This window comes from Eleutherodactylus coqui, chromosome 11 (genome assembly GCF_035609145.1).
Source record: "Eleutherodactylus coqui strain aEleCoq1 chromosome 11, aEleCoq1.hap1, whole genome shotgun sequence".
NCBI lineage: Eukaryota > Metazoa > Chordata > Amphibia > Anura > Eleutherodactylidae > Eleutherodactylus > Eleutherodactylus coqui.
The window spans coordinates 25,483,412-25,605,307 of NC_089847.1; the positions used below are offsets into that span (position 1 = coordinate 25,483,412).

Sequence of the window (121,896 nt, forward strand, 5' to 3'; positions counted from 1 at the left end):
GGGCTCCTGCCCTTTGTGGAGACTTAGTTCCCTATGGCTGGCGCAGGGGAAGGTACATGAGTATGTTGAAAAAGAGGCAGGATGTACTGGGGGGGGGGTCAATTAGGCCACTACCTCAGAGCTGATTGTATAGGATGCCTTCAAGACTTTTACTAGAGGGTCTTTCACATCTGTCATTACTAAGTATAAAAGGTCCCTGCCAGCTACCCAGTTAGATCTGGAACGCCACCTTGTTGCAGCTGAAGCCCAATACATAGCAGATCCTTCCCCAAAAGCTTACCTGGATTTAAACAACCTACAATGATAATACAAATTGCTATTTACTCAGTACACAAAGAAACTGTCTTACTTCCGACACAGGTCTTTGACCTGCTGACTTATTTGACCAGAGAGGACCAGTCGCTGCCACCAATCACGGTAGTGCATGATATCTCAGGTGCCCTGGTAGACGATCCTAAACCTGTCAACTAAACGTTTGCCCATTTTTATAGGAACCTATATACTTCCAAACGTAGCTGATCTGATGAACAACTAACAGTTTACCTTGATGAGATCTCCTTCCCTACGTTGAGCCGGAGTGGTGAGATGAAGTAACAGATGCTATCAAGTCATTCCCCAACAGGATTTTCCCAGGCTTCGATGGGTTCCCTGGGAAGTGGTATAAAAATGCGGATTTCCTGACCCCTGGCTTCTAATGCTATATAAATCTATCCTGCGAGATGGTGCCATGTGCAAGGCCCTAATTGTTACACTGCCTCAAGCTGGGAAGTGGCTCCTATCGGCCCATCTCACACTTTAATAACAACGTTAACATTTTTGTAAAAATACTGGTGATGCACATAAACTCAGTTCTTAAAAAGATTATATACACAGAACAGTCTGGCTTCGTGCCTGACAAATGTACAGACATGAATCTAACGCGTCTTTTTGACCATCTGACAAAGAACACTATAATTGTGGGAAGCGCACCTTGGTGTTTATAAGCCAGGCAAAGGCCAGAAAGTACTTGTGGGCAGTGATGCGACGGTTTGGATTTGGGTCAACCTTTATTAGGTGGGTATGGATCCTATACGACTCTCCAGTGGCTACTATTAAAACCAATGCCCATGTTTCTGTCCAGTTTTCCCTGGGTAGAGGCACATGACAGGGCTGCCTCCTGTTCCCTGCTCTAATTGCCCTCGCTATAGAGCTCCTTGCGATCCAGGACCTCACCGGTAATAAAAAGATTGAAAACATGCATAATTATGAAGAGCGCATAGCGCTATATGCTGATGACACCCTCCTCTTTCACCAGGACCTGGAGTCCTCACTTGAATCTCCCCTCACCATTTTCAACACTTTTGATCTATATTCTGGCATTAGGAGGATTAACTGGGACAAAACCCACTTAAAGGGGTTGTCCCGTGAAAGCAATTGGGGTTATATACTTCTGTATGGCCATATTAATGCACTTTGTAATATACATCGTGCATTAAATATGTGCCAACAGAAGTTATATACTCACCTTCCCTGCGCTGGCGTCCCCGTCGCCATGGTCCCGTCTAATTTCTGCGTCTAATCTCCCGATTAGACGCGCTTGCGCAGAAGGGTCTTCTCCCTTCTGCTCTGTCCGGGCACGAGCTGCGTTCTGGCTCCGCCCCCTTCTACGCGTCATCGTGTAGCTCCGCCCCGTCACGTGTGCCGATTCCAGCCAATCTATTTTGGCTAATTAAACGTTACTTAAAAAAAAATATATATATATATCTCTGGGGACAGCCAAAGAGTGAGACCATGAAGATGCAACAGCTGAAACCATTATTTCGTTACAGGATCTGATTACAATTATGGTCCAAGTTGCAGATCGCAGAAATCTGATTAAGATAGTGATATAACCTAAATGTTTGTATATCCTGAAAATTAAAATGATCGACCTTACAGATACCGAAAAGTCAGTCTGGAGTGGAAGAACTGGTCACGTAACCTTATGCTGCACTCCGGGGTCACGGCTCTAGTTTCCATACAGGGACACTCCAACCGTGAATTGGCTGGTGTCAATAATAAAGTGGCCATTCATTAAATACATATCCTATTTCTGAGACTATAAAATGCACTTTTTAACATGAAAAGATCTTGCTAGAGCGGCGGCTGCATCCCCAGTGATCTCACACATCACACACTTGTTGTGGAGTTTCATCTGTAGGATTCGCACGGACATCCCACAAGTACAGCGCATTGTTACAGAATGGGGTTCAGCAATGCTCATTCACCCACAGTATAAAACATCCATCGCAGAACCTCGGCCAGGTGATGCCACGTCTGTTACGGAAATGCTGAGGATTATCACCATGTATTTAATTCACGGCAGAGCAACAAGTGAAATCTGCATCTCGAGCCGCAACAAAGTCTCAAGGCCCATTTAGACACAACGATTATCGCTCAAAATTCGCTCAAAAGCTGTCTTTTGAGCGATAATCATTGTGTGTAACTGCACTGACATTGTGCAGTTTTCGTTCTCCCGTCGCTCATCGTCGTCTTTCAGCGTGCTGAAAGACAACAATGAGCCTTATCAGGGATTCACAGCGGGATACAGATGATACTATTGTTTCAGCTGTATCCCGCTACCTGATAACGGGCTGGGTATGAAGAACAGAGCGGTCCAGCTCTGTTCTCCATACCTCACACGGAGCGCTCGGCTGTATAACAGCTCCGTGCAGAAAACAGTTGGATGCAGAAGACAAGCAGGGACACCCCGCTTGTCTTCTGCATCCTCCGCTCGCAGCGCAAGGTGATCATTCAGCTTGAGCAATCATCTTGCGCTGTAAATGACACAACAATGATCGCTCAAAAGTCGCTTGAACAACATCTTTTAAGTGATTATCGTTGTGTTTAAATGGGCCCATATGTGGATTTTGAAAGAGATTTACATATGAAAACATATTTCAGTATGTGAACTGACTGTTGTAGTCCGCAGTCCGGGGATGGAGAGCATTTCTTTGTACTGTACATGTCACATTAGTCTTCATCACTTTGGCATGACTGTGCCGCTAGTACTGTGATCAGGCCGATGCCGCACTCGCCACACCATCTGCTTCATAGGAGGAAGACTATTTTCAATAATCTGATCGCTCCTTTATTAGTGGACCTTCTATTTATGAACATTAAGAACCTCTTTATGTATTTTGGTCTCAGCACATCATTCTTTTATTGTATACTAGCCGATTATCCAATGTTGACCGTGTATTTTATTTTTAGACATGGATATCATTTAAATATGTGTGGAAATATATATTATATATATAGGTGTACTGATTTAATATATTAGTATATGAGGAGGAAGAGGTCATCTGTGTAATATATTAGTATATGAGGAAGTTGTCTGTGTAATATCACTGCATGAGGAGGAGGAAGTTGTCTGTGTAAGATATTATCTGAGGAGCGGGAGGTCTGTATAATACTGGCATAATTAAAAAGCAAAACCTCACCGACTTCCCTCGTACGTTTTGTTGCCAATAGCAACCAATCACAGTTGAGCTTTCACTTGTTACACTGCTGAGGTAAAATGAAAGCTGTGCTGTAATTGGTTGCTGTGGGTAACACAGATTTCCTTTTGGACAGCTTTCATAAGAGTGGGTGCCAGGCTCATTTTCTGTGTGGCTTACTGCTGGTGGGGAGCTGTGTGGTAGTTGGAGCAGAGGAGGAGGTTGTCTGTGTAAGATATTTTAATCTGAGAAATAGGTCTGTGTAATATATTAGTATTTGAGGAGGAGGTCGTCTGTATTAGATAAGACTGTGAAATAAAAACCAACTGCTCTAGTGCAATACCGGCATTCCACTACCCCCCTTTCCCCCCCAGAGGTAGTGGAGCTGTCTTATCTCCCCAAAATTTGTCCCAATAGGATGACTTATATATTTTCCAAGTTTGGTTAAAATTGCTTGAGGCGTTCATGAGTTATGGTGACACATACACACATTCATACATACATACACACATCCTACAAACACATTCCCCCCTCCCCCCAGGGGTAGTGGGGCTGTTACCCCAACCAAATTTGTCCCCATGGGATGAGTTATATATATTTACCAAGTTTGGTTGAAATTGCTCCAGACTTTCATGAATTGAGCTGATTACCCGGCATTGTCCGTGTATTTTATTTTTCACATACATACAAACACACACATCCTACACACACCTACCCCCAGGTGTAGTTGGGCTGTGTTATCCCCACCAAATTTGTTCCCATGGGATGAGTTATATATGTACCAAGTTTGGTTAAAATTGCTCCAGCGAGGACCAATTTAAAATGGCAGCCACGCTCTGGTAGTAGTGGTTCCGAGCTGCATGATGTCATAATAGAATTGTGCTGGTGTGAGGCTGTGTGGTAGATGAAGGCCCAGTTCTGGTGAGAGGCTGTGTGGTAGATGAAGGCTCAGTGCTGATGGGAGCAGACACACACGTTACCCCCCTACCCCCAGTGGTAGTGAGGCTGTATTACCCCCTCCAAATGTGGATAAGTTACATATGTACCAAGTTTGGTTGAAATTGCTCCAGGTGTAGATGTGTTATGGTGGCACATACACAGCTACATTCATCCTACACCCCCCTACCCCGAGGGGTAGTGGGGATGTTTTATCCTCACCATATTTGTCCCCATGGAATGAGTTACATATGTACCAAGTTTGGTTGAAATTGCTCCAGGCGTTCATTAGTTATGGTTGGACAAACACACACATACATCCTCCACCCCCCAGGGGTAGTGGGGCTGTGCTATCCCCACCAAAGTTGTCCTCATGGGATGAGTTATATATGTACCAAGTTTAGTTGAAATTGCTCCAGGCGTTGATGAGTTATGGTGGCACATACCTACATCGCACACATACCCCTCCCCACCAGGGGTAATGTGGCTGTTAAAGAGAGTATGTTTAAAAAGAAATTGCTCCAGCGAGGACCGACTTAAAATGGCAGCTGCACTCTGGTAGTAGTGGTTCCGAGCTGCGTGATGTCATAATAGAATTGTGCTGGTGTGAGACTGTGTAGTAGATCAAGGCTCAGTGCTGGTGGGAGCAAACACACACATTCCCCCCTCCCCCACAGAGGTAGTGGGGCTGTGTTACCCCTACCAAATGTGACCCCATGGGATAAGTTATGTATGTACCAAGTTTCGTTAAAATAGCTTTAGGCTTTGACGAGTTACGGTAGTACATACATACATCCTATTTTATATACATAGACTAGCTGATATACCCGGCTTCGCCCGAGTTAATTTGGTACTGGTGTTTATCTGGTGTTCACATGGTAAATCTTATGAAGTCTAGGTTACTTTAGAGATACCGAGGGAAAAAATATGTTTACCATTTTGCATGGTTCTTTGCGTTACCCAGGAAACACCACGTGGAGGTAACCATGCGACGTATATAAAATAAAAAAATAAAATTAAAAAGATTTGTGAAAAACAAATAAGAAAACAATTGAATTTTAAAAGGAAATAATAATTCCTCATTAAAACTAAAAAGGTAGTTTTTTGATAATGTCACCCCACAGAATGTGCCAAGTCACACACACTGCTCATAAGACACAGATCAGATAGATTCCTCTTAGTGTATAAGCAGATAGGAAAGAGATTTATCTCAGACTGTATGTGAAAATGTCATCCCACAGAATGTGCCACCTCACACACACTGCTCATAACACACAGATCACATAGATTCCTCTCAGTGTATAGGCAGATAGGAAAGAGATTTATCTCAGACTGTATGTGAAAATGTCACCCCACAGAATGTGCCACCTCACACACTCTCCTCATTTTTACCCTGAAAGGTAACGCCCCTTTTTATTCAAATTTCCTACCCAGACTGAAGGTTGCAGCCCCTTGTTATACTTAAAGGCATACTCCATCCCAGCAGTCCATGTCCACCTCCTTTTGTACTTTACAGCCTTTCAATACATACAACAGTCAGTTTTATTCCTGTCAGTATATACTCATATTTCTAAATGCATTTTGTTTTGCCGAGAAGATAACTGTCTCATATATTGTGGGTACAGATATGTTATTAGTTACATATCATAGTAATGGTCATGCCAAATTTGAAGTTTGTGCAGTACAGATGTGTGTTATTAAATACATTACATGGGGGGGTCACTTACTGTTATGCATAGGATTGAATAATCAAGTTGCAACTAGAGATGAGCGAACGTACTCGGATAAGCACTACTCGTACGAGTAATGTGCTTTATCTGAGTATCTCGCCGCTCGTCCTGAAAGATTCGGGGAGCGCCGCTGCTGACAGGTGAGTTGCGGCGGGGAGCAGGGGAGAGCGGGCGGGAGAGAAGGAGAGAAAGATCTCCCCTCCGTTCCTCCCCGCTCTCCCCTGCAGCTCCCCGCTCCGCAGCGCGTCCCGAATCTTTCAGGACGAGCGGGGAGGTACTCGGATAAAGCACATTACTCGGACGAGTAGTGCTTATCCGAGTACGTTCGCTCATCTCTAGTTGCAACCCTTTAAATTTCCAATATTTAGTACGCAAAGAATGGTCATGGCAAATTTCACATTTGTGCGGTAAAACCTTGTGTAATTATTTGTTGCATCGGGAAGTTGGAGAATTAGATTCCGTACATAAAATGTGGACACTAATTCTTTTGCGCTAGAATTGAAAAATCCAGTTGGGACCCATTAACTTTTCCTATTTATGACATAATCTATGCTCATGCCAAATTTCAAGGTCTTATGACATCGGGAGGTGAGAGAATTAGATTACGTACAAAAATTTGGAGGCTAATTCTTTTGCGCTAGAATTGAAAAATCGAGATGGGACCCATTAACTTTTCCTATTTATGACAATCTATGCTCATGCCAAATTTCAAGTTTTTATGACATCGGGAGGTGAGAGAATTAGATTACGTACAAAAATTTGGAGGCTAATTCTTTTGCGCTAGAATTTAAAAATCGAGTTGGGACCCATTAACTTTTCCTATTTATGACATAATCTATGCTCATGCCAAATTTCAAGTTTCTCTGACATCGGGAAGTGAGAGAATTAGATTACATACGTAAAATTTGAACGCTAATTCTTTTGCACTAGAATTGAATAATCAAGTTGGGACCCATTAGCTTTTCCTATTTATGACATAATCAACACTCGTGCCAAATTTCAAGTTTTTATGACATCAGAAAGTGAGAGAATTAGATTATGTACATAAAATTTGGACGCTAATTCATTTGCGCTTAGAATCTAAAAATCGAGTTAGGACCCATTAGCTTTTCCTATTTATGACACAATCCATGCTCGTGCCAAATTTCAAGTTTCTATGACATCGGGAAGTGAGAGAATTAGATTATGTACATAAAATTTGGACGCTAATTCATTTGCGCTTAGAATCTAAAAATCGAGTTAGGACCCATTAGCTTTTCCTATTTATGACACAATCCATGCTCGTGCCAAATTTCAAGTTTCTATGACATCGGGAAGTGAGAGAATTAGATTATGTACATAAAATTTGGACGCTACTTCTTTTGTGCTAGAATTTAATAATCGAGTTGGGACCCCTCTACTTTTCCCATATTGGACATAATCTATGATTGTGCCAAATTTCATGTTTCTACGACATCAAGAAGTTAGAGAATTAGTGGCGAGTCAGTCAGTCAGTCAGTGAGTCAGTGAAGGCTTTCATCTTTATATATATAGATAATGTCTTATACAATCACTGATGTGACTTCTGCCCGCCGGCGAGGGGTCTGTTGGCTTCCTGGCATCATGCATCAGCTTTTCCCTATATACAGTATGTTCTTTCTCATCCAATATCTCCTCCACCATTAAGCATTATCCCCCTGACCACATATTATTACCAGTGTCTGAATAGCACCCCCCAACTGTTACTAAATAAAAACCACACTATATAAAGACCAATACAGCCATACAGTGACCATATAGTGGTAGATCCCAGTTCTGCAGACCGTAGAAGTGATTACAGGACAGTTACCTTCCATTATCACCGATGACGTCTTCTCTAACTGGACTCCTTCACTTTCCCTTTTCTAATTTTGTCTCTGCAGAGTTTACTACACAAAAGTCCCATCCTGCCACCCCTTTAACATTACCATCAACTTTAACCCCTTAGTTATGGCCCCATTGCCTTTTTATGTCCTGGTTTAGTGGGCTTTACTCTCCAGGGCCGTAAAAACACGCTCCCTATGGGGATTAAAGCCACGTGGGCTATAGACGTGACAGCTCCCTGCTGTCTGCTGCCGGATGTAGCCAACAACCTCGAGATGTCATGGGGGGTGGGATATCGAACCCCAGTCTTACGATTGGCATTATCCAATGGATAACACCAATCCCTTGAAAGTAAACAAAAAGTGAAAAAAAGTTAGAGTTTCAGCTCCCCTCCCAACTCGGATCTATGAAGGGAGCTGAGAGTACTCACCACTGTCCCCCGCGATGATCTGGTCTGAAAAGGCCATTGTTTTCTACGCATGCGCGCCAAAGGAAAGGTGGCGACGCATCCACAGAAGACCAGATCGTCGTGGGATATTTGAAATCTCCTTGCTCTTAAAGGTAGTCGGGATGCTGAAGATGTCACCTGGAACAGTAAAAAAAAAAAGTAAAATAAAGTTTCAGCTCCCCATATGGATTGGATCTATGAGGGGAGCTGAAAATACTCACATCGGTCCTGCGCGATTTCTCACTACGTTCTGGTCTTCGAGGACCTTATGTCGTCTTCTGCGCATGCACGCCAAATGTAAATGTCAGACCCGTGCACAAAAGGGCTTGGCTACACATGCTCCCGGCTAGCATGTGTAGCCAAGAGCACAGAGATATCACCGGGAGTCGTTGTTATCGGTTCCCGATCACATGATCACTGTTATCCAATGGATAACAGCAATCATGTGAAGTAAAAAAGTGTAAAAAGTTTAAGCTTCACAGATCATATCTGTGAGGGGGGGGGGGAAATGACATACCCAAGGCCCCCAGATTTATCCATGGACCTTACCCTGACTTCTGTGCACATGCCGGTCGCCAAAATGGCGGATGCATGCGCAAAAACAGCGGACTGCCAGGGTATATAAAAATTTCCCTGCTCCTGGCTACTAAGTGTAGCCAAAAGCCTAGAGATTTCACTGGGTTACGCGGTTCCTGATCACGTGATCGCAACTTTCCAATGGATAAACAGCGATCACGTAACAGTAAAAAAAAAAAGTTCAAATTTCATCTCCTGTCACAGATCCGATCCATGAGGGTAGGTGAAATTACATTCAGAGGGCCTCTGGCGATGTCCCCCGATGAGATCTTTATCCGTGGACCTTTCTCCAACTTTGGCACATGTGCAAAAGCTGGGGAGCGATCTGCAAATTTAAAATCTCCTTGTTCCTGGCTACTAACGGTAGCCGAGATCCTAGAGCAGTGACCGAGAGCCATAGTGAGCAATCTTTGGTCACATGATGACCATTATCCAAAGGATAACCATGATCACTTAACCCATTCCCGCTGCAGGGCGTAAGTTTACGTCCTGGGAGCGGGGTACTTCCCGCAACAGGGCGTAAACTTACGTCCTGGAGATAGCGCTGGATCATATGTGATCCAGCGCTATCCCGCAGCGGGAGCCGGCTGTCAGTCACAGCCGGCGTCTCGCTGCAGCAGCGGGGGGACATCAGAGATGCGCCCGCCACTGTTAACCCCTTCCCTGCTGCGATCTAAGTAGATCGCGGCAGGGAAAGAGTTCACAGCGGGAGCGCGGCTCCCTCTGTGTCTCCGGCCGGAACTCGCGATGTCATCGCGAGAGCCCGGCCTGTCACCATGGCAACAGGACGCCAGACACTGGCGTCCTGTATTGCCTATGCCTGAGATCTCTGTATGAGCGATAAGGCATGGGAGAGCAGTAGCTCTGCCATGCCTTATGACAGCGATCATAGGCACAGTGCTGCAAGTCCCTCAGAGGGACACAAACAGTGTAAAAAAAAGAAAGATTTAAAAAATGAATTTAAAAAAATGTAAAAAAAAAAGAGTAAAAAAACCATTTTTTATGCTTTTTCTCAGATTAGCATAAAAAAAGGTAAAAAAAAAATAAAACCCCACATATTCGGTATTGTCGCGTCCGTAACGATGCGTACAATAAGTTGCACATGCTTTTGACTGTGCACCGAAAAAAACGCTAAAAAAAAAAAGCTAAAAAACTGCGGCAAAATGCTCATTTTTAGCATTTTGCCTCACTAAAAACGCAATAAAAGTGATCAAAAAAGTCGTATGTACGCCAAAATGGTACCAATAAAATCTACAGCTCGTCTCGCAAAAAATAAGCCCTCATAGAGCTCTGTACATCAAAAAATAAAAAAGTTACGTGACTTTGAATGCAGCAATTTAGAATAGAAAAAAGATTTCCAAAAAAAAGGGTTTTTATTGCAGAAAAGTGGGAAAACCTAAAAAAAATGTTAGAATTTTGGTATCGTTCTAACCGTACCGGTCTGCAGAAAAAATGGAAAGTCTCATTTATGCTGCATGATATACGGTGTAAAAAAAAAATAAAAAAATCTATGGCAGAATTGATGCGTTTTCTCTCTCTGCTATCATTAAAAAAAAAATAAAATTTTACAATATAGTCTATGTACCCAAAATTGGCATCGATAAAAACTACAGTTCGCCACGCAAAAAACAAGCCCTCATACGGCCGCGTCCACGGAAAAATAAAAAAGTTATGGCTTTTGAAAAATGGAGATGGAAAAATACCAAAAAATCGCTTGGTCCTCAACGCCAAAATAGGCCATGTCATGAAGGGGTTAAAAGTAAAAGAAAAGTTGACGCTTAATGCTCCTTTCGGTTTGAGCCCCGTTGCGCATATTGATATAGGATTGGGGCCACAATGGGTATGTTTCTGAACACGGGACAAACAGGGTTATCCATTTTGGGGTGAAGGTCTTCATTCATATGTGTGCTGTATAAAAACACAGTTTTTAAAATGACACAATTGCCATACAAATAAAAATCGTAATTTTTTTTTCCTTCTGATTGCTTAGATTCATTCATTCAAAACTGTGGGGTCAAAATATGCAGTACAAACCTAGATGAATTCCTTAAGGGGTCTAGTTTTCAAAATGGGGTCATATGTGGGGGCTTTAAATCGTTTTAGCTGCTCAAGGGCTCTACAAGTCTGCTATGGGGCCTTAAACGCCTTCAAGCGAAACATCTGTTCTGAAAGCCACCGGCTGCTCCGTTTATTTCGGGCCCCGTTGTGCACCTAGACATAAGACTAGGGCCACAGTGGGTATGTTTCTGAACATAGAACAAACAGGGATATCCATTTTGGGGTGTCAATCCTCATTTACCTGTTTCCCTTATAGAAAAAAAATGTATTTAAAATGACATATTTGCAAAAATATTAAATTTTATTTTTTCTCCTCTAAATTGCATTAACTCCAGAAAAAAAACTGTGGGGTAAAAATACTCATGACACCCATCAGTGAATATATTAATGGGTGTAGTCAGAGGCGTAACTTAAACCTCCTGAGCGCCAATGCAAAACCTATAACAGGGACCCCAACTATAATACTTTATTCATAGTACTGGGCTACCTCAATGGAGAATAAAGGCCTTATGGGCTCTCTAAGGCTCCTAGGCCCGAGTGCAACCACATCCCCTATAGATATGCCAGTGGGTGTAGTTTTTAAAATTGGGTCATTTGTGGGAGTATCTATTATTATGACAAATATATTCACAAAGCCTTAACTTAATGGCACAGGCAAAGACAGTTGATGATGTTGAGCTGCTGAGTACTTATTCATCTATATATATAAAATTGAATGTATGTATGTCTGTCTGCGTGCGTGTCTGCGTGTCTGCGTGTCTGTTTGTCCATTATACGCTACTACACCATTCATCCGATCGCCATGAAACTTTGGGAAGTTGTTAAGTACACTCCTGGGAAGATTATAGGCATAGTACAAATATCCTACGATAAATGGCGCGCGTGCGAGCGTCGTCGAAAGTTACACCCCCCCACGTAGATCGAATAAGTAAGCCACCTGCTATTGTGATGTCATCACTGATGTCATCAACATTGGACGCCCTTGAACATGCCCCAACATGTTCTATAAAGCTGCATTGTGATGTCATTAAGGCTGTATTATGACACGTACAGCTTGGAACCACTAGAGCATGCCAGCCAATTACCATTGGAGTTGGAAGTGGGTAAACAAGTACTAGGATATCTTCCTAAGAAGCCACAGCAGCCGGATAAATTGTATGTTCCACCCAACGGCTATTTTATTCAGCCCGCAAGGGGGAAACAGCGGCCTACAAAATCTCATTCAGGTAGGTAGGTTCAGTTCTTGGAGGTTGGGGAATGCTTATGGGCAAGGCCTTATGTCTCATCCCAACTTAATTCTCTCACTTCCCAATGTCATAGAAACTTGAAATTTGGCACGAGCATTGATTATGTCATAAATAGGAAAAGTTAATGGGTCCCAACTCGATTATTCAATTCAAAGCGCCAAAGAATTAGCGTTCAAATTTTACGTACGGAATCTAATTCTCTCATTTCCTGATGTCATAGATAAATAGATAGATAGACTGTATGCAATAACCCTGATAGATAGATAGATAGATAGATAGATAGACTGTATGCAATGACACGTACAGCTTGAAACCATAAATACTAGAGCACGCCAGCCATTTACAGTCAGTCTCCATTGGAGTTGGAAGTGGGCAAACATGTACTAGGCTATCTTCCCAAGAAGCCACAGCAGCCGGATAAATTGGATGTTCCACACAACGGCTATTTTATTCAGCCTGCAAGGGGGAAGCAGCGGCCTACAAAACCTCAGTGGTCGCTGCTGCCGTCATCTAGATATATAAAAACAAATGTATGTATGTATGTCTGTCTTCGCAGCAACGCGCGACGGGTACGCTAGTCTATATATATAAAATTGAATGTATGTCTGTCTGCGTGCGTGTCTGCGTGTCTGTTTGTCCTTTATGCGCTACTACACCATTCATCCGATCGCCATGAAACTTTGGGAAGTTGTTAAGTACACTCCTGGGAAGATTATAGGCATAGTACAAATATCCTACGATAAATGGCGCGCGCGCGAGCGTCGTCGAAAGTTACAACCCCCCCCCACGTAGATCGAATAAGTAAGCCACCTGCTATTGTGATGTCATCACTGATGTCATCAACATTGGATGCCCTTGAACATGCCCCAACATGTTCTATAAAGCTGCATTGTGATGTCATTAAGGCTGTATTATGACACGTACAGCTTGGAACCACTAGAGCACGCCAGCCAATTACCATTGGAGTTGGAAGTGGGTAAACAAGTACTAGGATATCTTCCTAAGAGGCCACAGCAGCCGGATAAATTGTATGTTCCACCCAACGGCTATTTTATTCAGCCCGCAAGGGGGAAGCAGCGGCCTACAAAATCTCATTCAGGTAGGTAGGTTCAGTTCTTGGAGGTTGGGGAATGCTTATGGGCAAGGCCTTATGTCTCATCCCAACTTAATTCTCTCACTTCCCAATGTCATAGAAACTTGAAATTTGGCACGAGCATTGATTATGTCATAAATAGGAAAAGTTAATGGGTCCCAACTCGATTATTCAATTCAAAGCGCCAAAGAATTAGCGTTCAAATTTTACGCACGGAATCTAATTCTCTCATTTCCTGATGTCATAGATAAATAGATAGATAGACTGTATGCAATAACCCTGATAGATAGATAGATAGATAGATAGATAGACTGTATGCAATGACACGTACAGCTTGAAACCATAAATACTAGAGCACGCCAGCCATTTACAGTCAGTCTCCATTGGAGTTGGAAGTGGGCAAACATGTACTAGGCTATCTTCCCAAGAAGCCACAGCAGCCGGATAAATTGGATGTTCCACACAACGGCTATTTTATTCAGCCTGCAAGGGGGAAGCAGCGGCCTACAAAACCTCAGTGGTCGCTGCTGCCGTCATCTAGATATATAAAAACAAATGTATGTATGTATGTCTGTCTTCGCAGCAACGCGCGACGGGTACGCTAGTCTACTATAAAATATATACATTATATATGTATGCACATACATGTACATGGTGGGCATGTTGGGGCATGTTCCTCAAGACAGATGATGACATCACAATGGCTGCTGACATCACAATGGCTGCTGACATCACAATGACAGTTGTGACATCACAATGGCACTTATGACATCACAATGGCACGAGGCTTCTTATACAGGTGCACAGCTTAGAATCCTTGCATTCACTTGCTGCAGCCAGCAGAGAATAAGTGAGAGCGACTATCCTTACGGATTTCTAGATTTTCTATATTTTTGCCTTTGTGATAAAATGAAGGCAAAAAAGAAGACAAACCATTTACTGGAAGAAGCTGATAAAATCGAGCAGATTCCAGAAGAGAAGAACGATGGCCGTGAAGGCCAGGATAAGGCAATTAAAGCTAAGAAACCAAGAAAGAACCGGTTTTTAGCCTGCCTGCGAAAAACCTGGGCGAGGATTACTCGGTGTATGAGTTGCTGCTGCACTTCCATCCAAGTAGAGAGAAGTGCTGAAGAACTCCCAGAATCCAGTGGGTTCAACATGGAGGAGCTCCCAAGTCCCAGTGGGATAAACATAGAGCAGGAACTTTCTGAATCCAGCAACATCAACATGGAGGAAGAACTCCCAGAGCCCAGTGGGATCAAAATAGAGGACAGCAAAGGTAAGATATCATGTACCTTCTCATATCATACAATATCATGGTTTTAGTTACAGCCCCCCATTGTTACTGCCAATCATAGAGTAATTGATATATTGGGCAAGTTGTGTAAATTCAAAAAACAATTAGCAATTTTATATGTTTTTATGAAGGAAAAATTAGAATTTTCATATTAACAAATACAGCTGTGTTTGGGGGCTTAGCTGGAGATCTGTAATTCTTTTAACATCTTAGTAAAATTGCCAATGTATGGACTTATACCAATGTGGGAGATGTAGGGTAGGCACAACACAGCTTATTTATGTAGTACTAGCTGATTACCTAGGGGTAGTGGGGCTGTTACCCCTACCAAATGTGTCCCCATGGGATGAGTTATATATGTACCAAGCTTGGTTGAAATTGATCCAGGCGTTGATGAGTTATGGTGGCACATACATATATACATACTATTTTACATATATAGATAAATATGGCAACTATTCAGATACCTGTCTGTCCGTCCAGAAACATTTGGGTCCATCAGAGAATAAACTGCTCTTACAAGGGAACCACGCTTGATGCCCTAATCGGACTTAAGGACAGGAGTTGTTTTTAAAAGGTATCCCTTGAAATACAAGTACTTGGGTGAGGTGGTCTTCTCTCAAGTTCTCAAAACATGTATTCCATAATTCCTTAGTTATATCTCCTTTATCACTCATAAGGTATAAAGCAGGTTTTTAGGTTTTAAAATTTGACTTTTTATTCTATATTTTATAGACACGCTCTTTACAGCTAAAGTGTCAGCTGAAGTGAAGGTAGAAAATGTGGAGGAAAATCAAAACATTCCTACCGACAACGAAGAGGCAGAAGTAGTGGTGACAGACAGTTTTGTGGAACAGGAAATCGAAGCAGAATACCAACGTCTTCTTGACCTGATCCACAGCCAGGAAGATCTGTACATCCAGTACTATACTAGCCAGCAGGAAATACTGACAGAGTATGATCATACTTATAACCAGATCCAGATCACAGAAGATCTGCACATCCAGGAATATGAAACAGAGGATGAAGAACAACAGGATGGGGATGGACTGGAGAAGGCAGACAACACTAAGGAAAGCCAAAGAGCTTCATGTGAAATGCCAGGGCCCAGTCACATCAGCAGTAGAGGTAGGAGATCGAAATGTAACTGGGAATGTTCATGGAAACTTTTTATAAGTTTTTCAGATCATATAGTCTACAAGCATAGAAACACATAGGTCTGCGCAAAAGCTGCAGAAATAAAATGGTATTTAGGTCTTTATTTAGGATTTTACATGGTCATATGCTCCATGATCTGACTATGTATGAATGTGTTGCTGTGTAATAGCAATGAAGACTTTAATAACACTGTGCAACAGAATTTTTGTAACCGCTTATCAGATAGGTGGCTCATAGTAACTTTAGTGTGCTAAATTCAAATATGATATCCATTTTTTCTGCCACGTAAGGTCTTCAATTATAGGGAATAATGTTATCCAATTGCCGCTGTATTGTATTTTTTCGTTACGCAGATTAACACGTGTTTCTTTGTTTCTTACAAACAGACAATAAATCATCTAAAAGCAAGGAAACTGAGGACAATAAGGGGGAAGACGCCAGCATTAACATCAATGAAGAGAGCGAAGAGTGTGGCTCTAAGCAGATGTCAAGTAGTAAGAGCAGTTCTCTAGACAAAGGGATAACAGAGGAGCTCTACCAATCCAGCAAAACCTCTCAGAGGAGCAGTAGTGACAACAGATCTGATTTCTGGTCACTGGAAGAAGAGACACTAGAGGAGCTCTTCAAATCAATCAAAACCTCTGAGAGCAGCAGTAGTGACGACAGATCTGATTTCTGGTCGCTAGAAAATGAGACACTAGAGGAGCTCTTCAAATCCACCAAAACCTGTCAGAGCGTCAGTAGCCATGATGAGGAACCCTCCACAAGTGGCACCTGTTTGGAGAAACTCAAGCAACCTGGCGAGGAAACACCTTCCACAGTACCCCTAACATTACAGTCTTTTACATTCCATGAGGAACTGGGAGACGGAACCTTTGGAGAAGTCTTCTTGGCAAAAGATATCATTCGCAAACAATGTGTTGCCCTTAAAGTGTCAAGCAAATGCTTGTTCACACAGTATAGGTACAGTTTCGCAGAGCGCAATATCTTAGAACTATCTCACGAGAGCCCGTTCCTGATTCATGGCTTAGCTGCCTTCCACACAAAAGCATGTATTTACTATGTATTAGAATTGGCCACCAAAGGGGACCTGTTAGATTTAATGCGTAGGAACCATTTTCTTGATACCCCCACAATACAATTCATTCTAGCAGAAGTGATCTGTGGCACTCAGTTCCTGCACAAGAAAAACGTCATACATAGGGACCTGAAGCCACAAAACATACTTCTGTCCGCAGACGGCCATATGAAAATAACAGACTTTGGCCTTTCTGTAATGGGTGTGTATGAGAAGACCAAAGAAAAGCCTAGAGGTACACCTGCATTTATGGCCCCAGAAATGGTGAGGAAGCAGGAACATGGACGAGGGGTAGACTATTTTGCAATAGGCGTGACTCTGTATAACCTGTACACATATAAGATCCCTTTTCCTGGGAATAATATCAAAGAAGTTCAGCACTCCATCCTCCACAATACTCCATTTTACCCTAAGTTCCTGACTCCTGACACAGTGGACATCTTAGAAGGGCTGCTGTGTAAAGATCAGGACTATCGGTTAGGAGTAATAGGAGACATCAAAAACCATCAATTTTTTTCTGACATCAATTGGGAAGATGTGGAAGCCAGAAGAATGGAACCACCAGCCACAATCATGAAAGCAGCTTCTGTTGACCTGCATACAGAGAACACTCTGGACTATTGGGAAATTGTATACGACATAAGACCTGAAGACCAGAACATTTTCAAAGAATTTAGCTTTGTATGTCCAGATTGGTCACAACACTATCATCCTGTCAACAATGAGGCCATATGAACCCATACAGAATAACATCAAATATAGACCTTACAATGAGAGGTATATCCCAGACTTGACAACATCATCAAACATCCACCGCATAACATCCACATAGATTCGAGCTCCGATGTCCCAGGGACTCATTCCGATTGCCATATTTGGGGTCAGGGAGGAATTTTTTTCCCTAATATGAGGACAATCAATCCTCAGGGGTTTTTCGCCTTCCTCTGGGACAACATAGCAAGTAATTACAGGTTGAAATTGAAGGACTTCTTTCAACCTTACTTGCTATGTAACTATCTGGACGTCTCATCTACAATGTGGGGATGACGAAAGAAGGAAGCTGCTAAGAAAGAAAGCAGCTCCTTCACCTATTGGACACGACAAACCGAGGGCCCAAAGGCTGAAAGTGGCGTGTTGTAGGTTTCCAGGAAAGTGTCACCTATGTGTGATCTGCACCTGGATTTACAAAAACACCACAAGAGTAAGCCAAGGCCTGAAGAGCAGAATCATCATCATCTGCTCCTTTCTATTGGACACGACAAACTGAGGGCCCAAAGGCTGAAAGTGGCGTGTTGTAGGATTCCAGGAAAGTGTCACCTATGTGTGATCTGCACCTGGATTTCCAAAAACACCACAAGAGTAAGCCAAGGCCTGAAGAGCAGAATCATCATCATCTGCTCCTTTCTATTCACTGCATGATAATAACATCTTGCATGCATTAATAATAAATGTATCAAACCATCTATACAGAATTTGTCTTCATCATTTCCACATACAGCATGATATGTTTGGTTGGAATTTGTACCAGGGAGAGTTGGAATAAGAGGAAGAGAGGCGGTAGTGACCAAGGAGACTACCAGATAAGGAGGAGAGGAGACCACGAAACAGGGGCAGATACAAGAGAGACAGGGAGATCCAAGAGAGACATACAGATAGACAGACCTCAAAATTCAATATATATTTACCATACCTTATTAGATACAGATTTGTCACACTTCAAAAAATGGTGCAATTTTCAGTCTCCTCTATCACGTCTTTAAGTCTCACTTTGAATTTTTTCCATTTCCTCCTAATCATGAAGAGGAGATTAAAAATAAATAGGAAAATAAGCTAAAATTGAAGAAACACACAAAACACAATCCTGAAGAGACTGCAGTTCCCCAAGGGTATGCTCAGACAGATGCTGTTATTAAGGCCTCATGTCCACGGCATAAATCAATTTACAAAATCCATGCGGGTCTCCTGCATGTGCGATTCGCGCCCATACGGAGGCATTGGGCCGCTGCAGGTAATCAAATATACGCCGATGTCATTTTCCCACGGCATGCAGGTAACACGTATGGGAAAACAACTGCAGCATGCTCCCTTTTTATGCAATTTTCCCACACACATGAGATCAGCTTATGGGCTAAAAGTAGGTGACCTACCGAGTCTGGGGATGTAGGTGTTATACTTACCTACCCTGTCGTTCCACCAGTGGGAGCTCTGGGAGCCACCGCTCAGTGCATTGAATGCACTGGGGCTGCTAAGTAGTCCGTCTGGTCTAATTTTGTAATTGTGCGTTTTACGGACAAGTGGGAAAAACTGTGTAAAATTGTCTAAAAACACATAATAAATGTGCACAAAGCATGCAAGACCGTTTTCTGGTTTAATTTACACCAGAAAACTGTTGTATTTTTCCAAGTAAATAAGCCCCAGAGTGTCAATGCTTTTCTGTATGTGTGAAAGCCCACCGCTGTAAACCTCTGTATACCCACTGCCACCGCCATTACATGGCTGCAGTGATGTGTCCTTCATCAATAGCTCTAGCTCTCACTGACAACACTGTGGCTGTGTAGCCAACATAGAGCCGTACATATTGGGAAGGGGTGAATTTTAAAGCTTCCTTGAGTAGTCAACAAGTTTTCTAGAATACACAGGTTCTCTTTCTCCTCTCATCTGCTGCTGTTGTTGTTTTCACCCCATTTCCTGTCTGCAAATTCTTATTCTCAGGTGGTCGTCCCCATTCTTTTGTTCTGGGAGGAGGTGTGCAGCAAACGAGGCATTCTACCAGTAGTTCCCTGTCCTGACTTCCTTGCTTTCACTTCCCATGCTGCATTGCACTGCCTTTGGTCTAGTCAACAGGGAGGCAGTATCTGAATGCCTCTGCTTTCCCAAGACGATTAGGCATATAGAGACATTCTGGCCTAATGTTTAGTAAACCCATTATACGGTGTGTATGTAATGTGTGCACATCCACACAGACTTAAACCCCATTAACACGCAACGATTTTTGCTCAAAACTCGCTCAATGTCTTTTGAGCGATAATCATTGCGTGTAAATGCTATCATTGTTTGCGCTTTGGCCGAACGTTAATTTTTAGTTGAGCTTAAAATCCATTGTTCGGCCCGGTGATCTGATAGCAGGGACCGCATACTGTGTTTCTCCACGGGAGCGCTGATAACATTGTATTTAGCTGAGTCCCTCGGAAGAACAAAGGAGCTGTATGCAGAGAACAGACCACTTGTTGTTCTCTGCATACAGTGCATGGAGGCTCATTTACATGCAAATGAAGCTAATAAGATACTAATGGACATTAGTGCCCATTAGCAGGTTATGAAAAATGATCGCTCAAGCTATAGAGATGAGCGAACGTACTCGGATAAGCACTACTCGTCCGAGTAATGTGCTTTATCCGAGTACCGCTGTACTCGTCTTGAAAGATTCGGGGAGCGCCGCTGCTGACAGGTGAGTCGCAGCGGGGAGCGGGGCAGAGCGGGCGGGAGAGAAGGAGAGAAAGATCTCCCCTCCGTTCCTCCCCGCTCTCCCCTGCAGCTGCCCGCTCCGCAGCGCGTCCCGAATCTTTCAGGACGAGTACAGCGGTACTTGGATAAAGCACATTACTCGGACGAGTAGTGCTTATCCGAGTACGCTCGCTCATCTCTATCAAGCTATCAACCGTCCTATCTTTTGAACGAATTTTGAGCGATCATCTTTGAGTGTAAATGGAGCTATACACCCACACACTAACAGCAGGAGAAGCCGATATTGTGGAGATCATTATCACAGTGTTTGCAGCTCTGAGTGCATAGCAGTGTGTGAAGATAACTTCTAAAGTTGCTCTGGAATCATCCATTTATCTGTGACCAACAGAAAGTAGTGGCAGCAACTATAAACAATACTTAGTGGTAAAGCAACAAAGTTTTTAATGCAAGTATATTACATAAATGATGAGACAAACAAGCTGGTAGATGAGTAGGAGTGGTCTGAAGTTACTGCTTCTTTTGAGTAAATCTCTGAAGGGTGAAACAATCAGAGAGATGTCATTTTCACTAACCGACAAGCAAGAGAAAGGTCCATCAGACCACTGTGGCAGGAGTGTTGTCATCTTTCCACACTTTATAGTATTTGCGCCAAGACATTTCAGCGTTTGGGCAGCTTGCACATGTACCATCTAGTTGGATACGGCGCCCCTGGGTGCTCTGCATTACTGCTTCTAAAGAGTATGAGGCGCCGCAGCTCTTTATTCAGCCTCCTCCTCACTGGAGGGTGCTGTGCTGTAACCCCACAGTAAGAAGAAAGAGGGACACGGGACCCCTATTCTTGAGATAGGCAGGGTTTCAGCAAGTTATCCCCTATCCTGTGGATAGGGGATAACTTGAGATTCTGCTATGACCCATTTAATATGTATGAAGGCAAGGAGGCTCTTAGGCCTCATGTCCACTCAAAAAATACAATCCGCGCAGAATCTGCCGCGGATTTCCTTTAAATTGCATTTTTTTGCATGCAGATATCCGCACACATTGCTATCAATGTGCTAGCAATGTTGCCAATCCGCGCAGAATCCGCGGCGAATGGAACATGCCGCGTTTTTTCTTTCGCGCATGAAAAATGCAATTCTTTTAAAATGCCATCCGTGGGTGCAAAAATCAATTTAATGGACCCACGGATGGCAATGATTCACTATGGGCAAAATCTGCTGCAGATTCCGCGACGAAAATTCGCTGCGGAATCCGCAATTCCATTTACCCAGTGGACATGAGGCCTTAGGGGTTTGTCTACAGAGGAGAATAATCAGTAACGCACGCACAAGCTGTTAAAAAAGACATTTCTAGAACTTTACAAACAATATCCCCTTGCAAAAAATTTCATTTTAAGTGACATTCGTTAGGCCTTGTTCACACGAGCGACATGGCATCGCTGCGAGAAAATCACTGCTATTTCTTGTGGTGATACCGCGACTTTGTAGCACCACATGCGAGGATTTTCGGGGAGGCTTGAAATATAAGCCCTTCGCCGAAAATACGCCGTAGCTGAAGAAGAAAAAAAAAACAAAACGCATACATCACCTGTCCTGCGCTGTCAGCCCGGCCGCATCTTCTCCCCAGGTCCCCGACACAGATCATCTTCTTTTCTTAGCCAATCACAGCCAGCGCTTCCAGAAGTCGGGGATTTTTGAATCCCCGGCCAGAAGAGGAGAAGATCACTGCCGGGGACTTAGGGAGAAGATTCGGCGGGGCTGACAGTGAAGCAGAGGTGATGTATGTGTGTTTTTTGTTTTTTTTTCTGCAGCCAGGGCTTAAATTTTAGGATTTCCTACTGTCAAAGAAAATCGCATTTTCGTGCGATGCGATGCAACAGGGAGAAAGGCTCCATAGAGAAATATGGGCTACAAAGCCTCACGAGTAGCGTGCATATAGCGGAGCCGTGAGGTTCTTGTGTCGTTTTGTAGCATGCTACAAAATATAGCATGTGTGAAGTAGCCCATAGGAAAGCATGGGCTTCTCATACATGCAATTTGTAGCATTGTAGCAATGCTACAAAATCACGCGGGGCCTAAATAGTAGACATTTTAAAGATCGCTGCTTCCTCTCAGTGAATGGAACTACTGTAGATGAAAACCTAAACAGATCCAATACTCTTCCCTGCTGAAGGTTTACTACACTTGTATCCAGTCTAGACAATCCTCCGTCAGCTACACAAGCCTCTCTTCTGTGCTGATAGTTTGCTTGAATTCAATTTAAGGGTCAAATCTATTATAGATCTGCAACAAAATCCGAAGCAGATCAGCAACGTGTGAACGCACCCTCACTATTCGGCTGCTAGGTTGGAGGCGAAAAAAGGAATAGGGAAGCGCAGATGTGAGAGAGGCCTAAAAGTTATCAGTCTGGAAGGTGCTATGCAATAAACATTGGCCACGAGACGTTTTAGAGGAATACTAGTAAAAGCCGGTCCCAGGGCGGCGACTACAATCCGTGCATATAAATCTCCTAGCGCAGGAATATTATTCAGTGGAATTAGGAATAGTTTTAATGCAAAGGTCTCCGCCATTGTATATACACAAGATACTCTGGGCAAACCAACATGGAGGTCACTTTGCGTGGTGCCCTACTGACCTACTTTGCGCACACTTATAAAAGCTGTCTAAAAGAAAAGCTTTATTGTCCATAGCAACCAATCACAGCGCATCTTTCATTTACCTCACAGTATAACACCAATCATAGCGCAGCTTTCATTTACCTCACAGTATAACACCAATCAGAGCGCAGCTTTCATTTACCTCAATAGTATAACACCAATCACAACACAGCTTTCATTTACCTTAGTGGTATAACACCAATCACAGCGCAGCTTTCATTTACCTTAGTGGTATAACACCAATCACAGCGCAGCTTTCATTTACCTCACAGTAGAACACCAATCACAGCACAGCTTTCATTTACCTCACAGTATAAGACCAATCACAGCGCAGCTTTCATTTACCTCACTGTACAACACCAATCACAGCGCAGCATTCATTTACCTCACAGTATAACACCAATCACAGCGCTGCTTTCATTTACCTCACAGTATAACACCAATCACAGCGCAGCTTTCATTTACCTCACAGTATAAAACCAATCACAGCGCAGCTTTTATTTACCTCAGTAGCATAACACCAATCACAGCGCAGCTTTCATTTACCTCAGTAGTATAACACAAATCACAGCGCAGCTTTCATTTACCTAACTGTAGAACACCAATCACAGCGCAGCATTCATTTACCTCAGTAGTATAACACCAATCACAGCACAGCTTTCATTTACCTCACAGTATAACACCAATCACAGCGCAGCTTTCATTTACCTCACAGTAGAATCCAATCACAGCGCAGCATTCATTTACCTCAGTAGTATAACACTAATCACAGCGCAGCTTTCATTTACCTCACAGTAGAACACCAATCACAGCGCAGCATTCATTTACCTCAGTAGTATAACACCAATCACAGCGCAGCATTCATTTACCTCACAGTATAACACCAATCACAGCGCAGCTTTCATTTACCTCAGTAGTATAACACCAATCACAACGCAGCTTTCATTTACCTCAGTAGTATAACACCAATTACAGCGCAGCTTTCATTTACCTCAGTAGTATAGCACCAATAACAAGGCAGCTTTTATTTACCTCAGTGGTATAACACCAATCACAGCGCAGCTTTCATTTACCTCACAGTAGAACACCAATCACAACGCAGCTTTCATTTACCTCACAGTATAACACCAATCACAGCGCAGCTTTCATTTACCTCACAGTAGAACTCCAATCACAGCGCAGCATTCATTTACCTCAGTAGTATAACACCAATCACAGCGCAGCTTTCATTTACCTCACAGTAGAACACCAATCACAGCGCAGCATTCATTTACCTCAGTAGTAGAACACCAATCACAGCACAGCTTTCATTTACCTCACAGTATAACACCAATCACAGCGCAGCTTTCATTTACCTCACAGTAGAACACCAATCACAGCGCAGCATTCATTTACCTCAGTAGTATAACACCAATCACAGCGCAGCATTCATTTACCTCACAGTATAACACCAATCACAGCGCAGCTTTCATTTACCTCAGTGGTATAACACCAATTACAGCGCAGCTTTCATTTACCTCAGTAGTATAGCACCAATAACAAGGCAGCTTTTATCTACCTCAGTGGTATAACACCAATCACAGCGCAGCTTTCATTTACCTCACAGTAGAACACCAATCACAACGCAGCTTTCATTTACCTCACAGTATAACACCAATCACAGCGCAGCTTTCATTTACCTCACAGTAGAACTCCAATCACAGCGCAGCATTCATTTACCTCAGTAGTATAACACCAATCACAGCGCAGCTTTCATTTACCTCACAGTAGAACACCAATCACAGCGCAGCATTCATTTACCTCAGTAGTAGAACACCAATCACAGCACAGCTTTCATTTACCTCACAGTATAACACCAATCACAGCGCAGCTTTCATTTACCTCACAGTAGAACACCAATCACAGCGCAGCATTCATTTACCTCAGTAGTATAACACCAATCACAGCGCAGCATTCATTTACCTCACAGTATAACACCAATCACAGCGCAGCTTTCATTTACCTCAGTAGTGTAACACAAATTACAGCGCAGCTTTCATTTACCTCAGTAGTATAGCACCAATCACAAGGCAGCTTTTATTTACCTCAGTGGTATAACACCAATCACAGCGCAGCTTTCATTTACCTCACAGTAGAACACCAATCACAACGCAGCTTTCATTTACCTCACAGTATAACACCAATCACAGCGCAGCTTTCATTTACCTCACAGTAGAACTCCAATCACAGCGCAGCATTCATTTACCTCAGTAGTATAACACCAATCACAGCACAGCTTTCATTTACCTCACAGTATAACACCAATCACAGCGCAGCATTCATTTACCTCAGTAGTATAACACCAATCACAGCACAGCTTTCATTTACCTTACAGTAGAACACCAATCACAGCACAGCTTTCATTTACCTTACAGTAGAACACCAATCACAGCACAGCTTTCATTTACCTCACAGTAGAACTCCAATCACAGCGCAGCATTCATTTACCTCAGTAGTATAACACCAATCACAACGCAGCTTTCATTTAACTCACAGTATAACACCAATCACAGCACAGCTTTCATTTACCTCACAGTATAACACCAATCACAGCACAGCTTTCATTTACCTCACAGTATAACACCAATTACAGCGCAGCTTTCATTTACCTCACAGTAGAACACCAATCACAACGCAGCTTTCATTTACCTCACAGTATAACACCAATCACAGCGCAGCTTTCATTTACCTCAGTGGTATAAAACCAATCACAGCACAGCTTTCATTTACCTCACAGTATAACACCAATCACAGCACAGCTTTCATTTACCTCATAGTAGAATCCAATCACAGCGCAGCATTCATTTACCTCAGTAGTATAACACCAATCACAGTGCAGCTTTCATTTACCTCACAGTATAACACCAATAACAGCGCAGCTTTCATTTACCTCACAGTAGAATCCAATCACAGCGCAGCATTCATTTACCTCACAGTATAACACCAATCACAGCGCAGCTTTCATTTACCTCACAGTATAACACCAATCACAACGCAGCTTTCATTTACCTCAGTGGTATAACACCAATCACAGCGCAGCTTTCATTTACCTCACAGTAGAACTCCAATCACAGCGCAGCTTTCATTTACCTCAGTGGTATAACACCAATCACAGCGCAGCATTCATTTACCTCAGTAGTATAACACCAATCACAGCACAGCTTTCATTTACCTCACAGTATAACACCAATCACAGCACAGCTTTCATTTACCTCACAGTAGAACACCAATCACAGCACAGCTTTCATTTATCTCACAGTAGAACACCAATCACAGTGCAGCATTCATTTACCTCAGTAGTATAACACCAATCACAGCCCAGCTTTCATTTACCTCACAGTATAACACCAATCACAACGCAGCTTTCATTTACCTCACAGTATAACACCAATCACAGCGCAGCTTTCATTTACCTCACAGTAGAACTCCAATCACAGCGCAGCTTTCATTTACCTCAGTGGTATAACACCAATCACAGCGCAGCATTCATTTACCTCAGTAGTATAACACCAATCACAGCACAGCTTTCATTTACCTCACAGTATAACACCAATCACAGCACAGCTTTCATTTACCTCACAGTAGAACACCAATCACAGCACAGCTTTCATTTATCTCACAGTAGAACACCAATCACAGTGCAGCATTCATTTACCTCAGTAGTATAACACTAATCACAGCCCAGCTTTCATTTACCTCACAGTATAACACCAATCACAGCGCAGCTTTCATTTACCTCACAGTAGAACACCAATCACAGCGCAACTTTCATTTACCTCAGTAGTATAACACCAATCACAACGCAGCTTTTATTTACCTCAGTGGTATAACACCAATCACAACGCAGCTTTCATTTACCTCACAGTAGAACACCAATCACAACGCAGCTTTCATTTACCTCAGTGGTATAAAACCAATCACAGCGCAGCTTTCATTTACCTCACAGTAGAACACCAATCACAGCGCAGCTTTCATTTACCTCACAGTAGAACTCCAATCACAGTGGAGCATTCATTTACCTCAGTAGTATAACAGCAATCACAGCGCAGCATTCATTTACCTCACAGTATAACACCAATCACAGCACAGCTTTCATTTACCTCACAGTAGAACACCAATCACAGCGCAGCATTTATTTACCTCAGTAGTATAATACCAATCACAGCGCAGCATTCATTTACTTCACAGTAGAACACCAATCACAGCGCAGCTTTTATTTACCTCACAGTAGAACACCAATCACAGCGCAGCTTTCATTTACCTCACAGTAGAACACCAATCACAGTGCAGCATTCATTTACCTCAGTAGTATAACACCAATCACAGCGCAGCTTTCACTTACCTCACAGTATAACACCAATCACAGCGCAGCTTTCATTTACCTCAAAGTAGAATCCAATCACAGCGCAGCTTTCATTTACCTCAGTGGTATAACACCAATCACAGCGCAGCTTTCATTTACCTCCCAGTATAACACCAATCACAGCGCAGCTTTCATTTACCTCAGTGGTATAACACCAATCACAGCGCAGCTTTCATTTACCTCACAGTATAACACCAATCACAGCGCAGCTTTCATTTACCTCACAGTATAACACCAATCACAGCACAGCTTTCATTTACCTCACAGTATATCACCAATCACAGCGCAGCTTTCATTTACCTCACAGTATAACACCAATCACAGCGCAGCTTTCATTTACCTCACAGTATAACACCAATCACAGCACAGCTTTCATTTACCTCACAGTATAACACCAATCACAGCGCAGCTTTCATTTACCTCACAGTATAACACCAATCACAGCACAGCTTTCATTTACCTCACAGTATAACTCCATCTGCTTCATAGGAGGAAGACTATTTTCAATAATCTGATCGCTCCTTTATTAGTGGACCTTCTATTTATGAACATTAAGAACCTCTTTATGTATTTTGGTCTCAGCACATCATTCTTTTATTGTATACTAGCGTACCCGTCGCGCGTTGCTGCGAAGACAGACATACATACATACATTCGTTTTTATATATCTAGATGACGGCAGCAGCGACCACTGAGGTTTTGTAGGCCGCTGCTTTCCCCTTGCAGGCTGAATAAAATAGCCGTAGTGTGGAACATCCAATTTATCCGGCTGCTGTGGCTTGTTGGGAAGATAGCCTAGTACATGTTTGCCCACTTCCAACTCCAATGGAGACTGACTGTAAATGGCTGGCGTGCTCTAGTATTTATGGTTTCAAGCTGTACGTGTCATTGCATACAGTCTATCTATCTATCTATCTATCTATCTATCTATCTATCAGGGTTATTGCATACAGTCTATCTATCTATTTATCTATGACATCAGGAAATGAGAGAATTAGATTCCGTACGTAAAATTTGAACGCTAATTCTTTGGCGCTTTGAATTGAATAATCGAGTTGGGACCCATTAACTTTTCCTATTTATGACATAATCAATGCTCGTGCCAAATTTCAAGTTTCTATGACATTGGGAAGTGAGAGAATTAAGTTGGGATGAGACATAAGGCCTTGCCCATAAGCATTCCCCAACCTCCAAGAACTGAACCTACCTACCTGAATGAGATTTTGTAGTCCGCTGCTTCCCCCTTGCGGGCTGAATAAAATAGCCGTTGGGTGGAACATACAATTTATCCGGCTGCTGTGGCTTCTTAGGAAGATATCCTAGTACTTGTTTACCCACTTCCAACTCCAATGGTAATTGGCCGGCGTGCTCTAGTGGTTCCAAGCTGTACGTGTCATAATACAGCCTTAATGACATCACAATGCAGCTTTATAGAACATGTTGGGGCATGTTCAAGGGCGTCCGATGTTGATGACATCAGTGATGACATCACAATAGCAGGTGGCTTACTTATTCGATCTACGTGTGGGGGGGGGTGTAACTATCGACGACGCTCGCGCGCGCGCCATTTATCGTAGGATATTTGTACTATGCCTATAATCTTCCCAGGAGTGTACTTAACAACTTCCCAAAGTTTCATGGCGATCGGATGAATGGTGTAGTAGCGCATAAAGGACAAACAGACACGCAGACACGCACGCAGACAGACATACATTCAATTTTATATATATAGACTAGCCGATTATCCAGCGTTGACCGTGTATTTTATTTTTAGACATGGATATAATTTAAATATGTGTGGAAATATATATTATATATATAGGTGTACTGATTTAATATATTAGTACATGAGGAGGAAGAGGTCATCTGTGTAATATATTAGTATATGAGGAAGTCGTCTGTGTAATATCACTGCATGAGGAGGAGGAAGTTGTCTGTGTAAGATATTATCTGAGGAGCGGGAGGTCTGTATAATACTGGCATAATTAAAAAGCAAAACCTCACCGACTTCCCTCGTACGTTTTGTTGCCAATAGCAACCAATCACAGTTGAGCTTTCACTTGTTACACTGCTGAGGTAAAATGAAAGCTGTGCTGTAATTGGTTGCTGTGGGTAACACAGATTTCCTTTTGGGCAGCTTTCATAAGAGTGGGTGCCAGGCTCATTTTCTGTGTGGCTTACTGCTGGTGGGGAGCTGTGTGGTAGTTGGAGCAGAGGAGGAGGTTGTCTGTGTAAGATATTTTAATCTGAGGAATAGGTCTGTGTAATATATTAGTATTTGAGGAGGAGGTCGTCTGTATTAGATAAGACTGTGAAATAAAAACCAACTGCTCTAGTGCAATACCGGCACTCCACTACCCCCCTTTCCCCCCCAGAGGTAGTGGAGCTGTCTTATCTCCCCAAAATTTGTCCCAATAGGATGACTTATATATTTTCCAAGTTTGGTTAAAATTGCTTGAGGCGTTCATGAGTTATGGTGACACATACACACATTCATACATACATACACACATCCTACAAACACATTCCCCCCTCACCCCAGGGGTAGTGGGGCTGTTACCCCAACCAAATTTGTCCCCATGGGATGAGTTATATATATTTACCAAGTTTGGTTGAAATTGCTCCAGACTTTCATGAATTGAGCTGATTACCCGGCATTGTCCGTGTATTTTATTTTTCACATACATACAAACACACACATCCTACACACACCTACCCCCAGGTGTAGTTGGGCTGTGTTATCCCCACCAAATTTGTTCCCATGGGATGAGTTATATATGTACCAAGTTTGGTTAAAATTGCTCCAGCGAGGACCAATTTAAAATGGCAGCCACGCTCTGGTAGTAGTGGTTCCGAGCTGCATAATGTCATAATAGAATTGTGCTGGTGTGAGACTGTGTGGTAGATGAAGGCCCAGTTCTGGTGAGAGGCTGTGTGGTAGATGAAGGCTCAGTGCTGATGGGAGCAGACACACACGTTACCCCCCTACCCCCAGTGGTAGTGAGGCTGTGTTACCCCCTCCAAATGTGTCCCCATAGGATAAGTTACATATGTACCAAGTTTGGTTGAAATTGCTCCAGGTGTAGATGAGTTATGGTGGCACATACACAGCTACATTCATCCTACACCCCCCTACCCCGAGGGGTAGTGGGGCTGTTTTATCCTCACCATATTTGTCCCCATGGAATGAGTTACATATGTACCAAGTTTGGTTGAAATTGCTCCAGGCGTTCATTAGTTATGGTTGGACAAACACACACATACATCCTCCACCCCCCAGGGGTAGTGGGGCTGTGCTATCCCCACCAAAGTTGTCCTCATGGGATGAGTTATATATGTACCAAGTTTAGTTGAAATTGCTCCAGGCGTTGATGAGTTATGGTGGCACATACCTACATCGCACACACACCCCTCCCCACCAGGGGTAATGTGGCTGTTAAAGAGAGTATGTTTAAAAAGAAATTGCTCCAGCGAGGACCGACTTAAAATGGCAGCTGCACTCTGGTAGTAGTGGTTCCGAGCTGCGTGATGTCATAATAGAATTGTGCTGGTGTGAGACTGTGTAGTAGATCAAGGCTCAGTGCTGGTGGGAGCAAACACACACATTCCCCCCTCCCCCACAGAGGTAGTGGGGCTGTGTTACCCCTACCAAATGTGACCCCATGGGATAAGTTATGTATGTACCAAGTTTCGTTAAAATAGCTTTAGGCTTTGACGAGTTACGGTAGTACATACATACATCCTATTTTATATACATAGACTAGCTGATATACCCGGCTTCGCCCGAGTTAATTTGGTACTGGTGTTTATCTGGTGTTCACATGGTAAATCTTATGAAGTCTAGGTTACTTTAGAGATACCGAGGGAAAAAATATGTTTACCATTTTGCATGGTTCTTTGCGTTACCCAGGAAACACCACGTGGAGGTAACCATGCGACGTATATAAAATAAAAAAATAAAATTAAAAAGATTTGTGAAAAACAAATAAGAAAACAATTGAATTTTAAAAGGAAATAATAATTCCTCATTAAAACTAAAAAGGTAGTTTTTTGATAATGTCACCCCACAGAATGTGCCAAGTCACACACACTGCTCATAAGACACAGATCAGATAGATTCCTCTTAGTGTATAAGCAGATAGGAAAGAGATTTATCTCAGACTGTATGTGAAAATGTCATCCCACAGAATGTGCCACCTCACACACACTGCTCATAACACACAGATCACATAGATTCCTCTCAGTGTATAGGCAGATAGGAAAGAGATTTATCTCAGACTGTATGTGAAAATGTCACCCCACAGAATGTGCCACCTCACACACTCTCCTCATTTTTACCCTGAAAGGTAACGCCCCTTTTTATTCAAATTTCCTACCCAGACTGAAGGTTGCAGCCCCTTGTTATACTTAAAGGCATACTCCATCCCAGCAGTCCATGTCCACCTCCTTTTGTACTTTACAGCCTTTCAATACATACAACAGTCAGTTTTATTCCTGTCAGTATATACTCATATTTCTAAATGCATTTTGTTTTGCCGAGAAGATAACTGTCTCATATATTGTGGGTACAGATATGTTATTAGTTACATATCATAGTAATGGTCATGCCAAATTTGAAGTTTGTGCAGTACAGATGTGTGTTATTAAATACATTACATGGGGGGGTCACTTACTGTTATGCATAGGATTGAATAATCAAGTTGCAACTAGAGATGAGCGAACGTACTCGGATAAGCACTACTCGTCCGAGTAATGTGCTTTATCTGAGTATCTCGCCGCTCGTCCTGAAAGATTCGGGGAGCGCCGCTGCTGACAGGTGAGTTGCGGCGGGGAGCAGGGGAGAGCGGGCGGGAGAGAAGGAGAGAAAGATCTCCCCTCCGTTCCTCCCCGCTCTCCCCTGCAGCTCCCCGCTTCGCAGCGCGTCCCGAATCTTTCAGGACGAGCGGGGAGGTACTCGGATAAAGCACATTACTCGGACGAGTAGTGCTTATCCGAGTACGTTCGCTCATCTCTAGTTGCAACCCTTTAAATTTCCAATATTTAGTACGCAAAGAATGGTCATGGCAAATTTCACATTTGTGCGGTAAAACCTTGTGTAATTATTTGTTGCATCGGGAAGTTGGAGAATTAGATTCCGTACATAAAATGTGGACACTAATTCTTTTGCGCTAGAATTGAAAAATCCAGTTGGGACCCATTAACTTTTCCTATTTATGACATAATCTATGCTCATGCCAAATTTCAAGGTCTTATGACATCGGAAGGTGAGAGAATTAGATTACGTACAAAAATTTGGAGGCTAATTCTTTTGCGCTAGAATTGAAAAATCGAGTTGGGACCCATTAACTTTTCCTATTTATGACATAATCTATGCTCATGCCAAATTTCAAGTTTTTATGACATCGGGAGGTGAGAGAATTAGATTACGTACAAAAATTTGGAGGCTAATTCTTTTGCGCTAGAATTTAAAAATCGAGTTGGGACCCATTAACTTTTCCTATTTATGACATAATCTATGCTCATGCCAAATTTCAAGTTTCTCTGACATCGGGAAGTGAGAGAATTAGATTACATACGTAAAATTTGGACGCTAATTCTTTTGCGCTAGAATTGAATAATCAAGTTGGGACCCATTAGCTTTTCCTATTTATGACATAATCAACACTTGTGCCAAATTTCAAGTTTTTATGACATCAGAAAGTGAGAGAATTAGATTATGTACATAAAATTTGGACGCTAATTCATTTGCGCTTAGAATCTAAAAATCGAGTTAGGACCCATTAGCTTTTCCTATTAATGACACAATTCATGCTCGTGCCAAATTTTAAGTTTCTATGACATCGGGAAGTGAGAGAATTATATTATGTACATAAAATTTGGATGCTACTTCTTTTGTGCTAGAATTTAATAATCGAGTTGGGACCCCTTTACTTTTCCCATATTGGACATAATCTATGATTGTGCCAAATTTCATGTTTCTACGACATCAAGAAGTTAGAGAATTAGTGGCGAGTCAGTCAGTCAGTCAGTGAGTCAGTGAAGGCTTTCATCTTTATATATATAGATAATGTCTTATACAATCACTGATGTGACTTCTGCCCATCGGCGAGGGGTCTGTTGGCTTCCTGGCATCATGCATCAGCTTTTCCCTATATACAGTATGTTCTTTCTCATCCAATATCTCCTCCACCATTAAGCATTATCCCCCTGACCACATATTATTACCAGTGTCTGAATAGCACCCCCCAACTGTTACTAAATAAAAACCACACTATATAAAGACCAATACAGCCATACAGTGACCATATAGTGGTAGATCCCAGTTCTGCAGACCGTAGAAGTGATTACAGGACAGTTACCTTCCATTATCACCGATGACGTCTTCTCTAACTGGACTCCTTCGCTTTCCCTTTTCTAATTTTGTCTCTGCAGAGTTTACTACACAAAAGTCCCATCCTGCCACCCCTTTAACATTACCATCAACTTTAACCCCTTAGTTATGGCCCCATTGCCTTTTTATGTCCTGGTTTAGTGGGCTTTACTCTCCAGGGCCGTAAAAACACGCTCCCTATGGGGATTAAAGCCACGTGGGCTATAGACGTGACAGCTCCCTGCTGTCTGCAGCCAACAACCTCGAGATGTCATGGGGGTGGGATATCGAACCCCAGTCTTACGATTGGCATTATCCAATGGATAACACCAATCCCTTGAAAGTAAACAAAAAGTGAAAAAAAGTTTCAGCTCCCCTCCCAACTCGGATCTATGAAGGGAGCTGAGAGTACTCACCACTGTCCCCCGCGATGATCTGGTCTGAAAAGGCCATTGTTTTCTACGCATGCGCGCCAAAGGAAAGGTGGCGACGCATCCACAGAAGACCAGATCGTCGTGGGATATTTGAAATCTCCTTGCTCTTAAAGGTAGTCGGGATGCTGAAGATGTCACCTGGAACAGTAAAAAAAAAAAGTAAAATAAAGTTTCAGCTCCCCATATGGATTGGATCTATGAGGGGAGCTGAAAATACTCACATCGGTCCTGCGCGATTTCTCACTACGTTCTGGTCTTCGAGGACCTTATGTCGTCTTCTGCGCATGCACGCCAAATGTAAATGTCAGACCCGTGCACAAAAGGGCTTGGCTACACATGCTCCTGGCTAGCATGTGTAGCCAAGAGCACAGAGATATCACCGGGAGTCGTTGTTATCGGTTCCCGATCACATGATCACTGTTATCCAATGGATAACAGCAATCATGTGAAGTAAAAAAGTGTAAAAAGTTTAAGCTTCACAGATCATATCTGTGAGGGGGGGGGGGGAAATTACATACCCAAGGCCCCCAGATTTATCCATGGACCTTACCCTGACTTCTGTGCACATGCCGGTCGCCAAAATGGCGGATGCAAGCGCAAAAACAGCGGACTGCCAGGGTATATAAAAATTTCCCTGCTCCTGGCTACTAAGTGTAGCCAAAAGCCTAGAGATTTCACTGGGTTACGCGGTTCCTGATCACGTGATCGCAACTTTCCAATGGATAAACAGCGATCACGTAACAGTAAAAAAAAAAAGTTCAAATTTCATCTCCTGTCACAGATCCGATCCATGAGGGTAGGTGAAATTACATTCAGAGGGCCTCTGGCGATGTCCCCCGATGAGATCTTTATCCGTGGACCTTTCTCCAACTTTGGCACATGTGCAAAAGCTGGGGAGCGATCTGCAAATTTAAAATCTCCTTGTTCCTGGCTACTAACGGTAGCCGAGATCCTAGAGCAGTGACCGAGAGCCATAGTGAGCAATCTTTGGTCACGTGATGACCATTATTCAAAGGATAACCATGATCACTTAAAAGTAAAAGAAAAGTTGACGCTTAATGCTCCTTTCGATTTGAGCCCCGTTGCGCATATTGATATAGGATTGAGGCCACAATGGGTATGTTTCTGAACACGGGACAAACAGGGTTATCCATTTTGGGGTGAAGGTCTTCATTCATATGTGTGCTGTATAAAAACACAGTTTTTAAAATGACACAATTGCCATACAAATAAAAATCGTAATTTTTTTTCCTTCTGATTGCTTAGATTCATTCATTCAAAACTGTGGGGTCAAAATATGCAGTACAAACCTAGATGAATTCCTTAAGGGGTCTAGTTTTCAAAATGGGGTCATATGTGGGGGCTCTAAATCGTTTTAGCTGCTCAAGGGCTCTACAAGTCTGCTATGGGGCCTTAAACGCCTTCAAGCGAAACATCTGTTCTGAAAGCCACCGGCTGCTCCGTTCATTTCGGGCCCCGTTGTGCACCTAGACATAAGACTAGGGCCACAGTGGGTATGTTTCTGAACATAGGACAAACAGGGATATCCATTTTGGGGTGTCAATCCTCATTTACCTGTTTCCCTTATAGAAAAGAAATGTATTTAAAATGACATATTTGCAAAAATATTAAATTTTATTTATCCTCTAAATTGCATTAACTCCAGAAAAAAAACTGTGGGGTAAAAATATTCATGACACCCATCAGTGAATATATTAATGGGTGTAGTCAGAGGCGTAACTTAAACCTCCTGAGCGCCAATGCAAAACCTATAACAGGGACCCCAACTATAATACTTTATTCATAGCACTGGGCTACCTCAATGGAGAAGAAAGGCCTTATGGGCTCTCTAAGGCTCCTAGGCCCGGGTGCAACCACATCCCCTATAGATATGCCAGTGGGTGTAGTTTTTAAAATTGGGTCATTTGTGGGAGTATCTATTATTCTGACAAATATATTCACAAAGCCTTAACTTAATGGCACAGGCAAAGACAGTTGATGATGTTGAGCTGCTGAGTACTTATCTATATATATAAAATTGAATGTATGTCTGTCTGCGTGCGTGCGTGCGTGTTTGTCCTTTATGCGCTACTACACCATTCATCCGATCGCCATGAAACTTTGGGAAGTTGTTGAGTACACTCCTGGGAAGATTATAGGCATAGTACAAATATCCTACGATAAATGGCGCGCGCGCGAGCGTCGAAAGTTACGCCCCCCCCCACGTAGATCGAATAAGTAAGCCACCTGCTATTGTGATGTCATCACTGATGTCATCAACATCGGACGCCCTTGAACATGCCCCAACATGTTCTATAAAGCTGCATTGTGAGACCTCCTGCTCATATATTAATATATTAAACAGACGACCTCCTCCTCATATACTAATATATTACACAGACGACCGCACCGCCTCCTCATATACTAATATATTACACAAGACGACCTCCTCTTCATATACTAATTCTATGCGCAAAAGAATTAGCGTCCAAATTTTACGTACGGAACCGAATTCTCTCGCTTCGCGATGTAATAGAAACTTGAAATTTGGCACGAGCATTGAATATGTCATAAATAGGAAAAGCTAATCAGTCCCAACTCGATTATTCAATTCTAGGTGCAAAAGAATTGGCGTCCAAATTTTACGTACGGAATGTAATTTTCTCACATAGAAACTTGAAATTTGGCACGAGCATTGAATATGTCATAAATAGGAAACGCTAATGGGTCCCAACTCGATTATTCGAGATTCTATGCGCAAAAGAATTAGCCTCCAAATTTTACGTACGGAATGTAATTTTCTCACATACAAACTTGAAATTTGGCATGGGCATTGAATATGTCATAAATAGGAAACGCTAATGGGTCCCAACTCGATTATTCAATTCTATGCGCAAAAGAATTAGCGTCCAACATGCTCTATAAAGCTGCATTGTGATGTCATTAAGGCTCTATTATGACACGTACAGCTTGGAACCACTAGAGCACGCCAGCCAATTACCATTGGAGTTGGAAGTGGGTAAACAAGTACTAGGATATCTTCCTAAGAAGCCACAGCAGCCGGATAAATTGTATGTTCCACCCAACGGCTATTTTATTCAGCCCGCAAGGGGGAAGCAGCGGCCTACAAAATCTAATTCTCTCATTTCCTGATGTCATAGATAGATAGATAGATAGACTGTATGCAATAACCCTGATAGATAGATAGATAGATAGATAGATAGACTGTATGCAATGACACGTACAGCTTGAAACCATAAATACTAGAGCACGCCAGCCATTTACAGTCAGTCTCCATTGGAGTTGGAAGTGGGCAAACATGTACTAGGCTATCTTCCCAAGAAGCCACAGCAGCCGGATAAATTGGATGTTCCACACAACGGCTATTTTATTCAGCCTGCAAGGGGGAAGCAGCGGCCTACAAAACCTCAGTGGTCGCTGCTGCCGTCATCTAGATATATAAAAACGAAGTATGTATGTATGTCTGTCTTCGCAGCAACGCGCGACGGGTACGCTAGTTCATCTATATATATAAAATTGAATGTATGTCTGTCTGCGTGCGTGCGTGCGTGCGTGTCTGCGTGCGTGTCTGTTTGTCCTTTATGCGCTACTACACCATTCATCCGATCGCCATGAAACTTTGGGAAGTTGTTAAGTACACTCCTGGGAAGATTATAGGCATAGTACAAATATCCTACGATAAATGGCGCGCGAGCGTCGTCGAAAGTTACGCCCCCCCCACGTAGATCGAATAAGTAAGCCACCTGCTATTGTGATGTCATCACTGATGTCATCAACATCGGACGCCCTTGAACATGCCCCAACATAGTAACATAGTAACATAGTAACATAGTATGTAAGGCCGAATGAAGACATTGTCCATCTAGTCCAGCCTGTCTATCCTACTGTGTTGATCCAGAGGAAGGCAAAAAACCCCAAGGCCAGAAGTCAATTAGCCCTTTTGGGGAAACAATTCCTTCCCGACTCCCTAATGGCAATCAGACTGTTCCCTGGATCAACCCCTAATAGTTCCTACCTGCCTATATACCAGGATTGACACTTAACCTAATATTTATATCCTGTAATATCCTTCTTCTCCAGAAAGACATCAAGTCCCCTTTTAAACTCCTCTATGGATTTTGCCATCACCACTTCCTCCGGTAGAGAGTTCCACAGTCTAACTGCTCTTACAGTAAAGAACCCCTTTCTGTGTTGGTGATGAAACCTACTTTCCTCTAATCGTAGCGGATGTCCTCTTGTTACCGTCGTGGTCCTGGGTGTAAACAGCTCGCGGGAGAGATCCATGTGTTGTCCCCTCATGTACTTATACATGGTTATTTGGTCACCTCTTAACCTTCTTTTTTCTAGAGTAAATAGTCCCAATTTTGATAGCCTCTCTGGGTATTCCAGTCCCGTCATTCCATGTATTAGTTTAGTCGCTCTTCTTTGAACCCCCTCAAGCACTGTGACATCTTTCCTGAGCACCGGTGTCCAGAATTGTACGCAGTATTCCATGTGAGGTCTGACAAGTGCCTTATATAGTGGGAGGATGATGTTCTCGTCCTTCGCCCCTATTCCTCTTTTGATGCACCCCAAGACTTTATTTGCCTTTGCAGCGACTGACTGGCATTGGTTACTCCAGTTTAGTCTATTATCCACTAATACCCCCAGATCCTTTTCCATATCACTTTTCCCTAGTGGTACCCCATTAAGTGAATATTTGTGACATCCGTTCCTCTTGCCCATGTGCATAGTCTTACATTTTTCAACATTGAACTTCATTTGCCATTTTTCTGCCCAAGCCCCCAGCTTATCCAGGTCCGTTTGTAGCCACATATTGTCCTCCGTTGCATTAATTACATTGTATAATTTTGTGTCATCTGCAAATATTGATATTTTGCTGTGCAGCCCCTCTATCAGGTCATTAATAAATATGTTGAACAGAGTGGGGCCTAATACTGAACCCTGTGGCACCCCGCTAGCGACTGTGGTCCAATCAGAGTACGAACCATTTATTACCACCCTCTGCTTTCTATCGTTGAGCCAATTTTTTACCCACTTACACACGTTTTCGCCCAGTCCGAGCTGCCTCATTTTGTATATTAGCCTATTATGTGGCACGGTGTCAAAGGCTTTAGAGAAGTCCAGATATACAAGATCAATAGATTCTCCCTGGTCCAGCTTAGAGCTTACTTCATCGTAGAAACTGATCAAATTTGTCTGACATGAGCGACCCTTCATGAATCCATGCTGGTGAGGAGTTATTCCCTTAATCTCCTTGAGGTACTCATCGATGGCGTCTCTCAGAATCCCCTCGAAAATTTTTCCCGTTACTGAAGTGAGACTTACTGGCCTGTAGTTACCAGGCTCACTTTTGCTCCCTTTTTTGTAGATTGGAACCACGTTGGCAATGCGCCAGTCCAATGGTACTACTCCGGTCTTGATAGTGTCTAGAAATATAAGGTATAGCGGCCTAGCTATCTCGTCACTTAGTTCCTTTAGTATCCTTGGGTGTAATCCATCAGGGCCCGGTGATTTGTCAATTTTAGTTTTCTTTAGACGCTTCCGCACCTCCTCCTGCGTTAGGTATGAGATATTTTGTGAGGGGTTCGTTTTATTCCCCTGCTCCTCGTGTGGCATTTCCTTTTCTTTGGTGAACACACTTGAGAAGAAACTGTTTATTAGATTTGCTTTCCCTTCGTCATCATCAATGATTTCTCCTGCATTGTTTTTTAAAGGGCCAGCGCTCTCCCTGCAAATCCTTTTGCTGTTTATGTAGTTGAAAAATAGCTTCGGGTTGTTTCTGCTCTCTTTTGCGATCCGTCTTTCCGCTTCCTCTTTGGCAGTTTTAATCGTATCTTTGCATATTTTGTTTTTTTCCCTGTATGATTTTAGCGCTTCTTCGCTGCCTTGTTGCTTTAGAAGTTTGAACGCTTTCTTCTTTTCGTTTATTGCCCCTCGTACTCTCTTGTCGAGCCACATTGGTTTCCTTTTAGCTGAGTTACTTTTATTTTTGAAGGGAATGAACTGCTCACATGAGGCGATTAGGATCCTTTTGAACTTTTCCCATTTTTCCTCCGTACTGATATTTTTGAGGATGTTGTCCCAATTAATGTTACCGATAGTAGTTCTAAGCTCGTCAAATTTTGCTTTACTAAAGTTTAGTTTCTTTGTTACTCCTTGATAAGGCATCCTATTGATTGACAGCTGGAAGTTGATTATATTGTGGTCGCTGTTCCCCAAGTGCCCCTCAACCTGCACCCCCTTTATACGTTCCGGTTTGTTAGTTAGTACTAGGTCCAGAATGGCTTTCCCTCTTGTTGGTTCCTGCACAAGTTGGTTCAGGTAATTGTCTTTAATTACTCTCATGTTAAAAACATGTTCTATAAAGCTGCATTGTGATGTCATTAAGGCTCTATTATGACACGTACAGCTTGGAACCACTAGAGCACGCCAGCCAATTACCATTGGAGTTGGAAGTGGGTAAACAAGTACTAGGATATCTTCCTAAGAAGCCACAGCAGCCGGATAAATTGTATGTTCCACCCAACGGCTATTTTATTCAGCCCGCAAGGGGGAAGCAGCGGCCTACAAAATCTAATTCTCTCATTTCCTGATGTCATAGATAGATAGATAGATAGATAGACTGTAGGCAATAACCCTGATAGATAGATAGATAGATAGATAGATAGATAGATAGATAGATAGGAGATAGATAGACTGTATGCAATGACACGTACAGCTTGGAACCATAAATACTAGAGCACGCCAGCCATTTACAGTCAGTCTCCATTGGAGTTGGAAGTGGGCAAACATGTACTAGGCCAGTGATGGCGAACCTTTTAGGGACCAAGTGCCCAAACTACAACCCAAAACCCACTTATGTATCGCAAAGTGCCAACACGTCAGGGGGCGGGGCTTATCACAACGTATGATTTTACCCCCGTCGTTCTAAAAAGGACAAGGCTGTTTCTACACCATTCATCCGATCGCCATGAAACTTTGGGAAGTTGTTAAGTACACTCCTGGGAAGATTATAGGCATAGTACAAATATCCTACGATAAATGGCGCGCGAGCGTATGTCGAAAGTTACGCCCCCCCCCACGTAGATCGAATAAGTAAGCCACCTGCTATTGTGATGTCATCACTGATGTCATCAACATCGGACGCCCTTGAACATGCCCCAACATGTTCTATAAAGCTGCATTGTGATGTCATTAAGGCTCTATTATGACACGTACAGCTTGGAACCACTAGAGCACGCCAGCCAATTACCATTGGAGTTGGAAGTGGGTAAACAAGTACTAGGATATCTTCCTAAGAAGCCACAGCAGCCGGATAAATTGTATGTTCCACCCAACGGCTATTTTATTCAGCCCGCAAGGGGGAAGCAGCGGCCTACAAAATCTAATTCTCTCATTTCCTGATGTCATAGACAGATAGATAGATAGATAGACTGTAGGCAATAACCCTGATAGATAGATAGATAGATAGATAGACTGTATGCAATGACACGTACAGCTTGGAACCATAAATACTAGAGCACGCCAGCCATTTACAGTCAGTCTCCATTGGAGTTGGAAGTGGGCAAACATGTACTAGGCCAGTGATGGCGAACCTTTTAGGGACCAAGTGCCCAAACTACAACCCAAAACCTACTTATGTATCGCAAAGTGCCAACACGTCAGGGGGCGGGGCTTATCACAACGTATGATTTTACCCCCGTCGTTCTAAAAAGGACAAGGCTGTTTCAGAATAGACCGGGTGCAGATTCTGACTGCTTTTTGGACGCGGAAATACTGCAGAATGTCCTCAGCGGAGATTTCTGTGGAAAATTCTGCAGCATTTCCGCATCTAAAAAGCAGTCAAAATCTGCACCCGGTCTATTCTGAAAGAGCCCTGCCCATTTCTGCCACATGTACACATACCCCAGCGGTAATAGTGACACCTTCACCCCAGCGATAATAGTGACATCCCACAGCAGTAATAATAGTGGCACTCCCCCCATTAGTAATAAGAGTGACATACCCCAGCGGTAAACCTCAGTGGTCGCTGCTGCCGTCATCTAGATATATAAAAACGTAGTATGTATGTATGTCTGTCTTCGCAGCAACGCGCGACGGGTACAAGTGGGCAAACATGTACTAGGCCAGTGATGGCGAACCTTTTAGGGACCGAGTGCCCAAACTACAACCCAAAACCCACTTATGTATCGCAAAGTGCCAACACGTCAGGGGGCGGGGCTTATCACAACGTATGATTTTACCCCCGTCGTTCTAAAAAGGACAAGGCTGTTTCAGAATAGACCAGGTGCAGATTCTGACTGCTTTTTGGACGCGGAAATACTGCAGAATGTCCTCAGCAGAGATTTCTGTGGAAAATTCTGCAGCATTTCCGCATCTAAAAAGCAGTCAAAATCTGCACCCGGTCTATTCTGAAAGAGCCCTGCCCATTTCTGCCACATGTACACATACCCCAGCGGTAATAGTGACACCTTCACCCCAGCGATAATAGTGACATCCCACAGCAGTAATAATAGTGACACTCCCCCCATTAGTAATAAGAGTGACATACCCCAGCGGTCCCCCAGCAGTAATAATGCCCGCTCCCACCCCCCCAGCGGTTCCCCCAGCAGTCATAATACCCCCCCCCCAGTGGTCCACCAGCAGTCACAATGCCACCCCCAGCTGTCCGCCAGCAATAATAATGCCCCCCTCCCCCCAAGTGGTTCCCCCAGCAGTCATAATGGCTCCCCCCCAGCGGTTCTCCTGGCAGTCATCATGCCCCCCTTCCCCCACAGAGATTTTCTTGGCAGTCACCATGCCCCCTCCCCCCAACGATTCTCCCAGCAGTCATGCCTCCGCTCCCCCGCCAGCGATTCTCCCAGCAGTCAGAATGTCTCCCATCCCCCCCAGCGATTCTCCCAGCAGTCAGAATGTCTCCGATCCCCCCCCCAGCGATTCTCCCAGCAGTCAGAATGTCTTCCATCCCCCCCAGCGATTATCCCAGCAGTCAGAATGTCTCCCATCCCCCCCCCAGCAATTCTCCCAGCAGTAAGAATGTCTCCCCCCCCCCCCCCAGCAATTCTCCCAGCAGTAAGAATGTCTCCCCCCCCAGCGATTCTCACACAACGGCTATTTTATTCAGCCTGGAAGGGGGAAGCAGCGGCCTACAAAACCTCAGTGGTCGCTGCTGCCGTCATCTAGATATATAAAAACGAAGTATGTATGTATGTCTGTCTTCGCAGCAACGCGCGACGGGTACGCTAGTCTACTATAAAATATATACATTATATATGTATGCACATACATGTACATGGTGGGCATGTTGGGGCATGTTCCTCAAGACAGATGATGACATCACAATGGCTGCTGACATCACAATGACAGTTGTGACATCACAATGGCACTTATGACATCACAATGGCACGAGGCTTCTTATACAGGTGCACAGCTTAGAATCCTTGCATTCACTTGCTGCAGCCAGCAGAGAATAAGTGAGAGCGACTATCCTTACGGATTTCTAGATTTTCTATATTTTTGCCTTTGTGATAAAATGAAGGCAAAAAAGAAGACAAACCATTTACTGGAAGAAGCTGATAAAATCGAGCAGATTCCAGAAGAGAAGAACGATGGCCGTGAAGGCCAGGATAAGGCAATTAAAGCTAAGAAACCAAGAAAGAACCGGTTTTTAGCCTGCCTGCGAAAAACCTGGGCGAGGATTACTCGGTGTATGAGTTGCTGCTGCACTTCCATCCAAGTAGAGAGAAGTGCTGAAGAACTCCCAGAATCCAGTGGGTTCAACATGGAGGAGCTCCCAAGTCCCAGTGGGATAAACATGGAGCAGGAATTTTTTGAATCCAGCAACATCAACATGGAGGAGGAACTCCCAGAGCCCAGTGGGATCAAAATAGAGGACAGCAAAGGTAAGATATCATGTACCTTCTCATATCATACAATATCATGGTTTTAGTTACAGCCCCCCATTGTTACTGCCAATCATAGAGTAATTGATATATTGGGCAAGTTGTGTAAATTCAAAAAACAATTAGCAATTTTATATGTTTTTATGAAGGAAAAATTAGAATTTTCATATTAACAAATACAGCTGTGTTTGGGGGTTTAGCTGGAGATCTGTAATTCTTTAAATATCTTAGTAAAATTGCCAATGTATGGACTTATACCAATGTGGGAGATGTAGGGTAGGCACAACACAGCTTATTTATGTAGTACTAGCTGATTACCTAGGGGTAGTGGGGCTGTTACCCCTACCAAATGTGTCCCCATGGGATGAGTTATATATGTACCAAGCTTGGTTGAAATTCATCCAGGCGTTGATGAGTTATGGTGGCACATACATATATACATACTATTTTACATATATAGATAAATATGGCAACTATTCAGATACCTGTCTGTCCGTCCAGAAACATTTGGGTCCATCAGAGAATAAACTGCTCTTACAAGGGAACCACGCTTGATGCCCTAATTGGACTTAAGGACAGGAGTTGTTTTTAAAAGGTATCCCCTTGAAATACAAGTACTTGGGTGAGGTGGTCTTCTCTCAAGTTCTCAAAACATGTATTCCATAATTCCTTAGTTATATCTCCCTTATCACTCATAAGGTATAAAGCAGGTTTTTAGGTATTAAAATTTGACTTTTTATTCTATATTTTATAGACACGCTCTTTACAACTAAAGTGTCAGCTGAAGTGAAGGTAGAAAATGTGGAGGAAAATCAAAACATTCCTACCGACAACGAAGAGGCAGAAGTAGTGGTGACAGACAGTTTTGTGGAACAGGAAATCGAAGCAGAATACCAACGTCTTCTTGACCTGATCCACAGCCAGGAAGATCTGTACATCCAGTACTATACTAGCCAGCAGGAAATACTGACAGAGTATGATCATACTTATAACCAGATCCAGATCACAGAAGATCTGCACATCCAGGAATATGAAACAGAGGATGAAGAACAACAGGATGGGGATGGACTGGAGAAGGCAGACAACACTAAGGAAAGCCAAAGAGCTTCATGTGAAATGCCAGGGCCCAGTCACATCAGCAGTAGAGGTAGGAGATCGAAATGTAACTGGGAATGTTCATGGAAACTTTTTATAAGTTTTTCAGATCATATAGTCTACAAGCATAGAAACACATAGGTCTGCGCAAAAGCTGCAGAAATAAAATGGTATTTAGGTCTTTATTTAGGATTTTACATGGTCATATGCTCCATGATCTGACTATGTATGAATGTGTTGCTGTGTAATAGCAATGAAGACTTTAATAACACTGTGCAACAGAATTTTTGTAACCGCTTATCAGATAGGTGGCTCATAGTAACTTTAGTGTGCTAAATTCAAATATGATATCCATTTTTTCTGCCACGTAAGGTCTTCAATTATAGGGAATAATGTTATCCAATTGCCGCTGTATTGTATTTTTTCGTTACGCAGATTAACACGTGTTTCTTTGTTTCTTACAAACAGACAATAAATCATCTAAAAGCAAGGAAACTGAGGACAATAAGGGGGAAGACGCCAGCATTAACATCAATGAAGAGAGCGAAGAGTGTGGCTCTAAGCAGATGTCAAGTAGTAAGAGCAGTTCTCTAGACAAAGAGATAACAGAGGAGCTCTACCAATCCAGCAAAACCTCTCAGAGGAGCAGTAGTGACAACAGATCTGATTTCTGGTCACTGGAAGAAGAGACACTAGAGGAGCTCTTCAAATCAATCAAAACCTCTGAGAGCAGCAGTAGTGACGACAGATCTGATTTCTGGTCGCTAGAAAATGAGACACTAGAGGAGCTCTTCAAATCCACCAAAACCTGTCAGAGCGTCAGTAGCCATGATGAGGAACCCTCCACAAGTGGCACCTGTTTGGAGAAACTCAAGCAACCTGGCGAGGAAACACCTTCCACAGTACCCCTAACATTACAGTCTTTTACATTCCATGAGGAACTGGGAGACGGAACCTTTGGAGAAGTCTTCTTGGCAAAAGATATAATTCGCAAACAATGTGTTGCCCTTAAAGTGTCAAGCAAATGCTTGTTCACACAGTATAGGTACAGTTTCGCAGAGCGCAATATCTTAGAACTATCTCACGAGAGCCCGTTCCTGATTCATGGCTTAGCTGCCTTCCACACAAAAGCATGTATTTACTATGTATTAGAATTGGCCACCAAAAGGGACCTGTTAGATTTAATGCGTAGGAACCGTTTTCTTGATACCCCCACAATACAATTCATTCTAGCAGAAGTGATCTGTGGCACTCAGTTCCTGCACAAGAAAAACGTCATACATAGGGACCTGAAGCCACAAAACATACTTCTGTCCGCAGACGGCCATATGAAAATAACAGACTTTGGCCTTTCTGTAATGGGTGTGTATGAGAAGACCAAAGAAAAGCCTAGAGGTACACCTGCATTTATGGCCCCAGAAATGGTGAGGAAGCAGGAACATGGACGAGGGGTAGACTATTTTGCAATAGGCGTGACTCTGTATAACCTGTACACATATAAGATCCCTTTTCCTGGGAATAATATCAAAGAAGTTCAGCACTCCATCCTCCACAATACTCCATTTTACCCTAAGTTCCTGACTCCTGACACAGTGGACATCTTAGAAGGGTTGCTGTGTAAAGATCAGGACTATCGGTTAGGAGTAATAGGAGACATCAAAAACCATCAATTTTTTTCTGACATCAATTGGGAAGATGTGGAAGCCAGAAGAATGGAACCACCAGCCACAATCATGAAAGCAGCTTCTGTTGACCTGCATACAGAGAACACTCTGGACTATTGGGAAATTGTATACGACATAAGACCTGAAGACCAGAACATTTTCAAAGAATTTAGCTTTGTATGTCCAGATTGGTCACAACACTATCATCCTGTCAACAATGAGGCCATATGAACCCATACAGAATAACATCAAATATAGACCTTACAATGAGAGGTATATCCCAGACTTGACAACATCATCAAACATCCACCGCGTAACATCCACGTTGATTCGAGCTCCGATGTCCCAGGGACTCATTCCGATCGCCATATTTGGGGTCAGGGAGGAATTTTTTTCCCTAATATGAGGACAAACAATCCTCAGGGGTTTTTTGCCTTCCTCTGGGACAAACATAGCAAGTAATTACAGGTTGAAATTGAAGGACTTCTTTCAACCTTACTTGCTATGTAACTAGCTGGACGTCTCATCTACAATGTGGGGATGACGAAAGAAGGAAGCTGCTAAGAAAGAAAGCAGCTCCTTCACCTATTGGACACGACAAACCGAGGGCCCAAAAGCTGAAAGTGGCGTGTTGTAGGTTTCCAGGAAAGTGTCACCTATGTGTGATCTGCACCTGGATTTCCAAAAACACCACAAGAGTAAGCCAAGGCCTGAAGAGCAGAATCATCATCATCTGCTCCTTTCTATTGGACACGACAAACTGAGGGCCCAAAGGCTGAAAGTGGCGTGTTGTAGGATTCCAGGAAAGTGTCACCTATGTGTGATCTGCACCTGGATTTCCAAAAACACCACAAGAGTAAGCCAAGGCCCGAAGAGCAGAATCATCATCATCTGCTCCTTTCTATTCACTGCATGATAATAACATCTTGCATGCATTAATAATAAATGTATCAAACCATCTATACAGAATTTGTCTTCATCATTTCCACATACAGTATGATATGTTTGGTTGGAATTTGTACCAGGGAGAGTTGGAATAAGAGAAAGAGAGGCGGTAGTGACCAAGGAGACTACCAGATAAGGAGGAGAGGAGACCACGAAACAGGGGCAGATACAAGAGAGACAGGGAGATCCAAGAGAGACATACAGATAGACAGACCTCAAAATTCAATATATATTTACCATAACTTATTAGATACAGATTTGTCACACTTCAAAAAATGGTGCAATTTTCAGTCTCCTCTATCACGTCTTTAAGTCTCACTTTGAATTTTTTCCATTTCCTCCTAATCATGAAGAGGAGATTAAAAATAAATAGGAAAATAAGCTAAAATTGAAGAAACACACAAAACACAATCCTGAAGAGACTGCAGTTCCCCAAGGGTATGCTCAGACAGATGCTGTTATTAAGGCCTCATGTCCACGGCATAAATCAATTTACAAAATCCATGCAGGTCTCCTGCACGTGCGATTCGCGCCCATACGGAAGCATTGGGCAGCCGCAGGTAATTAAATATACGCTGATGTCATTTTCCCACGGCATGTAGGTAACACGTACGGGAAAACAAATGCAGCATGCTCCCTTTTTATGCAGTTTTCCCACACACATGAGATCAGCTTATGGGCTAAAAGTAGGTGACCGGCTGAGTCTGGGGATGTAGGTGTTATACTTACCTACCCTGTCGTTCCACCAGTGGGAGCTCTGGGAGCCACCGCTCAGTGCATTGAATGGGGCTGCTAAGTAGTCTGTCTGGTCTAATTTTGTAATTGTGCGTTTTACGGACAAGTGGGGAAAACTGTGTGAAATTGTCTAAAAACACATAAATGTGCGCAAAGCATGCAAGACCGTTTTCTGGTTTAATTTACACTAGAAAACTGTTGTATTTTGACAAGTAAATAAGCCCCAGAGTGTCAATGCTTTTCTGTATGTGTGAAAGCCCACCGCTGTAAACCTCTGTATACCCACTGCCACCGCCATTACCACGATGTTGAACATACATTACATGGCTGCAGTGATGTGTCCTTCATCAATAGCTCTAGTGCTCACTGACAACACTGTGGCTGTGTAGCCAACATAGATCCGTACATATTGGGAAGGGGTGAATTTTAAAACTTCCTTGAGTAGTCAACAAGTTTTCTAGAATACACAGGTTCTCTTTCTCCTCTCATCTGCTGCTGCTGTTGTTTTCACCCCCATTCTTTTGTTTTGGGAGGAGGTCTGCAGCAAGCGTAGCATTCTACCAGTAGTTCCCTGTCCTGACTTCCTTGCTTTCACTTCCCATGCTGCATTGCACTGCCTTTGGTCTAGTCAACAGGGGGGCAGTATCTGAATGCCTCTGCTTTCCCAAGACGATTAGGCATATAGAGACATTCTGGCCAAATGTTTAGTAAACCCATTATACGGTGTGTATGTAATGTGTGCACATCCACACAGACTTAAACCCCATTAACACGCAACGATTTTTGCTCAAAACTCGCTCAATAATTATTGCTATATGCTATCATTGTTTGCGATTTGGCCGAACGTTAATTTTTAGTTGAGCTTAAAATCCATTGTTTGGCCCGGTGATCTGATAGCAGGGACCGCATACTGTGTTTCTCCACGGGAGCGCTGATAACATTGTATTTAGCTGAGTCCCTCGGAAGAACAAAGGAGCTGTATGCAGAGAACAGACCACTTGCTGTTCTCTGCATACAGCGCATGGAGGCTCATTTACATGAAAATGAAGCTAATAAGACACTAATGGACATTAGTGCCCATTAGCAGCTTATGAAAAATGATCGCTCAAGCTATCAACCGTCCTATCTTTTGAACAAATTTTGAGCGATCATCTTTGAGTGTAAATGGAGCTATACACCCACACACTAACAGCAGGAGAAGCAGATATTGTGGAGATCATTATCACAGTGTCTGCAGCTCTGAGTGCATAGCAGTGTGTGAAGATAACTTCTAAAGTTGCTCTGGAATCATTCATTTATCTGTGACCAACAGAAAGTAGTGGCAGCAACTATAAACAATACTTAGTGGTAAAGCTACAAAGTTTTTAATGCAAGTATATTACATAAATGATGAGACAAACAAGCTGGTAGATGAGTAGGAGTGGTCTGAAGTTACTGCTTCTTTTAAGTAAATCTCTGAAGGGTGAAACAATCAATCTGAGAGATGTCATTTTCACTAACCGACAAGCAAGAGAAAGGTCCATCAGACCACTGTGGCAGGAGTGTGTCATCTTTCCACAATTTATAGTATTTGTGCCAAGACATTTCAGCGTTTGGGCAGCTTGCACATGTACCACCTAGTTGGATACGGTGCCCCTGGGTGCTCTGCATTACTGCTTCTAAAGAGAATGAGGCGCTGGAGCTCTTTATTCAGCCTCCTCCTCACTGGAGGGTGTTGTGCAGTAACCCCACAGTGAGAAGAAAGAGACGGGACCCCCATTCTTGAGATAGGCAGGGTTTCAGCAAGTTATCCCCTATACTGTGGATAGGGGATAACTTGAGATTCTGCTACGACCCATTTAATATGTATGAAGGCAAGGAGGCTCTTAGGCCTCATGTCCACTCAAAAAATACAATCCACGCAGAATCTGCCGCGGATTCTGCGCGGATTTGCTTTAAATTGCATTTTTTTGCATGCAGATATCCGCACACATTGCTATCAATGTGCTAGCAATGTTGCCGATCCACGCAGAATCCGCGGCGAATGGAGCATGCCGCGTTTTTTCTCTCGCGCATGAAAAACGCAATTCTTTTAAAATGCCATCCGTGGGTGCAAAAATCAATTTAATGGACCCACGGATGGCAATGATTCACTATGGGCAAAATCTGCTGCAGATTCCGCGATGAAAATTCGCTGCGGAATCCGCAATTCCATTTACCCAGTGGACATGAGGCCTTAGGGGTTTGTCCGCAGAGGAGAATAATCAGTAATGCACGCACAAGCTGTTAAAAAAGACACTTCCAGAACTTTACAAACAATATCCCCTTGCAAAAAATGTCATTTTAAGTGACATTCGTTAGGCCTTGTTCACACGAGCGACATGGCATCGCTGCGAGAAAATCACTGCTATTTCTTGTGGTGATACCGCGACTTTGTAGCGCCACATGCGAGGATTTTTGGGGGAGGCTTGAAATATAAGCCCTTCGCCGAAAATACGCCGTAGCTGAAGAAGAAAAAAAAACAAAAACACATACATCACCTGTTCTGCGCTGTCAGCCCGGCCGCATCTTCTCCCCAGGTCCCCGGCACAGATCTTCTTCTTTTCTTAGCCAATCACAGCCAGCGCTTCCAGAAGTCGGGGATTTTTGAATCCCCGGCCAGAAGAGGAGAAGATCACTGCCGGGGACTTAGGGAGAAGATTCGGCTGGGATGACAGTGAAGCAGAGGTGATGTATGTGTGTTTTTTGCCTTTTTTTCTGCAACCAGGGCTTAAATTTTAGAATTTCCTACTGTCAAAAATCGCGTTTTCGTGCGATGCCATGCAACAGGGAGGAAGGCACCATAGAGAAACATGGGCTACAAAACCTCACGAGTCACGTGCATATAGCGGAGCCGTGAGGTTCTTGTGTCGTTTTGTAGCATGCTACATAATATAGCATGTGTGAAGTAGCCCATAGGAAACCATGGGCTTCTCATACATGCAATTTGTAGTATTGTAGCAACGCTACAAAATCACGCGGGGCCTAAATAGTAGACATTTTAAAGATCGCTGCTTCCTCTCAGTGAATGGAACTACTGTAGATGAAAACCTAAACAGATCTAATACTCTTCCCTGCTGAAGGTTTACTACACTTGTATCCAGTCTAGACAATCCTCCGTCAGCTACACAAGCCTCTCTTCTGTGCTGATAGTTTGCTTGAATTCAATTTAAAGGGTCAAATCTATTATAGATCTGCAACAAAATCCGAAGCAGATCAGCAACGTGTGAACGCACCCTCACTATTCGGCTGCTAGGTTGGAGGCGAAAAAAGGAATAGGGAAGCGCAGATGTGAGAGAGGCCTAAAAGTTATCAGTCTGGAAGGTGCTATGCAATAAACATTGGCCACAAGATGTTTTAGAGGAATACTAGTAAAAGCCGGTCCCAGGGCGGCGACTACAATCCGTGCATATAAATCTCCTAGCGCAGGAATATTATTCAGTGGAATTAGGAATAGTTTTAATGCAAAGGTCTCAGCCATTGTAAATACACAAGATACTCTGGGCAAACCAACATGGAGGTCACTTTGCGTGTTGCCCTACTGACCTACTTTGCGCACACTTATAAAAGCTGTCTAAAAGAAAAGCTTTATTGTCCATAGCAACCAATTACAGCGCATCTTTCATTTACCTCACAGTATAACACCAATCACAGCGCAGATTTCATTTATCTCACAGTAAAACACCAATCACAGCGCAGCTTTCATTTACCTCACAGTATAAGACCAATCACAGCACAGCTTTCATTTACCTCACAGTATAACACCAATCACAGCGCAGCTTTCATTTACCTCACAGTAGAACACCAATCACAGCGCAGCTTTCATTTACCTCACAGTATAACACCAATCACAGCACAGCTTTCATTTACCTCACAGTAGAACACCAATCACAGCGCAGCTTTCATTTACCTCACAGTATAACACCAATCACAGCGCAGCTTTCATTTACCTCACAGTAGAACACCAATCACAGCGCAGCTTTCATTTACCTCACAGTATAACACCAATCACAGCACAGCTTTCATTTACCTCACAGTAGAACACCAATCACAGCGCAGCTTTCATTTACCTCACAGTATAACACCAATCACAGCGCAGCTTTCATTTACCTCACAGTATAACACCAATCACAGCGCAGCTTTCATTTACCTCACAGTATAACACCAATCACAGCACAGCTTTCATTTACCTCACAGTATAACACCAATCACAGCACAGCTTTCATTTACCTCACAGTATAACACCAATCACAGCGCAGCTTTCATTTACCTCACAGTATAACACCAATCACAGCGCAGCTTTCATTTACCTCAGTAGTATAACACTATTCACAGCACAGCTTTCATTTACCTCGCAGTATAACACCAATCACAGCGCAGCTTTCATTTACCTCACAGTATAACACTATTCACAGCACAGCTTTCATTTACCTCGCAGTATAACACCAATCACAGCACAGCTTTCTTTTACCTCACAGTATAGTAATTACTATTAGACAATTATAGTACCAGTATTTCTGGTGGCACCACACAGCTGTGCTGCATGGTACATCCATTATGATCCCCACACATCACATCACACACACACACAGCTTGGCTCCTCCCACAGCAGTGACGCCATCACAGATCCTTTAGCTTATCGGATCTCTGCGGTGACGACAGGTCGGAGTCTTCTGTCAGGACTGCTGAGTTGTGTCTGACATAATAACGGCTTCATTGTATTCTCATTTTGTTATTTTTGCCCTCCCCTTTTCCAGAGACCTAACTGTGCTGTTCTTATGTCAGTCAGGCTCTGTGTTTAACATATGTTGTAGGACCTTTGATGATGTCACCAGAGGGCAGAGCGATGATGTCACCAGGGAGAAGCACTTGCATACTCACTGACAAGTCGTCATTAGTAGTTTGATATGTCTATTAAAAGATTACAAAAAAACTATTCAATGACAGCAAGCAGAGACCTTAAAAATGGTGAAAACGTGAATGCAAAGAACAGTAGAAAGTCATAGAACTTTTAACTGTATAGTCATTAAAGGGGTTTTTCAGTTCAATGTAAGGTAAACTCAACGGGAGTTGTCTAGGACTTTGAGGATTGTTTCTATTGATGAGCTGCTGTGTCTTTAGGATGGGTCATTAACCCTTTCCAATCCACTGTCTGACGTCTTAAGACATTATGATTTAAGGCTGTACAGCTCCGATGTTGGAAGACGTCCGTCGGGGTTCTCTTACTGTATATTGCCAGCCTCTCTGCTGTGGGAGCCTATGCAACATGTCACCTCATGCAGTACTGGCTTTAGCCAGCAGATAGCGCCATTGTATAACGGCAGAAAAAGAGTAAACCCCCTAGGAAAACTAGGATACAAATTGGACTGGAAAGGGTTAATAGATGATCGCGGTGGTCCATCACTTGGGGTCCTTTATTGATTCCTGACACCGCTATCAGAACGAACAGCGTAGGAAACAATTTGCAATGCCCGTAGTGCAGCGGCCCAGGTTGCTATTGCAGACACAGCTTCCACTCAGTGGAATACCAACCCGGGCTGCTTCACTATAGACAGAGCAATATACTTCTTGTGCTGTCCATACTGTCAGCACTGCCAGCAATCAGCTGATCGTCAAGGATCCCGAGCGTCAGAGCCCAGGTTAATTCCCCACCCTTTTCCATCTATTTGCTTGCTGTCAGTGACTGAGAACCTGTACATGCCTACTCGGCACTCATTCACAATTGTATCAAGTTTACACAATGCCTTCTGAGTTAAACACTAGCTGCACAAATCTCTCTGCTAGTTCGCTACAATGTATCCGTCCGCAGGCCATTCTGTTTAGCTTGTAGTAGGTTGTCTACACTGGATACAATTGTAACATTAACGTTTAAAGGGGCTGTCAAGAATTAGAAAAACATGGCTGCTTTCTTCCAAAAGCAATGTCACAACTGTCAATTTGTTGTGTGTGGTACTGAAACTGAGTCCCATTCACAGTAATGTAAAAAAAATAATAATAAAAGGGTTATTATTGTGCAAAAGTAGAAAAACCCAAACAAATTATATTTTTGGTATGGTCGTAATTAGAGATGAGCGAACGTGTTCTTAACGAACACTTACGCACCCGGACACCGGCTTTACCGAGGACCTCAGTGTCCGCGCGTAAAGATTCGGGGGGCGCCGGGGGGCGGGGAGAGGCGCGGCGGCGCGGGCGGCAGCAGCGGGGAACAGGGGGGAGCCCTCTCTCTCTCCCTCTCCCCCCCACTCCCCGCCGCACCCCCCCGCGCTGCCACGGCGACCCCCGAACTTTTTTCGCCCGAGCACGGAATTGCTCGCAAAGTTCGGTGTTCGGGCGAAAAGGGGCGGAGCCGAACACGTTCGCTCATCTCTAGTCGTAATCATACAGACCCGAAGAAAAAAAGTGGATTATACCCACCTGATAATCAGGTTTCCAGTAGTCTCCACGACAGCACCAATGAGATTGCCTCCTCCTGGTAGGACAGGAACATACTGAGAGGTTAAAAGCTCCCCCCCTTCCCCACTTTCCTCAGTGGATTCTAACGAATTGCCGGGGCAGGAGCTAAACTTAAATTTCTTCCCCTAACCGGGGTTTTTTTATTTTTAAATTTATTATTTTATTTTTATAGGGCGGGAAAGGTACGGGTGCTGTCGTGGAGACTACTGGAAACCTGATTATCAGGTGGGTATAATCCACTTTTTCCCCCAGTCGTCTCCACGACAGCACCAATGAGACGTACCAACTAAAGTTTATTAGGGTGGGATCGCTGCCGAGAGGACTTTGCGGCCGAAGGTCATGTCCTCGTCCTGCTGCACTTTTACCCTATAGTGTTTAGTGAACGTGTGGGGTTTTTTCCAGACTGCGGCCTTGCAAATTTGCTCGACCGAGGCTGAACTGTGTTCGGCCCATGAGGACGCCACTGCCCTTGTGGAATGGGCTTTAAGAGCTAACGGGATCTCCTTCCCGAGGGCTTTATAGGATTCTATGATGGCCAGGCGGATCCACCTGGCTATGGACCTTTTCGCTGCTTTGCTACCCTTATTTGGGCCACTGAACTGGACGAACAGGTTGTCGTCCCGCCTCCAGTGGCTCGTTGTATCTATGTAGGTTAGGACTGCTCTCCTAACGTCCAGGCAGCTTAGGGTTCTTTCCTCCTCGTTTTTTGGGTTGCTGAAGAATGAGGGGATTATTATATCCTGGGACCTATGAAAATCTGACACTACTTTCGGCATAAAGGCCGGGTCTGTTTTAAATATTAGTTTGGTGTCTGCAATTTTCATAAACGGGTGGCGGATGGACAAGGCCTGTAGTTCGCTAACCCGTCTTGCGGATGAAATGGCTACTAGGAAGATGGTCTTGATTGTAAGCATTCTTATAGGTAGCGACTCGATCGGTTCGAATGGTACCGCTGTCATGGCCCCTAGAACCCAATTAAGGTTCCAGTCTGGGAACAGGTTTATGGGCCTAGGGCGTAATCTAGCTGCTGCTGTTAGGAACCTGTGGACCCATCTATCGTCTGCGAATTTTGTGTCGCAGATAGAGCTAAGGGCTGAAACTTGGACTTTTAGGGTGCTCGGGGAGAGGCCCATCTCTAAGCCCTCCTGCAGGAATTCTAAGATTAGCGGAGTGTCGGGGATAGAATCCCCGCGATCCCTTCCCTGTCTCCATGAGGAAAACTTTCTCCAGACCTTCTGGTAGATCAGGTGGGTCGTCTTTTTCCTACTGGACATTAGGGTTTCTACTACTTTCTCTGAGAATCCTTTCTTTCTTAGCGAGGATTCCTCAAGAGCCATGCCGTTAAATGGAGTTTGTCTAGGCCGGGGTGGTTCAGTGGCCCCTGCGATAGAAGATCCGTCCAGGTAGGGAAGGTGACTGGGTCCTGGAAGCTCAGTGTTGTCAGAAGACCGAACCAGCTTCTTTTCGGCCAGAAGGGGGTCACTAGGATTAGCGTGCATCCCTGGGTTCTGAAGTGCTGTAAAACCCTGGGGATTAGTGGTATGGGAGGAAAGGCGTAGGCCAGTCTTTGTCCCCAGTCCTGGCCTAGGGCGTCTACCGCTATCGGATGATCTCCTGGCCGGAGGGAGAAAAAGTTGCCTACTTTTGTGTTCTCCCTGGTTGCGAAGAGGTCCAACTGTGGGGTCCCCCACCGGTTGGTTAAGATTCTGAATGCCTCTGGGGAGAGGGACCACTCTCCTGGGTCTATCTGCTTCCTGCTGAGGAAGTCTGCTTTTCCGTTTAGTGTCCCCTTTAAGTGGGTTGCCGTGATCGAGAGGATCCGGCCCTCCGCCCAGTGAAAGATTTTCTGTGCGATGCTTTGCAGTGGGGGAGATCTTGTGCCCCCTTGGTGTCGTATGTGAGCGACCGCGGTGACATTGTCTGACAGTATTCTTATGTGTTGGTTCTGTAGCGAGTTGCCCAACTGCTGTAGAACCTGCCAAACTGCCTGTAGTTCTCTGAAATTTGAGGACTGTTCTTTTATCCTCTGAGGCCAGGGACCCTGAAAGAATTGGTTCCCCACATGCGCTCCCCATCCACAGGCGCTTGCGTCTGTTGTGATGTGGATGGCTGGGTTTTGTAGCCAGTGAACCCCTCTCCGCAGGTTCTCTGGGGATGTCCACCAACGCAGGGATGTTTTTGCCCTGTTTGGGATGTACATCCTTGCCCCTAACGAGGACTGCCTTTTGTCCCACGAGGATAGGACTACGGCCTGCAGGGCTCTGGTGTGGGCCTGGGCCCATGCTACTCCTGGGATGCATGATGTCAAGCTCCCCAGGAGAGACATTGCCTCCCGAATTGTGCAGAATCGTCTTCGTAGGAAGGTTTTGACTATTCTGCGGATTTTTTGTATTCTCTCCTCGGGTAGGTAGGAGCATTGCGATTCTGAGTCGAGAGTTATTCCCAGAAACGTCTTCTGCTTGCCGGGATCTAGGCTGGATTTTTCCCAGTTTATAATCCATCCCAATGATTGGAGAAGTTGTAGCACTGTCTCCAGGTGTTTGGTTAGGAGTTTTTTGGACTCTGCTATTAATAGAATATCGTCCAGGTACGGTACTACTAGGATCGATTTTTCTCTCAAGTGGGCGGCTACCTCTGCCATAATCTTGGTAAAGATTCTGGGAGCTGAGGATATCCCGAAGGGCAGGCATCTGAACTGGTGGTGCTCTATTCTTCCGCCCATGTCCACTGCGAACCGCAGGTATTTCTGTGAATCTTTGTGGATCGGGATGTGAAAATAAGCGTCCTTTAGATCGATGGACGCCATGTAGGCTCCTCTGGGGATCAACTTTATTGTCGAGGAGATGGTCTCCATTTTGAATCTCCTGTATCGGACGCAGGTGTTCAGGTCTTTCAGGTTTATTATCGTCCGGTGTTTCCCGCCGGGTTTTTTTTACTAAAAAGAGCCTGGAGTAATAGCCCTGGGTTTCCTCGTTTCGCGGTACGGGAGATATTGCGTTTAACCGTTGCAAGTCGCGCACGCTTCGCCCTAGTAAATGTAGCTGTTTTTTTGGGGCTCGCGTGGTAATAAATTTCCTTCTGGGGATGGACACCAGCTCTATCTGGTATCCGTACTGTAGGATCTTTGGGATCCATGGGCCCCCGCAGATTGCGGCCCATTGATCCACAAAGCTCCCCAGCCTTGCCCCTACGGGGATGGCGTCAGGGTCTTTGCTTCGGCTCCCCCTGGTGGGGGTTGAAGAGGATATTCCTTCCTCTGCCCCCCTTGGGGTAACTCCAGCGGCCTGTCTTGCCCTTGCCTCGGTAGGCCTCGGGCTGCTGCATTGGGGCCCGGGGAAAGGTCTTCACTCTCTGTGGTTTTTCCTCAGGGAACCCTTTTTTCCTGTCGGCCGCCTTCTCTAGAATTTTATCTAGGTCCGGTCCGAATAGAAATTGGCCGTAGAATGGGAGGGCACACAATTTGTTTTTCGAGGCCAGGTCGCCTGACCATGATCTCAGCCATAACACCCTTCTGGCTGAGTTAGCGCGGGCTGTGGCTTTTGCTGAGAGTTTGACGGTCTCGGCCGCGGCGTCCGCTAGGAAGTTAGTGGCCATGCGCAAGATGGGAAGGGAGCTAAGGATCTGATCTCTTGGTGTTTTGTTGGTCAGATGTAGTTGCAGCTGCTCTAACCATACCCCCAGGGTCCGCGCCACGCAAGTGGCTGCGATCCCTGGCCTAAGGATGTTTGCCGCTGCCTCTCATGATTTCTTTAGGAGTCCCTCTGCCTTGCGATCCATGGGGTCTTTTAGCTGTGCGGCATCCTCAAAGGGAAGAGTCGTCCTCTTGGCTACCTTGGCCACCGGGACGTCTACCTTAGGTATTTCGTCCCAGCTTGCGCAAGCTTCCTCCTCCAGGGGGTATCTCCTTTTTACGCCTCGAGCGGAGAAGGACCCTGCGTCTGGTTTACTCCACTCTCTCTGAATTATTTTAGAGATGTTTTTGTGGACCGGGAAGGTATGTTTGCACCTCTCCCCAAGTCCACTGAATATCTCATCCTGTCGGGTCCGCGGCTCTCTGGGCTGTTCTATTTTTAACGTAGCCCTGACTGATTTAATTAGTTCCGTCAACTCGTCTTGATGGAACAAATATTTCCTGTAGTCCTCCTCCTCTGAGGACTCTTCGGCCGCCTGTTCCTCTTGCTCTGATCCGATGGAATTCTCGGAATCAGAAGGCTCCTCGGGAACATATGCCTTTCTTTGGCGTTTCGCTGGCGGTGCCGGCAGTGACGTTAGAGCTGATCGAGCCTCCTCCTTCACCAGCTTCCTAACGTCATCCAGGAATCCCCCCGATTCCTCTCTGACTAGCCTAGCCACGCATGCCTTGCATAGAGGCCTCTGATGCGTGGAATGCGGGACGAGACTACCAGCCACGTATTTTCGCAGTTTTGTTCTGGGGGGGATGTCTTTTTTATCCCCCTGACAAACAAAGCATTTTTGCGGGTAAACATGCAATTTTTCCATATACAGCATACTGGATATTTGCATTGTATTTTTTGCCGCACTGGCTACTTACGGCCGCTGAGGCTGAGGTTTCAGCTGTCTCTGGGGCTGGAGCACTCATCTTTATACCAGTGCTGCAGACACCTTGCGACCTGTAGTGCTGGTGTTCTGGCTTCTCTCAGGTTCCTATTTGAATTTTCGCGCTCCTGCGCTAAGCCCCGCCCCCTCCGCTCCTAATGCAGACGCGATGACGTCATCGCGCTGGACGTGAGATGCGGCGCCCCGCCCCCTGCCGTCAAAGGGCTTCCTGGAGCGCCGCGCTGTAATTTCTGCCGGAGGACGAGGGGGACTGAGGCTCCCGCTTTGAACCCCCCATGGGCCGCCGCGGGAGGAACCTGGCCCGGGGGTTACCACCCTGATGTGGCGTCCCGGGAGTCGTCTGGCTGCGAAGGGATGACAGGGTGAGCCACTGCCTTCCGATCCGCCTGTATACTTTCGCTGGCTTCTCCACCAGCTCCTCTCATAGATCCTGCCTCCTGGCAGGACAGGAAGACACTGAGGAAAGTGGGGAAGGGGGGGAGCTTTTAACCTCTCAGTATGTTCCTGTCCTACCAGGAGGAGGCAATCTCATTGGTGCTGTCGTGGAGACGACTGGGGGAAATGTATGTTCTGAGTGCTGTATGATTAAGGGTGCATTCAGGCGACCGTATATAGGCTGGGTTTTTAGCCTGGCCGATATGCGGCGTCCCTATCTGCAAGGGGAGGAGGCTGGAAGAGGCGGGAGCAGTGCACTGAGCTCCCGCCCCCTCTCTGCCCCTCGGCACTATTTGCAATGTGAGGGGGTGGAGCTAAGTTTTGGTAGGTAGCTCCGCCCCTCTCATGGAAGAGCTCAGTGTACTGATCCTGGCTCTTCCAGCCTCCTCCCCCTGCAGAGATGGACGCCGTATATCCGCCAGGCGTGAAAACCCAGCCGATATATGGTCATCTGAATGCGCCCTTATGCTGTAAAAAAAAAAAAAAGCACTCCAGACACTATCTATGGTCAGCTGTGGCGCTGTCTCTGGAACTGAGCAGCCATGTTTTTCTAATTCTGGACTTTTTAAACAATCACCTAATGTCTGAGTAGACGTCCGTATGGGCTTGATCACACAGTGCAGCCACATTCTGTTTTATTGGTTGTGCACTGTGCGATCAGAAAATGGTTTTGACAGGTGATACGATTGTCTGTGTGAATACACCCTAGAATGAGAACTTCATGTAAAGTCAATGCGTGCTAGTAAATTCCAACTCACCTCAACTGCCAGGATCACATTATCCTTCTCAGTAATTCTATCTTCATATGCCAGTAACAATGGTGACGAATATTTCATCTCCCGCTGCAAAGAAATACATGAGTTACTAAAAGCTAATTGATGGATTAAAACGCACCAAATCTTACTTTTCGTGTCAGCCACCTGCTAAAATATGAAGTTAAAGGGAAGCTGTCATCACCTGTAAGCAGTATAAAAAGTCCAGCTGAGGTACGAGAAAGTGCTTTTCAAACTTACCCCCCCCCCCATTCCCTGGCCAGCAGCCTTGGAAACTGGCACTCAGTCTCCGCAATGGGCTCATCTCTGCAGGCACCGGGTGCATGCACACTCTTCTTTATTGGTGTGGCCACACACTGACCACAGAGTCCAATGCGCGGACCGAGTGCCAATTTCCAGGGCCAACAGCAAAGGAAGTGGGAGCCCGGCAAATACGAAAAGCATATTCCTGGACATCCGTCCCGACCTGCAAGCCCATAAACTTATTTATGGAGCTTATTGTTGATGACAGGTTCCCTTTAAAGTGAGCCTCTGGTCCTATTGTCGTTCTCCACTAATTCCAGGCCCTGCTTTCAGTCGTCCCAAGATGGCCACCATAATCTTCTCACTACCTAATGCACACTGTGTGCTACTCTCAGATTGTCCATCACATAAGCAGCAGTGACCAGTCAGAGAGCAGGCGTACTGAATCAGTAGACCAACACCAGCAATGCACTGTGGAAATTAGGTGGTCGAAAGATTATGGCAGGATGACTGAAAGTAGGACCCGGAACCTTCAGATCAGAGGGTCAAAAGGTAGAAAAGAATGGCAGCAGGTAAAATACATGTCATCAGCTGCCAGGACTAGAGGGTCATTTTAGAGTTGGGTTCACATGTAGCAGATTTGTTGCAGATTTGCTGCAGATTTCACCCCTTCAATATGAATTAATTTGACAGAGTGAACTCTGCTGCAGATTTGCACGAAAATCTGCACCAAATCAGCTACATGTGAACGCATCCTGACTCAAGAAGAGACACCTGATCAAGGCCTCAAACCCCACTATATGGAAATGCTGCTAACTGCTGGGAGATATGTGGATAGAATCCAATCTGGCCACACAAAGCCTCCTTCACACGGGCGATTTTGTTTCGTTGCTACAAATCGAATGTATGTGAGGCCCATGCTTTGGGTTACTTGACACATCCAATATTTTGTAGCATGCAAAGTGACACAAAAACCTCGCGGGTCCAATGATATGCCCGTGACTTTGAGGCTTTATATTTCCCTATGGAGCCTTCCTCTCTGTTGCAACACATCGCACGAAAACGTGATTTTTGCGCGGTGCGATGCAACTTTGACAGCGATTTTCTTGTGGTGATGCCCGGGTGAAGGAGGCCTAAAAATTCACTTTGGTAAACATGGATTAACAGAAGTTTTTGCATCTAAAACTGTAATCCTCAATATCAAGGCGCATTCAGACGACCGTATATCGGCCAGGTATTCACGCTGATGGATATACTTCCCATTTGGGGGCAGGGCACTATGATACCAGTGTGTTGTTTTTTTTTGCCGTACTGCTTTTATTTTCAGACACTTAATTTTTTTTTCATTATTTTCTGCCACCATCTTCTGCGCGCAATAGCTTTTTTATTTTTTCATCAACATACTTCTGTGAGGGCTCATTTTTTTGTGGGACGTCCTGTAGTTTCCGTTGGCACTATTTTGGAATACATATGATTTTTTTGATTGCTTTTTACTGCATTTTTTCTTGGAGACAGGGTGACCGTTTTTTTTTTCTGACGACGTTCATTGTGCGAGGTAAATAATGCATTATTTCAATTGATCTGAGTTTTACGGACTCGGCGATACCAAATATGTACTTTTTTGTCTTATATTCTTTTACTATAAATATGACAAAAGCGGGGGGGACAAACCTTTATTTTTATTTTTTTATAACTAGTAAAACTTTATTGATCTTGTTTTTATTTTTTTTTTCAGTCCCAACAGGAGACAACAACTTGCGATGCTTTAACCACTTTTGCAGTATGATATAATGCCATAGCATTACATCATAATGCTATCGGGCAGGCAATCTATCAAGCCACCCCAGGGGGATGGCTTGATAGGCATTCTGCAGGACAGCCCTGACGCCTTTCAAAAGGCCCCTTGGATGCCATGACAATCGCACTGCTCCATGCGATCTCATCGCAGGGAGCCATACGGGACTCCCGAACATCGTTTGCCGGATTTAAATACCACTGTTAGAGTTGACAGCAGCATTTAAAGGGTTAACAGCTTTGATCAGCCGGATGTCAGCTGCAAGAAACAGCTGGCGCCCGTGGTGTACGATGGGATCTCCCTTCATACATACCCAACACTACAGGATGTAAATGTGCGCCCTATAGCAGTGATAGCGAACCTTCTAGAGACCTAGTGCCCAAATCCGAAACGCACTTATTTATTGCAAAGTGTCAACCTGTCAGGGGGCGGAGCTTATCACAATGTATGATTTTTACCTCCACAGTTCTTTAAAGGACAAGGCTGTTTCAAAATAGGCCGGGTGCAGATTTTGACAGCTTTTAATAATAATGACATCCCACAGCGGCCCCTAGTAGTAATAGGGACGTCCCACAGCGGCTCCCAGTAGTAATAATGACATCCCACAGCGGCCCCAGCAGTAACAGGGACATCCCACAGTGGCCCCAGCAGTAACAGGGACATCCCACAGCGGCCCCAGCAGTAACAGGGACATCCCACAGCGGCCCCAGTAGTAATAGTGCCTTCCCCTGAGACCCATATACTAAACTACCTTCCTCCTTGGAAGGAAGCCCCATGCGGCGCCCCACCCCTCTGTCAGGGTCATACGGCACCCAATGCTATTCCCCCTCTTCCTCCTCAGCCGGGGTCTTGCAGCGCCTCACAGGGTCTCGGCAGTCTTGGGTTTCCACCATTTGATTAGATCTCATAATCTGCACTCGTCTCGTCCTCCGTTGCCATAAAAAATGATTTGCGGTTCTTGCTGTTCCGACCGTGGCGCGATAACCGCCATACGCACCAAAATCCATCCTGGGAAACACTCCGGGCGGTTCATCCGAGCAACCACCAAAAAGACGCCAGAGACCAGAGCTCCCCCCCAAACTGATGCTACAGAAGTGCAGCTAATAGCCTGCTGGAAGTTGTAGTCCCACATCTGCAGAGCTTCAGGAAATGAGGAACTACAACTCCCAGCCTGCTGTGACTGCTGGCAGTTGTGTTTTCATCTCCTCTGATGAACAAGAACTTGTACTACACCTCCTGGCACTGGTCCCACTGATGAACATTACAGGCAGCTTTTCTCCAGTGTGGAAGGGCTGATAACAGAGAGTAACAGACTGCACTCAGCTCTGCAGCACACAGAGTATGTTCACACCCTGCCGCGAGGGTCACAAATACACACAGCTATTGGGGCACACGTGTCATGTGACTGCAGGAAGGGGGCGGCGCCTCATTCAGAGCCGAGCTGGAGGCCGAGGCCGCTCCCACTTCGGGTTGCCAGTCTAATATCTGCGCGCCTAGGGAGGACATGCTAGAAAATATCAGAGTGAGGCGGGCGGGCGTAAGTGCAGCCACGCCCTCCCCACCTCAGTGAGGGAGGAGCCTAGCACGTCAACCGGGGAGAGCAGCATGTGACTCCTGCGCGGGACGGGAGAAAGCAAAAGGGCGCGAAGATGGAAGAAAAGAGAGGTGAGAGGGGAAACAGAGGAAGAACAGAGTGGGAGGAGAGGGAACAGAGAGGAGGGCCAGCTGGCTGAGAGAAGGTAGACGGAGGAGGGGGCAGCACGGGACTCCTGTGTAGGAAGGGAGACAAAAGGGCGCGGAGACGGACTGGAGAGGAGAGATGGAGAACAGAGGGAAGTAGTGGAAGCGGAGAGGAGGAAGAGACCGCGGGCTGAGAGGAGGGGGATGGAGAAAGCACCTGAGGAGAGAGCTGAGAGGAAGAGCCGGCGGACATGGCCGTGCTGGGACCGTCCCCCGCGCTGCCGGCGGAGCTTCCCCCTCAGGCTCCTCTTACAGCTGGACACTATATGGGCGTAGTATGTGGCCCCTGATCCTCCCCTCCGTCTCACCTGGTAGAGCATATTAGAGGGTGTCGGGCAGCTCTATCAGATCAGTGGGGGGCAGCTCCCGGCTCCCCTCCTCCACTCCGCTGTTGGAAGAGTCTGACCAGTGTGAGCTCTTCCTTGCTTCCATTGCCCTGTGCTGTAAACTGCAGGAATGGGAGCCCTGCAGTGTATTATAGGCCCGGATACCCCCCCCCCTCCCTGGAGACCGGCTGCATTTGTTTTGTTTTTCTCCTCCCTTTCAAAAAATCACAACTTTTTTCTACTGTAGAAACAAAACTCCAGCAGTTCCGCGGATCCAGAATAAAAGCCACAATTTATGTAAACGGAAGCACCGGGAAGTGTATCCGTGGGGGGGGGGGGGGGAGGTGAGAGTTGCCCCCAGGGCATATCACAACACTTCTTCTCGATCTACAAGCTGATTGGTTGTTTGGATTGGCTGATTCACAATTCAAGCAACCTGATTGGTTGTTTGGCTGATTCACAGTGATTGATTGTTTGGGTTGAATCAAGCAGAAGCGTTGTGGAATGTAAATATATGCTGCCCCTAGCGGGAAGTCTATCCATCAGGGGGGCAGCGGTGGGAGCTTCCACTCAGCTGGAATTTTCTCCATCCGGGGGCGGCAGTGGGACCTGCCCTCAACGGGAAGTAAATCCATCAGGGGGATCGGTGGTGGGAGCTGCCCCCAGAGGGAAGTGTATCCATCAGGGAGATCATCAGTGGGACCTGCCCACAATGGGAAGTGTATCCATCAGGGAAGCTGGTGGTGGGAGTTGCCCCCAGCGGGAAGTATATCCATCGGGATGGGGGGGGCAATGGTCAGAACTGCCCCCAGTGGGAAGTGTATCCATCCAGGGGGCGGCGGTGTGTTTTATGGGATGAGTTGAATTTTTCAGGGATTCCATTTAACCTCTTAGTGACCAAGCCTGTTTGCGCCTTAATGACCAAGCTAAATTTTGGAAATTGACGCGTGTCACTGTGACATAGAATAACTCAATTAACCCCTTGAAAGAAAGAAATAAATAAAATCTCAGCGCCTCAAAGAATATAAAGAAATAATAAATATAAAAATTGGTGAGTAACAACTCACCTGGTGCACAGTGCGCTCCTAATTAAAGGAGCCACCGGCACCCGATATCCACGTATGCCTTCAGAAAGATCCTGGTCTTCAATCCTGTGGTTGCAGGAGAGACGTCCCGGGGTGTAAAGCCTTCAGGCTTCCAGTATCCAAAGCAGTATAAAGAAAAAAGACCCCCACGCTCCGAGATGAGGAACATAAAAAAACAGTAAATTTTATAGAGTATTTTATATGATGACAATATATTCATTAATTTTTATAGGGTATAATTAGAAAATGATTGCTTAGATACATTATGTTACCTATATTTATATAATTAGATTTATTTGTTTATTTTTATTTATCCATATAGAGGGTCTATTTGAAAATACATTTATTACTGTTTTTTTATGTATTCATTATTTAATAGTTTTAGGGTTTGAGTCTACAATTGTTTACAACTATATCTTGATAATATATTATGAAAAGGAAATTTTGAGTATAATAGAGATAATGATCTATTGATAATTATGATATGTTGTTTAATATATAATTTTACGGAATAAGACTATTTTTTGACCATGTGATTTGGTTTTAATAGAGATTATAATAGTGGTGAAAAGGTTTGTTTTATGAATGAAATAGATGACGTGTTCATCATCACGTGGATTGTATACGGGATTACTCCACGTGGTTTCAAGATGGCGCCGGGACGCGGCGTCTATCCGGGCCGGGTGTAGTGAGTAAGGATTGATTTATTTATGTATATAAAGGTGTGTATTTTATTATGTATGTAATGCTTGAGAAAGACGGCTGTGTACCGTTGAAACGCGTCGCAATAAAAGTCATTTAATTTATGTCACGGAGTTCCTGATCTCGGAGCGCGGGGGTCTTTTTTCTTTATACTGCTTTCAATTAACCCCTTAATGACATGGCCTATTTTGGCGTTGAGGACCAAGCAATTTTTTTTTTGATATTTTTCCATCTCCACTTTTCAAAAGCCATAACTTTTTTATTTTTCCGTGGACGCGGCCGTATAAGGGCTTGTTTTTTGCGTGGCGAGCAGTAGTTTTTATCGGTGCCACTTTTGGGTACATAGACAATATCGTAAAACTTTTATTTTTTTTTTATGATAACAGGGAGAGAAAACGCATCAATTCTACCATAGATTTTTTTTTTTTTTACACCGTTAATCATGCAGCATAAATGAAACACAAAATTTTTTCTGCAGGCGGTGCGGTTACAACAATACCAAAATTGTTATATTTTTTTAGGTTTTTACACTTTTTTGCAATAAAACCCCCTTTTTTTTGGAAATCTTTTTTTTTTCTCTATAGCTGCATTCAAAGTCCTGTAACTTTTTAATTTTTTTATGTACGGAGCTCTATGAGGGCTTATTTTTTGAGAGACAAGCTGTAGTTTTTATTGGTACCACTTTGGGGAATGTACGGCTTTTTTGATCACTTTTATTGCATTTTTTGGGGAGGCAAAATGCTAAAAATTTGCATTTTGCCTCTGTTTTTTAGCGATTTTTTTTAACGCTTTTTGTCTTACAAAATAAAAAGCGTGTTCAACTTTTTGTACACGTCGTTACAGACGTATCAATACCCAATATGTGGTGGTTTGATTTTTTCGCCTTTTTTTAATGCTAATATTAGAAAAAGCATAAAAAAGGGGGTTTAGGGATCTTATGTGATCTCGCGCTATCCCCAGGACGTACCGGTACGTCCTGTTGCGGGAAGTACCAGGCTCCCAGGACGTACCGGTACGTCCTAGAGCGGGAAGGGGTTAAGGTTTTGCATATCCAAATAATTCTGCCATTGTTTTTTCGCCTCATATTGTACTTCATTTAGACCCCCTGTCCACTGGCGGTAGATCATAGCGTTATCTGCTGCGTTAATCTGTATGCGGGTAACGCAATGAACGCTTTCCATAGGATATCTATGGAAAGCGCAGACCGATGTACACGAGCAGAAAATTGCTGCAATTTAGCACTCGCGTATAAAAATCGCAGCATGCCGCTGCGATTTACTGCGATGAACCTATCCAAAGATATGAACCTAAAGGAAGATCCTGGTACAATGGTATCTTTTCAGGTCCACAGAGATCCATGTAGTTGAGATAGCAATTACCAGAAAAGAGAACAAAAAAACCTCTGTGAAGTCAGCACCCCATCTTCCAAAAAGTTAGCACCGTAGAGATACATTTGTTGATTTTTTTTGCCTAATTCGCTAGAACTATTTTTAAAATTAATTGGGAACTCTAGAACTCTTTGAGGTGCATCCAGAACTTATAAAAAAATTTACTTTTTTGAAAGATGGGGTGCTGACTTCACAGAGGTAACAAAAAATCTCCCTGTGCTCGTGTTATGGTCCTCGTGCCGGCAGAGAGGGCAAATCCAGGTTTATAGTCCAAACTGTTTTATTTTCCACAATATTCAAAATAAAATTGGGTTTAATCCATCATAAGTAGCCTTGCCACAAAATATAAATGCAACGCGTTTCAGCGTATATATAATCCCCTTATCAAGCATAAAATAAATAAAATTCCGCATCCAGACGCCGGGCGCTCGGCGCGGCTCTGATGTCAGTCCAAGTGATTTTCATGGACCCATAATCCCCTGGGTACGCTTAGCGTTCCAGAAGATCGGAAGAAACACTAATCCTGTGCTATATTTATTAAACACATGACATGGATGGCTGCGATAGGTATATCACAGCCATCTATGTAAGCAGGAACCAATCACTGTGATCCCTGCTAATTACTATGCCAAAGCCACTTTGGCATATAGTTCTAATGGGTGTTTGGCACTTTAGGAGGCTTCGGGGCACATTAGTTGGGTATTTTCATCTCCCCTCATGGATCAGTAGCCGGGAGCCATAACCAGGGGTCAAGTATTGCAGCTTTCCCGTGAGAGCTCTAGGTTGTCGGCTACCGCCGACAGCAGGGAGCTGTCCAGTCCATAGACATGACAGGTACTCTTTTAACTCCTTCATGCCTCAGGGCATACATGTACACCTTATGTAAACAGGGTTAATATTCTGCTGGCTCGGAAGCCAAGCTCGCTTCATACATGACTGAAGCTGGAGTTCACACTGATCACAGCTCTCTTTATTTGCTACTTTATATTCTGACAGCAGCATTTAAATTACCTAAATGGCAATGGGAGGTCCCATATGACCCTTCACAATTAGATTGCGAGGTGTCGTCATGCTGTCATGGTAGCCGGGGGATTTTGGCAAGCCTTAATAGATTTCTTGCAGCAATATAATAAACTTTTTCTCATTTTTTTGCAATCTCAGTTTTTTGCAACTTCTTTTCTTATATAATAAATAGAGGGAAAGGTTTTTGTACAAGAAGTTGTTAATATGCTTTAATTCTTACAATAATTACATTTCTTTGACTTAGGACTAGGGATGAGCGAGCGTACTCGGAAAAGCACTACTCGCTCGAGTAATTTGCTTTATCCGAGTATCGCTGTGCTCGTCCCTGAAGATTCGGGTGCCGGCACGGAGCGGGGAGCTGCGGGGAGAGCGGGGAGAGCGGGGAGGAACGGAGGTAAGATCTTTCTGTCCCTCTCTCCCGCCTGCTCTCCCCTGCTCCCCGCTGCGACTCACCTGTCAGCCGCAGCGGCACCCGAATCTTCAGACCCGAGCACAGCGATACTCGGATAAAGCAAATTACTCGAGTGAGTAGTGCTTTTCCGAGTATGCTCACTCATCTCTACTTAGGACTTCACAGGAGCGTATATCGGTTTGCCGTTTTCACGGCCACCCGATATATGCTACCATCTGTGCTATCTTCCCCTTTCCCTCCCCGTCACTGGCTCTCTTCCTCTCTGCCCATCCCCAGTACCGCCCTCCATGGTTTGCTATGGGGATTCATGGAGGGTCGTCCCCTTTCCCTCCCCGTCACTGGCTCTCTTCCTCTCTCCCCATCCCCAGTACCACCCTCCATGGTTTGCTATGGGGATTCATGGAGGGTCGGGGCTAGGCGGACAGGTCCTTCAAGACCCATGTCCTCCTCCCACGCTCTAGGGGGAAGCCCGTTCATTTTCTGCACACATAAAACACTTCTGACTGAGCCTTAAGTTCTATACTTACTTGCCCGATCATTCCCCAAGTTTGAGTACTGGAAGCCAACGCTCAGTGCCTTGAGCGGCGCAATAAGTAGTCCGCCCGTTGTAAACTTAGAACAGGCGGACTACATATCAGCACCATTTAATGCTTGGAACGGAAGCTTCCAGCACTTGCACTGGCGGAATGATGGGCACTTGCATCCCCGAACTCGGCGGATCACCTACTTTTAGCCCATAAGCTTAGCTCATAGGGCTAAAACTAAGTGGCAGAGTCTCTTTAGGTTACCGGGATCAGACGTTCTTTAGATCCCTACTAGAGATGAGCGAACCTACTCGGCCACGCCCCCTTTTTGCCCGAGCACCGCGATTTTCGAGTACTTCAGTACTCGGCAGAAAAGATTCGGGGGGCCCCGTGGGTGAGTGGGGGGGTTGCAGCAGGGAGTGGGGGGGGGAGAAGGAGAGAGAGAGAGCTGCTACCCCCCACTCCATTACGCCTCCCCCCGCCCCCCGGCGCCCCCCGAATCTTTGGACCCGAGTACTGAAGTACTCGAAAATGGCGGTACTCGATCGAGTAATTACTCGAAACGAGTACGCTCGCTCATCTCTAATCCCTACCTTTAGAGCAGGAGTTTGGCTATCATTAGCCAGCTGTGCTCCCTCTCCAGGGCGGCACTGGAACTTTCATGCAGCACCAATATAGGCCTTGCCATAGATGCCATAATAGGACGATCACTAGCTAAATGACCATCTCCCAAGAAGTGGCAATGTCAATTGGGAAAAGGAGAGAATAAGTTTTGTACAGGCAAAAGTTGCACCAAATTTTGAAACCTGTATCTAATAAGGAATGATAAATATATATTGAATTTTGAGGTCTGTCTAATTGGCTGTCTCTCATATCTGCCTCTGTCTCGTGTTCTCCTTTCCTCCTCATCCGAGTTCACTGCACCCACACAGTGAGAAGATTGAATAGGAGCGTTGGTCGCAGATGCCTGGGGCTGTTCTATTAATTTTCAATGGACTGCTGAAGATAGCAGTCGATAGTGGTTTTCATTTGCCCCATTGAAATGAATGGAGCCGTGTATGTGTGACCGCTGCGCCATTTAATCTGTTGTCACTGTTGATGAGTGCAATGAGCCCACAGTCACAAGAAGAGTGGGTCACCAAACCCCCTTTCTTGGAAATGGTGGTGGTCTCAGTTATGAGACTTTGGATAGGTGATAAGTGTATTGTGGTACGATGCATTTAAGAAAGTGGCATCAAATGAGAACATTTATTGGGATGCATGCTGTTAACCCTTTCCAATCCATTGTCTGACGTCTGAAGACCTTCTGATTGAAGGCTCCGATGTCGGAAGACATCTGGCAGGGTATTCTTGTTGTATATTATTGGCCGCTCTGTTGTCGGGGGCCTCTCCAGCATGTCCCATACCACAGTACTGGCTCTAGCCAGCAGACGGCGCAATTGTATAAATGGCAGAAAAAGAAAGCCCCCTAGGAAACCCTGTATCCAAAATTGGATTGCAAAGGGTTAATAAGAACAAGGTAGGGTCCTGTGATGCTGCCATATAGAGTATGACTTTAGTAGTTCTGGAATTGAAATGATAATTGTGACATCTCTATGAGTGAGAATTATGTTTGTTGCCAGCTCCTTGGTTGATACCGCCTCTTACGCTGATTCCGACTCTCCTTGGTACCAATTGCAACAAAACATCTCCTACTGTATATAGGAATAACGAAGACAATAAATGTAGAAAAAATCTATACAAAATTTATTAATGCATGAAAGATATTATTATCATGCAGTGAATAGAAAGGAGCAGATGATGATTATTCTGCTCTTCAGGCCTTGGCTTACTCTTGTGGTGTTTTTGGACATCCAGGTGCAGATCACACATAGGTGACACTTTCCTGGAATCCTACAACACACCACTTTCAGCCTTTGGGCCCTCAGTTTGTCGTGTCCAATAGAAAGGAGCAGATGATGATTATTCTGCTCTTCAGGCCTTGGCTTACTCTTGTGGTGTTTTTGGAAATCCAGGTGCAGATCACACATAGGTGACACTTTCCTGGAATCCTACAACACGCCACTTTCAGCCTTTGGGCCCTCAGTTTGTCGTGTCCAATAGGTGAAGGAGCTGCTTTCTTTCTTAGCAGCTTCCTTCTGTCGTCATCCCCACATTGTAGATGAGACATCCAGATAGTTACATAGCAAGTAAGGTTGAAAGAAGTCCTTCAATTTCAACCTGTAATTACTTGCTATGTTGACCCAGAGGAAGGCGAAAAACCCCTGAGGATTGTTGGTTGGCCCTCATATTAGGGGAAAAAAATTCCTCCCTGACCCCAAATATGGCGATCGGAATGAGTCCCTGGGTCATCTGAGCTCGAATCTACGTGGTTGTTAAGTGATAGATGTTCAATAGGGTTGTCAGGTCCGGTATATAGGAAAGTCTGGTTTAATGTTAGTGGTGGCAGGGCTCTTTTTACCCGGAGGTTCTACATGATATCAGTTAAGTTGTGAAAAGTAGTAGGAGAATATGGATAGGATTTTATTGGCTTTGCTGGTTTGAGTAGTTCATCAGCCAGCTTTGCTTGTTGACCACTTAGCTTTCTTCATTATTGAATGGCCCAATTGTTGATGGGATAATAGTGTTTTGACCAATCTGGACATACAAAGCTGAACTCTGTAAATATTTTCTGGTCTTTAGGTCTTTTACAGTTTGGCATTTCCTTGTAGTCCAGAATTTGATCCATATTCAGGTCATCAAAATCTCCCATCATGATTTCAGCTGGTGGTTCCATTCTCCTGGCTTCCACATCTTCCCAATTGATGTCAGAAAAAAATGGATGCTTCTTGATGTCTCCTATTACTCCTAGCCGATGGTCCTGATCTTTACACAGCAGCCCTTGTAAGATGTCCACTGTGTCAGGAGTCAGGAACTCTGGGTAGAGTGGAGTATGGTGGAGGACGGAGTACTGAACTTTTTTGACATCTTCATCTCCAGGAAAAGGGTAGTCGTATGTGGACAGGATATACAGAGTCACACCTATGGCAAAATAATCTACCCCTCGGCCATAAGCCTGGTTTCTCACCGTTTCTGGGGCCATATATAGAGCTGTACCTCTAGGTGTTACTTTGGTCCTCTCATACACACCCATGATAGAAAGGCCAAAGTCCGTTATTTTCATATGGCCGTCTGCAGTCAGAAGTATGTTTTCTGGCTTCAGGTCCCGGTGTATGATGTTTTTCTTGTGCAGGAACTGAGTGCCACAGATCACTTCTGCCATAATAAATTGTAATGTGCGGGTATCAGGAGACGCATTCTTGCCCATAAAATCAAACAGATCCCCTCGGGTGGCCAATTCCAATACATAGTACATTATTTTTTCTGTGTGGAAGGTGGCCAGGCCATGAATCAGGTATGGGTTCTCATGCGATAGTTCTAAGATATTGCGCTCTACCAAACTGAACCCATCCTTTATGGACGAAAATTTGCTTAATGCTTTAATGGCAACGTCTTCTTTGCGGATTTTATCACTTGCCAAGAAAACTTTTGCAAAGCCTCCTTCTCCCAGTGTCTGTTGGAATGTAAAACACTCTAATGTTAGGGGTACTGTGGGAGGGGTTTCCTCACCAGGTTGCTCGAGTGTCTCTAAACAGATGTCGCTTGTGGAAAGTTCCTCATCATGGCTACTGCCGCTGTGAGAGGTTTTGATTGTTTTGTAGAGCTTCTCTGGTGTATTTTCCAGAGAACTGCTCCTACTGCAGGACATCTGCTTAGAGGTGCACTCTTGTTTCTCTTCGTTGAGGTTAATGCTGTTGTCTTCCCCCTTATTGTTCTCATTTTCTTTGCCTTTAGATGAGATATTGTCTGTTTGTAGGAAACAAACGAGCACATGTTAATATGTGTAACGATTATTAGAGTCTTCATTACTATCACACAGCAACACACATACTTATACATAGTCAGATCATGAAACATACAACCTACATTATATTCACTAATGTGTAAAGCCCTCAGTAAAGACCTAAATACCATCTTGTGTCTGTAGCTCTTGTTCAGACCTATGTGTTTCTTCTATGCTTGTAGACCATATGAGCTGTAAAGCTTATAAAAAGTTCCCATGAACATTCCCAGTTACTTCTCGATCTCCTACCTCTACTGCTGATGTGACTGGGCCCTGGCATTTCACATGAAGCTCTTTGGCTTTCCTTAGTGCTGTCTGCCTTCTGCAGTCCATCCTCTCCATCTTCCTTTATTTTTACTTCTGCTTTATCTTCTGCTTTACACTCCAGTTCTTTCCCATCCTGTTGTTCTTCATCCTCCTGGATGTGCAGATCTTCTGTGATCTGGATCTGGTCATGAGTATGATCATACTCTGCCAGTATTTCCTGCTGACTAGTATAGTACTGGACATACAGATCTTCCTGGCTGTGGATCAGGTCAAGAAGACGTTGGTATTCTGCTTCGATTTCCTGTTCCACAAAGCTATCTGTGTCCACCACTTCTGTCTCCTCATTGTCAGTCTTGATGTTTTGATTTTCCTGCACCTTTACTTCAGCTGACACTTTAGCTGTAAAGAACGTGTCTATAAAAATAGGATAAAAAGTTAAATTTTAAAAACTAAAAACCTGCTTTATACATTATGAGTGATAAAGCAGATATAACTAAGGAATTATGGAATACACGTTTTGAGAACTTGAGAGAAGACCTCACCCAAGTACTTGTATTTCAAGGGGATGCTTTTCAATGACTACTCCTGTCCATATGTCCTATTAGGGCATCAAGTGTGGTTGTAAGAGCACTTCATGCTCTGATGGACCCAAATGTTTCTGGACAGACAGCCATGTATCTGAATGGTTGCCATATAATACTACATAAATAAGCTGTATTGTGCCCAACCTACATCTCACACATTGGTATAGGTCAGTGCATTGCAGCCTTATTAAGATGATAAGAAAATGGCAGATCTCCAGGCAAGCCCAAAGCCACAGCTGTATGTGTTAACATAAACATTTTACTCTATCCTACTGCACAAAACTACCCCTGGCAGTTAATTGTTTTTTGAATATACATAACTTGCCAAATATATCAATTAATCTATGATTGGCAGTAACAATGGGGGGGGGGGGGGCTGTAACTAAAACCATAACTTTGTATTATATGAGAAGGGACATGATATCCTACCTTTGCTGTCCTCCATTTTGATCACACTGGGCTCGGGGAGTTCCACCTCCATGTTGATGTTGCTGGCACCTGGAAGTTCCTCCCCACTGGGATGTGGGAGTTCCTCCTCCCAGCTGGGTTCTGGGAGTTCTTTGGCACTTCTCTCTTCTTCGATGGAAGTGCAGCAGCATCTCCTCATACACCTAGTAATCCTCGCCCAGGTTTTTCGCAGGCATGCTAAGAACCGGTTCTTTCTTGGTTTCTTAGCTTTAATTGCCTTATCTTGGCCTTCATGGCCATCATTCTTCTCTTCTGGAATGTGCTCGATCTTATCAGCTTCTTCCAGTAAATGGTTTGTCTTCTTTTCTGCCTTCATTTTATCACAAAGGCAAAATTATAGAAAGTCTAGAAATCCGTAAGGATAGTCGCTCTCACTTATTCTCTGCTAGCTGCAGCAAGTGAATGCAAGGATTCTAAGCCGTGCACCTGTATAAGAAGCCTCGTGCCATTGTGATGTCACAACTGTCATTGTGATGTCACCTAATGATGTCACCTAGTGCACTACCATTGTGATGTCAGCTGCTATTATGATGTCATTATCTGTCTTGGGGAACATGCCCCAACATGCCCACCATGTACATGTATGTGCATACATATATAATGTATATAATTTATGGTAAATTAGAGGGGTGTCGTGAGTATTTTAGCCTCACAGTTTTTTTTAAGGAGTTAATGCATTTTAGATTAGAAAAAAATAAAATTTCATATTTTTCTAAATATGTAATTTTAAAGACATATTTTTTCTATAGTGAAAACAGGGAAATGAGGATTTACAACCAAAAAGGATACCCATGTTGTCCTATGTTCAGAAACATCCCCACAGTGGCCCTAATCTTATGTCTGGGTGCACAATGGAGCCCTAATTGAAAGGAGCAGCTGGTGGCTTTCAGAACAGACATTTTGCTTGAAAGTGTTTTAGGCCTTATAGCACACTTGTAGAGCTCTTGAGCGGTCAAAATGATGGTGAACCCCCAACAAATGACCCCATTTAGAAAACCAGACCTCTTAACCAATTCATCTACGGGTGTACTGCGTATTTTGCCCCTGCAGTTTTTGAATGAATTTAAGCAAAGCAGAAGGAAAAAAATTATAATTTTAATTTTTTTGGCAATTGTGTCATTTTAAAAACAGGTTTTTTTTGTACAACGCACATATGAATGAAGACTTTCACCCCAAAATGGATCCCCCTGTTTGTCCTGTGTTCAAAAACATACCAATTCTTGCCCTAATCTTATGTCTGGATGCACAATGGGACCCAAACCGAAAGGAGCATTAAACTGCAACATTTTTTTAAAGTATTTGTAACATTATCCATTGGATAATGGCGGTCACGTGACCGGAGACCGCTCACAACAGCTTTCGGTCAATGTTTCAGGCTTTCAGCTACCTTAATTAGCTAGGAGCGAGGAGATTTTAGATTTCCTGGGCCCTCCCCAGCTTCTGTGATTATGTCCGCTGTCTTGCCAACAGGCGCATGCGCCAAAGTTTGGGAGAGGCCCACGGATAAAGGTCCCATCGGGTAACATCACCAGAAGCCTTAGGTAAGTAATTTCACCTCCCCTCACAGATCCAATCAGTGACAGAAGATAAAATTTTAACTTCTTTTTTACTTTTACGAGATCGCCGTTATCCAATGGATAGGGGGATCACGGGACCAGGGGCCTCCTATGAAATCTCCAGGCTTTTGGCTATGCTTGGCTTCCAGGAGCAGGGAGATTTTAAATAACCCTGGCAATCCGTGGCTTTTGCGCATATGTCTACCATTTTGGTGACGGTGCGTGCACAGAAGCCATGGTAAGTTCCTTGGCTAAATCACGGATATGATCCGTGAGGGAAGATGAAACTTAAACTTTTTACACTTTTTTCTACTTTATGTGATTGATGTTATCCATTGGATAACAGTGATCATGTGACCGGGAACCGCATACAGCGGCCCTCGGTGATATCTTTCTGCTCTCAACTACACATGCTAGCCAGGAGCAGAGAGGTTTTAAATCTTCCGGGCCGCGAGCGCATCTTTGCTCGTGCCGAAGATGACGTAAGGTCCTGGAAGACCAGAACATCGCGGGACATCCTGGAGGACATAGGCGAATATTTTCAGCTCCCTTCATGGATCCGATCTGTGAGGGGAGCTGAAACTTTGACTTTATTTTACTTTCTTTTAAAACTTTTTCCTGATCGCCGTTATCCATTGGATAATGGCAATCATGGCCCTGGGACTGGTCACCGCGGTTCCCAGTGACATCTCCAGCCTCCCGGCTGCTGATGGTAGCCGGGAGCGAAGAGATTTCAAATCTCCCGCGACGATCTGGTCTGCTGCGCATGCGTCGCCATCTTTCTTTTGACGTGCATGGCAGGTCCTTTTCGGACAAGATTACCAAGGATCATTGCAGAGGACAACAGTGAGTACTCTCAGCTCCCCTCACGTATCCGATCGGTGAGGGGAACTGAAACGCTAACTTTTTTTCACTTTTTGTTTACTTTCATGTGATCGTCGTTATCCATTAGATAATGCCGATCGCATAACCGAGGGTCGTGTATTCCGGCCCCCCATGACAACTCCAGGTTGTCGGCTACCTCTGGCAGCAGACAGCAGATAGCTGTCACATCTACAGCCCACGTGGCTTCAATCTCCAGAGTGAGCATGTTTTTACAGCCCTGTGGGTTAAAGCCCACTAAACCAGGATGTAAAAAGGCAATGGGGCCATCACTAAGGGGTTAAAGTTGACGGTAATGTTAAAGGAGTGTCAGGATGGGACTTTTGTGTAGTAAACCCTGCAGAAACAAATTAGAAAAGGGAAAGTGAAGTCCAGTTAGAGAAGACGTCATCTGTGATATTAGGAGATAACTGTCCTGTAATCACTTCTACGGTCTGCAGAACTGGGATCTACCACTATATGGTCACTGTATTGGTTGTTTTATAGTATGGTTTTTATTCAGTAACAGTTGGGAGGTGGTATTTAGACACTAGTGGTAATATGGGGTCGTAGTGATAATGCTTTGTGGTGGAGGAGACCTTGGATGAGAGAGGACATACTGTATATAGGGAAAAGCTGAGGTATGACACCAGGAAGCCAACAGACCCCTCGCCGATGGGCAGAAGTCACATCAGTGATTCTATAAGCTATTATATACAATAAAAGAATGATGTGCTGAGACCAAAATACATAAAGAGGTTCTTAATGTTCATAAATAGAAGGTCCGCTAATAATGGAGCGACCAGATTATTGAAAATAGTCTTCCTCCTATGAAGCAGATGGAGTGGCGAGCGCGGCATCGGCCTGATCACAGTACTAGCGGCACAGTCATGCTGAAGTGATGAAGACTAATGTGACCTGTACAGTACAACGAAATGCTCTCCATCCCCGGACTGCGGACTACAACAGTCAGTTCACACATAGAGCCATTTTTCCAGATGTAAATCACTATCAAAATCTGCACTGAAATCCACATATGACTTTGTTGCGGCTCGAGGCGCAGTTTACACTCGTTGCTGTGCGGTGAATGAAATATGTGGTGATAATCCTCAGCATTTCCGTTGGTTGTCACCGGATATTTAGACACAACTGCGAGGCTATAACCAGAAATGAGTGGGTGAATGACTCGGTTACCAGCTGCATACATAATAGCAGACTTTCCCAATTGATATAGAACCCGGAGAACTGGGAGAAGGGTCTATAAGTTGTACGGCTCTGTGAAGTGATCTCTCTGGGTTTTGAAGCAAGAGAACTAGATCATGACTTTTTGTCACGTTATGCATGGGGATCTCTCTGTTACGTCCTGCCGTATTATTGGTTTATCCAGAGGGTTTTGGTAAAACTATGTAATCTATCACATTTATAGACGCACACAGCACACCTGTCCAGGTAAAGCTTAAAGGGAATCTATTACCCTATGGGCTAAGCTTATGGGCTGCAAGTAGGTAATCAGCTGTGTCTGGGGATGTAAGTGTTATACTCACCTTCCCCATCATTCCCCCCATTTGTTCCCGCCAAAAGCCGCTGATTGTAATTTTGTAATGGTAAGTATAACACTTACCGGTCGCCTACTTTTAGCCCTTAAGTTTATCTTATGGGGTTAAAAGTAGGTGAGGGATTGTCTTTGATTTACAATCTATGCATAGCATTCTGTAACTTTATTTCTTTTGACTGATCTTGAATTTTTTTCCGCTGTGTTTTCATCATTTATATAGCGACTGTTTATTCCGCTGCGCTGTACATCACTTGATGTCCCCATTGGGGCTCGCAGTCTACGTTTATCTATTAGTATGTTTTTCTTTTTTTGGATTGTGAGGGTAACCAAAGTCCCTGGAGGAAACCCACACAAACACGGGGAGAACATAGTGTTGACATTTTACTGCAGACACAACCTGTATTTTGGGAGTTGTAGTGCTGACTTACTCCCCATAGTCTGCGGTAAACTCTAGAGCTCCTTTTTCCATAAAAATAACGTTTTGTTAATCCACAATTCATGTTTTTCAGGGGGCAGCTAAGAAGTCCGTATAAAAGAAATGCCCATGGAAAAGAACTGGATCCTGACAGAACAGTTAGAGATCCAAGAAAGAAAAAGCCGAGACTCCAAACATGTCCCGGTAGGTGAGATTACCTGTGGGATTATGTCTGCACTTCTGATTGGGCTTTTAGACTCCTCATGTGCGGAACTGAAACTTAATGGAGACTGGAGCTACATGTACACTCATAAGATGGATCCCTACTGCAACCTACAAAATCTGGGAACTTTACCGTATCTATAGGGTTTGGATTTATCAGGAGATGTCTGCTGCCCTGCTATTTTCTATAACACATATATATTACACTGATATGACAGAAGTCCTGGGATACCAGGATGCATATTGAGTATTAAGTGACGTTACCTCGGGGGACGGCTTGGGAACTCCCTTGTATAAATTATGGAGTGTTGTCTTGTGAGTGAGGCTGAATATCGGCCAGCGTGCCCATGGCAAGGCGATATGAATTATCGGAGTTAGAACAAGGCATGTTAGTGGGTGACAGACGGATGGGATGTTCAACTTCTGAGTTGTCCAGGTATTTAACATTCCTCAATCCTCATTGTCACGTATGTGCCAGGAATACGGCATACAAGGCATTACCAACTACAGTGCACCATGCAGTGGATGCCCATGGGTGCTTAATTATCACATTCTTTTCGATACCAAATATGTTTTTGTTTTTTAATTATAAATAGGGGAGATTGGGGGGGAAACTTTTATTACCTTATTTTTTTAGTACTTAATAAACTTCTTTAAAACTGATTTTTCCTTTTTTTTAGTCGTCCAAGGGGACAAGAACTTGCGATGGTTTGATCGCTCCTGCAGTATGATTTAATACCATTGTATTACATCATACTACGATCTGACAGGCAATCTATCATGACACACCACAGGCATGACTTAAAGGAGTTGTCCGGCCACACAGGGTAAAAGTTTTTATAATGCTGCTGCTTTCCTTTCAGTAAGGATAGTAACAGACAGCATACAGGGGCTCAAACCGGCCGGCAGATCAGCTGGAATGTCAGTTTCTTACCTTAGATTCTGATCTTCACTGCAGCTTTCAAAGATGGCGCCTCTGTACTGCCTTCCCACAATGCTCTGCGCTCTCCCTCTTCAGTGTGCGCGCTCCCGATAGTAGTAAGAGGCATGAAAAGGCAGGATTTCCCTCAGCTCACGTCCTAGCCCCGCCCACGACATGCCCACCTCTATTGAACTGCTCTACAGTCTCTCCCCGCCCAGGCCCGCCCCCTGCTAAAGTAAAGTAAAACATTTCCCCACACACACATGCCCTCATAGTGCCCCTCTCACAATGACCCCCCCCCCACTTCTGTCAGCCGGGTCCATGCACACACACACACATCACTGCACCACCCCCTTGCACACATCCATCCATCCATCCATCCATCTCTCCCTCTCCACCCCCCCCCTTCCCCCGGGACTTCTGACAGCCGGTCTCCAGACACCACGAACATACACACACATCACTGCACCCCCCCCCTGCACACATCCATCCATCCATCCATTCCTCCATCTCTCCCTCTCCACACACCCCCCCTTCCCCCGGGACTTCTGACAGCCGGTCTCCAGACACCACGAACACACACACACATCACTGCACCCCCCCCCCCTGCACACATCCATCTCTCCCTCTCCACCCCTCCAACTCCTCCTCTCCAACATTTCCAACATTTCTCCCCTTCTCCCCTTCCATATATTTTTCAAGTCCCGATGGTGTCTCCTTGGCTCTTCTCCAAGCAGCAGCGGCAGGCAGTCACTCACTCCACTCTGGTATATGAAACCAGGAAGTGAGTGTACTGCGCATGCGCCGACCGGCGGCGCGCGTCCCCTGCAATGATTAGGTAAAGAGCGCGGTCCCGGCGGAAGAACGAAGGACTGCGCATGCGCGGAGGGGAAGAGGTGCGTTCCCGCGCCGACGAGAGCTGCTGCCGGCCCGACAAGAAAACCAGACGATTTATTGTCGTAACCACGGACGACCGAGGGTCAACACAGGGGGGGGCCACCCTAAAGGTAAGTGAATAACTTCTGTTTGCAACATTTTCAATGCACAATGTACATTACAAAGTGCATGGAAATGTGCAAACGGAAGTAATGAGATATGATGTTTATGGCCGGACAACCCCTTTAATAGACACTCTGCAATAGCTGCTCTGGGGGCTTTCAGAAGTTCCTTAACTGCCTTGGAATCTGAACGGCACTCCAATTGAGGCATTTAAATGCTGCTGTCAGAATTGATGGGATTTAAAGGAATAGAAGCTGTGAACAGTGGGAGTGCTGATGGCAGCTGCTGCAGGCGGATGTCAGTTGTAAGAAAAAGCCAACACCCGCATTGTATGGAGCGGGATTGGCTCCCGATCTCTCTCCATACAAACCCAGAACCTCCTTGATGTAACTGTACATCATGGAGTGTTAAAGGGTTTAACACCTGTGGTGTCCACTATGCTGTCCACTGTGGGTGGTAAGGGCTTTATGGTGTATTCCCGGTACACATGTGACACTGTGGAACAAGCAATGTTAAATGCCCACACAACTTTGGAAATTTAATACCCCTTCCGTCTGTCACCACTATTATGACCCATTGAAACTCTGATAAATAACATTGCGTTGCCATGAGCGCACTGGCCAGGGTTCTGCCTCGCTCACAAGATAACATCCCCCAACTTATACAGGTAAGGTAGCTCCACTTCATCAATTTACATACTTCTATCCCAAGACTTGTGGCACGTCCATGTACATTTTTGGTTCTCACAAACTCTCTATATGTCCAAGGTTCTGATACCTGGTACTGTTGTGTCAATGGGAAGATGACACCAGGTAAAGAGGTTTTTAACCACCACAATATCCATGACCTATCCTGAGGATCTATCCACTTTGGCGAGTGCAGTAAAGTCGCAGTGAGAAGGGCAGGGGACACAGGACCCCCATTTTTGGGATCAGTGGGGTTCTCAGTGGTGACACCTCCACGATCAGCGGATAACTCGTAATCCTGGTACAATCCCTGTAATTGGAAAGGCCCTTGATGTTTTCTCTGCACAGCAGCAGTAACGAACTTGCTTTGTGAAATAGACACAAATATTCGTTTTGTTTTGATGTGCTTATTTCCGGCAGCCAACTTCAATGGCAGCCGGAGAACAACAGAGAAGTGCACGATCTGATGGGAAAGTTCACGGCTCTGGAGACAGAGAAGAAGGCGCTACTTCTCCAGAGGAACTTATAGCCGAAACAAGATCCTCAAAGCCGAAGTGGAAGCAGTTAAAAAGTCCAGCAGGTTGACATTCGTTATCATCTTCATCATCATCAATAAGGTTTATTGACCTAAAAACTATGTGCCCCCTCCAGTAAAAAACTGAGTGTATGATTAACAAAACACTCCACACACAAAACAACTTCACTGTCTAACATGAGTTAAATTCCGAAGTCGGGAACAGGTGCTTGTGTACAAAAAACTCCTGTTTATTAAGAAAAGTTTGTGCTTGATCACAGAAACAATGGAGAACGCATTTCAGTTCTTACTCGAACCTTGTTCACCTCAACATTAGAATCTGTTGACTGGTCCTAAAAAGTCTCATTCATTAAAAAACATCTGTGAATTAACCCCTAACTATTCAGTAGCTCTAAGTGCTGATTGCCTTATCACTGGAAAAGGCCTTTTCCAGTGATAAGGTTATATTTGCTCTAAGAGCCTATTGTCACAGTGACTTTCAATTTACAGAATGGCAAATTTTCTTTCAGATAGTGTCGATACGGCACCCTGGCTAGTCGAGGCCAACGTGGTCTTCTCTAACGAGAATTTACTAAATTCTAATCAAGCGATATCTATTAACCATGCATTCAAAAATATCACAGTGGTCTATAAATAATTTATCCGTTCATGGTGGGAGATACAGTGGTTGACTAGGTATTTGGAGAACAAGATAATTCCTAGGGGATTAAGAATCACTACTCTGCCGCCAGTAAAAATGCGCACTCCTCCCTTTATGAAAATCTGAGAACAGGGGGCGTCCGAGAGTTCATTTAAACTGATGCGATTACCATTACAGGAGGAAAAAAAGATACATGATAACAACAGTAAATCGCTTGATGAAGCCATCACTGAAACAAAAAAATTCTCAGAGGAAGACGATTTTGAAAAAAAAGAGAGGACTTTAAAATCGACTATAGAAAAATATACATCCTATTTAAAGGCTAGAAAACATCATCAGTTCATGCGTGACATGAAAGATTTTTCGGATAATAAAGCCTATGACGCAACAACAATTGCAACATCAGAACTCAGTTCCTCTGAAAGTGAACTCTCGGGCAGTGATGCCTCAGGAAGAGTCCTCCAGTATCCCAGACAGAAAGGTAGAGGCGGAGGTAGAGACAGAGTTAGAAACCAAGGCAGAAACTATAGTGATATATCTGACAGTTTTTTAGGCCCCCCTATCTCCAATTACCTGATGATGGAGCGCAGGAAACCTCCACATCAACATCAACAATAACCAGGATGGCGTCCCCCCCAGGTAATGAAACAACCCCGTGTACTCCCAAGAAAAGGACACTGAGCCAATAAAGATGATTTTCAGATTATCAATATATCATCAAGACCCCTTTCTGTTGAAGAAACCCAAGTCCTAAGAAAAGGCCTCTTATTTGTCCCCACTTAGGCCTTTTCCAGTAATAAGGTTAGATTTGCTCTAAGAGCCTATTGTCACAGTGACTTTTAAGTGCTGATTGCCAATCTCTTCCCAAAGGACTCAACATAAAAGTTATATTACTTTTCCTAACTGATATTAAATTACATCCATTATATACAAATTAATCTTTGTGTTTCACATTAATGCATGGAATACAGAGTAAAATATGCAGTATACTGTTGAAAATAATCATGAATAGAAAATCTCCGCTATAAAAGTTTGCCAGACATATTACACACTGATCCCCATTTATATCAACCAAGATATGGAAAAGGGGAGGAAGAGAAAAAAAAATGTTGTTTTTTTCCCATAATCAATTTAGAACATTTTTGTATCATCTAGTAATGGTTATTTGATTCCCTTAACATATATTTGTATATAACCGGCATAATGATCACTCCATGATATTAGTACCTTCTAGAGATAAGCAAACGTGCTTGTTTAGGACAATTACTCCATCGAGCATCACTTTTTTTTGAGTAACTGTCTACTCTGGCGAAAAGATTATGGGGTGGGGGCGTGGTGGAGCGGGGGGGGGGGGGGGTAACAGGGGGGAGCTCTCTCTCCTCCTTCCCCACTCCCCACCGCAACCCTCCGCTCACCCCCGGAGCGCCCCGAATCTTTTCGCCCGATTAGGCAGTTACTCGAAAAAAGGGATGCTCGATCGAGTAATTGCTCTAAACGAGCACATTCGCTCATCTCTAGTACCTTCCTTTCTAAGTATATAAAATTGTTTTTCCCTTTTCCTTTTCCCCTTCTTCCTTTGATAGAGAATCTTGTATATGATTTAATTTAAAAAAATTCTCTTAATAAATATAAAGATCATATTTTAAATTTATGCCATTTGGGTACCTTATGCCAAGTGTCAGTATCCAGTATGCTTCTCTCTTCAGTACTTGCTCCTGACTTACATTTCCTTTTTTCAAATGTTTTCAATGCCATGGAACACAAAATTATCTAAATTAGCTGAGTGTGATTCTAAGAAATGTTTTACTGCTCCTGAGCTGTTGGTGTTCGTATATCGGCCGGGTATTCACGCTGGCTGATATTCGGCGTCTCTCTCTCTTCCGCCCCCTCTCTGCCTCCTCTCCACCCCCTCTCCGCCCCTCTGCACTATTTGCAATGAGAGGAGGTGGGACAGGGGCAGGGCTAATTTCCGGGAATTAGCTCCACTCCCGTCCCACCTCTCCTCATTGAAAATAGTGCAGGGGGGCGGAGAGGAGGCAAAGAGGGGGCTGGAGCTCAGAGCACTGCTCCCGGCTCTTCCAGCCTCCTCCCCCTGCAGAGAGAGACGCTGTATGTCGGCCGGCATGAATACCTGGCCGATATACGGTCGTCTGAATGCACCCTAACTCAATACTATAATTCTGCAAATGAAATTGAACAGCTTCCAATGCCGCATGGTGTGGTATGCTAGAATAGAGGTCTTTAATGTCACAAAGCACCCACTGATAACTATCATTCCACTTAACATTTTGTAACTGTTGGATGACATGTTTGCTGTCTCTCAAAAATCCTGGGACTCTGTGGACTAACGTTTGCAGGGATCGATCCACCCACGAACTAAGTCGTTCACGGGGTGAATCGATCCCTGCCACTATGGGACGTAAGGGGGTGGAGTTTTTTGCACACAAGCACCTGTTCCTGACTTTGGAATTTAACTCATGTGAGCCACTGTGACCGGATGGCTGATTAAAGACTTGTAGACAGCTCCCAGCTCCATCCAACAGGCTAGTTGGATGGAGCTGGGAGCAGCATACCGACTGACGTTGGGATACAAATTTCATTTTTTAAGCAATATTCACTAACACCTAGAGAATCTATCACCATCTTCTCACAGCCCTGTCACAGCAGTATAAGTTAGTGACAGTCACATCTGCTGTGTATTTGTGCAGTAGTTCGTGAGAAACTAGACACAGAGTATTACAGGGAAGTAGTTCTCCATGTTCATGATCTGCAGCTAGCTATGTCCACCCTGCCTTGTAGTCACTGCTTGACACCTATCTTTCTATGCATAGTAATAGCCAGCGAGCAGTCAATCACTGGGTGGAGCTAGCCTGCAGCTTATGAATATTGAGGACTACTTCTGGAAGGCCTTTATGTATGTGCTGCTACTGATAAAATGCAAGTTTTTGGCAAACTACTGCACAGATGCTCAAAGCAGATATATTAATGTGATCAGTGAGTCTGCCCCTCGCTACCTTGTGCTGCTCTCAGAGAGGGATGTGACAGATTCTCTTTAAAGGGATTGTGTGAAGGCATCCCTTATGTGATGGTTGATGGTGGTCCAACCACTGAGACCCCACTGATCCCAAGAATAAGTATCTGGTCAGTCCTGAGTAAATGGAGGCGGAGGTCACGCAAATGCGCCACTCTACCATTCATTTCAATGATAGCATTGGAGATTGCTGAAGCACTTGAATTCTATAATCTCCCGAGCTGTCGCTGAAATGAATGAAGCGGCGACAGGCCTGAGAGATCTCTGTTCTATTCACTTGGAGACTGACTGGACCCCCGTTCTCCGGATCGATGAGGGTCCCAACAGTTAGACCCCCACCAATATAAAACTCTCACCCATCTATTACCCCCTGTGTATAAGGGATAACTTTATAACTTGGCACAACCCATTTAAAGGGAGATTTATAGATGGCTGTTCCAGTGCAGTAAAAGCTGCATTTGAAAAACCATATACGGTCTTGCCGTGCTTCTTTGACACAGTAATTAGCTGCATGTTTTTTTTACAGGTGAGCCATATTTATTTTATGTTTTCAATTGTAAAAAAATAAATGTGTTTCTAATTACCACATTATAAAACCACATGTATTTTTCAGGTGCTGCTTTAACCATACCTCAACCACTATTTGTGAATGTACCCCTTATGCTCTGGTCACTGTTAATGGAAGCAGTGGTTCTACGTCACACTCAAATGATAGATTCCAACATTGCATCACTTTGATGGTCAGAATAGGACTGCATGCAGCGCCGGTCTTTGTTACAGATCTCATTGTATTGATAGCAGTGGCCCACAACGTAAATGTGAACAGATCATACGAATGCCCTCCCATGGATGTATTTTTTTTCCATCATGGAGTGAGTTGTCTCACAATAGTAACATTAACAGAACAATTTTTTTTAAATTGGAATAGTTCTTCAGTTCTGGGACAAAATACTGTCCAGGAATCTGAGGGAATAGGGAAGAGGGGGGTTATATTACTGCCTGCTCGATCAAGATGACACTGCTCACTAGCGCTGTCCTAAATTCTTTTGTACATCGGTGGCGGAGTGATTCCTGCTTTTGTGCAAGTTGACCAATTAGAGAATCGCACTAGAAGCAGCTTTTCACTAAAACTGGACCCATTAGGTTGAGGCCTTGCAGTAAATCAACAGAACAGCAGGGGCGCCATAACAAGAATGCTCTAGACACGGGACCATTTGTTTTAAATGATTGATTGCAACTGGAAAAATGTCACGTTTTCCTGGATCTATCACAGAAATGAAATGCTTATTTGTGGTATAACTCCTCAAATAAGGAGAGCAGAAATGTGTCTACATTATAAGGGGCAGCAGCTCTCCTACAGGTATCTTGGCCCTCCATTCTTGTGATCAGTAAGGCTGGGTTCACACGGGGCAGATTTGGCGTGGAAATTCCGTACGGAATTTCGCCGCGGCAAATCTGCATGCGGCCGCTAATCCCGGGATTAGCCAGCCATGTGGACGAGATTTCTCAGAAATCTCGTCCACACAGGACAGCAAATCCTCCGCGGCAAAGCCGGCAGAAGCCGCCGCTGCGGCGCGGATTTGCCGACCACAGCATGTTCATTTTTTTTTCTTTTCCGCTGCGGCCGTGCTCTCCTCTATAGGAGCGCTGGCGGCAGCGGAAGAGCGAGTGGGTTTTGAAGCAGCGGTTCTCCCGGCGGAAATCTCGCGGTTTTTCACTGCGGCCAAACTGCGGGATTTCCATCGGGAATCCGCCCAGTGAGAACCCAGCCTAAGGGGGAATACCCACTTGCGTTTTTCTTGCGTGTTTTTGTCACGCGATATCGCTGCGCTTTTTTTCAGGCGATTGTCAATGGGACTTTCTAATGTTAAAAACGCATCGCACAAAAATCGCAGAGCACAAACTTCTGATACGTTTTTAACATTAGAAAGTCCCATTGACAATCGCGTGAAAAAAAACGCTGCGATATTGCGTGAAAAAAACGCCCAAGAAAAACGCAAGTGTGCAGGAGCCCTAGGGGTCACAGCGATTGGAGCTTCTTCCCACCCAGATCAGCTAGACTGCCAGATCTCTCCCAGTTTGTGTATAGGGAGAGAAATGTCTTTTTGTCCAATCTGAACAGGTAAAAGCCGTCTAGGCCCCGCCCCCATGACTCTTGACCATGTTCCTGATAGCTTTTGAAAGCAGGTATATGTGCAGTGTTTCATAACAAAATATGCATCCCTTTACAAATTTTAAAAGTGTCTGGAAACTAAAATGTAAAGTACATTAAAGGAGTTTTTCAGGTTTTTATTAACCCGTTAGGGACCAAGTACAGTAAGTTTGCGGCGCTTAGTCCTAGGCTTTAATCCTGGTCAATAGTAAACATATGGCATGGGATTAAAGCTCCTGCAGTATAACAGGAGCAGGATGAATCCTTGGCTGTTAGTCACTGCCAGGACTCGGAGGCGAAGGCCACTTCCGCTATTCGACCTGGCGATTAAAAGTGACCAGTAGTTGCCCCCTGCCATGGCAGAGCTGCAGGGTCCTAGCAGGCCCATTTCAGCTATGTCACTACTATGAATGCCCCAGCTACTGTGGAAAATCATGAAATAAAAAAAAATTAGAAGAGAAATAAAAAATAATTTACGCCTCGGGCCGGGACATGCAATGTTGCTTATAGTCACAACCATATTTAATAAGAAGCATCATCTGAGCGGCAGGCCGCTTATGTATTCACACTTTCCTGTACCCTCCATGACCCTACAACTCCCCGCAGGCCCGGCCCACCTGATCCCTGGTTGAGTCGTCCCCTGATCCTCATTAGCTCAAGGTTGACTCAGCCTTCCATCCTTCCGAGGTCGGTAAAATGAGAACCCAGCTTGGTGGGGGGTAATTAAGTAATAATTACCTGAAAGTGCTGCGGAATAAGTTGGCGCTACACAAATACCATGATTTATTTATTTATTTATTTATTTATTAGCTCCTTCCATACAATTCCCTATTATTAGGTATTGCGGTGCGTACCTGACTGTCACCTTGATCAAAGTTACACGACAACTACCTGCCTTATTGCTGCTCTCAAAGGACAGCTGACCCCTTTTTTTAAAAAGTGGAGGTAATAAGACACATGTTTGTACAGTTCCACTGGTCGGGCGTTTGAGCCACTCAGCTGCTGTTACCAGCTGGCTCCCAAAACCACCCAGAACAGGGCAAAGGGTGAAGTAAACACAAATTTGGCAGGAAAGCTCTCAACCAAGCAGGGATCGAAAGAGCAATATGTGCAATAATTATTACGTCTAAATGCAAAGCCATTTCCGCGCTATTCGTTTACTTTTCGTTTGTCGCTCACTTTCAACCAACATAAGCTGGTTCGCTCACTTCTCGCTGCGTCTAAACGCTCCCCGCTCAGCGCTTCACATGCCTCCATCGCAGAACCTGGTACAAAATCCCAGGCAAAATAGCTCAGAATTCTTTCCTATTTTGTAGTTTTTGACACATTCTTTGAGTGGGGTCATACACATGAGCGATTTTTAAATTTTTTTTCCCAGCATTGCGGTACAGGAAAAAAAATCGCGACATGTCCTATGTTTGGGTGTGCCCTCGGAACGCCTCACCTATTGTTTTCAATGGGCCAGCAAAAACAATGCACGGTGTGCGAGGGGCACACGAGTGCGATGTGAGGTGTCCCATTAAAAACAGTGGGAAACACCTGCCGATCCTCAGCCGTGGCGGAGTATCACTGCTTCTCTGAAGTCATGGGAGGCGCTTTTGACACAAAAATGACTCGCATCCGCCGGAAAATTTCACATTACGGAGCGCGATATTGGGTCGAGTTTCATGGCCTGATATCGCACTGACCTGTGTGCAATTAGCCTAAGGGCTTCTGTCCACGGGCGATATTTCACTGCGTTACCCACGGGTAACGCAATGAACGCTTTCCATAGGATAACTATGGAAAGCGCAGCCCGATGTACACACACACGCATATAAGAATTGTGGCATGCCCCGATTTTCCGTGTTGCACCTATCATAATGATAGGTAAATCGCACTGAGATAATGCTCCCCTGCGGCAGTATATCGCAGTCGACCGTGTCCAATTAGCCGCAGACGATGTTCACCTGGATATTTTTCAAGATGTCATCCACACTGCAGAAAAAAAAAACCTGTGCGGAAATTGACATGTGGAGCGAATTCTAATTTCACAGCAGATCAGTTACAGCGGCGGATGTTTGATGCGCCAATGTGAGTAAATGACCTCGAATTTCATCAGGTGACAAACATAATAAATAAGGCGATTCATTACTACGTTTATATATTTATTACACACACAGAGGACTACTTAACACATGTGGCGACAGCGTATTACACACGCGGGTTTTGTGTACAGAATATGCCGTACCGATCTGCCAAAGACTCCCAGGTTTTGCAAAATGCGCACACAATAAAGATGGCAGCATGTACTATATTGGCGTATATTACACGTGCGAACACACCAATATAGTGCGTGGTGACTGGTGGTGCGCAGCAAGTACACGATGTCACCTGCAGGCCCCCCCCCCCCTCCACACACACACACACACACACTCTGCAGCTGTTGCCCGTGGCAACCAGATCCCATCTCTCATAGGCTTCTTAGAAAATGCTAGCAGGATTCTGACTGGTTGCTATGGGCAGTAGTCCCGCCCTCCCTCTCCCACGGATGCTCCTCGGCTGACAGGGGATGCTGGGAGTTGTACTCCCGACCGCATATATATGTATATTACACTCCAGCGGCAGCAGCCGGCCCCGAGCCCCCCGCTCCGATGTATATACAGGATATGTCATACGTGCTGTATCGTGTCATGTGACCCCCCGCCATATTATTACATGACTGTTATATGGGGGGTCTTCCTGCTGTCACCCCCCCTCTCACTCCGCAGACCCCGCATGGGCCGTAATGTATATAGCCCCGCTCTGGTGAATACGCAGGATATGTCATATGTGCTGTATATTACGGGGCTGTATTGTGTCATCTGACAATTATTTACTGAAAAATCTCAAACAGTGAGACAGTGAAATCCTTCTTGTATTTCTCGTGGTGTTCTGGAGTGAGGCGCCCTACCTGGTAATCATCACTGACAGAATCACGCCATCATCCTGCGACAGATATTAGAGAACAGAGTTGTGGGTGTACTAAGATGGCCGCTTCCTGTCACACGTGGGTCTCCCGGGCGAGCAGTGATGACGTCAGGGGCAGTCACGTGAGGTCCCGTAAGAATGAGTGAGCAGGAGAAGCTGGCGGTGCTCCGCGGAGCCATTCGGGAGTTCTCTGACTTCCCCTCCCCCGGGATCTGCTTCAGGTCAGCGGGCACCTCATGTGCTGCAGGGCTCCATTCATAGTCACTGCCGGGCACCGTGCAGGCGAGCGCCCCCTGTAGGGCAGGAGCTGTGAAATCCTGATCATTTGCCTTGCTGACACGTGTTGTCCCCTCCCTACAATGCTGGTGGCTGGGCGCAGCATCTGTTGCTAGGTAACAGTCTGCTCCGCCTTAAAATAGGGGGTCCTGCTGTAGGAGTCAGAATATAGTGCCCCCTATTGCCGGTATGTTACTCCCTTCTTCTATGTGTGTCCTTTTGTTTCCGGTTTCCCAGGGACATCGCTCCAGTTCTTAAAGACCCCGCCGCCTTCTCTGCCACCATCGACCTGTTTGAGCGATTCCTCCGAGAGAACTTTCCGAAGATCGATCTTATTGCAGGTGAGTGGAGCTGGGATGGCTGCGGCGTCCATCGGTCGTCACCGGATGCAAACGGTAATTAGGTACCTGCGGGGGTCCTAGATGGTCACATGACTAGCCTTGGATTAAAGGGGTTGTCTCATGATGAGATGCTGTAGATGAGGGGCCCATCCCCCTCTGTGAGCTGAAGCAGACTATGCCTTTAAGGGACGAGCGGTGCACTTGGACTCTGCACTTTGTAACATAACCGGTAGGGTTAGTGCTGCACAGTGACATCGGCCGTGTGACCAAAGATTGCCGCTTAGCCCTGCGAGCCGCTGATCAGTGCCAGCCTTACAGTAGATAGGCAGTCTGCATACTGGCACCAGAGCAGCTTAGTAGGTAAATACAGCACAAACTAACCGTAACACATAGATACAATACCGGAACCAAGCTCACAACGTAAACACCGAGCCGGATCCAAGCTCGGTACACAGATGCAATACCGGAACCAAGCTCACAATGTAAATACATCGCCGGAAGCAAGCTCGGTACACAGATACAATACCGGAACCAAGCTCATAATGTAAACACAGCGCCAGAACCAAGCTCGGTACACAGATACAATACCGGAACCAAGCTCATAATGTAAACACAGCGCCAGAACCAAGCTCGGTACACAGATACAATACCGGAACCAAGCTCATAATGTAAACACAGCGCCAGAACTAAGCTCACAGCGCAAATGCCACGTTGGAACCACATTCGGTACATAGAATACCGGAACTAAGCTCACAACGTAAACACCGTGGCGGAACCAGGCTCGGTGCACAGATACAGCATCGGAATCTAGCTCAGTACATAATTACAGTAGCAGAACAAAGCATTTGCTCTGTATGGGGCGCCGTTGGCTGACGGGCTTGGAACATCAAAGGGGAGGAGCTAGAGCCAGGAGGAGGATGATTCATGTAGCTCTACAAGATGTAGGTACATGAAGGTAATCTGGCTGGATGGACCTAAGAGGGGTGATTGCCCCCAGCCTACATGTGCCTGGCGCCCCCCAGAGGCTTGTGACCGGTGCTGCTCTATGTAGTTAAAGCTGGCCAAGCTAGTAATCCAGTAGAAGTCAATTCAGTTCTTATTGCAATTTGTAAGTCGCTGCGACCCAGAGATCACAAAGATGGATTCTTATGATCTACACTCACGACTACCTGCGAGTTCCAACCTGACCTGTGTTGACCTCTAATAAACTAGCAGATTGCAGGATTACACTGTGATCAGTCAGAGTTGCGGTGTAGAGCTAGCCTCAAAGACTGAAGTTCCAGGTCCTGCTCACTGGACTCCAATTTAAAGGGACCAGCCCTTTAAGCCAGAGTTTAGGGGCTGCAACTGATTTCAGCGTATTCATGGGAGACTAGGTGCAGCCCCCCCCAAAAAAGTCACTTCTGTGACTACAATTACCATCTGTTATTCCCTAATTACAGGCCTAGACTCCCGCGGATTTCTCTTTGGTCCGGCGCTGGCACAAAGATTTGGAATTGGATTTGTGTTAATTCGAAAGAAGGGGAAGTTACCGGGTCCAACAGAGTCCGTGTCCTATGCTCTGGAGTATGGGAAGGTAAGTACGATAAGTGGGCACACACTGATATTGGCAACCTGGCAGTCCTAACATGCTGGTGATGGCGGTTATGTTGGCTGTTCCCCCACATTTGTAGTGCATTGGCTATGTGGTCTACTTGTTCACTTGGCCTACTTAAAGGGGCCACATAAAGCCAGAAAAAAAACATAAGAGCTTTTTTTCCCCATTTTTATATACACATCCTGGTGGTATAGGGCACTAGATTTCTTTCTTAAAGGGGTTTTCCAGGGAAAATACTATTGATGACTTAGGCCGGCTGCCTACAAACAGATTTTTGCTGCCGAATCCGTGTTGGCCGTCCGCACGGAGGATCTGCAGCACATACTATGCAAAAGCATCCTACGTAAACCCGCTTTTTCCTTCACACTCGTGGAAACGAATTGCGATTTCCACAAGCAGAGGAAAAGTCGCAGCATGCTCTATTTAGCTGCGGACTCCTTCCATTGAAGTCTATAGAAGCCGTCCGACCTGCAGCCTATCCACGATGATAGGCCGCAGGTACCCTCCGTCATCACCTAGTGATGGCGCGGGAAATCAATTTTTAAAAAAATCTGTACTGCACACGATCAACGGCAAGCATATGCAGTTATCCGCAGTACAGATGGAACGGGTATGCGGGGTTGCTGGCCAGGGTTCAGAGCCAGAATCCGGCTCTGCTGTGTGCAGGCGGCCTCATCCTCAGGGTAGGTCATCAACTTAATTGGCGGGGGTCTGCTGCAAGGGACCCTGAATGATCAGCCTTCTGACAGTGCAACAAATACACCAGGGTTGTAGTGGAAACCGTTAGCTCCGACTCCTATGTAGTGGTCGGCGCTTTTAATTGCAGGCGCAGCTGTCATTGAAATCAATGGGAGGTGTGCATGTAAGTACAAATGGCGGCCACTACACGGTTCGGAGCAGCAGGGAATACTCTTTTAAGTCTGCCTTTTGTGTCTTCTTCAGGCTGAGATTGAAATTCAGACGGACGCTGTGGACCCCGGACAGAAGGTGGTGCTGATCGATGACTTATTGGCCACAGGAGGTAAAGTGTTCTTTTTTTGCACAACCTAGAGTTACAGTTTTTAGTTTTTCTCTCTGAGATGTATAGAAGACTTGTTCAGGTACTGAATTCAATGGCAGCTGTGCCTGCAGTACAATCCGGGCAGCCGCAGTATTGGCAGCACCGTCTACACTGATAGCGGGCCCAACTAACAGCTGACTAGCGGAGATCCCAAGTGACGGACAACTACTGACCACCTATCCTAAGATTAGGTCATCCATCAGAGGTCGGTCTCTGACCTCCCTTTTAAGGCCATGTTCACACATAGCATCCACATTACTTGGTGCAGATGATAATGCCGACTTCACCCCCTTATTTGAGAAGTAAAATTCATGGTGGAAATTTGTAGTATTTGTGCAATGTGTGAAAATGTTCTAAGGGCATCTTCACGCAGCACGTAATCGCTGTAGGCGTTCCACAACAGAAAAGCGCAGGGGCCAAATCTGCACCTAAACGTGTGACCAAATCCACACCATTTAACTATGGATCTGCTGGGGGATTTAATTCTTGTATTTCACGGGTTGAGTTCCGCACCATAAATTCGCACCGTAAATAGACAGTCTGCGGTTTTAGAAACGCTGCGGATTCGTTGCGGACATTTTCTGCACCATGTGAAGGAGAAACCTCTTCCTCGTGGCCTGTGCTGTAAATGATGCAGAGATTACGGCAGCAGAAATTCAGCAGCATCTCCAGCTCACAGCTAAGGTCGTTGTCACATGACCGAATTTGAAATACGGACTCTGTCCCCATCAGTGTGATACGCGGTACCTCGCAGGTAATCCATTGCCTTACGCAGTTCCAATCATCTTAGCTTGCCGGAATTGCGTAATCTGCGAGCGGAAAATAGAACGCAGCATGTTCTATTTTACCGTGTGTATACACGAGATGGAGGCCACTGTTCTCTATGGTCGCGTATATACCTGCAGCCCATACACAATTACATTGCATACGCGTCATGGCTAAGTGAGGGAAATATAAAAAAAAAAACTAAAAAAAAGTCATGCTTGGTACAATCTCGCCACCATACATGGCCGTACGCAGGGTCACGGCTGGGCTCACAGCTGTAAACCGCTGCAAACCGCTGCAGGAGTTCTGCAGCGGTTTCTATTAATGGCCGTGGGAGCCCGGCCCAAGGGTGCGTTCACATTTCGCAGATTTTGCCCTTTCAATTGACTTAAAGAGAAAAAAAACACCCTGACCAAATGTTAACTGTTGATCAATGGCAAGTTGTGAAACACCATTAAACTTATTATTTTGTGGCGTTATCTCTTTGGGTCTCTCTTTTTTTTAAGGCCTTTCCCCATAGACACTTCTATGAGGGTAAAATGCATCTGTATTAAAAAGCATTAAAAAAACTAAGAAAATCTAAATGTTTTTTTTTTTTTTTGGCAAGAAGTGGCGCTACTCTTGTAAAAAAAAACTGTCGAGAGGATAGGAGTCTAGTCCACTTAACTTCCGTTAATTGTATCCGTGCTTTCTAGTAGATTAGAACCTCTCAGGCTTCCTTCACGCGGGCCGCAAATGTGGAAATTCCACATTGGATTTTGCTGCAGAAATTCCACAGCATTTACAGTGTAAGCCATGTGGAGATTTCACAAATCTGCTTCGCAAGTCCGCAATGAATTCGCAGAGTTTTTGAAAAACGCTGCAGACACTAAATCCACAGTATGTCTGTTTTTAAGCTGTGGATTTTAAGCCTTGAAGTAAAGAGTTAAAATCTGCAGCAGATCCGCTACAAAAATCACGTCCAAATTTGCAACATTTAGGGAGCCCTCACACTGGCGAGAAAATTGCACGAGTGAAAACGCAATGATTTTGAATGGTCTCATTCTCATTTGTGATGTTTTCACTCCTGCGATGTTGCATGGGGGAGGGGGGGGGGGGGGGGGGAAATCGCAGAATCTCCTTTTTTCTTTTCACGATATCGTTTATTCTTTTCAATGGGGACGGCAGCAGCTGCACCACTGTTAACAGAGCCTGCGTTCTAGCACTCTTAGGCCTCATGTCCACTAGGAAATTTGGGCCTGCGCGGGTTCTTCATGCAGAATCCCGCAGCGGGTCCCTCCCTTCCCACAGACATGAGGCCTGAAAATAAGATTTACTTACCTGTCCGGACGCTGCAGATCTTCCCTCCATCATGGCCGGATCTTCTTTCTTCTGCTCGGCACGTCGTCAGTGTGCCACGCTCATGCGCCGGGCACATCTTTTTCTTTTTTTGAACTCCTGCTCTCCTGCGGTACAGCAGAAATACAGCTGCGGCTGTGCTGTGGGAGCAGACGGCTTCCATAGGCTTCAATGGAAGCCGCGGGAGCCCTGCACGAAATGGAGCATGCTGCGGGTGGTTTCCCGCACGTGCGATCCGCGTGCCAGAGAAAAAGGACCTCCGCAGGTATTTAATTACCTGCGGGTGTCCAATACATCCCTATGGGCGCGGCTCACGCGTGCGGGACACCCGCGCGGATTTGTTAAATCCATTTGGCTAGTGGACATGAGGCCTTACACAAGAGCCAGGACAGCTGCTACCACTCACTCTTGCCTGGCAATTGCTGGGCTGCACTATTACACCAGTGTTAATTCTGTGTAATTGCTGGTGTGCACCTGAGCTCGCAGCTGCAGCCCGCCAATTATTGGGGATACAAAGTGCACAAACCCAATTAAGCACAGTGCTTAAAGGGATTTGGCTGCTCTCACACCTGCATTGGAGTCATTTCAGGGTTTCTGTCTCTCTGCTCCATTTTTTTGGAGGAAAGAAACTGAAATAAAACTGAAAAAAAAAGGATGTTTTGTTTTTTTTCTTCCCCAATTGGTTTCAAATAGTTTTCAAAGGCTTCATTTGGTTATGTTCAGTTTTTATTTTTTTTCTTGGACGGAAAAATAGTGCCGTCTGCAGTTATTTTTCAGTCCAACAAAAACGGAAACCTGACGAAGTGGGAGAAAACGGAAGGCTTTCTGGGGTTTTTTTTTAGAAACCCCATTGAAATCGATGGGAGAAAAACAGATCAGTATTTTCAGTTTCTTTCCTCCAAAAATAGAGCAGAGAGACGGAAACCCAGAAGGCAATCCTTTAAAAAAAAAAAAAAAAAGAGGAAGGAAAGTGAATTCACCATCTCGCGCGGCTGCCTGTCGCAAGTCCCACACCTAACTTACGGCTGATTTTGCCAGGGAACGCTGTGGTCAGACCCCTCCAGTATGAAATGTATGAACGGAGTCTGTCAGCATGAGGCAGATCCTCCCTTAAAGAATAATATATATTCTGTAGTTTTCAACCTCTTTAGAAATGACTGCAGCACCACCAACCATTAGTACAACGTAGGGGCAGCTCTGCTGATTGCAGCCGGCACTTGGACTGATATATGAAGTGCATGTGCTGCCTACAGCCAGCGTTTCTCGGTCGGCGTGAAATAACGCCCTTATCCTTCACGGTTTTTGTTATCCGCCCTACGGTCAGGATGTTGAATGCTCCTATATTAACTAAATATATTTCATTATTTGCAGGCACAATGGCGGCAGCATGTGAGCTACTACAGAGAAGAAATGCAGATATCCTCGCCTGCCTGGTCCTCATAGAGCTCACATCACTGAAGGGGGCAGAAAAGATCAAATCTTACCGTGTTCATTCATTGCTGCAATACGACTAAGAATCAGAAGTTCGATGTAAATTTGGTCCGTTTTTCTTATTTCAATTTAATGTTAAGCTTACTAAGGACCAGACCTTACAAAAGCTGGAGTGGGGGATGGAAGGATCTTAAAGAGGGTCAATGTATGACTACAGTATAGCTGGTCTTAGGGGTGGAGGGGCAATCGCACGGATCATAAGACTGTAAAAACATGTAAAAGCCATTTTAGGACTATATATTACAAAACTGCACTCATTGTCCAAAAATAAATAAAATCTAGCCCCTAGAAGTTGTCGGTTTGCTGCAACACCCGGCATGCAGATCTGTAAATGATGAGAGTTGTGGTCATTAGATGAACGGTCTTGTCACCTGAGGCCCTAGAAGTGGTTCCCCCATTGGCCTATAACAGGCTCTCAGAGCTCCTTGTGTGTAGTGACCTCTTTTTCCGTTTATGTAGAGCTTGTTGGCCACTAGAAGCCTCTACGACGCAGAGAAGAGATTTCACCCCGTTACCAGAGTCTGAGAGGGGGCGCATTATTGGGATGTGAGAAGCTGGATGGTCATATCCATGAACTGTCCCCTACTGGGCCGTTCTGACCAGACTATCCAGAGGTGTTGGGACCACTGGATGCGTGAGGACACACAAGGTGACCGGGCTCAGGAACCCCGACGGACTACCAGAGAGGAGTGTCTGATCGTCTGACAAGCACAAGCAGCAAACAGTTTAGTTGTCTGCCATTCACAGACAGGTGCTGCCATCATTACACCCCTGGTGTCTGTTGGAACTATTTCCAGGCACTTCGCCGAAGGACATTTGGTCTTACGGCACTCAATAGATGTACAGCCTTTGGCACCCACCACCATTTTCCTTTGCAGTTGCGTTGTGAATGACGAAACTGGATGCTGCGGAGTGGAGCCAGTTCTTCAGCAATGAATCCAGGTTTGCTTAGACACTGATCATGGCTGTGTTCGTGTCCAGAGACGTTGGGTTGAGCACCTCAATCCTGCCTTTGCTGTGGAGCTGCACACTGCCCCCTGCTGGTGTGATGGTCTGGGGGGTTTCATCGCATACGACAGTCAGTCACCCCCAGTAGTGGTACGAGGGACAATGACAGCTCAGCAGTATGTTCAGAACATCCTGCAGCCACATGTGTTGGCTCAAATGGTCACCAGATTTATCCCCAAAAGAACATGGATGGGACTATCTGGGTCGCCAACTTTTACAGCCTACAAGTTTGCACGATCTAGAAGCTTAGTTACAGCAAATGTAGACCTATAAACCGCAGGATACCATACATAATTTGTGTGCCTCCATGCCCGTCCTTATCACATCTTACATTCAAGCTAGAGGTGGACCAACAGGGTACTAGAGCCTCCATGCCTGCCCGTATCACATCTTGTATCCAAGCTAGGGGTGGTACAACAGGGGTACTGGAGCCTCCATGCCCATTCGCATCACATCTTGTATCCAAGCTAGAGGCCGTGCAACAGGGTACAAGAACCTCCATGCCCACCTGTATCACATCTTGTATCAAAGCTAGAGGCTGTGCAAGATGGTGCTACAGCCTCTATGCCTGCCCGTATCACATCTTGTATCCAAGCTAGGGGTGGTACAACAGGGTCCAAGAGCCTCCATGCCCATTCACATCACATCTTGTATCAAACCTAGAGGCTGTGCAACAGGCATTGGCTGTGATTGGCTAGCGCTTGATCCAATCACAGCGCTTACTTACGGATCGCTGACGGCGGGGGATGACAGAGCCAAGCAGAAAGGACGGCGGGCGATGACAGCGGGGAGAATTGAAGCAGCTTACCACACTGGGGACGGAGAAGCCAGCTGGGGGGTGAGTATGGAGGGTTTTTTCTTTAACCCTTCCCTGACTGAAGTGTAAGCCGAGACGGGCTTTTTCAGCACAAAAAAAATGTGCTGAAAAATTCTGCTTATACTGGAGTATATACGGTAATTATATTCCGACAACTTCCAAGACAGGGATTTTTTTGGACAATGAGTCTACTTTGTATGTGGGCCACTTTCAGATATGTTTTGCAGGCAAAATTTAGCTCCTGTAGTGTGAATGAGGTCTGACCTGACCACTGGTCTCCATTGTGCTCACCTGAAAGTGGTCGTAGGGTCTATACACACAATGGGATTGGATCCTTAAAATTAAAGATTTTTTTTTTTTAATCCTTTGGGTACATAATCACCCAGACACAAATCTATGAACAACTGCAATGGATATGACACATTGTAGTTATAAAATCCTATTCACTACAATTACTGGTTACTGCAGTAGGAAAGATGTTAAAGGCTATGTACACCTTTGCACTTTTTTTTCTTTTAATCTGTGTTTTTGGAAAAGAAAATTTTTTTGTAATTGTTTTTTATTAAAATGTCTTATTGTTTGATAATTCTGCTTCTATTGTTTTCTAAGGTACTGCAGACTGGAGGACTGAAAACTTGGTAAAATCTGTAAACGGCTCTTCTCCTATTGTGATTATAAATTCCCTACAATTGCGCTATTACAGAGGGCTGTATGTTGGTGAGGGAGAACCGAGAAAGCTACTATTACAGGAGGATTGTTATGACAGCGCCAGGAAATGATGGAGGAGATTAGCAAGACACAGCTGAGAAAGCTTTTAGGGAGCCTTCTCACATAGCAGGAACCAAAAGATTTTTAAAATCTCATTCATGTGCTGCAAAACAATTTCCGCAACAAATCTGCAGCATGTCTACTTATGTTACAGCAGAAGTACAAGGGATAAACCCTGCAGCAAATCACTTAAAAAATTACAGCCAAATCCGTATCATTTAGGCACAGATTTGGCCATTAGGGAATGGCCGCATCAGTTACACCATGTGAAGGAAGCCTAAAGCCGGCTTCACACGGTCGAGACGCACAAATATGGGGGTCATACAATGTTTTCCTGCATGGCACAGTGATGCTATGCAGAAAATAAGTCAGCATGTTCTATTTTGTTGCAAGCTCTCGTATCACAGCGCCTATTGTTTGGTGCAGCGATGCAATTATATCCCATTGAAAACAATGAGAGAAACTGCGTCCCTCCTGCTGTGGCAGTGACAGCCGTGCCGGAAGGTTCCCTACATCCCAGGCGTGATTCAGCGCTGTTTTGCCGTGAAAACGCCTCGCATTCCATTTCACATGGATGGTGAGGGCGAGATTCACGGCGCCATACCGTGCTCACTTGGGTGAAGTTAGCCTTGGCTTGTCTTCACAAACAGAAATGCTGCAGAATTTCCACTTTCAGAAGCGCAGAAAAAATTCTGCAGTATTTACAGTATAATCCATTTGGAAGGGATTTCAAAAATCTTCACACGGAGCAGAAATTTTCTGCCGCGGACTTAAAATAAAAGGGTTAAAATGCATGGCTTTTTCACAACTAAAACTCTGCCAAATCCGCAGTGTTTAGGTGTGAATTTAAAACGTATTTGCTTCAGGTTTTACACCCTGGAAAACCCACAGCGGATAATTGCTATGTAAAAGTACTCTAACAGAGGGCTGTAATTCTCGCTGAGGGACTTTTCTCTTATCTACAGTGAGAGGGAATGGAGAGATAGCTGTGTAGTACTAAGCGGGCGTGGTTATACTACACAGCCTCTGAAAGCTGCAAGAGGGGAGGGGAATCTGGACTCCTGTATTCATGTATTCATGAGAGAGGCCAGCTGATTAGTGCTGAGAATGCCCCCAAGCCAGAAATATTAATGTAGGAGAATCTGTAACCCAAGTATGAGGCATTCTAAATGCACAAGGAAAAAATCAATTTATAAAACTATTAAGTGCATTTTTTTCTACAGAGACTTCGTAACATGTGTGTATTGCATTTTCATGCACTAAAAGGTTGCTTTAGCCTTTAAAGAAAGGAAGGCAAGACAGCCAATTAAAGGAAGCTGTTAAAAGCAATTGTCCACTTGTAAAATAGCAATGCCATATTCTCAGGCTACGCCATCAACAGTAAATTGGCATGGGTTCAGTAGCTAGGACCCTTACTATTTGTCAGGTTGGTACTAGGCTGATTTCTGTAAGAGGCAGACAGCTCCATTCCCACTGCAGTGGACAGTTTTGGCATTGCAGGCCACTTACTTCAATGGGAACTTTGCATATAATATCAAGACTTGTCAAGGCAGTGGGAATGGAGCTTTCCGCAGCAAACAGCTCATCATAGGTGGTCTTGAGTGGTAGATCCCCACTGATCTAGTATAGATTGCCTATCCTGAGGCAACATGGGAAATGCATGCTGGACAGATTGCCATGAATAATCTTCAGAGCTTATTGGTAGGAGCTGCATCATAAAATGTCATGTATACTGTATATCAGCTGTACAGAGCAGATGTTGATTGGGACACTTGCCTTTACCATAATAAAATACATTGGGGGAGATTGATTATTGCCATCTTTAATTCAGACAGGCTAAAACTAGAGGAAGCAAATGCTGTGCTTGAAAGATAAATCACATCTTCTTTGGTTACATTAGACAAGTAATTTAGACCGAAATTGTGATGGACGCATTGTAAAATAATCCGCCTTTACAGCATTGAGAAGATGCACATTCTTACAGCTCCTGGAGAACAGGTTAAATCCAGGAGAATCAGTCTGAAAAAATAGATTATACCTACCCGATAATCGGGTTTCCAGGAGTCTCCACGACAGCACCAATTGAGATTGCCTCCTCCTGATAGGACAGGAACATACTGAGAGGTTAAAAGCTCCCCCCCCCCCCCCCCCCTTCCTCAGTGGATTCTAACGAATTGCCGGGGTAGGAGCTCAACTTAAATTTTTTCCCTTAACCGGGGTTTTTGTGTTTTGTTTTTTTTTAAATAAAATTATATTATATATGTTTTTTTTAATATTATATAGTTTCTTTTCTATCAATTTAAGGGGGGAAGGTACGGGTGCTGTCGTGGAGACTCCTGGAAACCCGATTATCGGATAGGTATGATCTATTTTTTCCCCAGTCGTCTCCACGACAGCACCAATTGAGACGTACCAACTAAAGTTTCCCTAGGGTGGGATTGCTGCCGAGAGGACTTTGCGGCCGAAGGCCATGTCCTCGTCCTGCTGCACTCTTACCCTATAGTGTTTAACAAACGTGGGGTTTCTTCCAGACTGCGGCCTTGCATATCTGCTCGACCGAAGCTGAGCTATGTTCGACCCATGAGGATGCTACTGCCCTTGTAGAATGGGCTTTAAGAGCTAAAGGGATTTCCTTCCCGAGGGCCTTATAGGACTCGATGATGGCCAGGCGGATCCACCTGGCTATGGAGCTTTTCGCTGCTTTGTTCCCTTTATTTGGGCCACTGAACTGGACGAACAAGTTGTCGTCCCGCCTCCAGTGGCTTGTCGCCTCTATGTAGCCTCGGACTGCTCTCCTAACGTCCAGGCAGCTTAGGGTTTTTTCTTCCTCGTTTTTAGGTTTACTAAAAAATGAGGGGATTATTATGTCTTGGGACCTATGAAAATGTGATACTACTTTTGGCATAAACGCCGGGTCCGTTTTAAATACTAATTTGGTGTCCGAGATTTTCAGGAACAGGTGGCGAATGGACAAAACCTGCAGCTCGCTAACCCGTCTTGCGGAGGTGATGGCTACTAAGAAAATGGTCTTGATAGTAAGCATTTTTATGGGTAGTGCTTCGATCGGCTCGAATGGTACCGTTGTCATGGCCCTATTAAGGTTCCAGTCTGGAAAAAGATTTATGGGCCTAGGCCGTAATCTAGTTGCTGCTGCTAGGAACCTGTTGACCCATCTGTTGACCCATCTGTTGTCTGCGAACATTGTGTCACATATGGCGCTAAGGGCTGCGACCTGGACCTTCAGGGTACTTGGAGAGAGGCCCATCTCTAGGCCCTCCTGCAAGAACTCTTAAGATTAGAGGGATGTCCGGGATAGAATCCCCGAGATCCCTTCCCTGTCTCCATGAGGAAAACCTTCTCCAAACTTTCTGGTAGATAAGGTGGGTAGTCTTTTTTCTGCTGGACATTAACGTTTCTACTACTCTCTCTGAGAATCCCTTCTCTTTTAGTGAGGATTCCTCAAGAGCCATGCTGTTAAGTGGAGCTTGTCTAAGCTCGGATGGTTCAGTGGCCCCTGCGATAGAAGATCTGTCCAGGTAGGGAAGGTGACTGGGTCCTGGACGCTCAATGTTGCTAGAAGAGCGAACCAGCTTCTTTTGGGCCAGAAGGGGGGTCACCAGGATTAGTGTGCATACCTGGCTTCTGAAATGTTGTAAGACTCTGGGGATCAACGGTATAGGAGGAAAGGTGTACACCAGCCCCTCTCCCCAGTCTTGGCCTAGGGCGTCTACTGCTGTCGGACGATCTCCTGGCCGGAGGGAGAAGAAATTGCTTACTTTGGCATTTTCCCTGGTTGCGAACAGGTCCAATTGTGGGGTCCCCCACTGGTTGATCAGGATTCTGAATGCTTTCAGGGAGAGAGACCATTCTCCTGGGTCTATTTGCATCCTGCTGAGAAAGCCCGCTTTTTGGTTTAGCGTCCCCTTCAAATGGGTTGAAGTGATCGAGAGGATCCGGCCCTCTGCCCAGTGGAAAATTTTCTGTGTGATGTTTTGCAGAGCGGGAGATCTTGTGCCCCCTTGGTGTCGTATATGGGCGACCGCGGTGATATTGTCTGACAGTATCTTTATATGCTGGTCCCGTAGCGAGTTCCCTAACTGCTGTAGGACCTGCCATACGGCCTGTAGTTCCCTGTAATTTGAGGACTGTTCTTTTGTCCTTTGAGGCCATGGGCCCTGAAAGAACTGGTTCCCCACATGCGCTCCCCATCCCCAGGCGCTTGCATCTGTTGTGATGTGAGTGGCTGGGTTTTGTAGCCAATGAACCCCTCTCCGCAGGTTCTCTGGGGATGTCCACCAACGCAGGGATGTTTTCACCGCGCTTGGGATGTACCTTCTTGTCCCTAGAGAGGACTGCCTTTTGTCCCACGTGGATAGGACTGAGGCTTGCAGGGCTCTGGTGTGAGCCTGGGCCCATGCCACTCCTGGAATGCCTGACGTCAAGCTTCTGAGGAGAGACATGGCTTCCCGAATTGTGCATAATCGTCTCCGTAAAAAGGTTTTGACTAGCCGTCGGATTTTTTGTATTTTCTCCTCGGGTAGGCAGGAGCAGTGCGATTCTGAGTCGAGTGTTATACCCAGAAACATTTTCTGTTTGTCGGGATCTAGGCTGGATTTTTCCCAGTTTATGATCCATGCTAAGGATTGGAGAAGTTCTAGCACTATCCTCAGGTGTTTCGTTAGGAGTTCTCTGGACTCTGCTATTATTAAAATATTGTCCAGGTAGGGTACTATTAGGACCGACTTCTTCCTCAGGTAGGCGGCTACTTCTGCCATAATTTTGGTGAAGATTCTGGGTGCTGAGGAGATCCCGAAGGGCAGGCATCTCAATTGATGATGCTCTATTCCTTTGCCCAAATCCACTGCAACCCTTAGGTATTTCCGGGACCCCACGTGGATCGGTACGTGGAAATAAGCATCCTTTAAATCGATGGATGCCATGTAGGCTCCTTTGGGAATCAACTTTATCGTTGAGGAGATGGACTCCAGCTTGAATTTTCTGTATCTGATGCAGGTGTTCAGAGGTTTCAGGTTCACTATCATCCGCTGTTTCCCACAGGGTTTCCTTACTAGGAAGAGCCTGGAATAATGGCCCTGGGTTTCCTCGTTTTGCGGTACGGGGGATATTGCATTTAGTTGTTGCAGGTCCCGAACGCTTTGCCTTAGTAGGTGTAACTGTTGTTTGGAGCCTCCCGTGATAATGAATTTTCTTCTGGGGAGGGACACCAGCTCTATCCGGTATCCCTGCTGTAAGATCTTCGGGATCCATGGGCCTTTGGAAATCACGGCCCATTGATCAACAAAGCTCCCCAACCTTGCCCCTACGGGGATGGCGTCAGGGTCTCTGCTTTGGCTCCCCCTGGTGAGGGTTAAAGAGGATGTTCCTTCCTCTGCCCCCCTTGGGGTAACTCCAGCGGCCTGTCTTGCCCTTGCCTCGGTAGGCCTCTGGCTGTTGCACTGGGGCCCGGAAGAAGGTCTTCCCTCTCTGTGGCTTTTCTTCCGGGAATCCCTTTTTGTCGGCCGCCTTCTCTAGAATCTTGTCAAGGTCCGGTCCGAACAAAAACTGGCCGTAGAACGGGAGGGCGCATAGCTTATTTTTTGAGGCTAGGTCACCTGACCACGATTTCAGCCATAACACTCTTCTGGCTGAGTTAGACCGGGCTGTAGCTTTTGCCGAGTGTTTGACAGTTTCAGCCATGGCGTCCGCTAGGAAATTATTTGCCATACGCAGGATCGGAAGGGAATTTAGGATCTGTTCCCTCGGCATCTTATTGGTTAGGTGTAGCTGTTCTAGCCATACCCCCAGAGTTTGCGCCACACACAAGTGGCTGCGATCCCTGGCCTAAGTATGTTTGCCGCTGCCTCCCATGATTTCTTTAGAAGGCCCTCAGCTTTGCGATCCATGGGATCTCTTAACTGTGCGGCGTCCTCAAAGGGCAGGGTCGTTTTCCTGGCTACTTTGGCCACTGGGACGTCTACCTTAGGTACCTTCTCCCAGCTTGCGCAAACTTCCTCCTCGAATGGGTACCTTCTTTTTACCCCTCTAGTGGAGAAGGAGCTTGCGTCTGGTTTCCTCCACTGTTTCTGGATTATTTTGGTGATATTCTTGTGGACAGGGAAGGTATGCTTGCGCCTCTCCCCTAGTCCCCCAAATATCTTATCTTGTAGGGTACGTGGTTCTCGGGGCTCTTCCATTTTTAGTGTAGCCCTGACTGACTTAATCAATTCCGTTAAGTCGTCCTGATGGAATAAGTATTTTTTGTAGTCCTCATCTGAGGACTCCTCGGCCGCCTGTTCCTCTTGCTCCGACCCGATAGAACTCGGAGTCGGAAGGCTCGTCAGGAACATACGCCCTTTTCTGGCGTTTCGCTGGCGGCGGCGCCAGCTGTGACGTTAGGGCTGATCTAACCTCTTCTTTCACCAGCTTCCTAACGTCCTCCCGATTCCTCTTTAACTAGCCTAGCTACGCATGCCTTGTATAGAGGCCTCTGCTACGTAGCTGGCAGTTTTATCCCGCATTCCACGCATTTTCTGAGTTTTGTTCGGGGGGGGGGGGGGGGGCAGAGGAAGGGAGGAGGGAGGAAATGTCTTTTATCCCCCTGACAAAGCATTTTTGCGGGTAAATATGCAATTTTTCCATACACAATACACTGGATATTTGCATTGTATTTTTTGCCGCACTGGCTACTTACGGCCGCTGAGGCTGAGGTTTCAGCTGTCTCTGGGGCTGGAGCACTCATTACTATACCGGTGCTGCAGACACCCTGCGACCTGTAGTGCTGGTTTGTTCTGGCTTCTCTCAGGTTCCTATTTTCTTTTTTTTTTAATTTCCGCGCTCCTGCGCTAAGCCCCGCCCCTCCGCTCCTGATGCAGACGCGATGACGTCAGGGACGACGAGGGGGACTGAGGCTCCTGCTTTGTACCCCCATGGGCCACCGCGGGAGGAACCTGGCCCGGGGGTTACCACCCCATGTGGCGTCCCGGGAGTCGTCTGGTTTGGAAGGGAGGACAGGCTGACCCACTGCCCTCCGATCCGCCTGTAAGTAATCCTGGCTGGCTTCTCCACCAGCTCCTCTCAGAGATCCTGCCTCCGGGCAGGACAGGAAGACACTGAGGAAAGGGGGGGGGGGGGGGCTTTTAACCTCTGTGTGTTCCTGTCCTATCAGGAGGAGGCAGTCTCAATTGGTGCTGTCGTGGAGACGGCTGGGGAAATTGGACTTCCTGCACAGCATCTCTCCACTCCATCTGCTTGGATACAGCTTTCAGGTTCGCCCTGTGGATTTAGGGACTCCTCCGATGTGCCTGACTGCTCATAGGTTTGAAGGTCTAACTGTGGCCTGCAAGCTTGCTGACCACGAGGCCCACGCAACCCATTGCACTGATTGACTGAACAGTGGGCCCGTGGATCCAACCATATCAGCCCGAGGTGATGCCTTCCTGATACTGTTGCAGCTGTAGCTTGCCGAAGCCAGACTGACTGGACAGCGACAGACAGGTGGCAATTGATTACTCCTGCATGAAAGCCAATAGTCGACCTGCTTCTCCCAGATTTCACAGCCCTGGCGGTGGCACATACAGATACCTGTCAGAGGCTGCCCCCATTGAATATTTTTCCCACAAAGTGGTGGACAGCAGAATGGGTGCAAGGAGAGGAAATATGGAAGAAGCATACTCATACTGAAGAGAAAAGTTGTCAACATCACAGGTGTATTTCTGCATAAAAACGCGTCCGTCCGTCCAATATAACGCCAGGCGTTTTTACGCCGGACAGGAGAGAGCCCTGGAACCATCTTTCTGCCCGGAATATGTGGGCCATTGCATAGACTCCTATGGGAGCCGATACCAGCGTGACTGCTAAATTCCCTCCCCCTTCTCTCAACGGCCCCTCACATTGCTGGCTGCCCTAGCTCCAGTCTTCAATTACAAACAACCGAAGGGGAGGAGAAAGGAGATGAGCCGGTGAAGGGAAGACGGGAGACTGCTTAGCAGAGCTAAACGGTCTCCCCACACCCAACAGCATTGCCGTATATGCGCCGGGCCATCTGTATGGGCACACAAAAGGTTAGATTTGTGCACCTATTCACATGTTTTACAGCGCCAGCGGGCGCACATAAAACCGCCTACCTCCATGTGGGGAAGGAAAAAAAAAAAAAGCTAAATCTGGGAATAACCAAAGCCAATCAATCCACATCCAAAATATCTTCTGAATTACTAACACCAATTAGCCTGGATGACTCTTCTCGTTCATCTACAGAGTAAATCTATAATGCTTAGATCTATCAGTAGCAAGGGACGACCCGGCTACCAAAATACACGATGGCTGATCCTGTCATGGATATCACACAACTGAAAGCAGCGGTGCAAAAAGCAAGTAGCAAGAACGAGCATTCAGAAGTCCGTGAGAAACAAATGAGCATACAGTTGGATTGCTCTGCACGGAGTACCAATGACAGTAGTGGTGACTTCAGCACTTGTGCAGTCATCCAAATGTGTAAAAGGGCTTTAAAACAGCACCTTAGCCTTGTACATTATACTTTACAGGGAATAGAAAAAGGAAATCCCAAAGGAAAGGCCTTGCCTAAATATCTATAATCTGAATAGACAGTTACACAATCTATGAGCACTTTTTCTATAAAGTTACTTACTAATAGTGTTAAACCTTGTTCAAAAATGACACATTTAAAGTGTACTTTCATTATTCATTTACTTTATTGTAGTTTGTAAAATTTAAATAAAAAAAGTTAAATTGACCCTTTCTAAAACGCTCGTTAGGAGTAAAACCTCTCTAAAAGCTGCAAGCCTGGTGAATGGCATGTACACTAGTTAGTAACATTATACTTAGAGGGGGTTGTCTAAGCTTCCCCCCCCCCCCCCCGACTTATCAGCCATAACTGCATCATGGATAGAAAACTACACGAGGGCAGGTTTATGGAAGACTTTATACCAGTTTCTGGCACGTTTGTGAAATTGGGCATTTGCTCAAAACCTGATCCAGTTGTGTTTGACTCATTCTACATGCTGATAAATTTAGAGTTTGGCTACTAGAAAAGTCTGCGCCATGGAGAAACGTCTGGCATCACACCTCAGTCCCGCCCAGTTTCATGATTTTCATAGGATTACTCCATGACCAAATACAGAAGGAAGAGGCTTTCTTCATCAGACTAGTGTTCACCATGTAACATAACAGCCTGTATTCTGACCGGGGATAAATATTTAGAGGAGGAAACCCTTTCCCTATGTTTTACACATCAGCTCTGCTTGTAAATCAGTGCATGGGGAGCAGGTTTCTGGTCCATAACTCTTACATACTACATGCAAACTGAAATTTCTTGGAGGTATAGACACTCATAAAACCTAAAAGTTAGTGAAAATGCTAAAGAGTTCTTTTAATGTAGTCAAAGAGAAATACAGAGACTTCGTTGTTTTCTGGTATAAAACTCCAGATGGCCAGGGGTTCATATAGGACAACGTGGTGCAGTTTATGCGCTTTAATTAAAGTGATAATGCTCTTTAAAGTAAGAATTAAAACCCCTGTAACACAGATCACATTGCCAAGTCAGACTTGATGTATTCATAGAAAACCCGGGTTAGATTCAGATTTTCCTGTAATCCAATTTGCTCCCATGAAATCTGTACATGGAAAACCAAGGTAAAGAGGTCTTGCAGATAAGAGTCAAGTTTAGTAGTTTAAAAGTATTGCACCCCTGTAAAAACTAGGATTAAAAGAAAAAGAAAATCTTGTTAATCAGTGCAATTCCTCTTCCTTCATTTTCTTGGCCAGTCTTTCCAAGATAAGATTCAAATCCATAGTCTTGTTTAGTTTGTAGTAAGTGTCCTTCCTGATGGGATGAACTGCAAGCCAGTCAGGAAGCAGCTCCACCAGCAGTGACAGATGCTTCTCCATTTCTCCTGCGGAAGTAAAGGCAAACCAGAAATTAGTGAAGCCATTTTATCCAATCTCTTCCTGCTGCTAATGAAGCAACACATTTACATCAAAGGTAGAAGACATGAACCCTGCTCCATTACCCGCTGCTGAGCAAAGTGCTGTCAAATTTTATTTTGTGCATTTACACTTGACCCAATATCTGCCAAATTGACAGTCAATCTGCCCAGCTAAGTGCAGAGCTTTGTTTCTATGGAACACCCCACTTCTCCCAGGTAGCCCACCCCTACCTGTAGACATTGATGAGCGATAACTGGAGATTACTCTGTCGCACACAACTTCTACAGTTAACGCTGGCTTCTTTTCTGCAACAAACACATTACGCAGAATACGAGCAAGCTCCGGCAGCCTGGACATCACAAGGAGACGTTCTTCTTGCTGGGGTTTGCGGGTCATAATGGCTTGATGTTTCAGTGCCTCCTTAGCCCGAATCTGAAAGAGAAGTTATCTTTATTCCGTATGTTCCCACAGCAAACCTGCACTAGTGCTAATAGAGGCACAGCAGACTTCACCCCTTCACTTGAATTGCAGGGGTGAAATCTGCTGCAGATCCGCTGTGGATGTTTCTGCTACAGAGAGTATGCAAACATACTCTTAAAGTTTAAGCGGCAGCAGCCACTTTCCTCCCCTTTAAAATCTTAAGCCGCCTACCCTTTCTAGTAGGGATTGTGATACTCCTTTTAGGGCACTGGATGCAGACGGGCCAGGTTTAGGCTCATCTGAAGGTGCAGGTTTGTTCTCTTCAGCATTGTTCTCTGCAGTTCTTAAAGCTAAGTTTGCAAGAGCCTTTTCCATCTATAGAGTTAAAAAAAAAACACAAAAAAACTTAAGTTTACAAACTGAATGCAGTTGCCAGATGTTATCACTAATCCATAACTAGGGAAGCCCTATGGATTAACAAGGCAAAGCCTCGTCACAACTCACCTTTGGAGTCATCATGCCCCTTGCTTTGGTCAATACCTCCTGTGCGGTGGTCAGCTTCTCTACTTGAGGTGGTTGTGGAAGTTCAGCTGGCACTATGTCTGGAACCTCATCCACATTGAACCTGGGGTGCCAGCGAGTTAGCTGATTGTCTGGCACCGCCATAGGAGGATTCAGTGTTGCCAGAAAGGCCTAGAGAAGGGACAGAAGATTATGCAAGGTTCTCTCTCCTATACAGTGTAACCATTTGCTCAGCATGTGATTATTAATACTTACTTTGTGGTGCTGCTTCACAATATTGGTAAGGTTCCTATGGAATAACTTCCTACGTTCCAGTATGCGACCTGCTGTGAGCTGAAGACGACCATCCAACTTGTCCCCTGCAAGACCCAGTTATAAAGCGTGTTAATGCCAGTAGTGTAGATCTTGTGTTTCAACATTTCCCAACTACAAAAAGCTCTTTAACATCCTGGACATATTTGTACCCAACTGCATTCAAGACCAGGTATTTAATCCCAGGACTATTAGCCAGTGTAAAGAACCACTGCAGACAGCGTTTGTTCTCCAGCTGGTGCCTGTGATTATAGTAGATGTTCTGGTCCAGCAACTGATGTTCTGTAGTACAGTTTTTGGTCACAAGTTTTACTAAAAAGAGTTGCAGTTCTTCTGCAAAAGCACATGCCCCACACACAAATCTTAAATATTGTTGTGCTGCATAGGAAAACCATGTGGCCAGGGTTGCAGTTGCTAGGTGCAATAGCTTGTCAGCAGAAAAAGCAGTGAGGTGCCATGGCAAGCTGTAAGGGTCCCAGCAATCTGCTGGTTCAGAGTATCTGCTTCTAGGGCTTCCCTGAAGAAATTTCAGAATATGCAATAGATGCATGATTTGCTGGGGGTCCGAAAGCTGGCCTGGCACCTACAATGTACCACGAAAACAGAGCATGCCAAGTCCCTCTAGTCAATGCAGCTATAGTGCACACGCTTGACATTCATTCACCAGGGAGACTCTGGACATGCCATGCAAGTAACAATAGGTGGTCAATCTGTTTGGGCATCACTTGTTCTTTAACCCCTTAATGACGCGGACCCTTTTCTTTTTCCATTTTTGTTTTTTTCCTCCCCTCTTTAAAAAAATCGTAACTCCTTTATTTATCCATGACGTCGCTGTATGAGGGCTTGTTTTTTGCAGAACGAGTTGTATTTTTCAATGGTGCCATTTAAAGTACCATATAATGTACCGAAAAACGTTAAAAATTCTAAGTGGAGTAAAATGAAAAAAAAAAAACAAAACACGACATTCTGCCATCTTTTAGTGCGTCTTGTTTCTACGGCGCACAAACGGCAACAAAAGCGAGAACCTTATTCTATGGGTCGGTATGATTACTACGATACCAAACTTGTCGTTTTTTTACTATACTCTTTTTCAAAGACATTAAATTTTTTTCAATTCTTTTCTGCCGTCATTTTGTGCGCGCAATAACTTATTTTTCCGTCGACAGTTTAGCAAGGGCTTGTTTTTTTGCGGGATGTTCTGCGTTTCTGATAGTACCAATTTGGAATACATACGACTCATCGTTTATTGCGTTTTTTCTGGGAGACTAACTAAAAAAGTGCATTTCTGGTGTTCTTTATTTTATTTATTTTTTTTTTTTTTTCGGACGACGTTCACCGTGCTACTTAGTTCAGACTTTTACGGACGCGGCGATACCAAATACATATTTCGATTTTTTAATACTAGATATGGCAAAAGGGGGTGATTTAAACTTACCACTTTTTTTCTTCAATTGTAAAAAAAAAAAAAAAAAAAAAAAACCAAGTTTTTTTTTTTTATTACTTTGAAGTCCCCCTGGGGGACTTCAACATGCGATGCTTTGATCGCTCCTGCAGTATGACGGAATGCTATAGCTGAAAGTTAGGTGACCGGCTGAGTCCAGGGATATAATCATTATTTAACTCTCATTTACCTGGTGTCAGCGCTGAAAGCCACCACTCAATGCCAAGTAATCTGCCCATTATACAGTTAGAACGGTGGAACTACTTAGCGCACCACCCAATGTACTGAGCGGTGGCTTTCAGCAGTGACACCAGTAGAACACTAACATCCCTGGACAAAGGGGTTTACCTACTTTCAGCTCATAAGTTTATCTTATAGGGCTAAGAGTAGGCGACAAGTTCCCTTAAAGAGTTATCAGATAGTCAAAAACATACATTGCTAGACATAGTATTTTCACCTTCTGGAACAATTGGCTCCATCGTAAGATGATAATCCGTCTTCCTCATTCCATCCTTGAAGGTAGGAATATTTTTCTCCTGCCTGAACTTGTAGGCTGCTGGGTAGACAGTTTTAATCTGTCCAACATTTCTGTCCTCAAACTGCCTGTAAAAGCATGAGTTGTAGGCATTATATACTGCATCTCTAGATCATGCGTCTATATTTAAGTGTTGCATAGTTCTTCAGGACTTACTTGCGCATCATGTCCTGAACTCCCTGCTTCACTTTTGAGAAGGTGACCGTCTCGGAGCGGTTGAAGAGCATCCCAACAATGGTGTCCATGCTGCGGAACATCTCAGCAAGCACTTTGTACCTGAATGGTAGAGACAGTCCCGGCGGAACATCCTGAGCGAGTGTGTGGAACCGCTCATAGGCTGGAGCCTTCTCACTGCAAGAGGACCAAGGGTTAACTCTTAGCAGAACAGAATTTAAAAGCAGATTGTGAGTTTTATATGGAGGAATGGAGAGCAATATGTGATGTTCTCCTCTAAATCACCAAGTACAAGTGTAGGTTGTAACAATGTAGGCAACCACCGCAGAAGTCATCTTCTCACCTTTCCTTGTTTGGCTCCTCTGTCTCTCGTTTCTGTGCAGATTTCTTGTCTCTGATCTTGGACTCGAGTTCTTGTGCTTGTTTGAGTCTTGCCTTCAAGTCTGTGATGGTAACTTTGCCCTCGACAGGCGCAGCAGGAACCTTCAGTCTCTGGCTGAGCGCCTGGATCTTCTGCAGTCGAGACTTTAGTTCCAGGCTCTCCTTAGACGGGACCTGGATGAAGAAGTGACACCAATGAATCGCTGCTTGTAGTTTAGAACCGATTACGTGAGGAAAGAAAACCCCACCAAGACATCTTACTGCTCTACATTTTTCTCCACATCCATATTTTGATAGGACTAATCTATATCTACCAAGCTGATGAACAACTTGTATTACGACTATGTTCACGTATGTAGTTTTGTTGCTGTGTTGTGTGAGGTCACTGCTGTATTGCATTTACATCTGAGATGAACTGGAAGTGCTTTCCTTGTGCAGGACATTTCTATATCCCATTTCCCATAGGATGGGGACTGATCTAATAGCTTTGTGGCGTACCTTCACTTCTGGCACTGCTGGGCTGGTCTTCAGTACGTTGCTTTTTGGAGAAAGTGTCACATTGACCAAGTCCTTTATCTTCTTGTTCAGAGATGGAGGGGTCACACACTGGACTTCTGCTTTGGAGCATGGGCTCAAAAACTGAGGAGAAATATGTATATATGAATTAGACTCATACGGAAACTGTACTTCAAGGTTACTAAGCGGGATAGTTGTAAGGCTACAACTGGTGTGTAAGAACATTCTAGAACCTGCAACAGCAGCATCTCCGCCTCTCACTCTGCTGACACTTCCTCCTCGCCTCTACAGATGTCTATGGGCAGCACGTAACCTGATCTCTTAGCGAGATGATTATTTCTTCCCCCTAAATATGGATTTTTTTCAGTAGATTCGGCATGAATGATCAGTGTAGAGGTGAGAAGTGACTGATGAACAAAAATGCCTTTCTCCACTTATTACCAACTTCTGTATATTTGCTTGCACTAGTGATTTATTGGAAATACAGTGTCTATTTAATCCCCTAAGGACCAGGCTGTTTCGGTGCTAAAGGGACCAGAAATTTCAGGATTTTACTGCTTTATTTTTTTCCTTAGTTGTGTTTCCTTTAAAACACAACTATAAATGTTATACAAAATCTTTTTTTTTTTTTTAATTTTATTTTTATTTACACAGATAAAATACGGGAACGGGTTCCTCATTTTGTCCCAGACGTTTTGATAAATTAGTATGTATACCGTATATACCGGCGTATAAGGCGACGGGGCGTATAAGACGACCCCCCAACTGTCACCTTATACGCCGGTATACAGTGGAGAAAAAAAATAAATAAATTCATTACTCACCTCCCACGGCGTTCTGTCGCGCTCCGGCAGGATGTCGCTCGCTCCGGCAGGCTGTCGCTCGCTCCTCGTCCCCGGCGCAGCATAGCTTTCTGAATGCGGGGCTTGAAATCCCCGCTTCCAGAAAGCTAATACACGCCGGCAGCCATGACATCATTGAATGGCTGTGATTGGCTAAAGCACACGTGGCTTCAGCCAATCACACTATTCAATGACATCATTGAATGGGTGTGATTGCTAACACGTGCGTCTTCAGCCAATCACAGCCATTCAATGATGTCATTGAATAGTGTGATTGGCTGAAGCCACGTGTGCTTTAGCCAATCACAGCCATTCAATGATGTCATGGCTGCCGGCGTGTGTATTAGCTTTCTGGAAGCGGGGATTTCAAGCCCCGCATTCAGAAAGCTATGCTGCGCCGGGGACGAGGAGCAAGCGACAGCCTGCCGGAGCGAGCGACATCCTGCCGGAGCGCGACAGAACGCCGTGGGAGGTGAGTAATAAAATTTTTTTTTTTTTTACACTTTTTTTTTTTTTGTATTACCGGCGCATAAGACGATCCCCGACTGCAGAGCAGATTTTTCGGGGTTCAAAAGTCGTCTTATACGCCGGTATATACGGTAGTTTGGGATTACAGGGTGCATACAGCAACAGTTTCGTGCGGCATCGACTTTGAGTCTTTTTTTTTATGTATATATTTTTATTCTGTAGTATTTAAAATAAATAAAAATAAGTTAAACACCATAAGATCTCTGGGGGTCATCCATTGTATAAAAAAAAAAAAAAACACACACTTTCCACTGTAGCATCCATGGGAGCCCTAGTTACAAGGGAATAACACACACACACCCACACACAGCTGATCAGGGTCTGCTAGGACCCTGCAAGCTGTGCTGTAACAGGGGGCACCCAGCAGTCACGTGACCGTCGGGTCTCATAGCCAAAGTAACACTCACTTAGCACATCGCACTCACTGAGCGCTATGTAGTCAGGAAAGGGCGGTAAAAGCAGTTAAAGGGCTTGTCTTGCGAAAGCAAGTGGGGTTAAGCACTTCTGTATGGCTATATTAATGCACTTTGTAATATACATTGTGCATTAAATATGAGCCATACAGAAGTTATTCACTTACCTTCCCTGCGCTGGCGTCCCCGTCTCCATGGCTCCGTCTAACTTCAGCGTCTAATCGCCCAATTAGACGCGCTTGCGCAGAAGGGTCTTCTGCCTTCTGCTCGGTCCGGCACAAGCGGCGTTCTGGCTCCGCACCCTTCTACGCGTCATCGCGTAGCTCCGCCCCGTCACGTGTGCCGATTCCAGCCAATCAGGAGGCTGGAATCGGCACACGTGGCAGAGCTACGCGATGACGCGTAGAAGGGTGCGGAGCCAGAACGCTGCTCGTGCCGGACCGAACAGAAACCAGAAGACCCTTCTGTGCAAGCACATCTAATCGGGAGATTAGACGCTGAAATTAGACGGAGCCATGGAGACGGGGACGCCAGCGCAGGGAAGGTAAGTGAATAACTTCTGTATGGCTCATATTTAATGCACGATGTATATTACAAAGTGCATTAATATGGCCATACAGAAGTGCTGAACCCCACTTGCTTTCGCGAGACAACCCCTTTAAACTATTTCTTTCTTCTCTGTGTCTTTCACTGTGTCCGACAGCTGAGGACTCGTCCCGTTCCTGCTTGATTACAGCAGAGGCTTTAATCCTGTGCTGTACTTCTGCCATTGGCTGGTCTTAAAGCCCAGGATCAAGCACCATATATTTACCGCTTGGTCCCCAATGGGTTAAAGCCTGCATACCACTGGGAATTGGGACAGTTGTCTCAGCAAGTGTGCCAGCCAGCATGCAGATGCCTCTGTACCCCATGCCACGTTGGGCAGGAGTACGCCTGTACAGCTACAAGCCCCATAAGGAAAAGTCACGGGCCCCTAGGAGCTGAAGGCAGAGATGGGACTCTCAGTAGTCTCTTCCTTGGCATTTTTCACCTTTCCGCTCTCAAAGCCGCATGCAGACCGTGGACTAGATGGGCATACGTGGAATGATGGGACGAGTCCTCATTGTGTATGCATTCGGTTGGCGTACAGCAGCAGCTTTGAGAGTAGTAGGTGTCCGTTTAGACCTGCCAACTTCTCATTTGAGTGAGAGAACAATGTCACAAGTCGCCCGGGCAGATACATTGTTGGCCCGGTCAAACAAAATCCTTCAGATTTGCTGTATAAGACCAAGAATGATTGTTAGTTAAACCAGACGATTAGGCCTCATATCCACGGGGAAAAATCAGGCACGCTCCGGATTCTCCATGGAGAATCCGTAGCGCGTCCCTCCTGCCCCGCGGACATGAGGCATAAAAATAAGAATTAACTCACCTCTCGCCAGCTCCGGATCTTCCCTCCGTCACGGTCGATTGCGTGCCCCGCGCATGCGCCGGCCCGAAGAAAAAAGATCCGGCCGCGACGGGGAGAAGATGAAGCCGCCGCGAAGGGAAGATCCGGAGCGGGTGAGTAAAATTCCGATTTTGGTCTCCCGCGGATCCGGACGGCTTCCATAGGCTTCAATAGAAGCCTGCGGGAGCCGTCCCCGCGGGAGACCCGCACCTAAATGGAGCATGGTCCAGATTTTTTCATGCTTCATTATTTTTAATTTTTTTTTTTTAAATCAATTTTATTGACCATCCGCGGGTATTTATATACCCGCGGGTGGTCAATGCATCCCTATGGGATGCGGATCCGCGGGCAGGAGTTTAAATCCGCTGCGGATTTTAATTCTTCTTTTGCCCGTGGACATGAGGCCTTAATGAATGGAGCGGAGGTCATGCAGACGCACCACTGCTCTGTTCAGTGACAGCGCAGAAGACTGCCGAATCGCATGAACGCCGATCGCCAGCACCGTTATTGAAGCGAACGGAGGGATGGCGCACCCACGTGACCTCCGCTCCATATCGGCCAGATCCTCGGGCTCCCAGCAGTTGATCATAATATCTCCTATCCTGCGGGCAAGGAAGAACTAACTTGGCACAAACCCTTTAAAGGCCCTTTTACACGCGATGATTATTGCTTAAAAATTTATCCAAACGTCTGGAAATGAGCAATTGTTACACGTAAACGCGGGCATTGCATGGTTTTCGTTTGTACCATGGATTCTACTTCACATAAAATCCATCGCTCAGCAGCTAAAAGACTGAGAAAATACTTCCATTCGAATGCATTTCACTCAGTCAAAGAACTGCAGGATGTTCTGCTAATGTAAACATGCCATGGGCAGAACAATGGAACGTTTAATCACACGCTGGGCTCTGTAAACAGCTCCTGGAGGTCCTTTCACATGCAAATGATGAAAAGGCGTTAATGGCTATTAACACTTTATGCAAATACATCGCCAAATCTTACAATCTGTTAAAAGTTTATCTCTGCATGTAAAAGGACCTCAAATCAAAGCAAACCCAGCAGGTTCCTAAAGGCACAGGGGCTCCACAACCCAGGCTGCTGGGCAGGTTATCAGTCAGGGGTCTTCATTAGCCGTACTTTAAAAATCTACCATGGCAGCCGCTTAAAATGCACAAAAATAGACAGTCCTAAATAGAACAGTTCCCCAAAAAAAAAAAAAACAAAAAAAAAAAAACACACAAATGATAATCATTTAGTGTGAACGCCATTCGTCGCTCATTCTCGGCAGGTGTAAAAATCGTTGGCTTGTTCGCTTACCGATCCAGTTAAATAGGGATTAGTCAGTTTCAGTCCCTTACGCAACGATGTGTCTGCTGTATAAACAGATCGCATGAGCGAACTGACGGCATTCGCACGCTCACACAAGAAAGTTGATGTAAACAGACCACCCGGAGGCCCTCTATAAGTAGCTCCGTGATCTTAGGGCCCTTTTACACGGGACAATGTTGTTACAGCCAATCAGCGTGCAGCTTCCATTCATTAGAATCTGCTAAAAATGAGAGCCGGCACCTGATTGGCTGCGCTGCCTAGCCCCGCCCCTGTCCCCATTACACATGGCCGCAGTACCTGGGGGTCTTCCAGTAGCCGCAGCTTCTTCCTCGCTGACCGCTTCCCCTGCACCTCCGGGCGGCTGAGCTCCGCGTCATACAGCGGCCGGCTGCGCTTCTTACTGCCGGGCAAGAGTGGCTGCGGCTCAGCTTGTGCAGAGCGCTCCGGGGTGCCGGGCGGCTGCAACAACTGCTTCCCACCGTGGCTCTCAGTGCTGGGGGCGGCCGCCAGCAGCTTCCTCCGCTTAGCCTCCACAGCTCCACCCGCCGGACCCCGCTTACGCTGGCCGAAAAACTCGGTAACCTTCGTCTGTGCCATGCCGGTTTACAACTAGCCGCACCGAGCTGCTGGGGACCCGTGAAACGACCCAGAAGTCACTGCGCTGCGGGGGTGACGTCACGGCCTCGGACGCCTGCTATTGGTCAGGAACTCAGGAGAGCGCTCGCCGTGGAGCTCAGATTTCGCGGGCAAAATGGAACACGTGACCGGAATGTTCCACACAGTCTCGCTGTGGGGGTGGCAATATATATATACAATGATATTTGGTATGGTCCATTATGAGGGGAGGGACGGCGCAGGTTGTGGTGAAGCCGCCAGGTGATGCGTGGTGTCATTCAGTTGTGTGGATACAACTTCCACACGTAAAGGGACCTTTCACACAAGATGGAAGTGTTCGCAGGACGCGGCGCAGATAAAGATTTCTAGCCCCACAGAGATAACATTGCAGAAATGTCCGCGTGGACTAATACGTCCTCCGTGTGAAATGTCCGCGTGGACTAATACGTCCTCCGTGTGAAATGTCCGCGTGCACTAATACGTCCTCCGTGTGAAATGTCCGCGTGCACTAATACGTCCTCCGTGTGAAATGTCCGCGTGGACTAATACGTCCTCCGTGTGAAATGTCCGCGTGCACTAATACGTCCTCCGTGTGAAATGTCCGCGTGCACTAATACGTCCTCCGTGTGAAAGGTCCAACATGAAATTATCCGTCTGCAAATAATCACACACTTTGCGCCTAATTTACCAAGATGTTTTTGTTGCCCATAGCAACCCATTACAACGCAACTTGTAGTTTTTACAGTTTGGGGAGCGCCGTTTCACACCCATCGGGCGCCCTCTTCCAGTGTTGTGCGCCCACGAAGTTTGGCGTGTGCAGCATGACTCTTCAGCCTGCCACGTGCGCTCTCCCGTAGAGATGAATGGGATGTGTGTGTACAGAGGGGGCAGTAGAGAGTCACGTGTGAGCGCCGCAGGGACACAGCGCAGGAACCGGGCGCTCACTGAACCCCATAATATAGTTTATGGGGATCAAAGTGATGACCGGTTCCCCTTAAAGGGGCGCCCCCTTCTTGGCTTTTCATGGGTAATCCTGGCGCTCTGTTCTGACTGCCGTAGCTTCACTGAACAGAGCCGGTAATCTACACATACGGCCATGGTTAGAAATGGCCATAAAAAAGTGATTCATAGTAAAATCCCTGCAAAGAGAAGGGGGCGGCCTTATCACTATCCTATACAGAGGAACAGCAGCAGTGGAGGACATTA

At 45.0% G+C, this 121,896-nt stretch overlaps 2 protein-coding genes and 1 long non-coding RNA gene across 4 annotated transcripts; 1 reads left to right on the forward strand and 2 right to left on the reverse strand.

Annotated features, from left to right (window-relative positions):
• Positions 1-48,128: 48,128 nt before the first annotated feature.
• On the reverse strand, positions 48,129-92,019 carry LOC136582204 (uncharacterized). Of its 2 annotated transcripts, none has more exons than XR_010787157.1 (3): positions 91,814-92,019; positions 60,853-60,936; positions 48,129-48,216 (listed from the first exon to the last, which is right to left on the reverse strand). It is a non-coding gene; the product is annotated as an uncharacterized lncRNA (long non-coding RNA). The 2 variants fall into 2 exon arrangements; XR_010787156.1 differs by lacking the exon at positions 91,814-92,019 and adding an exon at positions 85,364-85,429.
• On the forward strand, positions 91,945-101,109 carry APRT (adenine phosphoribosyltransferase). Its single transcript, XM_066583057.1, has 5 exons — positions 91,945-92,051; positions 92,344-92,447; positions 93,890-94,023; positions 94,987-95,065; positions 98,579-101,109. Exons 1-5 carry the CDS (start codon positions 91,969-91,971, stop codon positions 98,719-98,721), a joined length of 543 nt encoding a protein of 180 aa, XP_066439154.1. The 5' UTR covers positions 91,945-91,968; the 3' UTR covers positions 98,722-101,109.
• A 9,051-nt stretch (positions 101,110-110,160) lies between these two features.
• CDT1 (chromatin licensing and DNA replication factor 1) lies at positions 110,161-120,744 on the reverse strand. Its single transcript, XM_066583065.1, has 10 exons — positions 120,373-120,744; positions 115,517-115,657; positions 114,981-115,192; positions 114,620-114,814; positions 114,386-114,531; positions 112,431-112,534; positions 112,158-112,346; positions 111,885-112,028; positions 111,464-111,665; positions 110,161-111,199 (listed from the first exon to the last, which is right to left on the reverse strand). Exons 1-10 carry the CDS (start codon positions 120,670-120,672, stop codon positions 111,036-111,038), a joined length of 1,797 nt encoding a protein of 598 aa, XP_066439162.1. The 5' UTR covers positions 120,673-120,744; the 3' UTR covers positions 110,161-111,035.
• Positions 120,745-121,896: the final 1,152 nt, after the last annotated feature.

What these genes read in the sequence shown, in the direction of transcription:
- APRT (XM_066583057.1), top strand. Translation starts at nt 91,969, where the DNA reads ATGAGTGAGCAGGAGAAGCTGGCGGTGCTCCGCGGAGCCATTCGGGAG. An exon ending in TCCCCCGGGATCTGCTTCAG is followed by an intron (nt 92,052 to 92,343) that starts GTCAGCGGGCAC and finishes CCGGTTTCCCAG; the next exon opens with GGACATCGCTCCAGTTCTTA. An exon ending in GAAGATCGATCTTATTGCAG is followed by an intron (nt 92,448 to 93,889) that starts GTGAGTGGAGCT and finishes CCCTAATTACAG; the next exon opens with GCCTAGACTCCCGCGGATTT.
- CDT1 (XM_066583065.1), bottom strand. Translation starts at nt 120,672, where the DNA reads ATGGCACAGACGAAGGTTACCGAGTTTTTCGGCCAGCGTAAGCGGGGT. An exon ending in CAGCAGTGCCAGAAGTGAAG is followed by an intron (nt 115,193 to 115,516) that starts GTACGCCACAAA and finishes TTCTTCATCCAG; the next exon opens with GTCCCGTCTAAGGAGAGCCT. An exon ending in GAGGAGCCAAACAAGGAAAG is followed by an intron (nt 114,815 to 114,980) that starts GTGAGAAGATGA and finishes GTCCTCTTGCAG; the next exon opens with TGAGAAGGCTCCAGCCTATG.